The sequence below is a fragment of the Pristiophorus japonicus genome, chromosome 13 (assembly GCF_044704955.1).
Source record: "Pristiophorus japonicus isolate sPriJap1 chromosome 13, sPriJap1.hap1, whole genome shotgun sequence".
Taxonomy (NCBI): Eukaryota; Metazoa; Chordata; class Chondrichthyes; family Pristiophoridae; genus Pristiophorus; species Pristiophorus japonicus.
The window spans coordinates 156443982-156588160 of NC_091989.1; positions in this window are offsets into that span (position 1 = coordinate 156443982).

Sequence of the window (144179 nt, forward strand, 5' to 3'; positions counted from 1 at the left end):
TACAGTTCCCCTTAAGAGGCCATGAAACAACGTGGCCTAAATTTGTAAAGTTCCCCTTTAGAGGCCACGAGAGCAGTGTGGCCTAGGTCTCACAGCAATGTGAGACCAGTGATCCCTGGTTCTGGACTCCCCCAACATTGGGAACATTCTTCCTGCATCTAACCTGTCCAGTCCCGTCAGAATCTTATATGTTTCTATGAGATCCCCTCTCATTCTTCTAAATTCCAGTGAATACAGGCCCAGTTGATCCAGTCTCTCCTCATATGTCAGTCCAGCCATCCCAGGAATCAGTCTGGTGAACCTTCGCTGCACTCCCTCAATAGCAAGAACATCCTTCCTCAGATTAGGAGACCAAAACTGAACACAGTATTCCAGGTGAGGCCTCACCAAGGCTGCAGCAAGACCTCCCTGTTCCTATATTCAAATCTCCTAGCTATGAAGGCCAACATACCATTTGCCTTCTTCACCGCCTGCTGCACCTGCATACCAACCTTCAATGACTGATATACCATGACACCCAGGTCTCATTGCACCTCCCCTTTTCCTAATCTGCCACCATTCAGATAATATTCTGCATTCGTGTTTTTGCCACCAAAGTGGATAACCTCACATTTATCCACATTATATTGCATCTGCCATGCATTTGCCCACTCACCTAACCCTGCAGCCTCTTAGCATCCTCCTCACAGCTCACACCGCCACCCAGCTTCGTGTCATCTGCAAACTTGGAGATATTACACTCAATTCCTTCATCTAAATCTTGATGTATATTGTAAATAGCTGGGGTCCCAGCACTGAGCCCTGCGGCACCCCACTAGTCACTGCCTCCATTCTGAAAAGGACCCGTTTATCCCGACTCTCTGCTTCCTGTCTATCAACCAGTTCTCTCTCCATGTCAATACATTACCCCCAATACCATGTGCTTTAATTTTGCAAACCAATCTCTTGTGTGGGACCTTGTCAAAAGCCTTTTGAAAGTCCAAATACACCACATCCACTGATTCTCCCTTGTCCACTCTACTAGTTACATCCTCAAAAAATTCTAGAAGATTTATCAAGCATGATTTCTCTTTCATACGTCCATGCTGACTTGGACTTATTCTGTCACTGCTTTCCAAATGCGCTGCTATTTCATCTTTAATAATTGATTCCAACATTTTCCCCACTACTGATATCAGGCTAACCGGTCTATAATTACCTGTTTTCTCTCTCCCTCCTTTCTTAAAAAATTGGGTTACATTAGCTACCCTCCAGTCCATAGGAACCGATTCAGAGTCGATAGACTGTTGGAAAATGATCACCAATGCATCCACTATTTCTAGGACCACTTTCTTAAGTACTCTGGGATGCAGACTATCAGGCCCCAGGGATTTATCGGCCTTCAATCCCATCAATTTCCCTAACACAATCTCCTGACTAATAAGGATTTCCTTCAGTTCCTCCTTCTCTCTAGACCCTCGGTCCCCTAATATTTCCGGAAGGTTATTTGTGTCTTCCTTTGTGAAGACAGAACCAAAGTATTTGTTCAATTGGTCTACCATTTCTTTGTTCCCCATTATAAATTCACCTGATTCTGACTGCAAGGGACCTACGTTTGTCTTCACTAATCTTTTTCTCTTCACATATCTATAGAAGGTTTTGAAGTCAATTTTTATGTTCCCAGCAAGCTTCCTCTCAGACTCTATTTTCCTCCTCCTAATTAAACCCTTTGTCCTCCTCTGCTGAATTCTAAATTTCTCCCAGTCCTCAGGTTTGTTGCTTTTTCTGGCCAACTTATATGCCTCTTCCTTGGATTTAACACTATCCCTAATTTCCCTGGTTAGCCACGGTTGAGCCACCTTCCCCGTTTTATTTTTACTCCAGACAGGGATGTACAATTGTTGAAGTTCATCCATGTGATCTTTAAATGTTTGCCATTGCCTATCCACCATCAACCCTTTAAGTATCATTCGCCAGTCTATTCTAGCCAATTCACGTCTCATACCATCGAAGTTACCTTTCCTTAAGTTCAGGACCCGAGTCTCTGAATTACCTGTGTCACTCTCCATCTTAATAAAGAATTCTACCATATTATGGTCACTCTTCTCCAAGGGGCCTTGCACAACAAGATTCCAAATTAGTCCTTTCTCGTTACACATCACCCAGTCTAGGGTGGCCAGCCCTCTAGCTGGTTCCTCGACATATTGGTCTGGAAAACTATCCCTAATACACTCCAGGAAATCCTCCTCCACTGTACTGCTACCAGTTTGGTTAGCCCAATCTATATTAGATTAAAGTCGCCCATGATAACTGCACGCATCCCTAATTTCTTGTTTGATGCTGTCCCCAACCTCACTGCTACTGTTTGGTGGTCTGTACACAACTCCCACTAGTGTTTTCTGCCCTTTGGTATTCCGCAGCTCTACCCATACAGATTCCTTATCATCCAAGCTAATGTCCTTCCTTACTATTGCGTTAATTTCTTCTCTTACCAGCAATGCTACCCCACCTCCTTTTCCTTTCTGTCTATCCTTCCTGAATGTTGAATACTCCTGAATGTTGAGTTCCCAGCTTTGGTCACCCTGGAGCCATGGCTCCGTAATCCCAATTATATCATATTCGTTAATAGCTACCTGTGCAGTTAATTCATCCACCTTATTACAAATACTCCTCGCATTGAGGCACAGAGCCTTCAGACTTGTCTTTTTAACACACTTTGTCCCTTTAAACTTTTGCTGTAATGTGGCTGTAAATAGTTGTTCCGGACTGTTACGTTATTTCTCTACCAAAAAAGCATGAGTTTTGAGCTCATCTTTCTAGCAGACAATGAGGTCTGATGATCAGCATGTATTAGCCCATTCAGGTTGCTGCCCCATATCTCTTAATTAGAATGGGTCAATGGAAAGCTACCAACAGTGGGTCCTGGGGCAGGTCACATTCACATCTCCAAGGGTTACCTCAGTCCAAGTTGGAGACCGTTAACCTTTTTTTGTTCAACCTCCTTGCAGACCTGCAAACTGTTAAGCACGTAGCTATATCTGTTTCTAGACATGGGCCACTGTGAGTTATTATCTTGCCAGACCGTGCTTGGCAGCTGCTCACCCTGTCGCTTCTTGGGGAGGACCGCCTGTCTTTCCCTAGGCAAACAAGGGTCTTTTATATTCAAGACATTTAAAAGAAACATTATGCTATGGGTGCATTTCAGAGATAGCTGAAAACATATACAACCTACTTTAGTGATTATGTGATTCAAGCTATCATGGTTAAGTTTAATCATATATATTTTGACCAAGCTAACTACACAATTGTATGGTTAACATACTGAATAAATGATTCGGTTGCACGTGGTTATAAAGGTTAACTGAGATTAAATGTTTCGAGACAGTCTTTCCCAAAATGGAGGGTGTATGATTTGCAATGGGCTCAGATCCTTTCACTATTTTTCAGTTTTACAAAAACCTTTTGCAGATGTTATGCAGCATTCAACGTAATGCCTACTTTTAAATTGTGGCTCTTGGATCTTTGGTGATATTTTTGATGCTGAGCCTTTATACTTGGATTGAATTGATATATTATTGTTTAAATATACTCTTTCTATTCCAAGAACATATGGTAGTTCAAGCATAATTGAAAACATATTAAAAGATGTAGTAAATCTCCCGGCTTAAATTGTCTTCTTTGATTGCTGAATCCTCCAGTTGAAATGAAAGATTAGGATATATCCAATTGCTTATGTTCTGGCTCACAGAGAACCAGATCAAAGATATCGGCTTAGCAGTTCAATGACACTGCGCCTGTTTTACAGGCTTAAAACAGGCAGGAAAGCTTCCAATATGGCGTGTACACATTCCGCGCTGGAAGTGCACCATCCGCCATATTGGTATAGGTATCAAAAGATGTTCTGGGCCCATGCCTGAAACAGGCATTAGCCCCTTTGCTTATTCAAATAAGGGGTTGAACACCTGTTTGATGCTTGTTTTACCAAATTGGTTTGCCCTGAATGCAGCTGGTGCTGGGCCAACTGCATTCTGGAAAGGCAGGCCCGCACATGGTCCAATGAACGGTCCTTAAAGGGTCCGCTGCAGGCTGCTCTCAAAATGTTAAGCCTCCTGGCTTCACATTAAAATCTTGGGCTGCTGCCAGCCACCATTGCACCCCCGCCCCCCCCCTCCACCTTTGATAGCTACCTCGACCCCACTCCATATCACTACCTCAACCCCCCTCCTGATCGTTGCCATGACTCCCTTTCAGATCTACACCCAAGACCATCAGCAGGCCCGGGGCCATTCGAGGGAGCAGCATGCGGCGGCATACCACTGCAGGGAGCAGCGCTTGCTGCTGCAGGAGAGTGACGGCTGAGAAGCCAGGTCACTGATTGCAGTGCGGGCAGGCACAGCAGGAGGGGCGAAGAAGTGGCAACAGTTTGTAGATGGAAGTGACCGGGGCCCAGGAGAGGTGTGAGTTTGGGGCTCAGAAGAGGTGAAGGCCCAGGGGCAGCACAGACCAGCCCACACTGCGATACGTGCGCGCACTAGGTCCGTGCAGCAGAGCTGGTCTCCAATCGTCTTCGGTAATCCTTGCCACTGGACCAAGATTAAATACTTTAGAATTGACACGTGGTCAGGGACAGGAGGGTGTGACTGCGAGTGAAGCAGGTAAGGGGATCCAAGAGGTAGTATTGCAGGAGCCTCAGTCCCTGCACTTGTCCAATAGACTTGAGGTTCTTTCACCCTTGAGGACAAATGTGCAGAATGTGGGGTGGACGAGCAGACTGACCAAGGCACCATGGTGCAGAAAGCCATTCAAGTGGGGGGAGTAAAGAGGCAGGTGGTTGTAGTAGGGGACAGTATAGTTCGGAGGATAGATAGGGTTCTCTGCAGCCGAGCGCATGCGTCCCGAAGGCTGTGTTGCCTACCTGGTGCCAGGGTAAAGGACATCTCCTCCGGTCTGGAGAAGAACCTGGAGTGGGAGGGGGAGGACTCAAATGTTGTGGTACACGTAGGTACCAATGACATAGGTATGACTAAGAAAGAGGTTCTGTTGAGAGAGTTTGAACAGCTAGGGACTAAAGTGAAAAGCAGAACCACAAAAAGTAATAATCTCTGCATTATTACCTGAGCCACGAGCAAATTGGCATAGAGTCAATAGAATCAGGGAGATGAATGCATGGCTCAGAGGTTGGTGTGGGAGAAGTGGGTTTCGATTTGTGGGAAAGAGAGAGCTGTTCTGTGGGGACGCACTACACCTGAACTATGCTGGGACCAGAGTTCTAGCGAACCGAATAACTAGGGAGGTAGATAGGGTTTTAAACTAAATAAGGGGGTCGGGAGAGGACAGTCGCAGTGGAGAGCAATCTAGAATGCTACAGCGAAAAGAAAAGGAAACAATGCAGGAAAGTGATGTGGTAAGGATAACCAGATTATGTCAGGAAGGGACAGAGCATACAAACAAAAGAGTGCACTAGCAAATAGGGTCCAGGTAAGAAAAAATAACGAAAAAGACAAATAGGGCTATAGTACAAAATAATGTTAAGCTGTCTAATAATGTTAAAAAGATAAATTTAAAAGCATTGTATCTGAATGCACGAAGCATCTGTAATAAGGTAGATGAATTAACAGTGCAAGTAGATGTAAACGGATACGATATAGTTACAATTATGGAGACATGGTTGCAGGGTGACCAGGGTTGGGAATTGAATACCAAGGATATTCGATATTTTGGAAGGACAGGCAAAAACAAAGAAAGGGTGCTGTGGCGTTGTTAGTGTAAAGTCCTTACACTACAGCATGAAACCACATGGGGCACATTCCAGGGACAAGGGCACTCTGTGACCTTATCTCTTTATTACAGGACTCCACAAGTGATGACCCTGCGTGGGACCTCCCTTTATATACCTGTGTGATCAGGTAAGGATTGTCTCCTACAAGTTCACCCCCTGTGGTCAAGGTGTGCATCTCAGTTGAGTGTATACAGTAATACAGTGGTGTTACATTGTAGTTACAAACATGACATCACCTTCCCTCCCCCCGAAGTCTTACTGGGATCATAGGTTCAGTCTTTCAGGTGGTCTACGCTCCCTCGCGGAGCGCTGTAATTGGGGCTCTGGTTGTTGGACGCTGATGTGAGTGTCTGTCACCCGTGGTGATTCTGGCCTGTCCGGGCTGACCTCAGGGACTGTGCATTTCTCTGATTGCTCTTGTTGCACGGTTGCTGGCGGTACTGTGAGCTCCATCTCATGGTCTTCTTCAGGTTCCTCCGTGTCCATGCTGAACCTTTTTTTACTTGGTCCAGATGCTTACGGCATATCTGGCCATTGTTGAGTTTTACCACGATGACCCTATTCCCCTCTTTGCCAATTACAGTACCCTCAAGCCATTTGGGCCCCATGGCCTGATTGAGGACGAATACAGGATCATTTATTTCTATACATCTCCCCCTTGAATTATGGTCATAGTACTCGTTTTGTGACTTGCACTTGCCCTCAACTATGTCGTTCAGGACTGCGTGGATGAGGGATAACTGAGTTTTGAGTGTCCGTTTCATTAGTAGCTCTGCGGGCGGGACCCCCATGAGCGAGTGCGGTCGGGATCTATAGGCCAGCAGGAGGCGCGATAGGCGGCGTTGTAGGGAGGGTCCTTGAATCCTAAGCATACCTTGCTTAATGATTTGGATTGCCCATTCCACCTGGCCATTGGAGGCCGGCTTGAACGGCGCAGTCCTGACGTGGTTGATGTCATTGCCTGACATAAACTCCCGGAATTCATAGCTTGTGAAACACGGGCCATTATCACTAACCAGGATGTCCGGCAAGCAAAGGGTTGCAAAGATCGCACGTAGGCTTTCCACGGTGGTGGATGACATGCACAAATTCAGGATGATGCACTCGATCCATTTCGAGTATGCATCTACTACAATGAGGAACATCTTCCCCATGAACGGGCCCGCGTAGTCAACGTGTATGACCATGGCTTGGTGGGCCAGGGCCACGGGCTGAGCAGGGCCTCCCTGGGGGCATTACCCAGCTGGGCACAGGTCGTGCACCTGTGAACACAGTGTTCCAGGTCTGAATCAATTCCAGGCCACCAAACGTGTGACCGGGCAATGGCCTTCATCATCACAATGCCTGGGTGCTCGCTGTGGATTTCCCTGATGAATGCCTCCCTGCCCTTCTGGGGCATGACTATCCGGCTGCCCATAGTAGGCAGTCGGCTTGGATGGAGAGCTCATCCATCCGCCTGTGGAACGGTCTGACCTCCTCAAGGCATGCTTTGTGTGCGGGCGCCCAATCCCCAGTCAGGACACATTTCTTAATCAAAGATAGGAGGGGATCTCTGTCCAGATTTTGATCTGGCGGGCTGTGATGGGGGAGCCTGCACTGTCAAAGGCATCGACAGCCATGACCATCTCAGCTCATCTTTGCTCAGCTGCCCCCTCGGTGGTGGCCAGTGGAAGTCTGCTGAGTGCGTCAGTGCAGTTTTCAGTGCCGGGCTGGTGCCGGATGGTGTAGCCATAAGCAGCTAGTGTGAGAGCCCACCGCTGCGAGCTGATGCGTTGGCATTGACAGCCTTGCTGTCTGACATCAGGGATGTGAGTGGCTTGTGGTCCGTCTCTAATTCAAACTTCCTACGAAGAGGGACTGAAGCATTTTTTATACACCATAGACACATGCAAGCGCTTCCTTCTCAACCATTCCATATCCCCGTTCTGCTTGAGAGAGCGACCTGGAGGCATAAGCCACAGGTTGTTGTTGACCCTCAGCATTATCCTGCTGCAACACGCACCCAACCCCATAAGACGATGCATCACATGTCAGAACTAAACGTTTACAGGGGTCGTACAGGGTCAACAACTTGTTTGAACAAAGTAGGTTTCGCGCCCGATCAAAAGCCCATTCCTGACAGTCCCCCCAAAACCAATCGTAACCCTTACGCAGGAGCATGTGTAGCGGCTCCAACAGCGTGCTCAAGTTCGGCAGAAAGTTCCCGAAATAGTTCAACAGCCCCAGGAATGAACGCTGCTCTGATGTGTTGTAGGGCCTGGGTGCTCGTTGAATCGCTTCTGTTTTGGATTTGGTGGGCCGAATCCCATCTGCAGCAACCCTCCTGCCCAGAAACTCAACCTCGGGAGCTAAGAACATGCATTTAGACTTCTTGAGTCGCAGGCCTACCCGGTCCAGTCAACGTAGCACCTGCTCCAGGTTGTGGAGGTGTTCCTCGGTGTCTTGACCCGTGATGAGGATGTCGTCTGAAATACGATCGTTCCCAGAATGGATTTAAGTAGGCTTTCCATGTTATGTTGAAAAATCGCGGCCGCTGATCGAATGCCAAACAGGCACCTGTTATACGCAAACCGTCCCTTGTGCGTGGTGATGGTGGTCAGTAGTTTAGATTCGTCAGCCAGTTCCTGGGTCATATAGGCTGAAGTGAGGTCCAACTTGGTGAACAGCTTGCCGCCTGCCAGCGTGGCGAAATGGTCCTCCGCTCTCGGGAGCGGGTATTGGTCTTGAAGGGACACCCGATTGATGGTGGCCTTGTCATCGCCATAGATCCTGACAGACAGAAATGGGAGAATTCTTAATGGGGAACAAGGAAATGGCAAACAATTAAATAAATACTTCGGTTCTGTCTTCACGGAAGAGGACACAAATAATGTCCCAGAAATGCTAGGGAACCAAGGGTCCAGTGAGCAAGAGGAATTAAAGGAAATTATAATTAGTAAGAAAATAGTGCTGGAGAAAGTAATGGGACTGAAGGCAAATAAATCCCCAGGGCCTGATGATCTGCATCCCAGAATACTAAAAGAGGTAGCCATGGAAATAGTAGATGCATTGATTGTCATCTTCCAAAATTCTATAACCTATGGATCAGTTCCTGCAGATTGGAGGGTGGCAAATGTAACCCCACTATTTAAAAAAGGAGGGAGAGAGAAAACGGGGAACTACAGACCGGTTAGCCTGACATCAGTCGTAGGCAAAATGCTGGAGTCTATTATAAAGCATGTGATAACGGCACACTTAGATAATATCAACGAGATTAAACAAAGTCAATATGGATTTATGAAAGCAAAATCATGTTTGACAAACCTATTGGGGATGTAACTGATAGAATAGATAAGCAAGAACCAGTGGATGTAGTTTATTTGAATTTTCAGAAGGCCTTTGATAAAGTCCCACATAAGAGGTTAGTGTGCAAAATTAAAGCACATGGGATTGGGGGTAATCTGCGGCCGCGACCGAGACTCCAGGATGGTATGTTGCCTCCCTGGTGCAAGGGTCAAGGATGTCTCGGAGCGGGTGCAGGACATTCTGAAATGGGAGGGAGAACAGCCAGTTGTCGTGGTGCACATTGGTACCAACGACATAGGTAAAAAAAGGGATGAGGTCCTACGAAACGAATTTAAGGAGCTAGGAGCTAAATTAAAAAGTAGGACCTCAAAAGTAGTAATCTCGGGATTGCTACCAGTGCCACGTGATAGTCAGAGTAGGAATCGCAGGATAGCGCAGATGAATACGTGGCTTGAGCAGTGGTGCAGCAGGGAGGGATTCAAATTCCTGGGGCATTGGGACCGGTTCTGGGGGAGGTGGGACCAGTACAAACCGGACGGTCTGCACCTGGGCAGGACCGGAACCAATGTCCTAGGGGGACTGTTTGCTAGTGCTGTTGGGGAGGATTTAAACTAATATGGCAGGGGGATGGGAACCAATGCAGGGAGACAGAGGGAAACAAAAAGGAGGCAAAAGCAAAAGACAGAAAGGAGATGAGGAAAAGTGGAGGGCAGAGAAACCCAAAGCAAAGAACAAAAAGGACCACTGTACAGCAAAATTCTAGAAGGACAAAGGGTGTTAATAAAACAAGCCTGAAGGCTTTGTGTCTTAATGCAAGAAGTATCCGCAATAAGGTGGATGAATTAATTGTGCAAATAGATGTTAACAAATATGATGTGATTGGGATTACGGAGACGTGGCTCCAGGATGATCGGGGCTGGGAACTCAACATCCAGGGGTATTCAACATTCAGGAAGGATAGAATAAAAGGAAAAGGAGGTGGGGTAGCATTGCTGGTTAAAGAGGAGATTAATGCAATAGTTAGGAAAGACATTAGCTTGGATGATGTGGAATCTATATGGGTAGAGCTGCAGAACACCAAAGGGCAAAAAACGTTAGTGGGAGTTGTGTACAGACCTCCAAACAGTAATAGGGATGTTGGGGAGGGCATCAAACAGGAAATTAGGGGTGCATGCAATAAAGGTGTAGCAGTTATAATGGGTGACTTTAATATGCACATAGATTGGGCTAGCCAAACTGGAAGCAATACGGTGGAGGAGGATTTCCTGGAGTGCATAAGGGATGGTTTTCTAGACCAATATGTTGAGGAACCAACTCGGGGGGAGGCCATCTTAGACTGGGTGTTGTGTAATGAGAGAGGATTAATTAGCAATCTCATTGTGCGAGGCCCCTTGGGGAAGAGTGACCATAATATGGTGGAATTCTGCATTAGGATGGAGAATGAAACAGTAAATTCAGAGACCATGGTCCAGAACTTAAAGAAGGGTAACTTTGAAGGTATGAGGCGTGAATTGGCTAGGATAGATTGGCGAATGATACTTAGGGGGTTGACTGTGGATGGGCAATGGCAGACATTTAGAGACTGCATGGATGAATTACAACAATTGTACATTCCTGTCTGCCGTAAAAATAAAAAAGGGAAGGTGGCTCAACCGTGGCTATCTAGGGAAATCAGGGATAGTATTAAAGCCAAGGAAGTGGCATACAAATTGGCCAGAAATAGCAGCGAACCTGGGGACTGGGAGAAATTTAGAACTCAGCAGAGGAGGATAAAGGGTTTGATTAGGGCAGGGAAAATGGAGTACGAGAAGAAGCTTGCAGGGAACATTAAGGCGGATTGCAAAAGTTTCTATAGGTATGTAAAGAGAAAAAGGTTAGTAAAGACAAACGTAGGTCCCCTGCAGTCAGAATCAGGGGAAGTCATAACGGGGAACAAAGAAATGGCAGACCAATTGAACAAGTACTTTGGTTCGGTATTCACTAAGGAGGATACAAACAACCTTCCGGATATAAAAGGGGTCAGAGGGTCTAGAAAGGAGGGGGAACTGAGGGAAATCTTTATTAGTCGGGAAATTGTGTTGGGGAAATTGATGGGATTGAAGGCCGATAAATCCCCAGGGCCTGATGGACTGCATCCCAGAGTACTTAAGGAGGTGGCCTTGGAAATAGCGGATGCATTGACAGTCATTTTCCAACATTCCATTGACTCTGGATCAGTTCCTATGGAGTGGAGGGTAGCCAATGTAACCCCACTTTTTAAAAAAGGAGGGAGAGAGAAAACAGGGAATTATAGACCGGTCAGCCTGACCTCAGTAGTGGGTAAAATGATGGAATCAATTATTAAGGATGTCATAGCAGTGCATCTGGAAAATGGTGACATGATAGGTCCAAGTCAGCATGGATTTGTGAAAGGGAGATCATGCTTGACAAATCTTCTGGAATTTTTTGAGGATGTTTCCAGTAAAGTGGACAAAGGAGAACCAGTTGATGTGGTATATTTGGACTTTCAGAAGGCTTTCGACAAGGGCCCACACAAGAGATTAATGTGCAAAGTTAAAGCACATGGGATTGGGGGTAGTGTGCTGACGTGGATTGAGAACTGGTTGTCAGACAGGAAGCAAAGAGTAGGAGTAAACGGGTACTTTTCAGAATGGCAGGCAGTGACTAGTGGGGTGCCGCAAGGTTCTGTGCTGGGGCCCCAGCTGTTTACATTGTACATTAATGATTTAGACGAGGGGATTAAATGCAGTATCTCCAAATTTGCGGATGACACTAAGTTGGGTGGCAGTGTGAGCTGCGAGGAGGATGCTATTAGGCTGCAGAGTGACTTGGATAGGTTAGGTGAGTGGGCAAATGCGTGGCAGATGAAGTATAATGTGGATAAATGTGAGGTTATCCACTTTGGTGGTAAAAACAGAGAGACAGACTATTATCTGAATGGTGACAGATTAGGAGAAGGGAAGGTGCAACGAAACCTGGGTGTCATGGTACATCAGTCATTGAAGGTTAGCATGCAGGTACAGCAGGCGGTTAAGAAAGCAAATGGCATGTTGGCGTTCATAGCGAGGGGATTTGAATACAGGGGCAGGGAGGTGTTGCTACAGTTGTACAGGGCCTTGGTGAGGCCACACCTGGAGTATTGTGTACAGTTTTGGTCTCCTAACTTGAGGAAGGACATTCTTGCTATTGAGGGAGTGCAGCGAAGATTCACCGGACTGATTCCCGGGATGGCGGGACTGACCTATCAAGAAAGACTGGATCAACTGGGCTTGTATTCACTGGAGTTCAGAAGAATGAGAGGGGACCTCATGGAAACGTTTAAAATTCTGACGGGTTTAGACAGGTTAGATGCAGGAAGAATGTTCCCAATGTTGGGGAAGTCCAGAACCAGGGGTCACAGTCTGAGGATAAGGGGTAAGCCATTTAGGACCGAGATGAGGAGAAACTTCTTCACCCAGAGAGTGGTGAACCTGTGGAATTCTCTACCACAGAAAGTAGTTGAGGCCAATTCACTAAATATATTCAAAAGGGAGTTAGATGAAGTCCTTACTCTTCGGGGGATCAAGGGTTATGGCGAGAAAGCAGGAAGGGGGTACTGAAGTTTCATGTTCAGCCATGAACTCATTGAATGGCGGTGCAGGCTAGAAGGGCTGAATGGCCTGCTCCTGCACCTATTTTCTATGTTTCTATGTTTCTAATTCATTAGCATGGATTGAAAATTGGTTAACTGACAGGAAACAGAGAGTAGGAATAAATGGGTCTTTTTAGGGGTGGTGGGCAGTGACTAGTGGGGTACCACAGGGATCAGTGCTTGGGCCCCAGCTGTATATAAATGATTTGAATGAGGGAACCAAATGTAATATTTCCAAGTTTGCTGATGACACAAAACTAGATCGGATTGTGAGTTGTGAGGAGGATGCAAAGACACTGCAAGGCGATTTAGATAGGTTGAGTGAGTGGGCAAACACATGGTAGATGCAGTATAACGTGGATAAATGTGAAGTTATCTACTTTGGTAGGAAAAACATAAGGACAAAGTATTATTTAAATGGTGATGGCTTGGGAAGTGTCGATATACAGAGGGACCTGGGTGTCCTTGTACACCAGTCATTGAAAGCAAACATGCAGGTGCAGCAAGCAGTTAGGAAGGCAAATGGTATGTTGGCCTTCATTGCAAGAGGATTTGAGTACAGGAGCAAGGATGTCTTACTACAGTTATACAGGGCCTTGGTGAGACCGCACCTGGAGTATTGTGTGCAGTTTTGCTCTCCTTACCTAAGAAAGGATATACTTGCCACAGAGGAGTGCAGCGACTGATTCCTAGGATGGCAGGACTGTCGTATGAGGAGAGATTGGGTCGACTAGACCTGTATTCACTAGAGTTTAGAAGAATGAGAGGGGATCTCATTGAAACGTATAAAATTCTGACTGGGTTGGATAGACTGGATGCGGGGAGGATGTTTCCCCCGGCTGGGAAGTCTAGAACAAGGGGTCACAGGATACGGGATAGGAAATTTTGGACTGAGATGAGGAAACATTTTTTCAACTCAGAGGGTGGTGAACCTGTGGAATTCTCTACCACAGAAGGCTGTGGAGGCCGAGTCACTGAATATATTTAAGAGAGAGATAGATAGATCTAGAAACAAAAGGCATCAAGGGGTATGGGGAAAAAGCGGGAATATGGTGTTGAGATAGAGGATCAGCCATGATCATATTGAATGGCGGTGCAGACTTGAAGGGTCGAATGGCCTACTACTGCTTCTATTTTCTATGTTTCTATGTTTCTATGTTAAGACCTAGCTCTGTCAAGCCCGTGTGGTGGCTGGTATGCAACGGCCACCACACGTTAAAAAAAATCAACACACAGGCATCTTCCACCCTTCAAGATGTGGTTCAGGATCTGGAGTATTAGGTCCTTCATTGAAACACCTGTGAACTCATCCCTTTTTGGCATGGAAGCAAGTTATCCTCGCTTCGAGGGACTGCCATTGAATGAATGAAAACTACTTAAGCTTCGATTATTTAGTAGGCTTGCATTAGTTTTTAGATGGATTCACCTGGTGGAATATTTTAACATTCAAAAGCATTGGGGTCCATTGAAGTGAAGGTTTTGCAGGGTCACTGTCAAAAACAGACTGAAGAAACGGTTCGAACTGATGCCAGAAATAGCAGCGAACCTGGGGACTGGGAGAAATTTAGTACTCAGCAGAGGAGGACAAAGGGTTTGATTAGGGCAGGGAAAATGGAGTACGAGAAGAAGCTTGCAGGGAACATTAAGGCGGATTGCAAAAGTTTCTATAGGTATGTAAAGAGAAAAAGGTTAGTAAAGACAAACGTAGGTCCCCTGCAGTCAGAATCAGGGGAAGTCATAACTGGGAACAAAGAAATGGCAGACCAACTGAACAAGTACTTTGGTTCAGTATTCACTAAGGAGGACACAAGCAACCTTCCGGATATAAAAGGGGTCAGAGGGTCTAGTAAGGAGGAGGAACTGAGGGAAATCTTTATTAGTCGGGAAATTGTGTTGGGGAAATTGATGGGATTGAAGGCCGATAAATCCCCAGGGCCTGATGGACTGCATCCCAGAGTACTTAAGGAGGTGGCCTTGGAAATAGCGGATGCATTGACAGTCATTTTCCAACATTCCATTGACTCTGGATCAGTTCCTATGGAGTGGAGGGTAGCCAATGTAACCCCACTTTTTAAAAAAGGAGGGAGAGAGAAAGCAGGGAATTATAGACCGGTCAGCCTGACCTCAGTAGTGGGTAAAATGATGGAATCAATTATTAAGGATGTCATAGCAGCGCATTTGGAAAATGGTGACATGATAGGTCCAAGTCAGCATGGATTTGTGAAAGGGAGATCATGCTTGACAAATCTTCTGGAATTTTTTGAGGATGTTTCCAGTAAAGTGGACAAAGGAGAACCAGTTGATGTGGTATATTTGGACTTTCAGAAGGCTTTCGACAAGGTCCCACACAGGAGATTAATGTGCAAAGTTGAAGCACATGAGATTGGGGTTAGTGTGCTGACGTGGATTGAGAACTGGTTGTCAGACAGGAAGCAAAGAGTAGGAGTAAATGGGTACTTTTCAGAATGGCAGGCAGTGACTAGTGGGGTAGCGCAAGGTTCTGTGCTGGGGCCCCAGCTGTTTACATTGTACATTAATGATTTAGACGAGGGGATTAAATGTAGTATCTCCAAATTTGCGGATGACACTAAGTTGGGTGGCAGTGTGAGCTGCGAGGAGGATGCTATGAGGCTGCAGAGTGACTTGGATAGGTTAGGTGAGTGGGCAAATGCGTGGCAGATGAAGTATAATGTGGATAAATGTGAGGTTATCCACTTTGGTGGTAAAAACAGAGAGACAGACTATTATCTGAATGGTGACAGATTAGGAAGGGGGAAGGTGCAGCGAGACCTGGGTGTCATGGTACATCAGTCATTGAAGGTTGGCATGCAGGTACAGCAAGCGGTTAAGAAAGCAAATGGCATGTTGGCCTTCATAGCGAGGGGATTTGAGTACAGGGGCAGGGAGGTGTTGCTACAGTTGTATAGGGCCTTGGTGAGGCCACACCTGGAGTATTGTGTACAGTTTTGGTCTCTTAACTTGAGGAAGGACGTTCTTGCTATTGAGGGAGTGCAGCGAAGATTCACCAGACTGATTCCCGGGATGGCGGGACTGACCTATCAAGAAAGACTGGATCAACTGGGCTTGTATTCACTGGAGTTCAGAAGAGTGAGAGGGGACCTCATAGAAACGTTTAAAATTCTGATGGGTTTGGACAGGTTGGATGCAGGAAGAATGTTCCCAATGTTGGGGAAGTTCGGAACCAGGGGTCACAGTCTAAGGATAAGGGGTAAGCCATTTAGGACCGAGATGAGGAGAAACTTCTTCACCCAGAGAGTGGTGAACCTGTGAAATTCTCTACCACAGAAAGTAGTTGAGGCCAATTCACTAAATATATTCAAAAGGGAGTTAGATGAAGTCCTTACTACTCGGGGGATCAAGGGGTATGGCGAGAAAGCAGGAAGGGGGTACTGAAGTTGCATGTTCAGCCATGAACTCATTGAATGGCGGTGCAGGCTAGAAGGGCTGAATGGCCTGCTCCTGCACCTATTTTCTATGTTTCTATGTTTCTATGCAATGACATCACTTGTAGGAAAAAGTCGCAAGATCGCAAAAATACAATGGTGTTTGGTTATGAAATCATCCTGATGAAAATGACTGTAGCTCTACACTGTTCCTTTCCCCAGAATCCCAGCCATCTCATAAAACGTCTGTCTGTTTATGTAATTGACATTATGGTTAATCTAACCAGAGCGAGAACGACAATGGGAGATTGAGCTGTCGCACTCGGTGGCTCAGCTCAATGTACTGCTGGCGAGAAATGAACAAACTAATTCAGTTTGCTTTAAAAAAACATATTACAAGTGCAATATTGAGTCAGTGCAATAAAAAGCTCCTTTATTAAGCAATGACTGCACGGATCTGTTGGACAGGTTGGTACTCTAGTTTTAAAATAAAGACAGCTGTCTGTAAGAAACATGGTGAAAATAGGAACGTTAAATTAAAAATAGTGTGGCCCCAATTTTCCTCTCCTTTTTACCCTGAGAGAACGAGACAGCATTCACGGGGGCTCGAAACCATTATGCCCCAAGGTGATGCAATCACACAAGTGATGAGGGAGGAGCTTGACTGGACCTCCATCCTCATTTTGCTTCAGGTATTTTGGGAAGCTAACCATTTGGAAGGCACTCAGAAGAGTTAGTGTCGTCTTATGCTGTTCAAGGGTCTGTATGGACACGAGGATTAATATCCCGATGAGAATATTCAGACAAATCTTTATCTCGTTCATCATAACTTTTCATCAAGGAACTGTCTGGTTTAGCACCCAGGCTATGCTTAGCAACGAACGATGCCCAGAACTTGACTTGTGTTCCCATGGGCTCAATTTTCCTCTTTGCTGATTTTTGGTGCCCAGGAGGATTAACAGACGATTTTTTTTGAGCATGTTTGCGCTGAAAAAAAAAGTTGGAACTTTAGGCAAAGTAAAATTTCATTTTGGCGCTGCGGTACCCGAAGTTAAATCTGGTGGTGGAGCTTCAAGTCTGCGCCAAAAGCTGAGGTTGCCAGGGTAATGAGAGACACACTGAGGGAGGTTGCCAGGGTAATGAGAGAAACTGAGGGCTGAAGCTCCGCCTACCTGCGAATTGAAGTTCCACGGCCAGGGCTTGCAGCGGCAGGGGAGCAGGGGACTGGGGGGGCATTCGGCCTGGGGTTGAAGCGGGGGTGGGGGCAATCGGCCCGGGATTGCAGCGGGACCGGGAGGTGGGGCCAAACACCAGAACAAGCAAGTAATCTTTAATGTAAAGAGATGCAAGGAACATCCCAAACATGATCATTATAAACTATTTTTATCAACAGGCCTAAACTGCAAAGAAAAAGCTCCGATACAGACCTGAGCGCCGATTTCCTTAAGTTAACATAGGGTTTTTCTGATCAGTACTTAAGGCCATTCTGCGCCGTCCTTAAAAAAATTGGTATGGCGAAAATCGCTTAAATGGCCAAAACCGGCCAAAAACAGCGCGGAAGTCAGTTTTCACCCAGACCTGCGTCAAAAAATCTGCCGTACAAAAAATCTGCGCTGACAGTTGCCGCCAGCGTACAAACTTTGAGGAAAGTTGCAAAATCAAGATTGCTCAAAAAAAATCAGCGGACACCCGAAAAACGGCGCCCACTGGTGGCGAAAATTGAGCCCTAAGAGTTTGGATTAAGCAGTATTAGCATTTACACTACCAACCTATCAGGATCCGGATAACCTATTGAATAAATGAATTAGCCCTTTCTTGACAATTATCAAAGAAGGGACACAAGAACGGAAGAATGTGCATGCAGCAGTACTACAGAGATGCTCCTTAAAAGGGCCACGGCCATCATTCAAGTAAGTTTCAATTTTAGCTTTTTGATTTAAAAAAATATTTTCTTGCAGTAGTGGCTTGATGCAATACATTAAAAAAGTTGTTAAAGTGTGCAGGGAGTGCTGATGGGTGCTTGAAAGCCTTTGGATTCTAAAGAAAGGCCTTGATCTCATTGAAGGAAATTCTTAGGGCATTTCTCCTACAGATCTGAATGTGACAGATAGCAAGCTACAAAGAGCAAAAAAAGTAAGTGGCACTTTTTTAATGCAGCCTCCCCAGAGATCTTTGGGCCCGGATATTTCTGGCTGATGTTTATAGACAGCAGCCAAAAGGCCTCAAAGCAATTGTCCATCACCACTACAGCAGAACTCTCAGGCCTGCAGCAGCACCTGTATTTCTGCCCTCAACTCTGGGTGCTGGGTTCTGCCAAGGGACAAGACCAAGACCTATGTTTCTGCCCCCAACTCTGGGCGCTGGGTTCTGCCAAGGGACAAGACCTGTGTCTGAATTATGTTGGGCCTACTCAGATGACCCGAACCCACAAATACAGGTGGGTTCAGGTCATATCAGTCACAGTGCACTTTGGGTATGCTGGGGTATAAATTGTTCCTCACTGTGCCCCTGAAGTCTGCAGGAGACCTCATGTTACTGTTGCTGAGCTCAGTAGTTAGGTGATCAGCCCCAATCTTCCCTCCTTCGCACTACAGCGTCTCACTGCTATCCCTACATATGTCCTGCATTCCGTGAACTTTACCCCCAGTTTACATGAACTTACATCAATTTAGCATTCAGGAGACTTAGTGGTAAAGAGTTATTAACCTGTAAAATGGACGTCTGGATGCAGTAATGGAGGCAAAAAAAACCTAGAATAGTTAGGGAAACAATTGGATGTCTCTATAAAAGATCACCAATATTCCACAAATATGGATTCCGTTCATATCCCTCCAAGGAGATAATCTCATTTGGGATTGCTCCCTCTAACCTGAACAAAATTCTGTGTTACAAAATGCTGTGTACATACCCAGGGGTCGGGACCTAGGCAAGGGAGGCTGTATAAGCCTAAAGGTGTTTCCTTGCTGTTTATTCAATTTTTCAACACGTTAAAGACAATTAACTTGTACAGGTTGATGATTTTATTCCTTCACAGTGGACTCCAGTCACTTCTCTGCCTGTGTTCGTCACATTTCAAGGAAGGACTCTGGGGGTTAAAAGTTTGGGGACTTAACGCCATCTGTTACCGGCAAAAAGTTGCGTTTAGAGAGCGGTCACCGCTCTTTCGCCAGTTTGTGGTTCTCTATTTTCGAAGGCCTGGCAGCACTGCCGGTAACATCCATCATCCTGCAAACTGAAATGAGGGAGAGGTGATATCACGGCAACTTAACGTCACCATGGCGAACTTGGACCTTTGCACTGAGTTCAGCCCGCCGTGTAAACCGAGCGTTTAGTAGACTGACAGAGGCGCTGTCAGCACCTCATAAACGGTCTCGCACATCTTTCGGGCAAGTTTGCATTTAAGCTTTTGGACTGTTTTGTAAAAATGTTATTGAAGTAGTGGCTTGCTGCAATACATGTAAGTGTGTAGGGAGTGCTGAATGCTTTTAAGGCCTTGAATGGTAAAGGAAGGCCTCTGAGAAGTCAGAAAATGCTGCCAATACTCAGCAAATCAGCCAACATCCATGGAGAGGGAAACAGAATTCACGTCTCAGGTGCTGCTTGACACGCTGAGTATTTCCAGCATTTTCTGCTTTTATTTCAGATTTACAACATCTGCATCTGCAGAGGGAAGAGGAAGAAGCTGGAGAGGAATAAGCCAAAGAGAAAGAAGCCGAAGAGTAGGAAGCAGAAGGAAGGAGGCAACTCAGACAGCACCTTTCTATCTGGGATATCTGGGATTGATTCATCCACCGGCGGTCTCAGTAACTAAAACCCTAAATTCCCCTTTCAACATTAGTCCCACACATTACCTTCCCTCTGTCACTGACCATCACAGTGTCCTTCTGGCCAACATGCTGAAATAAAGGCCACCACAAAGCAAACTTTCCAAACCAACTTTATACATTATCCATCCAATCCGACATCAAGAAATCAAATCATGAACCTTATGCATTCTCTTAGTGATTGTCTTGTAGTGTCAACTGTGGCTCAGTGAATAGCACTCTTGCCTCTAAGTCAGAAGACTGTGGGTTCATAGTCCCACTCTAGGACTTGAGTGCAAAAAATATTTAGGCTCACACACCAGTGTAGTGCTGAGGGAGCGCTGCACTATCAGAGGTGCTGCCTTTTGAATGAGACGTTAAACTCTCTCAAGTGGATGTAAAAGATCCCATGGCACTATTTTGAAGAAGAGCAGGGGAGTTAACCCCCATGTGTAAGGTTCGAAAATCCATGGCCGCATTTTATTGAAACACCCTAAGGACGAGAAAACTACCATGGGATCGTCCTATACATTTTAAATGAATATGTTTGGCCAATTAAAATCCTCAGACCAGGCAGGCTGGGAAACGTGTGGGTGGCTACAGACATTGTGGAGTATGGCTCACAAGCGAGACAGAGGCACTGGCCAATGGGGGAAAAGTGCATTCTGGCAGGCCAATCAGGGGTCGAGTCAGGCCTGAAGCAGGGAGGTCCTCAACCAATGGGGACTACCCGCCCAGTTTGAAAATATGACTCACTTCTAATAAATGTGGACCATCATCTACCCAATGGCCCATCAAAGGGGAGGCCCAAACCGATTGACTCCCAGGACTGTTACAATGGACCAGCAGACGTTGAGGCACCAATGTGCACTGAACCAATACCCCTGTCCTCACACCTACCTGTACCTGTGACATCTTCTCATTAAATATTCAAAGCATCTCCCCGCCCAAACTTACATAATGGACCACCAACTGAGTTTGAGCGCGAAAAGGCCAGAACTAAATTGGAGACAAAGATAGGAGCTACAGAACCAGCAGTGGGAGTCAGCTTTTGGAGCAGTTGGAGAGTCAGCTTTTGGAGGTTGGAGTCAGCTTTTGGGAGTTGAGCCAGTTTTTCACAGGGCCCTCGCTCTGGGGAAGGTGTGCTTAACTCCAGCAGCTTTTTGCTTAGGAACCAACCGAAAGGCAAAGAGAAGAAACCGACGCAACATCGAGGAGGAAAACCGAACTGACCAACAACGTAAAACCCACCCCAGAGGGACCTCGAGCTGAAATAAGTGCCCCCAGAACCCCGGAGTCAATAGGATTGTGAGTACAGCCCAAACCCCCTCACAGACTCAATTTAGGATAGGGATTGATAAGAAGGGTGGAAGTGGGAGGTGTGGTTGTGTGTGAGTGGAATGTTTTAACCTCTTATTTTCCCCTTCCCTGTTGTGAGATTTTTCATGTTGTTGAGTGAGATTGTGTCATTACTGCTATTTATGACCTCTTCCTATGCCCTCCATCTTGGTGTTTACTATTCTAAATAAACATTAGCCATTTTGTACTCTTACCCACTGTGTCTGGTGCCTCGTTGCTCACCCATCCTCATAAATCGCACGTACAGAACCCCAGGGGAGTGTGGATTCAAACCCACACCCCAAACTCCCCTTACAATGGCGACCACGAAAGGACGTGCGTTGAGTGAGGGTGAAGAGACAGTCAGTCTTGGTGGAGAGGAGTATAAAATGGAGGGTAGGATTGCTAGGTATGTAACAGCAAGGATAAACTGCTGAAAGAAGTGGGTGCAGGCGTTGCTGAGGGCTGAACGGCCTGAGGACGCAACAGCCAGGTGGACCCAGAGTAAAGATCATAAAAGATCAGTGGAAAAGGCAGTGTGGCTGATTTGCTTTCGGAAGCAAATACAAGTCTTGGACAGGCAGGTAGACATCCTGCAGACAGAGCTAGCTGAGCAGAGAGAGGAGCTAGTAAAGACCAGCAAAGAAAGGGAAAAGCTGGATCAGGATTTAAAGTGGGAGAGGCAGAAAGTAGAGAGAGATGGAGAAAGCTATCGCAACCACAGGGAGTACCTTCAGGCCCAGGTAACTGAGGGAAAAGGTTATGTCAGGGGACTGCAGGAGGAACTTGCCCAGGCTCAGAACCAGGGAAGGTTGGGAGAGGGTAAAAGTCTCCAGCTACAGGCTGCGCTTCAGGCGTGCCACAGCAGGGCAGAGGCGGATCATCGTTCCTTTCAGGAACAAATTGATCGGCTCACCCTGGCTCTGGCTGAAGCCAAAGCAGCCCTTGTTCTAGCCGGAGCAAAAGCTCTGGAAGTGCCCGAGACTCGAATCCCCACCCGGCCCGACACCAAAGCTCTGGCCCTAGCTGAGGCAAAAGCCTTTGGCTGGGCTGAAAGCAAGGCACCCAGTAAAGGAGTGGTGTGCCTTATCAGCCCAGCTGAGGTGCGGAAGGGGGAGCATAGTGAAACAGGCTGTGGGGAGGAGGATAGGGAGGAAGAATCCTACAGGCCCTCTCCCACAGCCCCATTGGGGATCCCGGAGGAGAGGCAGGGTGAAATGCTGGAATCTAAACCTCCGGGACCAGCCCCACTGTGCCCCATCAGGCAGAGTAGATTCAGACCACCCACAGTGGGTCAGGCTGAGGGTCCCCTGCAGAACCAGTACGTGGTTCCCCACAGTGCGACCCAGCTGCGGCAGATGGTGGCCCATGTGAATAAACTTACCCGAAAAGGAGACCCCTCTGTCCACTTTATGGAAGTAGAGCATGTGGAAGACATAAATGACTGCGATGAACCCAAACGGAGCAAACTCCTCCTGTTCTCACTGGACCCAGCCCTGTGTCAGGCTCCCTCTGCTGAGAGCAAGAGGGGTCAGCAAACAGTGGCCGCTCTCCAAGAGGATATCCTGGAGGCCCTGGGGTTGAACGACAGCTGTCCGTGTGACCGGGTACAGGCCACTGTCCAGAGACCGGGGGAGACCCCCCAGGCGTTCACTGATCGACTGTGGCCAGTGTATGAGGAAGCCAGTGGGGGGAATTTGGATCGAACCCAGCTGGATGCACACCGACGTGGTCGCTGGCTGCGTGCACTGGTGGCAAACGGCTTACCGGAGTTGCGTGCCCAGGCCAACATGTGGTTCAATTTCAGAGACCTCCCAAGCCACAGAGGAGACGGTGCTGAGGCAGCTGACCCTCTCTTTTCGCAATGGCAGAATCGGGGGGGGGGGGGAGAAACCCACCAAGGGGAAGGTGTGTGAGATCCGCCCCGGCTCTGATAAGAGAGAGTGGAGGCAAGAAGGGAATTGGCAGGCAGGCAGAGAGGTGGTTTGTTTCGGGTGCAGGAAGACAGGGCACATGAGGAGGGAATGCCAGGATCCGAGGCAGGAAAAGAGAGGTCCACAGGCCCCAGCCTCAGCCCCAGTCCCCGCGGCCACAAGCCCTCCCAAGCCAGCAGTGCCCAGCCCTGCCGCCCCACTCAAGGGTCTCCTCGCGGCTCTGCAGGCACTCTTTACCCAGACTGGGAAGGTCGCAACCGTGACCGGGGGCGAAGTCCCTCAGGCCCAGACCAACACCCCCCAATGACTAGACCCCGAGGAACCCGTGTACCTCTGCCCGGTCACCTATGATGCGTGGAGCAGACCACGTGTCATGATGGGGGTTGAGGGGGTCCGGGGGGAGTATCTGCTGGACACAGGGGCCTCGTGCACCCTGGTTCATGTAGCCGACCCGACCACCTCACCCCTATCCAGTGGAATCCCCTACTGCCTAACTAGCTCCACTGGAGAAGAACGCGAGGGTTTCTTCTCCAAACCACTGCAGATACACATAGGCACCCTCCACACCATGTGGAAGTGTGTCCTTCTGCCATGGGAGGGAGTAGGTAAAGGCATCCTAGGGGCAGATTTCCTCAGCGGCCAGAAAATTCTGGTCGACCTGAGGAACCACTGTCTGTGGGGCACAGCTGACACCGGGGAGGGGGAAGGTACAGCAGTCATCCAGGGGAAGCAGGGGAAGGGTTCCCTCTGCACTGTAAAGCCAAAGGAGGGATATGACCTCGGCGCTCTGGTAGACGGCACCCCGATGATCTATCAGGCTTTTGTGTGGGCCAACCTGGCGGCATTTGCCAGGCATAAGCACGACTGTGGACAGATAAATGGGGTCGAGGTCAGAGTAGATGGGGACCCCATGTCTAAGCCCCAGAAGCAGTATAATTTTCCCAGGGAGGCTGAGGCAGACCTAGAGGTCGCATTGGGATCTCTAGTCAGACAGGGAGTGTTGAGACCAATTGCCACACATGTGAACTCTCCACTTTGGCCGGTTAGGAAAACGGACAATTCTTGGAGGGCCACGGTGGACTACCGAGTCCTCAATAAAAATATCCCTGCCTGTGCGCCCACAGGGGCAGGCGTATCCGACCTAGTCGCAGCCATCCCCGTGTCCGCAGCCGTCTTTACGGTGCTGGACATCTCGAATGGGTTCTGGTCCATCCCGCTGCGGCGGGAGGACCAGTACAAATTGGCCTTTACATTCAAAGGACAGCAGTATACCTGGAACTGTCTTCCCCAGGGCTTCCACAACAGCCCGAGCATTTTTCATCAGTGTATGGCCAACTGCCTGAAAGCGTTCAGCAGACCCAGACAGCTAGTCCAGTATGTGGACGACCTGCTGCTATTCTCCGATTCGGAGGAAGAGCACGGTCCCCTGCTGGCAGAGCTGTTGGGACTGCTGCACGAGGAGGGTTTTAAAGTAAACCCTAAGAAAGCACAGATTGGCCAGACAGAGGTAAAATTCCTGGGGCTGACTGTGCGGGCAGGGGAGAGAGCCATTGATTAGGCTAAGAGGAGGGCAGTTCAGGAGTTACTGGCTCCGACTACAGTTACAGGGGTGAGGTCGTTCCTGGGTCTGACCGGTTACTGCAGGCACTTCAGTGAGGATTACGCAGCCATTGCAACCCCCCTACTCCGGCTCCTGCGCAAAGGCGTGGAGTGGGAGTGGCATGAGGACTGTGATGCAACGTTTACCCGCCTCAAGGGAGACCTGCAGAAAGCCCCGGCCCTGGGAGCGGTAGATGAGGGCGAGGAATTTTTCCTGGAGGTAGCAGCCAGCGGGGATAGCTTAAGTGCTGTGCTGATGCAACAGCAGCACGGCTAGCTGAGGCCGATGGTCTACTCCTCCAGGGTCCTCACTGAGGGTGAGAGGGGTTCCTCAAACTGTGAAAGGCATCTGCTGGCCACCCACTGGGCTGTGAAGCGGTGGCAGGTGTTTACAGGAGTGTCCCCAATCACCCTCCTCACTCATCACACCCCCACTCAGATGCTGCTGGATGGGAGAATTAAGGATGGGACTGTGAGCAGCGTACGTATTGCTCGCTGGACCCTCTGCTCTCACAGATGGATTTGAGAGTAAAAGGGATGTGTGAGCCCCGACTGGCAGCCAATATGCTGTACCCCGGGAAAGCCCACCGTTGCTGCGTTGAGGGGGTCTGGGACGTGGACATAGGGCTCCGGGCGGGGATCCATCCCCATGGCCGGGAGATCTATGTTGACGGGTCCAGCACGGTGGTGGCGGGGGAAAGGCTCACAGGGTGCGGGATTTATGATCCCCAGGCAGGCATTGCCAGGGCCATAAAGCTCCCAACCACCATGAGCGCCCAGCATGCTGAACTGTCGGCAGTCATGTATGTAGTCACCCACCCCGACGAATTCCCACGGCCCTATACTATCTGTTCAGATAGTATGTTCACCTGCAATGCCTGCACGGAGTACCTAGCCATCTGGTCCCGTCGCGGGTATACATCTGCAGACGGTAAGCCCCTGGCCATAAAACCCCTGCTGCAGCACATCATGCAGGCAGTAGGGACCGGGGCAGACATTTGCATTCACAAAGTAAAGGCCCATAACAAACATGAGCCCAGGGCTGCAGGGAACCAAAAGGCAGATCAACAGGTCAAAGGGGGAGTCTGAACGGAAACCAAGTGGAACCCGCTCGAGGCAGGCCCTATAGCAGCTATCCAGGGAAAATAGCAGCTATCCAGGGAAGACAGGGGACACAATGGAGCACAGGGGTGGCTTTGGCCCCGGACCTCCAGCAGGTACAGGCACGAGATCCCGTCATCAAGTCCGTCATGGACAAGCTGACTGCGGGAGAAAAGGGCGAAGGACCGTACGGAGGCACAGGCATCCATGTTAGGGAGAAGATGTTGTTGAAAGGAGAGCAGTGGATAGTGCCCCAGCAGCAGAGGGAGTTCCTTCAGCTGGCCCACGCAGGCCCTGGAGCTGGACACCCTGGACCGGAGGTCACCTGGCAATGGGTGGAATAGGTCGCGTGGTGGCCCCAGCTCCGGGAAGACATTCGGGAATTTTGCGCGAACTGTCTTGTCTGTGCAACCAATAATCCAAATCCCCAGAAAAGAAAGGTGTCTCTTGGACACGCAAGGAGGGTAGAGGGACCATGGCAATCGAAAGGGAGGGTACCGGTACTGCCTGGTTTTGGTGGACACTTTCACAAAGTGGGTTGAAGCCTTCCCTTGTCGAACAGCCACAGCAGCGGGGACCGCCAGGATATTGGTTAGGGAGGTGTTCTCCAGGTGGGGACTTCCACAGTACGTGGAGTCCGACCGGGGGAGCCACTTCACGGGACAGGTCATGCAGGCAACCCTTAAGGTGCTGGGGATTGAGGGGAAGTGTCACGTCGCCTACAACCCCCAGTCCTCGGGGCTAGTGGAGCGTATGAATAGGACCTTGAAAGAAAAACTCAGGAAGGAGACTGGAGATTCCCCGCAGAGGTGGGTGGAGAGGTTGCCCCTGGTTTTGATGGGGATGCGGGCCAGCCAGTCGAAAAGCACGGGGTATTTCCCATACGAGCTCATGACTGGAAGAGCCATGCGAACCCCCACCCATGTACTTGCCCCGGTCCTGACGGAAGCTCAGGTAATCGAGGTGAATAGGGATCGCTTTACCAAGAGTCTGTTGGAGCACCTCAAGCAGATTCACTGGCAGGCGGCCACTAACATGGGGAAGCAGCATCAGACCAACCGATTGCTGCTGGAACCGAGCAAACACCACGAGTGGCAGGTGGGGAACCAGGTCATGGTCTGCAACTTTGCCAGGGTGGGAGTCTTTGAGCCACTATACATGGGGTCTTACAGCATTGTCGACAAGGCAAGCTCCATGGTATATGTGGTCAAGATGCCCCGCCAGGTTAAATGGTTTCACATTAACCAATGTAAGCTGTTTAACCCCAACAAGGCAAAACCTCGTGGGAAAGGGCAGCCCGGAGGGATAATCCCGACGGGAAGCCCAGGCCCCAGCCCACAACAGCAGCCCCACCGATCCCACCACAAGGAGCAGTGAGTTGCTTCACAGGAACAAACTACCCACAGATTTGGGACCCACAAGAAGGGGGATTCCCACCTTACATATGGGACAAGGACTCACCTCCACCCGTTAGGAGATCCGCCCGGACTCCACAGCCAAGGGTGCCACCGTCCCTAGCAGACTGTTTTACTTTCCCGAGAGGTACTAGGGGAAAAGGGCTGCGCAGGGCAGGCAGCCAGTCACTGGACGTGACCCCGCAGCCAAGGCCTCCTGACGGGGAAAGGGTTGTACCAGAGACAGGGGCTGCCGACAGTGAGGAGTCTGTCGGGGCTAGCCTAGCCTTCGGTGCGGACAGCCCAGAGCCTGCAAGCGAGATAGTGGCGGCGGGTCCCAGCAGTGAGTGGTCCCTGGAAGAACGAGAGTCTCCTGACAGGGAAGGGGTTGTACCGGAGGAAGGGACCGCCGACAGTGAGGAGCCGGTCGGGGATAGCCTAGCTATTGGTGCAGACAGCCCAGAGCCGGCAGGAGAGAGGGTGGCGGCGGGTCCCAATAGTGAGGGGTCCCTAGAAGTACAGAGGAAACGCTGTGAGAGTATCAGCTGCGAGTGGTTTCGGGTGGAACCCTTGTACAACCCAAAGCCCCCAGAGGATATGGGAGTCCCCGGCAGTGAGGAGCCTGCTGGGGGAATTTTTGTTGTTCCCGAGGGCAGTGAGCCATCCCTGGAGGGGGTGAGGGGCTGTACCAGCCCCGAAGCTCAGGGGACACCTTGGCAGGGGAGACAGAGGGGCCGCGGAGGTCGGTCCGTCCCAAGAGGCCAAAGGAGAGGTGGTCTCCCCCCTACATTCCCCCGCATAAAAGGAAAATCAAAGAGCATCCCGGGGATTAGCACAGCCACCCAGGAAGGGTGGCAAGCCGATTAAAAAGGAGAGCAGTCGGTGTGTACAGATATATATGTAAAGTTTTCTCTAGTGTAGTAGGGCTCAGGTGGCCTCTGCAATATAAGGAGTATCACAGTGAGGTTTTTGAGCCAATAGGATAGGAAGCCTGGACTTCTTTTTTTCTCTCACTTCCTCTTTTGTGTAAGGTTTGCTTGTTGTTTCAAGTGTTTATTCGTTGAAACCCCTTGACTTCCACAGTAAAATTGCGGTTTGCGGTCAGACCGATAGGCACACACAGTTTAAACCCGTGCAGGGGTACTGTGACGTGTAGACAGAGTGGAAAATGGGGGAAGGATGAGCCAGGGGGCTCAGGGTTTTTGAACCAAATGAGGTTTTGTCTTTCAGAAGAGGAACCAGAGATGAGGAAAATCCTGCTCCAGTGCACCTACATCAGAATGTGCATCGGCTACCGGGGAGAGACTGAAGAAGTCATTATTTTTGGATGCTCAGGGGGGCAGGCACCGACTGTCACCACAGGAGAAGGGACACCAGGGGTAGAGGGGACCGCAATATATACCCACAGGGGAAGGTGGCCAGGGTGGGTGGGGTCCAATTCCACTAGATACTCCAGCCACCCCGGGGTCACGTATGGGGAAGCATCAGTCTCCTGCCCCAGCATTGAGGTGACCGCATCCCGGGTTAGGGTAGTGGTTGGGAAGAGGGTTCGCCTGACCTGTAAGGGGCACCTCCCGGTGGGAAGGTGGTGGAGGCTCAGGAAACTGAGCAAGGACATGGGAAACCCGACAGCAGATTGGGAGAGACTGGACAACAGCACCTACTGGACCATCACGGGCACCCAGGGGGGAGTGAGTGTGCGTTGGGATAAATGGTGGGAGGCAGAGTTAGGAGTGTGTGTGTGCATGTGGGGATCAGAGAAGATATGCCCGGCAGGCATCTCCATAGCGTTCTCCCGACAGTGGCGGAATGAAGGGGAGGGGATGGGATGGGACCGGAGCATGGTCGCATGCAGAGTAAGCCACCCCAGCTCCATCCACGCCACCGAGTTAAGCGCACACCCCAGACAGCCCCTGCCCACAGCCCCGACCGAACCAACTGACACGGACAGATGCCCCACCACCACCCAGGGACCAGAGAACGGTTTGGTTTTGGCTCCCAAGGACAAGCTGCTATACCAGGGGGTCCACTACGCTGTGGCCGCCGTCATCCTAAACCTTACCGAGGTGCACCTACCTAAGTGGTGCCCAAAAGAGATAGAACGCTTCTATCAGGCACTCCTTCGAGAAATGTTCAGGACATTCTACGAGCTCGATTTTGGCTATTTGAATAAGACTTTGCTGTACCGTCTACAACCCAAAGACAACATCAAACCGAAAAGACACAGAAGAGGGATCTGGAATGATGTTTTTACCGGTTTCAACACCGGGGCATCAATGGACAATTATGTAGCACATTTCGGATACCACATTCCATTTTTACCAGAGCACCTGACAGATCTGTTCAAAGCAGCACAAAAATCCCAGAAACATTATTTCACCCTACAACAAAAAACAGTAAAATTGGGAGCCCAGATAGCTGACTTAAATTCAAGGCCCTGGTGGGATTGGGGGTTCGACGTAGAGGTCCCGGCCTGGGACCGCAACCTCTCTCACGCTCTGGTAGTGGCACAGCTGATCATCGGAGCCGATTTGCTGGTGATCCACTGCCAGCTTAGGAGAAAGGGCCGTCGTTTAAAAATTGAGAAAGCTATGCGGGAGGCCAAGTCAAAGGCCAAGCGAAAAGGGAGGGCTAGCAAAGTCTATGCAGTATGATGGGACTGATTGTACCAGCCAAACGTATTGCACTGTAAAGAAAAGTCTGTACCTTGTAAAAGGTCCTTAACTCCCTATCTGTAGTACTATGATGTGTGATACTATGTACTATTATGATTTTGGTGAAGGGTATTGGTTGAGAAGCAGTTTTACATTTTCAGTATTGTATTGATTCCAAATATATGAATACCATTGGTGTATTTTAATGTTTTATCGTGGGTTTAGGTAAGATTTGGGGAGGATTGGCTCTGTAAGAGGGAAAAGGTTTTGCTTCACATTTTGAAAATACCATGACACAGAGTGTTTTAATGGGGGAGTGTAAGGTTCGAAAATCCACAGCCACATTTTATTGAAACACCCTAAGGACGAGAAAACTACCATGGGATCGTCCTATACATTTTAAATGGACATTTTTGGCCAAGTAAAATCCTCAGACCAGGCAGGCTGGGAAATGTGTGGGCGGATACAGACATTGTGGAGTCTGGCTCACAAGCGAGACAGGCACTGGCCAATGTGGGAAAAATGCATTCTGGCAGGCCAATCAGGGGTCGAGTCGAGCCTGAAGTGGGGAGATCCTCAACCAATGGGGACTACCTGCCCAGTTTGAAAATATGACTCACCCCTAATGAATGTGGACCATCATCTACCCAATGGCCCATCAAAGGGGAGGCCCAAACCGATTGATTCCCAGGACTGTTACAATGGACCAACAGACGTTGAGGCACCAATGTGCACTGAACCAATACCCCTGTCCTCACACCTACCTGTACCTGTGACATCTTCTCATTAAATATTCAAAGCTATCTCCCCGCCCAAACTTACACAATGGACCACCAACTGAGCTTGAGCGTGAAAAGGCCAGAACTAAATTGGATACAAAGATAGGAGCTACAGAACCAGCAGTGGGAGTCAGCTTTTGGAGCAGTTGGAGAGTCAGCTTTTGGAGGTTGGAGTCAGCTTTTGGGAGTTGAGCCAGTTTTTCACAGGGCCCTCGCTCTGGGGAAGGTGTGCTTAACTCCAGCAGCTTTTTGCTTAGGAGCCAACCGAAAGGCAAAGAGAAGAAACCGACGCAACATCGAGGAGGAAAACCGAACTGACCAACAACGTAAAACCCACCCCAGAGGGACCTCGAGCTGAAATAAGTGCCCCCAGAACCCCGGAGTTGATAGGATTGTGAGTATAGCCCAAACCCCCCCACAGACTCAATTTAGGATAGGAATTGGTAAGAAGGGTGGAAGTGGGAGGTGTGGTTGTTTTCACCTCTTATTTTCCCCTTCCCTGTTGCGAGATTTTTCATGTTGTTGAGTGAGATTGTGCCATTACTGCCATTTATGACCTCTTCCTATGCCCTCTATCTTGGTGTTTACTATTCTAAATAAACAACATTAGCCATTTTGTACTCTTACCCACTGTGTCTGGTGCCTCGTTACTCATCCATCCTCATAAATCGCACATACAGAACCTCAGGGGAGTGTGGATTCGAACCCACACCTCAAGCTCCCCTTACACATGTCCTGGCCAATATTTAGCTCTCAATCAACATAACAAAAAAAACCCAGACTATCTGGTCATTATCACAGTATTGTTTGTGGGGAGCTTGCTTTGTCTACACTCCAAAAGTACTCCATTGGCTGTAAAACGTTTTGAGACGTCCGGCAGTTGTGAAAGGCGCTATATAAATCCAAGTCTTTTTCTTGTTGTGTGCGCCTTTGCCTATCCTAGTGATGTCACACAGTGCTACCCCAGTGGCTGCAGCATGGTTGGTGGAAGGCTGCTGACTTTCAGTGAGGGACACTGCAAATGCCCTTTGCTGGTCGACCTTGAGGAGTTGGTGGCTGGGAGTGTCAAATCGAGTGATGGTGTTTCTTCTTTTTCTTCTTCACTCTCCTCTCCCTCTTCATGGCCAACCACTGGCTGGGCAGGCTGCATTTCTTGGGTGTGTGTAATGAGGAAGGCACAAGAGTTGAGTTGTGGTGATGTTGTGGAGGGTGTTGTGGAGGGTGTTTGTGTGAGAGTGTGAGGGTGAGGGTGTGTGTGAGTTTGAGGGTTTATGTGTGTGTGTGTGTGAGTTTGTGTGTGTGTGAGTGAGTTTATGTGTGTGTGTGTTTGTGAGGGTGAGTGTGTGTGTGAGAGAGAGTTTGTGAAGGTGTAGTGTGAGTGTGTGTGTGAGTGAGTTTATATGTGTGTGAGTTTATATGTGTGTGTTTGTGAGGGTGTGTGTATGTGTGAATGTGTGTGAGAGTGCATGTGTGTGTTAGCATGAGTGAGTGTGTGAGTGAGTGTGTGTGTGTGAGAATGTGTGTGTGAGAGTTTATATGAGTGAGAGTTTGTGAGTATGTGTGTGAGTGTGAGAGTGTATGTATGTGTTAGTGTGTGTGAGGGTGAGTGTGAGGGTGAGTGTTTATGTGAGAGTGTGTGAGTGTGTGCATGAGACTGTGTGAGTGTGTGCATGAGTGTGTGTGTGTGTATGTGTGTCGGTGTGTATGTGAATATGAATGGGTGAGGGTGTGTGAACGTGTGTGTTAATGTGTGAGGGTGAGTTTGAGTGTGAGTTTCTGAGCATTGTGTGTGAGGGTGAGTGTGTGAGGGTGTGTGTGTGTATGAGTGTGAGAGTGTATGTGAGTGTTAGTGTGTGTGAATGTGTGAGGGTGAGTGTGTGAATGTGTAAGTGTGAATATGTGTGTGTGAGTATGCGCGAGTGTGAATGTGTGAGGGTGAGTGGGTATGAGTGAGTGTGAGAGTGAGAGACTGCGTGTGTATCTGAGAGTGTGTGAGAGTGAGAGTGTGTGTGAGTGTGAGTGTGAGTGTGAGTGTATGAGAGTGTGAATATGAGTGTGAGTGTGCATGTGTGAGAGTATGAGAGTGTGTGTGTGAGTGTGAGTGTGTGTCTGTGAGTGTGAGTGTGTGTGTGAGTGTGAGATTGTGTGTATGAGAGTGTGCATGTGTGTGAGTGTGAGAGACTATGTGTGTATCTGTGAGTGTGTGAGAGGTGAATGAGTGTGTGTGAGTGTGAGTGAGAGTGTGAGAGTGTGTGTGTGTGAGTGTGTGAGAGTGTGTGTGTGCGAGAGTGAATGTGAGTATGTGTGTATATCGGGAGATTTCATTCCCAGTCACACAACAACGGAACCTGCACCGTTTGAAGATCGACCGATGGGTAAAATAGCACAACAGGATATCTATTTATTTACAATGCATAAAATGACAGGTTTACAAATCATGTTGAAACATGATCAGTTTGCTGCTAAGAGGAGGAAGAAGATGAGGTGGTGGAGGCTTTGGGACTGTGTGTTTAGTCTTTATTCTGATGGTGACATGCAGCAGCTCATCAGGCACCAGGTGAGCATCCGGGCGGGTCAGACAGATGAATACGTGGCTTGAGCAATGGTGCAGCAGGGAGGGATTCAAATTCCTGGGGCATTGGAACCGGTTCTGGGGGAGGTGGGACCAGTACAATCCGGACGGTCTGCACCTGGGCAGAATCGGAACCAATGTCCTCGGGGGAGTGTTTGCTAGTGCTGTTGGGGAGGAGTTAAACTAATATGGCAGGGGGATGGGAACCAATGCAGGGAGATAGAGGGAAACAAAAAGGAGGCAAAAACAAAAGACAGAAAGGAGATGAGGAAAAGTGGAGGGCAGAGAAACCCAAGGCAAAGAACAAAAAGGGCCATTGTACAGCAAAATTCTAAAAGGACAGAGGGTGTTAAAAAAACAAGCCTAAAGGCTTTGTGTCTTAATGCAAGGAGTATCCGCAATAAGGTGGATGAATTAACTGTGCAAATAGATGTTAACAAATATGATGTGATTGGAATTACGGAGACGTGGCTCCAGGATGATCAGGGCTGGGAACTCAACATTCAGGGGTATTCAACATTCAGGAAGGATAGAATAAAAGGAAAAGGAGGTGGGGTAGCATTGCTGGTTAAGGAGGAGATTAAGGCAATAGTTAGGAAGGACATTAGCTTGGATGATGTGGAATCTATATGGGTAGAGCTGCAGAACACTAAAGGGCAAAAATCGTTAGTGGGAGTTGTGTACAGACCTCCAAACAGTAGTAGTGATGTTGGGGAGGGCATCAAACAGGAAATTAGGGGTGCGTGCAATAAAGGTGCAGCAGTTATAATGGGTGACTTTAATATGCACATAGATTGGGCTAACCAAACTGGAAGCAATACGGTGGAGGAGGATTTTCTGGAGTGCATAAGGGATGGTTTTTTAGACCAATATGTCGAGGAACCAGCTAGGGGGGAGGCCATCTTAGACTGGGTGTTATGTAATGAGAGAGGATTAATTAGCAATCTCGTTGTGCGAGGCCCCTTGGGGAAGAGTGACCATAATATGGTGGAATTCTGCATTGGGATGGAGAATGAAACAGTTAATTCAGAGACCATGGTCCAGAACTTAAAGAAGGGTAACTTTGAAGGTATGAGGCGTGAATTGGCTGGGATGGATTGGCGAATGATACTTAAGGGGTTGACTGTGGATGGGCAATGGCAGACATTTAGAGACCGCATGGATGAACTACAACAATTGTACATTCCTGTCTGGCATAAAAATAAAAAAGGGAAGGTGGCTCAACCGTGGCTATCAAGGGAAATCAGGGATAGTATTAAAGCCAAGGAAGTGGCATACAAATTGGCCAGAAATAGCAGCGAACCTGGGGACTGGGAGAAATTTAGAACTCAGCAGAGGAGGACAAAGGGTTTGATTAGGGCAGGGAAAATGGAGTATGAGAAGAAGCTTGCAGGGAACATTAAGACGGATTGCAAAAGTTTCTATAGATATGTAAAGAGAAAAAGGTTAGTAAAGACAAACGTAGGTCCTCTGCAGTCAGAATCAGGGAAAGTCATAACGGGGAACAAAGAAATGGCGGACCAATTGAACAAGTACTTTGGTTCGGTATTCACGAAGGAGGACACGAACAACCTTCCGGTTATAAAAGGGGTCGGGGGGTCTAGTAAGGAGGAGGAACTGAGGGAAATCCTTATTAGCCGGGAAATTGTGTTGGGGAAATTGATGGGATTGAAGGCCGATAAATCCCCAGGGCCTGATGGACTGCATCCCAGAGTACTTAAGGAGGTGGCCTTGGAAATAGTGGATGCGTTGACAGTCATTTTCCAACATTCCATTGACTCTGGATCAGTTCCTATGGAGTGGAGGGTAGCCAATGTAACCCCACTTTTTAAAAAAGGAGGGAGAGAGAAAACAGGGAATTATAGACCGGTCAGCCTGACATCGGTAGTGGGTAAAATGATGGAATCAATTATTAAGGATGTCATAGCAGTGCATTTGGAAAGAGGCGACATGATAGGTCCAAGTCAGCATGGATTTGTGAAAGGGAAATCATGCTTGACAAATCTTCTGGAATTTTTTGAGGATGTTTCCAGTAGAGTGGATAAGGGAGAACCAGTTGATGTGGTATATTTGGACTTTCAGAAGGCGTTCGACAAGGTCCCACACAAGAGATTGATGTGCAAAGTTAGAGCACATGGGATTGGGGGTAGTGTACTGACATGGATTGAGAACTGGTTGTCAGACAGGAAGCAAAGAGTAGGAGTAAATGGGTACTTTTCAGAATGGCAGGCAGTGACTAGTGGGGTACCGCAAGGTTCTGTGCTGGGGCCCCAGCTGTTTACACTGTACATTAATGATTTAGATGAGGGGATTAAATGTAGTATCTCCAAATTTGCGGATGACACTAAGTTGGGTGGCAGTGTGAGCTGCGAGGAGGATGCTGTGAGGCTGCAGAGCGACTTGGATAGGTTAGGTGAGTGGGCAAATGCATGGCAGATGAAGTATAATGTGGATAAATGTGAGGTTATCCACTTTGGTGGTAAAAACAGAGAGACAGACTATTATCTGAATGGTGACAGATTAGGAAAAGGGGAGGTGCAAAGAGATCTGGGTGTCATGGTACATCAGTCATTGAAGGTTGGCATGCAGGTGCAGCAGACGGTTAAGAAAGCAAATGGCATGTTGGCCTTCATAGCAAGGGGATTTGAGTACAGGGGCAGGGAGGTGTTGCTACAGTTGTACAGGGCATTGGTGAGGCCACACCTGGAGTATTGTGTACAGTTTTGGTCTCCTAACCTGAGGAAGGACATTCTTGCTATTGAGGGAGTGCAGCGAAGGTTCACCAGACTGATTCCCGGGATGGCGGGACTGACATATCAAGAAAGACTGGATCAACTGGGCTTGTATTCACTGGAGTTCAGAAGAATGAGAGGGGACCTCATAGAAACATTTAAAATTCTGACGGGGTTAGACAGGTTAGATGCAGGAAGAATGTTCCCAATGTTGGGGAAGTCCAGAACCAGAGGTCACAGTCTAAGGATAAGGGGTAAGCCATTTAGGACCGAGATGCGGAGGAACTTCTTCACCCAGAGAGTGGTGAACCTGTGGAATTCTCTACCACAGAAAGTTGTTGAGGCCAATTCACTAAATATATTCAAAAAGGAGTTAGATGAGGTCCTTACTACTAGGGGGATCAAGGGGTATGGCGAGAAAGCAGGAATGGGGTACTGAAGTTGAATGTTCAGCCATGAACTCATTGAATGGCGGTGCAGGCTAGAAGGGCCGAATGGCCTACTCCTGCACCTATTTTCTATGTTTCTATGTTTCTATGACACGTTCTGACTGCTGGAGAGGTAATGGCAAAAAGGCCATTGCATGCGATCACAGCTCCTGGGGCTTGTGAAATAAGGCCTCGTAATCCCTGCCACAGGAATTGATCCAGTCGGGGAAATCTTGCACCAACTGTCGTGAAAGGTTGCTTAAGAAGTCCATGTCACCCCGTCAGGCTCCCCTCGATAATTTCCAATTAATGAGGAAGCCCCAGCAGATCCAATACATGGCAGACCAAGCGTAGGGTTGCACTACAGAAGCTGGTGATCTCCTCACTGTTTCCATCCAGGTGCAACAACAAGTGCACCAGGTCGGTAGAAGAACGATTTGGGGCTAGAACCTCCACTTTTGAGCTTATTGCTCAAAAATGGGCGTTATTTCCAGTGTGGACGTTAAAAAAGGGTTTTCAGATCGCCGGCTTCTCGCCCATTCTCAAAACACCTAGTTTACATTTTAAAAAATGGGCGCTACCGCGAGCGATACCAAATGGGCGTTAGCGTTAAATTTTTCTAACCTTCTGCCATAAAGTGTGGCCGTCCTTAGCAATGGCATGGCATCATTCAATTCCCGCGATTCAGGAGATCAAGGGTCATCATGACATGCGCAGAAGAGGAGACAGAGAGAGAGGGAGCTGAAAGGCAATGAAAGCGTGTGTGGCTGTGGTGTGTGCTTGTTTGGCTGTTGTGGGAGGCACGACGGAGATTCACCAGCAGCAAAAAGCCCACTAAGCACCAAGAACATAGTTGGCACCGAGTTTTTGTCCAACAAATAAGATATAACATGGAAGGGATGGAGGAGGCCCTGGAGCTGGTAGCCAGGAACACTGATGGCAGAGGGCTCCCAGTGGTCCCGGAGTACCGCACTGCACCCCAAGGTGACGCATCCCCATTGCCAACCACACATGAGAGCCAGCAGCAACATCTTGCTTATGGCTCGGAACACACTCCCACCTCGGGACTGTCCTCTCCCATATCCATCCAAGCAGCGGTTCGGCCGTCACTGCCCCCCCCCCCACCAATGAAGCATCGCCTGAGGATCTCCTCGGCCAGGCGGCTTGGAGTCAGGAGGGGAAGGGGAAGGGGTAGAGGTGGGGAGAAGTGGGGGTGGGGGAGAAGGGTTGGTTTGTACTGAAATACCGAAGGTTTCGGACTAATGTTCGGTATAAATGTTTTTTATTTAACAAAACCTTGCAGCACATTGGCTCAGATAGCTGCACCATTACACGCTGGTGATTCCTTAACATCAAAGGGTATAATCACACTTAACTTCAATTAATGTAAACTTTAACTGTCACCAAGGTGATGCCCACCATTGATGTATGACCTGCACACCCAGCAGTGTGTCAGCCTTGTAAATACCACCAACATTCTTTCAGGCAAAGCGATCATTGATGAGCTCCTGACGTAAGGCTCTTGCAGCTATCATGCCACCATGGGCTCTTTCATGCGGTCTACAGGGGTGCGGGGGCATGGCTTCAGCATCAGCCTGATTGTCTGGGCCGATGTCAGCATCTGCCTCCTCGTCCTCCTCTTCCTCTCGCTGCTGAGGTGGACTGTCAGACTCATCAGGCAATTCTTGTCCCCTCCTGATAGCCAAGTTGTGTAGCATGGAGCACACCACTATGAATTGAGCTACCTGCTCAGGGTGGTATTGGAGCTCACCTCCTGAGTGGTCCAGGCATCTAAAGTGCTGTTTCAGCACTCCAATGGTTTTCTCCACGATATTGCAAGTGGCTCTGTAGCTCTCGTTGTAACGTCTCTCGGCCTCGGTGTGGGTGTCACACAGGGGGATCATCAGCCAGGTGGCGAGGCCATATCCTTTGTCCCCAAGCATCCAGCATTGACCTTGTGGCTCATTGTGAAACAAGTCAGATACAGTGCTCTCACGCAGGATGTGAACATAATGGTTGCTGCCCAGAAATTGAGCATTCACTGCCAGTATAATTTGCTGGTGGTTGACAACCAGCTGGACATTCAGAGAGTGGAATCCCTTGCGGTTCCTGAAAACCTCAGCATCCTGAAAAGGTGCCCGCATTGCGATGTGCATACAGTCTATTGCTCCTTGCACCTTGGGGAAGTTTGCAATTCTGGAGAATTCTGGAGCCCTCTCACTCTGTGCCTCCCTGGTTATAGGGAAGCTGATCAAGTCCCTCCTGCATGCGTACAAGGCTTCAGTGACCTGTCTAATGCAGCAATGTGTGGCATGCTGAGAAAGTCCGCAAATGTCGGCAGCTGTGGCCTGAAAAGAACCCGAGGCATAGAACGACAGTTCCGCGGTGACTTTGACCTCGACGGACAGTGCAGTTCTGATGGTGCTGGCAGGCTGCAGATCTGCCCTTATCAGCTGGCATACCTCAGTGATAACCTCTTTGTGGAAGTGCAGTCTCCGAAGGCAGGTGGTGTCAGGCAAGTTGAGGTAAGAATGCTTCTCCTTATACTTGCGGGGGGTGTAACGTCGGGACCTCCTCATCTGTTTTCGTACATTGGGCACATAATGCAGTGGAGCATTCCTTCAGCGATGTTGAGTCTGCTGCATGTATTTGGTCACCAAAAGAGGGTGAGAAAGGAGAGGCCCCATTGCAGTAGCTCTCTGTTTTCCACCGATTGTTCAAACAAGGAATGTCCTGACAAACACACCTCTTCAATTCCAACCGGTCAGTGTGGTTAATGTCATGTATTCAACCAGCATTGTAACCCATGTATAATCTGACCTAAGTTGTACACTGTGAGAACAATGACCATGAGGTGGTGAACTTGGGGAGACACTCCTAACCTGGACATAGAAACATAGAAAATAGGTGCAGGAGCAGGCCATTCAGCCCTTCTAGCCTGCACCGCCATTCAATGAGTTCATGGCTGAACATGAAACTTCAGTACCCCCTTCCTGCTTTCTCGCCATAACCCTTGATCCCCCGAGTAGTAAGGACTTCATCTAACTCCCTTTTGAATATATTTAGTGAATTGGCCTCAACTACTTTCTGTGGTAGAGAATTCCACAGGTTCACCACTCTCTGGGTGAAGAAGTTTCTCCTCATCTCGGTCCTAAATGGCTTACCCCTTATCCTCAGACTGTGACCCCTGGTTCTGGACTTCCCCAACATTGGGAACATTCTTTCTGCATCTAACCTGTCTAAACCCGTCAGAATTTTAAACGTTTCTATGAGGTCCCCTCTCATTCTTCTGAACTCCAGTGAATACAATCCCAATTGATCCAATCTTTCTTGATAGGTCAGTCCCGCCATCCCGGGAATCAGTCTGGTGAACCTTCGCTGCACTCCCTCAATAGCAAGAATGTCCTTCCTCAAGTTAGGAGACCAAAACTGTACACAATACTCCAGGTGTGGCCTCACCAAGGCCCTGTACAACTGTAGCAACACCTCCCTGCCCCTGTATTCAAATCCCCTCGCTATGAAGGCCAACATGCCATTTGCTTTCTTAACCGCCTGCTGTACCTGCATGCCAACCTTCAATGACTGATGTACCATGACACCCAGGTCTCGTTGCACCTTCCCTTTTCCTAATCTGTCACCATTCAGATAATAGTCTGTCTCTCTGTTTTTACCACCAAAGTGGATAACCTCACATTTATCCACATTATACTTCATCTGCCATGCATTTGCCCACTCACCTAACCTATCCAAGTCACTCTGCAGCCTAATAGCATCCTCCTCGCAGCTCACACTGCCACCCAACTTAGTATCATCCGCAAATTTGGAGATACTGCATTTAATCCCCTCGTCTAAATCATTAATGTACAGTGTAAACAGCTGGGGCCCCAGCACAGAACCTTGCGGCACTCCACTAGTCACCTTCAGATATAAAAGGGGAAGTTCCACCCACTTCCATCACTTGAGTGCTAAGCAATAAAGGACAGGTCACAGACTGACCTTCTCTCAAGCATGGGCCTCGTGTGCATTTATACTGTATAATAAGGACGTATCAATGGTGATGAGAAACTGGGATTTAAACCACGCGAGCATGGCCACGTGCAGAACAGACGAGAGGTACTGTGTTAAGGAATGGTTGGGACAGAGATTCAACATTGTTAAAGCAGCACACAGTTCTCCAGGCAGACAAGGGCAATCGGGCATGCCCCAACATGTAGTTCAACCCAGAGGGGGAGTTCGACAGAGACAATGGCAAGCTGAACGGTGATTCACGCCATTGCAAGGGACAATGCGGCCAGTAATGGGGCCATCAACACCTGTTAATGGCGCACTCAAGGATAATAACAGGGGCAGTCAGGGATGATCGACTGGCAAGGGACCTTTTGTTTCAAACAGCAGGTCATTTGGAGGCATGGAGGCACACACTCAGCCGGAGTTTGCAGAGATGAGCAAAATACCTGCAGAAATTGCAGAAATGAACGCTGGGGGAAATCGCTGGAAGCTGAAGTTCAGCGAGTTCATGTGGAGCATGTATACAGTTCATACACCAGGACGCCACCGATAATGATGAAAGTGCTCCTCAATGGCATCCCAGTATCAATGGAGCTAGACACGGGGGCCAGCCAGTCCCTGACGGGTATCAAACAGTTCGAAAAGTTGTGGGAGTCCAAGGCCAGGAGGCCAAAATTATTGCCGATTGACGCACAGCTACGGACCTATACAAAGGAGATCATTCCGGTGCTAGGCAGCGCCACGGTAGTTGTGACCCACAAAGATTCGGAGAACAGGTTGCCACTCTGGGTTGTCCTGGGGGAGAGTCCCGCACTACTGGGGAGGAGCTGGCTTGCTGTCATGAACTGGAAATGGGGCGATGTCAATGCAATTTCCTCTGTGGAGTGAGTAACATGCTCACAGATCCTGGACAAATTTGACTCATTATTTCAACCCGGCATTGGCACTTTCATGGGGGCCAAGGTAGTGATTCACATAAACCCGGACGCCAGGCCAGTACACCACAAGGCCAGAGCGGTGCCGTACGTGATGCAGGAAAAGATAGAAGGCGAATTGGACCGCCTGCTGAGGGAAGGCATCATCTCGCCAGTCGAATTCAGTGACTGGGCGAGTCCGATTGTGCCGGTGCTCAAGGCGGATGGGTTGATCAGGATATGTGGCGATTACAAGGCCACCATCAATCGGGTGTCACTCCAAGACCAGTACCCGCTACCGAGAGTGGAGGACCTCTTTGCGACGCTATTCGGTGGCAAAATTTTTTCAAAATTGGACCTGACCTCAGCTTACATGACCCAGGAGCAGGCGAGTGAGTCAAAGAAGCTGACCACCATCACGACACACAAGGGGTTGTTTGAGTACAACAGATGTCCGTTCGGGATTCGCTCGGCCGCCGCGATCTTCCAATGAAATATGGAAAGCCTCCTCAAGTCGATTCCAGGGACGGTGGTTTTTCAGGACGACATCCTCATCACGGGTTACGATACTGAAGAACACCTCCACAACCTGGAGGAGGTGCTACGCAGACTGGACCGGGTAGGGCTGCGACTGAAAAAGGCGAAGTGCGTCTTCCTAGTTACAGAGGTAGAATTCCTGGGGATGAGGGTATCAGCAGACGGGATCAGCCCTACTGCGTCCAAGACGGAAGCGATCCAGAGAGCACCCAGACCCCGTAACACAATGGAGCTGCGTTCATTCCTGGGGCTCCTGAACTATTTTGGTAACTTTCTTCCCAAATTGAGCACGCTGCTAGAGCCGCTACACGTGCTCCTACGCAAAGGTCGCGAATGGGTCTGGGGGTACAGCCAGGAAAGGGCTTTTAATAGAGCACGCAATTTGTTATGTTCCAACAATCTGTTAACGCTATATGGCCCATGTAAGAAACTTGTGTTAACGTGCGATGCGTCGTCATATGATGTCGGGTGTGTGTTGCAGCATGTCAATGCCAAAGGTCAGTTACAGCCGGTAGCTTATGCCTCCAGAAGTCTGTCCCAGGCAGAAAGGGGCTACGGGATGGTAGAAAAGGAGGCGCTCGCATGTATATATGCGGTAAAGAAAATGCACCAGTACCTCTTTGGCAGGAAATTTGAGCTGGAGACAGATCACAAACCCCTAATGTCCCTTTTGGCCAACAACAAGGCCATAAATGCAAACGCATTGGACCGCATACAGAGGTGGGCACTCACGTTAGCCGCCTATGACTATACAATTCAGCACAGACCGGGCACCGAAAACTGCGCCGATGCACTCAGCAGGCTTCCATTAGCCACCACTGAGGGGGCTACCGAGCATGCTGCTGAGATGGTCATGCCTGTTGAAGCTTTCGGAAGCGAAGGCTCACCCGTGACAGCCCGTCAGATTAAAGTCTGGATAAATAGAGACACGCTATTGTCTCTAGTCAAGAAATGTGTCCTGAATGGGGACTGGGCAGCCACGTACAGGGCATGCCCTGAGGAATTTAAACCATTTCACAGGTGCAGGGATGAACTCTCGATTCAGGCCGATTGCCTACTGTGGGGAAACCGAGTAGTCATGCCCCAGATGGGCAGAGAGGTGTTCATCAGAGAACTCCACAATGAGCACCTGGACATTGTCACGATGAAGGCAATTGCCAGGTCACACGTTTGGTGGCCAGAGATAGGTGCAGATCTGGAACTTTGTGTTCGCAGGTGCAACACGTGTGCCCAACTGGGCAATGCGCCCAGGGAAGCCCCCCTTAGCCCCTGGCCATGGCCCGCCAAGCCTTGGTCACGCATCCATGTGGACTACGCAGGTCCTTTCATGGGAAAAATGTTTTTGGTTGTAGTAGACGCCTACTCCAAATGGATCGAGTGTGACATTTTAAATTCAAGCACATCCTCTGCCACGGTAGAAAGTCTACGGTCAATGTTCGCCGCCCACGGTCCAGCGGACATCTTGTTCAGCGACAATGGCCCGTGCTTCACAAGCACTGAATTCCAGGACTTCATGGCAGGCAATGGAATTAACTATGTTAGAACGGCACCGTTCAAGCCGGCCTCAAACGGCCAGGCAGAACGAGCAGTGCAGATAATCAAACAGGGGATGCTCAGAATCGAAGGGGGTTCCCTACAATGCCGCTTATGACACCTCCTGTTGGCCTACAGATCCCGACCACACTCGCTCACAGGGGTTCCACCCGCAGAGCTGCTAATGAAAAGGACGCTCAAAACCCGGTTATCCCTTATACATCTCACCATGAAAGAAATTGTCGAGAGCAGGCGCCAGTCACAATATGACTACCATGACAGGAATGCGAGGGCGCGATGTATTGATGTAAATGACCCTGTTTTTGTCCTCAACTACGCTGCAGTGCCCAAATGGCTCGCAGGCACTGTGATTGCCAAAGAGGGAAATAGGATTCTGGTAGTTAAACTTACCAATGGACAAATCTGCCGCAAACATGTGGATCAAACAAAAAGGAGGTTCAGCAACCCATAGAAGAAGCAGAGGAAGAACACGATATAGAGTTCACTCCTCCACAGGTGACCGAACACAGGAACCAAAGGGAGGAGAGCCCAGTCACTGTGGGCAGGCCTGAGGCACCGCAAACAGCAGACACTCAAGCCAGCGCCCAACAACCGGAGCCCCAACTCAGGCGCTCTACAAGAGAGCGTAAACCACCAGAGAGATTCAACCTATGATCCCAATAAGTCTTTGGAGGGGGAGGTGATGTCATGTATTCAACCAGCATTGTAACCCATGTATAATCTGACCTAAGTTGTACACTGTGAGAACAATGACCACTAGGTGGTGAACTTGGGGAGACACTCCTAACCTGGACCTTCAGATATAAAAGGGGAAGCTCCACCCACTTCCATCACTTGAGTGCTACGGAATAAAGGACAGGTCACAGACTGACCTTCTCTCAAGCATGGGCCTCGTGTGCATTTATACTGTATAGTAAGGACGTATCAGTCAAGATGTTTTTAGAGATGTTCACATCAACTCCAACGACCTGCAGAGTACATCCGAACTCTGCCAAGGTTGAAGCACAGTAGCCTTTTAAAAGGCACGACATGTGATCTACAACATGGCGTCCATAACGCTGTGATTCATCCCGGTTAGTTCCACTTTTTGTGGGCGGTTTTTTGAGCGAGCGATATTGTGGGTGAAATGTGTGCGAGGTGGTGAAATTGACTCTGGGCGATCTCCATGGCCGCTAGTTTGGGTAAATATGCACTTCACGACAAAAAAACAGCGGGCGGGCGTTAATATTGAATCTCAACGTTAATTCCGTGCAGAAAGTATCGCTGGCTGATATTATGGACATTGAATTTGCCCATTCTGCTGATTCCACCCAAATAAAGTGGGCAGGTGGTAATATTTTTTCTCAGTGTTAAGCACATGCGGAAAGTAGCACTCGGCGATAAGTTTCTGAAAAATGCCCGCCAGTTTCCATTTTGTGCCAAAATGGGTGATATATGGGCGTTATATGGCATTTCAGCAGTAAAATGGGCATTAAGTGGGCGTTAAGCAGACAAAGAAAGTGGAGGTTCTAGCCCCTGGAACCTCCGATTCCACACTTGGCTAAATTCCCCAATACGTTGAACGCTTCAGCCCACAGTTTAGCACACTCGACATCGAAGAGTGGTTGAATCCGAGCAAGGCTTTTGTCTACAAATGGTTCGATGGTGTCTGCTCTCAACTGAATGATGTACTTAGAGAGGCACGATTGCACCTCCTTCTGGGTCTCCTTGTGCCCCAACAGACTAATCAATGTGCCCATCATTTTATGCGACCAGTAATGGGCTCCAATGGCAAGGTTGCCCAGGCCCAACTGGACACGCAGAGAGCAAACACCTCAACAATCTGCTCACCACAGTGGAGATTTTAACAACTCTTTGCAGACGAGAGCCCCGCTGACTGCCTGACAGTCTTGGACCTGCCAGCTCTTCCACAATGCCAGGCAGGCTGGGGCCAGCATATTTTACCAGTGCTTGGGCCAGTGGGACAACCCCGGTGTAGAATTTGTGGAGGTTTATCATCTGTTTCATCCTCCACTGTTCACCATGTCCTTAGCGACTGCTTCATTATTTGTCTGAGCCAGCAGGTCCGTTAGTGTCCCCGCACAGTGCACACACACACTTCTGCTGCTAGATGTTTGAAATGCAGCTGAGAAATCTCTCTGCTTCAATTTACCACCAGGAGCAAGACCATTGAGCAGAGAAACATTGACACAGGAGTTGAGCTGAATGAGAAGGGCACTGAATAACAGCAGGAATAATGCAGTCACTGTCCCTGCCGGCTCGGGTTTAGTGATCATTTGGGGCAGCCCACAGATGGTAGCCAAGGATTCAAGGGTCAAATACTGTGTCGTGTTCAATGTCAGGTTCGGTTGGTCCCAAATGGTAACTGTTCAATGTTTCCAGCAGCTCCCCCATTGTATTCAGGGCACATTGTATCCTCAGCCAGTGATCGCCACATGTCGGAACAGTGGGAGGTATTCAAGGAGGAGATCCGGAAGGCTCAAGCCAAACATGTGCCCTTAAAGAAAAAGGGTAGGGATAACAATTCTAGAGCTTCCTGGATGTCTAGGGACTTACAGGGGAGGATAAAGAAAAAACGGAAAGCATATGTCATATACCAATGGTTAAATACTACAGAATCTCTGGAGGAATATAGAACGTTTAGAGGTAAAATTAAAAAGGATATTAGGAATGCTAAGAGAGAGCATGAAACATTTTTGGCAAGTAAAATTAAGGAAAACCCAAAGATGTTCTATAAATATAGTAAGAGCAAGCGAATAACTAAAGAAACGGTAGGGCCTATTAGAGACCACGAGGGTAATCTCTGTGTGGAGGCGGAAGATGTTGGTATGGTTCTTAATGTTTTCACAAAGGAAAGGGGCACTGCAGATACTGCTATCGAGGAGGAGTGTGAAATTCTGGATGAAATAAACATAGTGAGAGAGGAGGTATTAAGGGGTTCAGCAGCTTTGAAAGTAGCTAAATCCCCAGGCCCGGATGAAATGCATCTCAGGCTGTTGAGTGAAGCAAAAGAGGAAATAGCAGAGGCCTTGGCCATCATTTTTCAGTCCTCTTTGGATTTGGGCACGGTGCCTGAGGACTAGAGGACTGCTAATGTGGCACTCTTGTTTAAGAAGGGAGAAAGGGATAGGCCGTGTAATTACAGGCCTGTTAGCATAACCTCAGCGGTGGGAAAATTATCGGAAAAAATCCTGAGGGACAGGATAAATCTACATTTAGAAAGGCAAGGATTAATTAGGGACAGTCAACATAGATTTATTAAGGGAAGATCGTGTTTGACTAACCTGATTGAATTTTTTGAGAAGGTAACCAGGAAGGTCGATGAGGATAGTGCGTATGATGTAGTGTATATGGACTTTAGCAAAGCTTTTGATAAGGTCCCACATGGCAGACTGGTCACGAAGGTTAAAGCCCATGGGATCTAGGGCAAAGTGGCAAGTTGGATCTAAAATTGGCTGAGAGGTAGGAAGCAAAGTGTAATTAATGGTTGATGGATGTTTTTGTGACTGGAAGGATGTTTCTATTGGGGTTCCGCAGGGCTCAGTAATGGGTCCCTTGCTTTTTGTGGTATACATCAATGATCTAGATTTGAATATAGGGAGTATGATTAAGAAGTTTTCAGATGACACTAAAATTGGCTGTGTGGTTGATAAGGAAGTGGACTGCAGGAGGATATCAATCTACTGATCAGGCGGGCAGAACAGTGGCAAATGGAATTTAATTCAGAGAGGTGTGAGGTGATGCACTTGGGGAGGACTAATAAGGAAAAGTATACACATTAAACGGTAGGTCACTTAGAAGCATAGATGAACAAAAGGACCTTGGAGTGTTTGTCCACTGATCCCTGAAAGTAGCAGGCCAGATGGATAAGGTGGTTAAGAAGGCATACGGAATGCTTGCCTTTACTGGCCAAGGCATAGAATACAAGCGCAGGGGGGGGTTATGCTTAAATTGCATAATACTCTGGTTAGGCCACAGCTGGAATACTGCGTCCGTTCTGGTCGTCGTATTATAGGAAGGACGTGATTGCACTGGAGAGGGTGCAGAGGAGATTTACGAGGATGCTGCCTGGAATGGAAAATCTTAGCTATGAGGACAGATTGGATAGGCTGGGGTTGTTCTCTTTGGAACAGAGGAGGCTGAGAGGAGACCTCATTGAGGTGTATAAAATTTTGAGGGGCCTGGATATAGTGGATAGCAAGGGCCTATTTCCCTTGATGGAGGGGTCAATTACGAGGGGGCATAGTTTTAAGGTGGTTGGTGGAAGGCTCAGAGGGGATTTGAGGGGAAGCTTCTTCACGCAGAGGGTTGCGGGGGTCTGGAACTCACTGCCTGGAAAGGTGGTAGAGGCAGAAACCCTCACCACATTTAAAAGGTGCTTGGATGGGCACTTGAAGTGCCGTAACCTGCAGGGTTATGGACCTAGAGCTGGTAAGTGGGATTAGACTGGATAACCACTTGTTGGCTGGCGCAGATACGATGGTGAGTATTGCAGGGAATCAAATACGGCCACAGTGCTCTCCTGGACTAGTTTCGATCGCCTGGATGGGTCGGAGAGGAATTTTCCCAGATTTTTTTCCCCCCAATTAGCCTGGGTTTTTATCTGGTTTTTTGCCTCTCCCAGGAGATTGCATGGCTCCGGTTGGGGTGGAGTGTAAAATGTTACGATGCATGGGGTATCGAAGTTGTATGGGGCGGACTGGTTGGGCCGGATGCTCTTTACTTTTCCGCCATTGTTCATTGTTCATAGGTTTATATGTAACCTTCAGGGCTGCTGACCGAGGGCCGTGTGGCTCTTTGTCGGCGGGCGTGGATACAATGGGCTGAAATGGCCTCCTTCTGCACTGTAGATTTCTATGTTTTTATGTTTCTATGAAGCTCGCAGCTGGCTGCTCGGAGACAAGGACTATCCGTTGTCCATCTGGCTCATGACTCCCCTCCGCAACCCCAACACTCCTACCCAGCACTCGTATAATGAGAGTCATGCTGCCACTAGGAACATCATTGCGCATACCATCAGAGTGCACAAGCAATGGTCCCATTGCCTTGACCACTTGGGAGGAGTCCTCGAGTTCTCAGCTGAGCGGGTGTCCCCCTTTCTGTCATTGTCTGCTGCATGCTGCACAACCTGGCCATCATAAGGGCACAGCCATTGCCAGCAGACATAGCTCCACCACCTCAGGAGGAGGATGAGGAGGAGGAGGAGACAGCCGCTCAATCGCCATTCTGCAAGGCTTGCCCGCGACCACCTCATCAGACTTCAGTTCCAGTTAATCCCAGCCCTCTTCCCGGTTGCTCTGCATGTCCCCATCAGCACATCAATTTCCCCTTCCATACCACAGCCCCAAAACTGAAATGAGAGTCACCACCAAATATGCAAAATTCAAATAAAAATTTATCTCATAACATTTAACACTATCATAAACAATTATATTGAACAATCACCCTTCTGCAATACCTTATATCCTCTCTTAACACTGGCTTTACCTATTCTAGAGCTCCTTTGCAGTGTATCCCCTGCGGCTGTAGCAGGGCTGGTGGAAGGCTGCTGTGTGTCAGGGCCAGAGACTACAGATGGCCTTGCAGGATGCCCTCGACCAGCTCTGGGCCTGGAAGGCTCAGCTGTAGACTGCACTACTTCAGGCTGGGCAGCGGCAGTCTGGGCTGGCTGGACGACAGGCAGTGACAAGTGCAATGGCGGAGTGGCAGTGGTGGGCTCAGGAATGCTGTCGTTCTGAGAGAGGACAGCAGGCTCCTGCTCCATTGACCCACTGCCACTCCCCCGGGGCAGCACCTCAGCATCCCTACCAATCTGCTGGAGCACAGATTGGTGGCCTGCTGCGACACCGTGAGATCCCCGGTGAACTGTGGTGGATCCAGCGACGATGGCAGCAGTCAGAGCTCGTGTGGCATCCAGCTGAGACTGCACAAGAGCAGTCTGAGCTTCCATGCCAGCAACCATTGTCTGCATTACAGCACTAAGACGTTGCGTTGCTTCCACCTGTGCTGCAATGGAAGCTGCCACGTCGCCTCTGACACGCGTCATGAGGTCTGGATCCGTACCATCTCTCTGCGAGACCACCATCATCTGCAGACTGAAAATGTTGGGCTCCGTGGTGTGTGCAGAGCTCTGTGCAATGTTGTAGGCAGATTCCTTCATGCTCCTTACCATTGCCAAGAGGCTCTCGGGCACCCTTGCCATTGCCATTGCATCTATCATGTCGGAGTGCATGGCCATCACCCTTCTTGTGACTGCCTCCCCATCGAGGTCCTCATCGGAGTCCTGTGCAGCAGAACCCACAAGCGAACTCTCCCTCTGGGAGCTGGCTCCCGAGCTATCCTTTCCCCTTGGCCTTGCTGCAGTCCGCTTGTCCCCGGTACATCATCCAGTGCAGACCCCTCTACTAATCTTGCCTCTAACGATCTTGTAATGCCAGTTTCTGAGCTGGTGCCTGCGGGTGAGAAATACAATGACGCGGTGCTTGGGTCTTCCTCCTCTTGTCCATCGTATCACGGGGAGACTCAGGTACAGGCTGGACATTTGCTTGCTGATTATCTGAAAGCATAAACGGCACAAGACTCATATTAACGTGAGGGCAGGGGGCAGGAATGGAACAAGGAAGGCAGACAGTATCAGCAGCTGGAAAGTGAGAAAGCCTTCTGGTGTGAGGGGGAAGTGGGATGAGAAAAGAAGGAATAAAGATACTGTTGTTGCCCCCAGCGGGGTCGACGTCACCAACGGCCACGGTGCCCACCTCCTGTGGGTCAATGAGCCACAGCATTTGTTCCTCCAGGTCACACAGCTCCTGTAGCTGAGAATCAGCCCTGCCAGTCCTCTGTTACACCCTCCGATTATGTGCCATCTTTGCCTGCAAACAAAAGGAATTTGTGTGAGTAAGGGTCCAGCTATGTATGTGGGAGATATTTCTGCTGTCGTTGAATAGCTGTGAATGTAGGCAAGGCGTGAGATGAGGATGTGAGTTTGAGTAGCTGCACATGTTTGGTGGGTGAGTGGTCGGGGAGTGGTGGTTTGTGCGGTGTGCAGACAGAGGGTCAGAGGCTGGTATGTAGGAGGTGTGGAATCATGTGCTCACCTTGACCACCCGACTGAGGGAGTTGAACTTCATCCGGCACTGTGTGAGTGTTCGATCCACTACAGTGCTGGCCGACACCTCCTGTGCCACTTCCCTCCACATGGCCCTGAAGACCTGTGGCAATGGCCTCCTTCCAGTTGCCGGGAAGAGTGCATCCCTCCTTCTCTCAACTGCCCTCACCAATGCCTCAAATGCCACCTCATTAAATCGGTGTGGTCTCTCCCTTCCAGGTGGATTTGCAGCAGCCATCCCAGAAACTTCTTCCACTTGCTCTCAGCTTTCCCTCAAATGCAGCACTGGTGAAAATGAGCATCTGCAGCTTGATACAACCTCCCATTTAAGAGCTGGAATGAGCCAGTGTGAAGGATTGAAGAATGATTGCTGAATACAAATCACCTGAAATTGGGTAGTGCTCTGCTCTTCTCGCCCCTGTAGCACCCCACTGAGGTCATTAGCGCTTCATTTACCGCCCCCATCCTTCCTGGGGCGCTAAAGCCCAATTTAGAAGTTAGGATTCAAAATTTAAAAAGTTAACGCCCCAGACAGGACACTACCAAATTTCTCCTCCTAAATCTGTTGGAATTAGCAAACTCCTCCAGGCTCCTGAGCGTATCATTAAATTGTGCCAAGGCGCAGCAACCAATGAAAAGGCTGCTCCCTCTCTCTCCGCACTCTCACTGTGCTGCACACTCAGTGCCATTTGGCGAAGCTCCTCCCTATGTTGTCCATGTGGATCTGGCACAGCAGCCTCAAGGGATTGATAGAGAAAACCCTGCTCTTGTGGGGAATGATGGTTGGTCTGATATGTCCATTCCTCATCATCAATGCTGTTTAGAATTATGCACAAGATCACCAATAATTTCTCCTCCCATTGCCATTGTGCCAGAGATGTCTATGAATTTTCCAGTGAATGGTTAACTAATGGTGGAAGCTCCTTTTCCAACCCCCTCACTGTTGTTGGATGGATATTAAGACTCAGGACTTGCATTAGCCTCAGTGCCACAGCTCCTTGGCCTCCTCCTGGATATGGGCAACAAGACATGACGAGGAGCCGGGTCAGCAGTGCCTGGGCCTGAGGGAGATTGGTATCTTCATTGTAAGTAAGGGAAATGCTTTCACTGACAGCTTGTAGTTTCTTATTCCAAATATGTGATGCACAATTGCAGATTAATGTTAAAGCCTTGGTGTACTGGGTCATCGTGACAAACTCCAATAAGAATGGCCAAAGGACATCCTCCATCTTCAATGCAGTTGTGATCAAACACATCACTCTTTCACATAGTGTGACTAAATCTTCATTTGTTACCTGCTCTGGCTGATGATTGTGTGGTACCAGGGACCCTGAATCAACGAGTGCAGCACACTGTTGAATGATGAATTCCACCATTGCCCTTCCTTCCTTTCGCTCTAGGTAACCTTACTGGGCCATAACCCCTATTACCTGGGTAATTAGCTTCTGTTTGCTGCTCTTGTCCTTGAGCAGTGGTTTTATGGCCACCACATTCTGGCCCTTCATCCTCTCAAAGTGCAAGGAGACCGATATGATGAGATGCCTTAGTACACAGAGTGTTCCTATGCTCATTTGTTGGTCATTGTTCTCCAACTGGAATGAGAAATTTGACCAATAAGTCTGTGAAATTTGGGGCCACAACTCTAAAACAGCAAAGAATCTCAGTACTGTTTTTCATAACATGATTATTTGACCCCAGAGAAACTCAAATTTGCTGGTGGAGATTAAGCAGACTGTCCATCTGCATTTTCAGCCCGAGACACCTCAGCTCTGGCAACATCCAGTTCCCGACACAAACACTCCGTGATGGATAAATTCCCTGGTTGTTTCTTGTAGAGAGACAGGATGCCTGGAACTAACCTGGGCATCTCCTCCTCCAGTGTGTCATTGTGCAGCAGTGAGATGACAGAGCCTAGAGCTTCCACAAATCGGATCTTCAATTCAGAGGATTCCCTCTTGAGCCACACCTTGAACAGCAGATAATTTTGATCTCGGTGGAGAAAGACTCCTTTGTCACTGTTGGGTCTGAGGCTCGCTCCACATTTCCAAGGTAGACCAGGATGCTCTAGCTAAGCTTCCCATTGCTGAGGCAAACGCAGGCTTCAGCTCACTCCACTGTGAACCGAAATCATGTTCCCTAAAATAGATTTCAGTAAAGACACTATGCCGTACACGCTTTCCGTTGACATTTTTGTTAATGTCTTCACCATGTACACATGTGGAAGTTGCCCTTGCTTGAAGTTCTCTCAACTGACAACTTCATTAATAAACTTGCAGCTCATGGTAACCAGGAGATTGCATGCAGCTTCCTGGCTGTCAGCTTGAGCTCCTGTTAACATTGTTATCCACTGTGCAGCCAAATAGATAACTTTCTCAGCTATTGCTTGGCTAATTGGAATGCTCGCCAATACTACAACCTCCTCTCACCGCCCCCCCCCACCCCCCATGAAGCTGTCCGCATGGTGTGGTGGCACAGATAGTCATGGCAACTCATTCACACTATTTCTGAGTGCTGACATCCTAGTGTCTGGAAGCTCTTTGATATCTTCTGCTGACAACTTTCATCTTCCTAAGCAATCATCTTCACGAGGACAGCTGAGAATGATTGCACATTGAGGTCCACTTTAGCAGTCTTTCCACAGCTCACTGGAAATTTAGAGTGACTCTTTTAAGTATTACCGATTATTATTGCCCTCTCACGAAGTTGTCCGACAGTCACAGCAGCTGTTCTATTCTTTATTCAAAATTCTTTGATTTTTCAGTATGAATATGCGCTTGAATCAAATAATTTCATTAAGTAATGATCAGTTAAAGGCTGTCTTTCTTCATTCACTGACAGTGGATGACTATTTTCTGTCTGATTTCTGTTTCTTCAATAATTAATACTATTTCTGTGCACAATGTTTGTGCTCTCTTGGCGATCTTCCAAGATTTGGTGAATGCATTTGTCTTTAAGATCTCTCCTTGTTGCTCACTCATACAGAACTGCACAGTTTGTACCACTTTGCTGTATTTTGTGCAGCCCTGTGGTTTCTGTGTTGTCATGGTTTTCATAGTTACATAACCCCTCAGTTGTGATGTGGCCCTGGGTCATGAGCCCATGTAAATCTTGGCAGCTGTTTGTGGTAGTTTAAGGTGGGTGGTGGGGGTTAAGGCACATGACCTGAGATACAGATCATACCAACAAGGCAGCATTCCCAACCGTTGGCAGTCATATTGGATTGAGTAGCTGTTTGTTCCTAATAAAGAACCCACCACACCAGAGACACTCAAACTACTTGCAGCAAAAGATGTAGAAATGGGAGTGTAAGACAGATATTTCTAGCAGAATTGCCCAAATTGGGACTTTCATGTGTCAGGGATTGAAACTACTTAATGATGACATCAGGAAGTTGCTGTGATGTCAGAGTGGTCCGTTGTGACATCACAGCAATCTGTTATGAGATTTTTTTCTCCCTTTCTCTCCTTTAAACTCCTTGTTCTCTATTGCCTTCTGTGGGGACAACGATTCACACTATCTGGGTACCTCACTATTCTTTCTGCGCAGTCTGGCCTGTTGAAGCATTTCTCAATCTTTTTCTGACAGCAGCCTTCACAATCACTTCCACCACCCATTGCAAGCAGAAGACACCTCCCTTTTAAGAGGTGCAGACTGCCTTTAAGTGGTGCAAGCTGCCTTTAAGTGGTGCAGGCTAGCTTTAATTGGAGCTAGCCTTGCACGAACCTGGGACCTCTGCTGAGCATTCAGCAACTCAGCAACACCTTCGGAGCTAGGCTGAATGCTACAAAGTAGCGGGCAGCACAAATGTTACATGTTGCCTGCAGTCCTCCGAATGGCAGTGGCTTCCTATCGCATCGCCAGCCCTGTGTCCAATTTCAGGGGCTGCTGAATTTCTAGGCCGACATTTCCAATCACTCACTGAACAACGACACATAGATTCTATGGGCGAGCAATTGTTCCCCTCAGCACCACTCCGTAGCGCCATTAGATGGTGCTAAAGCCCTGGCCACCATTTTTACACCAGGTGCCGGTGGGTCCTGTGGCGGCCACCGCTTTCTGCTGATCTTTGCGCTGCCAGTAACCTGTAGCGCCATGCTGGAGAAAATGGTGGTGCGGTGATGTCAATTGGCGTGCAACGCCAACTTAACGTCACCAACGTGAACTTCGACACTAATGCTGAATTCAGCCCTGCGTCCTAAGCACCTAGGCTGATAGTGGTGATGTCAGCACCTTTTAAATGGACACACATATCTTTCAGATAATTTTGGATTTAAGCTTTTGGAGTGTTTGTTTTGGATTTTATTGAGCAGTGGCTTGCTGAAATAAATGTTAAAAGTTTTTTTTAAAGTGTGTAGAGAATGCTGCTGGGTGTCTGCAAGGGCAGGGATGGTAAATGAAGACCTTTGAGAAGATCGAAAATTTTGCAAATACTCAGTGAGTCAGGCAACGTCCGTGGAGAGAAAAAACGAGTTCATGTCTCTGGTCGAGATGCTGCCTGATCAGCCGAGTATTTCCAGCATTTTATGCTGTCATTTCAGATTGACAGCATCCACTTGCAGAGGGAAGGGGAAGACACAGAAGAGGAGAAAGCCAAAAGGGAAGAAGCAGAAGAAGAGGAAGCCAAAGAGGGTGCATTCCTAAACAGCCCCTTTCTGGCCGGGTTATCTGGGATGGAATCATCCGCCTGCAGTCCCAGTGACCACAACCCCAATTCCTCTTTCAACATTACTCCCACACCTTATCTTCCCTCTGTTATTGACCATCACAACGTCCTCTTGGCCACAATGCTGAAATAAAAGCCGCCACAGAGCAAACTTTCCAATTCACCTATAAACGTCTATCCATCCAATGTGACATCAAGAAATCAACTCATCACCCTAATGCATTGTCTTAGTGACTGTCTTGTGTGTGCCTTTGCCTATTATACTGATGTCACACAGTGCTACCCCAGTGGTTGCAGCATGGCTGATGGAAGGCTTCTGACTTTCAGTGGGGGACACTGCAAATGGCCTTACTGGTCGACCTTGAGGATCTCGTGGTTGGGAGTGTTAAATCAATCTTCTTCTTCTTGTTCTTCTTCACACTCCTCTCCCTCTTCTTGATCACTCACTGGTTGGGCAAGCTGCATTTTTTGGCTGTATGAAATGAGGAAGGCACAAGGGTGGAGATGTAGTGACAAGAGGGCGGGAAAGCATGAGGTATATGCCAGAAGGATAATGTATGAGGATACCAGCATCTTTTATCCTTTCAACCCTGCCACTGACCAAGGGCTCAGCCATGCCCCTGCCAAGAATGGCCTGCACCGTCTCCTCCAAGGGGGTGAGGTGAGACTAGGAATGTGAGGTGTGCTTCGTGATCGGTGCAGATTGTTGGTAGGTGAGTGATTAGGGCGGGGGGGAGTCATGTATTGAGCAGTGTGTGAGGCTAGTGGTGCAGTTGGTAGTAGACGGCTTTTGAAGATGCATTCACTGACCTTGACCAGTGGTCTGAGGTCATGAAGCTTCTTTGGGCACTGGATCCAAGTGGTGGGGGTGACACTGCTGGCAGTAATGGCCTCGGTCATGTAGTTCCAAGTCGGTCTTTCTGGAGGACGTCCTGGCCCCTGTGGGTAGAAGACTTCTTTTAAAGTGTTGACTCACTGCACAAAGCTGGATTGCTGCACGCGAGACCCCGGGTGCCCCTTCCCTGGCTTGCTGAGCCATTTGTGTTAGTGCTGAAGCACTTTTCCTATTTTTTGTGGTTCCGAAGGGAATTCAACTTTAAGAGCTGAAGACTTCCGTTTGGAACTTCTTTTTAATGTTGATTTTTTTTAAGGCAGTAAGAACTGAAAACTGGATTTTTCACTTCATTTTTATTAGTAGTGAAGGCATTGCCCCTTTAATTACCCACAATGCTTAGCGAACTCTATTGCCTCACTCCCAGAGGCTGTTAGAAGCTGAAAGGCTGCTTCAGACAGGAATTTCTACTCCCATGCCTGTACTAACACCATCAGGAGGGCATTACATGGTAAGTTAGCTCTGGACTAAAAATCTTTAGCCCCCAGCGTGAATTTTTCTCCTGTAGCATTTCATCCATTTTCAGTGGCCATTAACCCAACCAGCAACTCTTGTGGCGGCCATGAATTTTTAGCCCTGAATATTTATAGGTTGTCATTAATGGCTCCACCTAGTTCTGCTTTGAAGTTTGTTGCCTGACGTTTATTAGCTTCCATTGTTGAGGTTACTCTTCTCCAGCCTAATGGCCAATAATCCCTCTGACATAATTCAGCGTGTCACCTACAATTTCTCTAATCTGTGTATTCACGACACCACCTTCTTTAGATTGTTTTATTTTATGCAAACCATGCATTATAGCTTGGCTCAGTGTTCTCCTCTTAGTGATTTATAATTCCTTGGCCACAGTGAGGAATGGGAGATTGATAGAACGCTTCTCCTGGAGCTGTAGACAGCTTGTTATATAAATAATAATTAAAAGCATTCCCTTTAATTAAGGCAACAAATAAATAGACAGGAAGAATTATCCCTCAAAATACTTACCTCTCCTTGTCATCTTTTTTATGCCGCAGGCATTATCTTCTGGCGTGTGGTATATGCATTAGTGTTAGGAGACACCTGAAAAGCAAGAATAATTAAAATATAACATTTTTGGTGGTGTGATGTCAATTTTAGAAGTGGCTATGCGATACATCATTAATGAGGGTGCCTGGGGATATACCCACTGCAAAAAAGATGGACTTTTGTCCTGACCAATACTTAGTATAGTATAGTAATAGTATTAGGCAGTCCCTCGTATCGAGGATGACTTGCTTCCACACCAAAAAGGGATGTGTTCACAGGTGTTTCAATGAGGGACCTGACATTCTACATCCCGAAATATGTACTGAAGGGTGGAAGATGTCCGTGCATGGAATCTTTTAACGTGGGGTGGCCGTTGCACACCAGCCATCACATGGGCTTGACAAAGCTAGGTCTTGACTCAGTGGCAAGGATTAACCAAGACGACTGGAGACCAAGCTCTGCTGCACGGACCTAGTAGAGACCACATTATCCCTCAATCAATATAACAAAAACAGATTATCTAGTCACTATGGCCCTGAAATTCCGATCGGAGGCTTCTTTCGGACGAATGCCTCCGACCGGAGAATTTTTACGAAAGTACTTGGTGGTCCCAGAGGAGCCGGCGATTCTGGTGGGGAGGCCTTCTCTTCCCACGTTGTGAAGTGTTCTCCCGTCCTTGAGGTTTGGACGCAGAAGTTGCAGCCACATGTGACTGCTCAACCAATCAGGTACAGTATTCCACAGCTTTCTCATTAATAGCAATGAGAACTCCGTATCTATGAGTTCTCATTGCTATTAATGAGAAAAAAACCAAACACACTAAACATCACAATAAAAAATAAAAAACACACCTCACATAATTAAAATTAATTGAAATTAAAGTTAATAAATGTCTTAGAATTATTTTTTTCTGCGATTTTTAAAAAAAGTTTTAAAAATTATTGTTTAAAATAAACTTCCGGTAGTAGGCAGGTTTTTTAACAATAAAATGTGTTTTTTAAATTTTATTTTATTATATTTTTGTGTGTTTTAAAAGTCTTATGCCTGTAAAAGTAGGCTATGCACCTGCTTTTATCAGGCGCAAGAGTTTTCAGAACATTTGCTGGGCAAGATATGCGTAAATACCGAAATCTTGTCCATGCAAATATCCTGGCTGCCGAGATGCGGAAGATCCGACAAGCTAGAGCTTGACAGATCGGAAAAGCCGGTTTTCAGCACATGCGCATTGTGCTGAAAACCGGCTTTTGCGATGTGTTCCCGGATCCGTACACGCTCCGTACCGACCCGGGGAAGCCGGGATTTCTGGGCCACTCCCATTGCTGTTTGTGGCAAATTGGCTGCCGCATTTTCCCACATTACAACAGTGACTATACTCCAAAAGTACTTCATTGGCTGTAAACACTTTGAGACGTCTGGTGGTCATGAAAGGCGCTATATAAATGCAAGTCTTTCTATCTTTCTTTTCTTTGTATTCGGTGGACTTTCCAAATTTTGGAATAGATTTTTGATGCAAGCATACATATTTGATGATTTTGTGTGGTACGTCCTGATATGTCGAACACTCAGGACAGGCTCCCTGAGCTTATCCCTTGAGTAGCAGAGCCACACAGACCAGGAAGGCCAGCCAACCTGTCAGTCCTTAGCCACTTACTAGTGGCCAGCCAGCCACAGTCAGCAACAAGCTGCCAATAATAGCAATCACATACTAATTGTGAGCCATTAGAATGCAGCCATCACCAGCAGCAGCAACAAGAAACCCCTAGCAGCCATCCAATGACTATAAGCATCAGCTAATTACCAGAAGATGGCTACCAGCGATCAGCAAGCCACCAGCACGAGAAACGAGCTAAGCCACAATCAACTGGCCACCCATCAGTATTCAAGGCAGCACTGGATATTTATGGACAAAGGGATAATGTAGAAAGAGAGAAGTGGTTAGCCACCCATATCGGCAGAAAGAGCAAGGCAGGGCTTACAGACGTAGGAAAGCACTGATTTACTGAAACTGTCTAATAGATACTTAAGGCCTGGAATTCCGAGTTGCAAGTGTGGTGGTGCAGGCCCTTCACCCACCCAAAGGTCAATGCTGATCCCTTATGGCAGTCATGGAGTATTTGGGTCTTGGTGGTGGCATGGTGACAATTAAGGAAATGCCAGAGTTTGGCTAGTTGGCTGGTCTGCTGGAGACCAAGTGTCAGGCCTAGATATCAGGATTGTCAGTTTCCAGAGCCTGATATTGCGGGTCTGGATCGGGAGCCTGGATTGTTGGAGATTGGAGGCTGGCTGTATTTCAGGGCCTGGTTGACTGGAGGAGATCTGGGTTTGGGGGCCTGCTGCAGGTTAGGCAATGAGACCTGCCACTTCAAGCACTGGGACTTTACTAACTCAAGATTGCCTGGCACGGATCTGGGAAAGGGGCTCAGCTGGCTGGAGGTGATGGCTTGGCTGCCTTCAGATCAGAAATCAGGGCCACGCTGGAGTCAGGGTCCAAGCACTGGTTGGCAGCAGTGGATGAATCACCTGGAGGAGAGCAGATCCAAGTTAACAAACGTAGATAACTCCAGACGAACAAGGAACAGAGCTTTACGCAATGTGGAGCATTGGGAGCACAGCGATTAGCTCAGGATGGAGTTGGAGATGAAGTTGATGTGATGGGTGTCATGAGGGCTGCCAGGGGAGTTCATTTTTAGCCAGAAACCTTATGTAGAAAATAAAATAAGCTTATAAAAGGAGCAGTAACACCTCAAAACAGCAGAAAAGAGGAAGACTGTGGGAGAAAGGCGCCTAGATGGCTGAGGATGAAACCTATAAGAGGGACCTGTGGTATGATTCTGCCATACTAAAGGCTGGTTCCCTTTCCTTATAATGGGTTTGAAGTTAATAGTCTTAAAAATGAAAGAGTGAACGAAGAATGCTCTAAATAGAAAGCTGATAATTAGTTATGTACAGAGTTAGAAATGCAATTTTATAATTATGTTGCGGTGGAAGCTGACACAAGTCCATTAATTAATGTCTGTTAAGTTGTCTCAATTCTCACCAAGTAATTATAGGACATTTATTATCTGTGTGTTGGGGATGCGAACTGCACTGTACAGAGAGACTGAAACCCTACCGATTCAACATGACCCCATGATAAGTGCACCTCTTGTGTTGGTTACAAAGTATAAAATCCACAGCATTGGTTGCCATGGTCTATGTATCTAACCTGGTTGCTAATACGCAGATGCATAACTGACTGAGTAAATACAAGGAAAGATAAACACATTTTAGCATCGGACATCCGATTCATCCAGGCGATGGCTCATAGCATATTTTTCAAGACCACTTACGTGCAGTTTATTTCAGCATTTATTAGGATATAAGTGCAGATTTTGTTGGAGGAATCACTTAATAGCATGTGTACGAATCCCAAGAGGTTACATTAATGCCTTGAGTCTGAATACAGCAATGGAGTAAGTAAAGGCCATTGTTGCGGAATAAATAGTGAAGACTGAAAGGAGTTGCTACAATTTATTACATTTTACTTAGATACCCTCAGTGATCTTTAAATTTTACATGACATAAAGGAAATGTTTGCAACATGCTGAACACCCACTCACTATTTTATATAAGCATAATTGCAAATGAATGACTATTCATCCGTGCATAGTGCTTGATTATGTAGATTGGTCTGTTAGGTAATTAATCAATCGTCTGTCAGTAACACACCATAACTTTTTCTGGTCACTCCCCTAACACAGACAGCTGTTTCTTTCTTCATCTAGTCTGTGCTGTGAGGTGGGAGAAACTGTGAAGGAGATTATCCTGTCAGTTCATTGATAAATGACCACTTTGGTCTTTCTATTCATAAAGAATTGTATTTCTTGAATGTAGTGAGTGCACGGTTATTGATTCTAAGAAATAATCCTCTCAGCCTCAAATATTGCCAATTTGTTTCTTAATTAATTGTCATTTAAGTAGGCAAATCATTGCAGGTAATGAGCTGATGCCACACACGCCTGCACCGATCACACACACACTCCTGCGCTGATCCCACACACACTCCTGCGCTGATCCCACACACACTCCTGCGCTGATCGCACACACACGCCTGCACCGATCACACACACTCCTGCGCTGATCCCACAAACACTCCTGCACTGATCGCACACACACGCCTGCACCGATCACACACACTCCTGCACTGATCGCACACACATGCCTGCACCGATCACACACACTCCTGCGCTGATCCCACACACACTCCTGCGCTGATCCCGTACACTCCTGCGCTGATCCCACACAACGATCCCACACACACTCCTGCGCTGATCGCACTCCCTCCATTGATCCCACACACACTCCTGCACTGATCCCACACCCACTCCTGCACTGATCCCACACACACTCCTGCACTGGATGATGAAGGTGTTGCCTAGGAAGTGGACATTGACTCTCAATTTTGTATGACTGGTCACTGACCACCTGTACATTAAAGGAGAGTAGCCCCTTTCAGATCATGAATGATGTGTGCAAGGGCCTCGATAATCACGATTCAATCAGTAACACTGAGCATTGGAGAATCCTGCTGTTTGGGGGGAAAATGACGAACTTTTTTTCCCCTGGGAAAACAATGCTTCAGTGACCTGCTTGATGCATCTGTGCATTGCAGATTGGCCGGTGTAGCTGATGTCTTCTGCAATAACTTAGAATGAGTCAGGTTGACTGTTACTGGCAGGGGCAGTGCCATCCTTATTGTGGAGTGTGTCTGCAGCTCGGTTTTAAACAGATGATACAACTCACTGCTTCCTTGCTAAAGTCAAGTTCACAAAGGCAGTTTCTTTTGGACATTCCAGCTTAGGTGTATCTGGGTCTACAGACATGATTGTGTAGGAAAGTGTTGGTGAGGCCTTTGGTGAGATCAAACTTGCCTCGTGTTCCTCCTTTTGCTTCCCTTTTTGTTAGATCCAGAATTTTGACTGTGACCAAAGGTTTGTGGTGCACAAACCTCCAAAAATAAACCAAACTGCCAAAAAAACACTGAGCAATTCAGTTGTCACAAATCCAAAATTAAAGTCCACTTTCATACATACACCTAATAAGCTGCTCTCCACTTTAACATAGAAACATAGAAAATAGGTGCAGAAGTAGGCCATTCAGCCCTTCGAGCCTGCACCGCCATTCAATGAGTTCATGGCTGAACATGCAACTTCAGTACCCCATTCTTGCTTTCTCACCATACCCCTTGATCCCCCTAGTAGTAAGGACTACATCTAACTCCTTTTTGAATATATTTAGTGAATTGGCCTCAACAACTTTCTGTCGTAGAGAATTCCACAGGTTCACCACTCTCTAGGTGAAGAAGTTTCTCCTCATCTCGGTCCTAAATGGCTTACCCCTTATCCTTAGACTGTGACCCCTGGTTCTGGACTTCCCCAACATTGGGAACATTCTTCCTGCAACTAACCTGTCTAAACCCGTCAGAATTTTAAACGTTTCAATGAGATCCCCTCTCATTCTTCTGAACTCCAGTGAATACAAGCCCAGTTGATCCAGTCTTTCTTGATATGTCAGTCCCGCCATCCCGGGAATCAATCTGGTGAACCTTCGCTGCACTCCCTCAATAGCAAGAATGTCCTTCCTCAAGTTAGGAGACCAAAACTGTACACAATACTCCAGGTGTGGCCTCACCAAGGCCCTGTACAACTGTAGCAACACCTCCCTGCCCCTGTACTCAAATCCCCTTGCTATGAAGGCCAACATGCCATTTGCTTTCTTAACCGCCTGCTGTACCTGCATGCCAACCTTCAATGACTGATGTACCATGACACCCAGGTCTCGTTGCACTTCCCCTTTTCCTAATCTGTCACCATTCAGATAATAGTCTGTCTCTCTGTTTTTACCACCAAAGTGGATAACCTCACATTTATCCACATTATACTTCATCTGCCATGCGTTTGCCCACTCACCTAACCTATCCAAGTCGCTCTGCAGCCTCACAGCATCCTCCTCGCAGCTCACACTGCCACCCAACTTAGTGTCATCCGCAAATTTGGAAATACTACATTTAATCCCCTCGTCTAAATCATTAATGTACAATGTAAACAGCTGGCCCCAGCACAGAACCTTGCGGTACCCCACTAGTCACTGCCTGCCATTCTGAAAAGTACCCATTTACTCCTACTCTTTGCTTCCTGTCTGCCAACCAGTTCTCAATCCACGTCAGCACACTACCCCCAATCCCATGTGCTTTAACTTTGCACATTAATCTCTTGTGTGGGACCTTGTCGAAAGCCTTCTGAAAGTCCAAATACACCACATCAACTGGTTCTCCCTTGTCCACTCTACTGGAAACATCCTCAAAAAAATTCCAGAAGATTTGTCAAGCATGATTTCCCTTTCACAAATTCATGCTGACTTGGACCTATCATGTCACCTCTTTCCAAATGCGCTGCTATGACATCCTTAATAATTGATTCCATCATTTTACCCACTACCGATGTCAGACTAACCGGTCTATAATTCCCTGTTTTCTCTCTCCCTCCTTTTTTAAAAAATGGGGTTACATTGGCTACTCACTTCACAGGAACTGATCCAGAGTCTATGGAATGTTGGAAAATGACTGTCAATGCATCCGCTATTTCCAAGGCCACCTCCTTAAGTACTCTGGGATGCAGACCATCAGGCAATAGGGATTTATCGGCCTTCAATCCCATCAATTTCCCCAACACAATTTCCCAACTGATAAGGATTTCCCTCAGTCCCTCCTTCTTACTAGACCCTCTGACCCCTTTTATATCTGGAAGGTTGTTTGTGTCCTCCTTAGTGAATATCGAACCAAAGTACTTGTTCAATTGGTCTGCCATTTCTTTGTTCCCCGTTATGACTTCCCCTGATTCTGACTGCAGGGGACCTACATTTGTCTTTACTAACCTTTTTCTCTTTACATATCTATAGAAGCTTTTGCAGTCCGTTTTAATGTTCCCTGCAAACTTCCTCTCGTACTCTATTTTCCCTGCCCTAATCAAACCCTTTGTCCTCCTCTGCTGAGTTCTAAATTTCTCCCAGTCCCCGGGTTCGCTGCTATTTCTGGCCAATTTGTATGCCACTTCCTTGGCTTTAATACTATCCCTGATTTTCCTTGATAGCCACGGTTGAGCCACCTTCCCTTTTTTATTTTTACACCAGACAGGGATGTACAATTGTTGTAGTTCATCCATGCGGTCTCTAAATGTCTGCCATTGCCCATCCACTGTCAACCCCTTAAGTATTATTCGCCAATCTATCCGAGTCAATTCACACCTCATACCTTCAAAGTTACCCTTCTTTAAGTTCTGGACCATGGTATCTGAATTAACTGTTTCATTCCACATGTAGAATGTAGAATTCCACCATATTATGGTCAGTCTTCCCCAAGGGGCCTCACACAACGAGATTGCTAATTAATCCTCTCTCATTATACAACACCCAGTCTAAGATGGCCTCCCCCCTAGTTGGTTCCTCGACATATTGGTCTAGAAAACTAGAAAACTTATGCACTCCAGGAAATCCTCCTCCACCGTATTGTTTCCAGTTTGGTTAGCCCAATCTATATGCATATTAAAGTCACCCATGATAACTGCTGCACCTTTATTGCATGCACGCCTAATTTCTTGTTTGATGCCCTCCCCAACATCACCACTACTGTTTGGAGTTTTGTACACAACTCCCACTAGCGTTTCCTGCCTTTGGTATTCCGTAGCTCCACCCATACCGATTCCACATCATCCAAGCTAATGTCTTTCCTTACAATTGCATTAATTTCCTCTTTAACCAGCAACGCCACTTACCTCCTTTTCCTTTCTGTCTATCCTTCCTAAATGTTGAAAACCCTTGGATGTTGAGTTCCCAGCCTTGGTCACCCTGAAGCCATGTCTCCGTGATGCCAACCACATCGTATCCATTAACTGCTATCTGCACAGTTAATTCATCCACCTTATTCTGAATACTCCTTGCACTGAGGCACAGAGCCTTCAGGCTTGCCTTTTTAACACACTTTGAACCTTTAGAATTTTGCTGTAAAGTGGCCCTTTTTGTTTTTTCCCATGGGTTTCTCTGCCCTCCACTTTTCCTTTCTGTCTTTTGCTTCTGTCTCCATTTTGTTTCCCTCTGTCTCCCTGCATTGGTTTCCATCCCCCTGCCATATTAGTTTAACTCCTCCCCAACAGCACTAGCAAACATTCCCCCTAGGACATTGGTTCCGGTCCTGCCCAGGTGCAGACAGTCCGGTTTGTACTGGTCCCACCTCCCCCAGAACCGTTCCAATGCCCCACAGGCTTCCTATCAGCGCAGTATATGCCTAATCCTGATTGTCATTTTATATGTTGAAGTCATTTATCCCGTGAGAAAATGGAGGAAATCACACCTGCACCAATTTCCTTCTCACTACCACTGACAGCCACATTAAAATGAAGCTCTTACAAATTTTCTCCGAGAGTACTTTAGGCTGGGATCAAAGATCAGCTAGAAGACCATGTGCAATTGAACAGGCAGAGACCCAGTGAGAACCCAATTTTGTGCCCTTGCATTGATTACCTGGTCCAGCACAGTGGTCCAGTCCAGCACCAGTGATCCAGTCCAGCACCAGTGGTCCAGTCCAGCACCAGTGGTCCAGTCCAGCACCATTAGTCCAGTCCAGCACCAGTGATCCAGTCCAGCACCAGTGGTCATGTCCAGCAACAGTGGTCCAGTCCAGCACAGTGGTCATGTCCAGCACCAGTGGTCCAGTCCAGCACCAGTGATCCAGTCCAGCACCAGTGATCCAGTCCAGCACCAGTGGTCCAGTCCAGCACCAGTGGTCGAGTTCAGCACCAGTGGTCGAGTCCAGCACCAGTGATCCAGTCCAGCACCAGTGGTCCAGTCCAGCACCAGTGGTCATGTCCAGCACCAGTGATCCAGTCCAGCACTAGAGATCCAGTCCAGCACCAGTGATCCAGTCCAGCACCAGTGGTCCAGTTCAGCACCAGTGATCCAGTCCAGCACCAGTGATCCAGTCCAGCACCAGTGATCCAGTCCAGCACCAATGGTCATGTCCAGCACCAGTAGTCCAGTACAGCACCAGTGGTCCAGTCCAGCACTAGTGATCCAGTCCAGCACCAGTGGTCCAGTCCAGCACCAGTGATCCAGTCCAGCACCAGAGATCCAGTCCAGCACCAGTGATCCATTCCAGCACTAGTGGTCCAGTCCAGCACCAGTGATCCAGTCCAGCACCAGTGATCCAGTCCAGCACCAATGGTCATGCCCAGCACCAGTGATCCAGTCCAGCACCAGTGGTCCAGTCCAGCACCAGTGATCCAGTCCAGCACCAGTGATCCAGTCCAGCACCAATGGTCATGCCCAGCACCAGTGATCCAGTCCAGCACTAGTGGTCCAGTCCAGCACCAGTGATCCAGTCCAGCACCAGTGATCCAGTCCAGCACCAATGGTCATGCCCAGCACCAGTGATCCAGTCCAGCACCAGTGGTCCAGTCCAGCACCAGTGGTCCAGTCCAGCACCAGTGAGCCAGTCCAGCACCAGTGATCCAGTCCAGCACCAGTGATCCAGTGCAGCACCAGCGGTCCAGTCCAGCACCAGCGGTCCAGACCGGCACCAGTGATCCAGTCCAGCACCAGTGGTCATGTCCAGCACCAATGGTCCAGTCCAGCACCAGTGGTCATGTCCAGCACCAGTGGTCATATCCAGCACCAGTGGTTCAGTCAGCATCAATGGTCCAGTCCAGCACCAGTGGTCATGTCCAGCACCAGTGGTTCAGTCCAGCACCAATGGTCCAGTCCAGCACCAGTGGTCATGTCCAGCACCAGTGGTCATGTCCAGCACCAATGGTCCAGTCAGCATCAATGGTCATGTCCAGCCACCAATGGTCCAGTCCAGCACCAGTGGTCCAGTCCAGCACCAGTGGTTCAGTCAGCATCAATGGTCATGTCCAGCCACCAATGGTCCAGTCCAGCACCAGTGGTCCAGTCCAGCACCAGTGGTTCAGTCAGCATCAATGGTCCAGTCCAGCACCAATGGTCCAGTCCAGCACCAATGGTCCAGTCCAGCACCAGTGGTCCAGAACAGCACCAGTGGTCATGTCCAGCACAGTGGTCATGTCCAGCACCAGTGATCCAGTCCAGCACCAGTGATCCAGTCCGGCACCAGTGAGCCAGTCCAGCACCAGTGGTCCAGTCCAGCACCAGTGATCCAGTTCAGCACCAGTGGTCGAGTCCAGCACCAGTGATCCAGTCCAGCACCAGTGGTCCAGTCCAGCACCAGTGGTCATGTCCAGCACCAGAGATCCAGTCCAGCACCAGAGATCCAGTCCAGCACCAGAGATCCAGTCCAGCACCAGTGATCCAGTCCAGCACCAATGGTCATGTCCAGCACCAGTGGTCCAGTACAGCACCAGTGGTCCAGTCCAGCACCAGTGATCCAGTCCAGCACCAGTGGTCCAGTCCAGCACCAGTGATCCAGTCCAGCACCAGAGATCCAGTCCAGCACCAGTGATCCATTCCAGCACTAGTGGTCCAGTCCAGCACCAATGGTCATGCCCAGCACCAGTGGTCCAGTCCAGCACCAGTGGTCCAGTCCAGCACCAGTGATCCAGTCCAGCACCAGTGATCCAGTCCAGCACCAGTGATCCAGTCCAGCACCAGCGGTCCAGTCCAGCATCAGCGGTCCAGACCGGCACCAGTGATCCAGTCCAGCACCAGTGGTCATGTCCAGCACCAATGGTCCAGTCCAGCACCAGTGGTCATGTCCAGCACCAGTGGTCATGTCCAGCACCAGTGGTTCAGTCAGCATCAATGGTCCAGTCCAGCACCAGTGGTCATGTCCAGCACCAGTGGTTCAGTCCAGCACCAATGGTCCAGTCCAGCACCAGTGGTCATGTCCAGCACCAGTGGTCATGTCCAGCACCAATGGTCCAGTCAGCATCAATGGTCATGTCCAGCCACCAATGGTCGAGTCCAGCACCAGTGGTCCAGTCCAGCACCAGTGGTCCAGTCCAGCACCAATGGTCCAGTCCAGCACCAGTGGTCCAGTCCAGCACCAGTGGTCATGTTCAGCACCAATGGTCCAGTCCAGCACCAGTGGTCCAGTCCAGCACCAATGGTCATGTCCAGCACCAGTGGTCCAGTCCAGCACCAGTGGTCCAGTCCAGCACCAGTGGTCATGTCCAGCACCAGTGGTCATGTCCAGCACCAGTGGTCCAGTCCAGCACCAGTGGTCCAGTCCAGCACCAGTGGTCATGTCCAGCACCAGTGGTCCAGTCCAGCACCAGTGGTCCAGTCCAGCACCAATGGTCATGTCCAGCACCAGTGGTCCAGTCCAGCACCAATGGTCATGTCCAGCACCAATGGTCATGTCCAGCACCAGTGGTCCAGTCCAGCACCAGTGGTCCAGTCCAGCACCAGTGATCCAGTCCAGCACCAGAGATCCAGTCCAGCACCAGTGATCCATTCCAGCACTAGTGGTCCAGTCCAGCACCAATGGTCATGCCCAGCACCAGTGGTCCAGTCCAGCACCAGTGATCCAGTCCAGCACCAGTGAGCCAGTCCAGCACCAGTGATCCAGTCCAGCACCAGTGATCCAGTCCAGCACCAGCGGTCCAGTCCAGCACCAGCGGTCCAGACCGGCACCAGTGATCCAGTCCAGCACCAGTGGTCATGTCCAGCACCAATGGTCCAGTCCAGCACCAGTGGTCATGTCCAGCACCAGTGGTCATGTCCAGCACCAGTGGTTCAGTCAGCATCAATGGTCCAGTCCAGCACCAGTGGTCATGTCCAGCACCAGTGGTTCAGTCCAGCACCAATGGTCCAGTCCAGCACCAGTGGTCATGTCCAGCACCAGTGGTCATGTCCAGCACCAATGGTCCAGTCAGCATCAATGGTCATGTCCAGCCACCAATGGTCCAGTCCAGCACCAGTGGTCCAGTCCAGCACCAGTGGTTCAGTCAGCATCAATGGTCCAGTCCAGCACCAATGGTCCAGTACAGCACCAATGTTCCAGTCCAGCACCAGTGGTCATGTCCAGCACCAATGGTCCAGTCCAGCACCAATGGTCCAGTCCAGCACCAGTGGTCCAGAACAGCACCAGTGGTCATGTCCAGCACCAATGGTCCAGTCCAGCACCAATGGTCCAGTCCAGCACCAGTGGTCCAGTCCAGCACCAATGGTCCAGTCCAGCACCAATGGTCCAGTCCATCACCAATGGTCCAGTCCAGCACCAGTGATCCAGTCCAGCACCAGTGGTCATGTCCAGCACCAGAGATCCAGTCCAGCACCAGAGATCCAGTCCAGCACCAGTGATCCAGTCCAGCACCAGTGATCCAGTCCAGCACCAATGGTCATGTCCAGCACCAGTGGTCCAGTACAGCACCAGTGGTCCAGTCCAGCACTAGTGATCCAGTCCAGCACCAGTGGTCCAGTCCAGCACCAGTGGTCATGTCCAGCACCAGTGGTCATATCCAGCACCAGTGGTTCAGTCAGCATCAATGGTCCAGTCCAGCACCAGTGGTCATGTCCAGCACCAGTGGTTCAGTCCAGCACCAATGGTCCAGTCCAGCACCAGTGGTCATGTCCAGCACCAGTGGTCATGTCCAGCACCAATGGTCCAGTCAGCATCAATGGTCATGTCCAGCCACCAATGGTCCAGTCCAGCACCAGTGGTCCAGTCCAGCACCAGTGGTTCAGTCAGCATCAATGGTCATGTCCAGCCACCAATGGTCCAGTCCAGCACCAGTGGTCCAGTCCAGCACCAGTGGTTCAGTCAGCATCAATGGTCCAGTCCAGCACCAATGGTCCAGTCCAGCACCAATGGTCCAGTCCAGCACCAGTGGTCCAGAACAGCACCAGTGGTCATGTCCAGCACAGTGGTCATGTCCAGCACCAGTGGTCCAGTCCAGCACCAGTGATCCAGTCCAGCACCAGTGATCCAGTCCGGTACCAGTGAGCCAGTCCAGCACCAGTGGTCCAGTCCAGCACCAGTGATCCAGTTCAGCACCAGTGGTCGAGTCCAGCACCAGTGATCCAGTCCAGCACCAGTGGTCCAGTCCAGCACCAGTGGTCATGTCCAGCACCAGAGATCCAGTCCAGCACCAGAGATCCAGTCCAGCACCAGTGATCCAGTCCAGCACCAGTGATCCAGTCCAGCACCAATGGTCATGTCCAGCACCAGTGGTCCAGTACAGCACCAGTGGTCCAGTCCAGCACTAGTGATCCAGTCCAGCACCAGTGGTCCAGTCCAGCACCAGTGATCCAGTCCAGCACCAGAGATCCAGTCCAGCACCAGTGATCCATTCCAGCACTAGTGGTCCAGTCCAGCACCAATGGTCATGCCCAGCACCAGTGGTCCAGTCCAGCACCAGTGGTCCAGTCCAGCACCAGTGGTCCAGTCCAGCACCAGTGAGCCAGTCCAGCACCAGTGATCCAGTCCAGCACCAGTGGTCCAGTCCAGCACCAGCGGTCCAGTCCAGCACCAGCGGTCCAGACCGGCACCAGTGATCCAGTCCAGCACCAGTGGTCATGTCCAGCACCAATGGTCCAGTCCAGCACCAGTGGTCATGTCCAGCACCAGTGGTCATGTCCAGCACCAGTGGTTCAGTCAGCATCAATGGTCCAGTCCAGCACCAGTGGTCATGTCCAGCACCAGTGGTTCAGTCCAGCACCAATGGTCCAGTCCAGCACCAGTGGTCATGTCCAGCACCAGTGGTCATGTCCAGCACCAATGGTTCAGTCAGCATCAATGGTCATGTCCAGCCACCAATGGTCCAGTCCAGCACCAGTGGTCCAGTCCAGCACCACTGGTTCAGTCAGCATCAATGGTCCAGTCCAGCACCAATGGTCCAGTACAGCACCAATGGTCCAGTCCAGCACCAGTGGTCATGTCCAGCACCAATGGTCCAGTCCAGCACCAATGGTCCAGTCCAGCACCAGTGGTCCAGAACAGCACCAGTGGTCATGTCCAGCACCAATGGTCCAGTCCAGCACCAATGGTCCAGTCCAGCACCAGTGGTCCAGTCCAGCACCAATGGTCCAGTCCAGCACCAATGGTCCAGTCCAGCACCAATGGTCCAGTCCAGCACCAGTGGTCCAGTCCAGCACCAGTGATCCAGTCCAGCACCAGTGAGCCAGTCCAGCACCAGTGATCCAGTCCAGCACCAGTGATCCAGTCCAGCACCAGCGGTCCAGTCCAGCACCAGCGGTCCAGACCGGCACCAGTGATCCAGTCCAGCACCAGTGGTCATGTCCAGCACCAATGGTCCAGTCCAGCACCAGTGGTCATGTCCAGCACCAGTGGTCATGTCCAGCACCAGTGGTTCAGTCAGCATCAATGGTCCAGTCCAGCACCAGTGGTCATGTCCAGCACCAGTGGTTCAGTCCAGCACCAATGGTCCAGTCCAGCACCAGTGGTCATGTCCAGCACCAGTGGTCATGTCCAGCACCAATGGTCCAGTCAGCATCAATGGTCATTTCCAGCCACCAATGGTCCAGTCCAGCACCAGTGGTCCAGTCCAGCACCAGTGGTTCAGTCAGCATCAATGGTCCAGTCCAGCACCAATGGTCCAGTACAGCACCAATGTTCCAGTCCAGCACCAGTGGTCATGTCCAGCACCAATGGTCCAGTCCAGCACCAATGGTCCAGTCCAGCACCAGTGGTCCAGAACAGCACCAGTGGTCATGTCCAGCACCAATGGTCCAGTCCAGCACCAATGGTCCAGTCCAGCACCAGTGGTCCAGTCCAGCACCAATGGTCCAGTCCAGCACCAATGGTCCAGTCCATCACCAATGGTCCAGTCCAGCACCAGTGATCCAGTCCAGCACCAGTGGTCATGTCCAGCACCAGAGATCCAGTCCAGCACCAGAGATCCAGTCCAGCACCAGTGATCCAGTCCAGCACCAGTGATCCAGTCCAGCACCAATGGTCATGTCCAGCACCAGTGGTCCAGTACAGCACCAGTGGTCCAGTCCAGCACTAGTGATCCAGTCCAGCACCAGTGGTCCAGTCCAGCACCAGTGGTCATGTCCAGCACCAGTGGTCATATCCAGCACCAGTGGTTCAGTCAGCATCAATGGTCCAGTCCAGCACCAGTGGTCATGTCCAGCACCAGTGGTTCAGTCCAGCACCAATGGTCCAGTCCAGCACCAGTGGTCATGTCCAGCACCAGTGGTCATGTCCAGCACCAATGGTCCAGTCAGCATCAATGGTCATGTCCAGCCACCAATGGTCCAGTCCAGCACCAGTGGTCCAGTCCAGCACCAGTGGTTCAGTCAGCATCAATGGTCATGTCCAGCCACCAATGGTCCAGTCCAGCACCAGTGGTCCAGTCCAGCACCAGTGGTTCAGTCAGCATCAATGGTCCAGTCCAGCACCAATGGTCCAGTCCAGCACCAATGGTCCAGTCCAGCACCAGTGGTCCAGAACAGCACCAGTGGTCATGTCCAGCACAGTGGTCATGTCCAGCACCAGTGGTCCAGTCCAGCACCAGTGATCCAGTCCAGCACCAGTGATCCAGTCCGGTACCAGTGAGCCAGTCCAGCACCAGTGGTCCAGTCCAGCACCAGTGATCCAGTTCAGCACCAGTGGTCGAGTCCAGCACCAGTGATCCAGTCCAGCACCAGTGGTCCAGTCCAGCACCAGTGGTCATGTCCAGCACCAGAGATCCAGTCCAGCACCAGAGATCCAGTCCAGCACCAGTGATCCAGTCCAGCACCAGTGATCCAGTCCAGCACCAATGGTCATGTCCAGCACCAGTGGTCCAGTACAGCACCAGTGGTCCAGTCCAGCACTAGTGATCCAGTCCAGCACCAGTGGTCCAGTCCAGCACCAGTGATCCAGTCCAGCACCAGAGATCCAGTCCAGCACCAGTGATCCATTCCAGCACTAGTGGTCCAGTCCAGCACCAATGGTCATGCCCAGCACCAGTGGTCCAGTCCAGCACCAGTGGTCCAGTCCAGCACCAGTGGTCCAGTCCAGCACCAGTGAGCCAGTCCAGCACCAGTGATCCAGTCCAGCACCAGTGGTCCAGTCCAGCACCAGCGGTCCAGTCCAGCACCAGCGGTCCAGACCGGCACCAGTGATCCAGTCCAGCACCAGTGGTCATGTCCAGCACCAATGGTCCAGTCCAGCACCAGTGGTCATGTCCAGCACCAGTGGTCATGTCCAGCACCAGTGGTTCAGTCAGCATCAATGGTCCAGTCCAGCACCAGTGGTCATGTCCAGCACCAGTGGTTCAGTCCAGCACCAATGGTCCAGTCCAGCACCAGTGGTCATGTCCAGCACCAGTGGTCATGTCCAGCACCAATGGTTCAGTCAGCATCAATGGTCATGTCCAGCCACCAATGGTCCAGTCCAGCACCAGTGGTCCAGTCCAGCACCACTGGTTCAGTCAGCATCAATGGTCCAGTCCAGCACCAATGGTCCAGTACAGCACCAATGGTCCAGTCCAGCACCAGTGGTCATGTCCAGCACCAATGGTCCAGTCCAGCACCAATGGTCCAGTCCAGCACCAGTGGTCCAGAACAGCACCAGTGGTCATGTCCAGCACCAATGGTCCAGTCCAGCACCAATGGTCCAGTCCAGCACCAGTGGTCCAGTCCAGCACCAATGGTCCAGTCCAGCACCAATGGTCCAGTCCAGCACCAATGGTCCAGTCCAGCACCAGTGGTCCAGTCCAGCACCAGTGGTCCAGTCCAGCACCAGTGGTCATGTCCAGCACCAGTGGTCATGTCCAGCACCAGTGGTCCAGTCCAGCACCAGTGGTCCAGTCCAGCACCAGTGGTCATGTCCAGCACCAGTGGTCCAGTCCAGCACCAGTGGTCCAGTCCAGCACCAATGGTCATGTCCAGCACCAGTGGTCCAGTCCAGCACCAATGGTCATGTCCAGCACCAGTGGTCCAGTCCAGCACCAGTGGTCCAGTCCAGCACCAGTGGTCCAGTCCAGCACCAGTGATCCAGTCCAGCACCAGAGATCCAGTCCAGCACCAGTGATCCATTCCAGCACTAGTGGTCCAGTCCAGCACCAATGGTCATGCCCAGCACCAGTGGTCCAGTCCAGCACCAGTGGTCCAGTCCAGCACCAGTGAGCCAGTCCAGCACCAGTGATCCAGTCCAGCACCAGTGATCCAGTCCAGCACCAGCGGTCCAGTCCAGCACCAGCGGTCCAGACCGGCACCAGTGATCCAGTCCAGCACCAGTGGTCATGTCCAGCACCAATGGTCCAGTCCAGCACCAGTGGTCATGTCCAGCACCAGTGGTCATGTCCAGCACCAGTGGTTCAGTCAGCATCAATGGTCCAGTCCAGCACCAATGGTCCAGTCCAGCACCAGTGGTCATGTCCAGCACCAATGGTCCAGTCCAGCACCAATGGTCCAGTCCAGCACCAGTGGTCCAGAACAGCACCAGTGGTCATGTCCAGCACCAATGGTCCAGTCCAGCACCAATGGTCCAGTCCAGCACCAGTGGTCCAGTCCAGCACCAATGGTCCAGTCCAGCACCAATGGTCCAGTCCAGCACCAATGGTCCAGTCCAGCACCAGTGGTCCAGTCCAGCACCAGTGGTCCAGTCCAGCACCAGTGGTCATGTCCAGCACCAGTGGTCATGTCCAGCACCAGTGGTCCAGTCCAGCACCAGTGGTCCAGTCCAGCACCAGTGGTCATGTCCAGCACCAGTGGTCCAGTCCAGCACCAGTGGTCCAGTCCAGCACCAATGGTCATGTCCAGCACCAGTGGTCCAGTCCAGCACCAATGGTCATGTCCAGCACCAATGGTCATGTCCAGCACCAGTGGTCCAGTCCAGCACCAGTGGTCCAGTCCAGCACCAGTGATCCAGTCCAGCACCAGAGATCCAGTCCAGCACCAGTGATCCATTCCAGCACTAGTGGTCCAGTCCAGCACCAATGGTCATGCCCAGCACCAGTGGTCCAGTCCAGCACCAGTGGTCCAGTCCAGCACCAGTGAGCCAGTCCAGCACCAGTGATCCAGTCCAGCACCAGTGATCCAGTCCAGCACCAGCGGTCCAGTCCAGCACCAGCGGTCCAGACCGGCACCAGTGATCCAGTCCAGCACCAGTGGTCATGTCCAGCACCAATGGTCCAGTCCAGCACCAGTGGTCATGTCCAGCACCAGTGGTCATGTCCAGCACCAGTGGTTCAGTCAGCATCAATGGTCCAGTCCAGCACCAGTGGTCATGTCCAGCACCAGTGGTTCAGTCCAGCACCAATGGTCCAGTCCAGCACCAGTGGTCATGTCCAGCACCAGTGGTCATGTCCAGCACCAATGGTCCAGTCAGCATCAATGGTCATGTCCAGCCACCAATGGTCCAGTCCAGCACCAGTGGTCCAGTCCAGCACCAGTGGTTCAGTCAGCATCAATGGTCCAGTCCAGCACCAATGGTCCTGTACAGCACCAATGGTCCAGTCCAGCACCAGTGGTCATGTCCAGCACCAATGGTCCAGTCCAGCACCAATGGTCCAGTCCAGCACCAGTGGTCCAGAACAGCACCAGTGGTCATGTCCAGCACCAATGGTCCAGTCCAGCACCAATGGTCCAGTCCAGCACCAGTGGTCCAGTCCAGCACCAATGGTCCAGTCCAGCACCAATGGTCCAGTCCAGCACCAATGGTCCAGTCCAGCACCAGTGGTCCAGTCCAGCACCAATGGTCATGTCCAGCACCAGTGGTCCAGTCCAGCACCAGTGGTCCAGTCCAGCACCAGTGGTCATGTCCAGCACCAGTGGTCATGTCCAGCACCAGTGGTCCAGTCCAGCACCAGTGGTCCAGTCCAGCACCAGTGGTCATGTCCAGCACCAGTGGTCCAGTCCAGCACCAGTGGTCCAGTCCAGCACCAATGGTCATGTCCAGCACCAGTGGTCCAGTCCAGCACCAATGGTCATGTCCAGCACCAATGGTCATGTCCAGCACCAGTGGTCCAGTCCAGCACCAGTGGTCCAGTCCAGCACCAATGGTCATGTCCAGCACCAATGGACCAGTCCAGCACCAGTGGTCCAGTCCAGCACCAGTGGTCCAGTCCAGCACCAATTGTCCAGTCCAGCACCAATGGTCCAGTCCAGCACCAGTGGTCCAGTCCAGCACCAGTGGTCCAGTCCAGCACCAATGGTCCAGTCCAGCACCAATGGTCCAGTCCAGCACCAATGGTCATGTCCAGCACCAGTGGTCCAGTCCAGCACCAATGGTCATGTCCAGCACCAATGGTCCAGTCCAGCACCAGTGGTCCAGTCCAGCACCAATGGTCATGTCCAGCACCAATGGTCCAGTCCAGCACCAGTGGTCCAGTGCAGCACCAGTGGTCCAGTCCAGCACCAATTGTCCAGTTCAGCACCAGTGGTCATGACAACCAGAAAACCAGCCCAGAAGGAAAGGAACCTGAAGATGAATTAACCGCTTCTGCTTTCCTGCCTTAGTGGCGGTAAAGATCACCACAGCACTGAAATGTTACACCTCCGGATCCTTCCAAAATATCCTGCGGACATTTCCAAATTCAGTAAATCTTCAATATACTAGTGTAGCAAGCAGGCCATTGATGTGTTATTCACCGTTCAGCTTTCCATCAGTTTATCTATAGAAAGCTGGCAGCAGAGTGGGAACTCACTGTTGCTCCCCAAGGTGTAGGGCATTATTGATCACATTAGTAAATCACAGCGGATTGCATTTGATAACGTGCAGGTGATCTCTGACCATTAGTACAAAGTCACTTGGAAAGGTCATTGACCTGAAATATTTACTGTGTTTCTCTCTCCACTGATGCTGCTTGGCCTGCTGAGTGTTTCCAGCATTTTCTGTTTTTATTTTAGTACAAAGTCAGTGTCCATTTCTCAGGAGGAATCATGATCCACTGATTTTAAAACAATCCACTCTTCCTGGGTTTGTTTGCAGGAGAAGGCAACTGGAAATGGGTAGCCAGGGGCACCCTGCTCAGCCCTGGCCCATGACCCTGTTTGACAGCCACAAATACCAGATAACTGCTGATATAAAAAAGCCCATGCAGCCAGCAAGATCATTATTGAGCTTACAATATGCAGCTTGAAGCAGCACTTCAGATGCCTGGACAGATGAGGAGATGCATTACAGTCCAGACCCATAATGGTCTTGAAGATTATCGGTGTCTGGTGCACGTTACTATCCACAGAGGCCTTACCACAGCGCAGGTACAGGAGCAGGAGGCCCAGCAGCATCCAATGGCCTTGAAATACCAGTTGGAGCACGAGAGTCATACACCTGGTGCTCCTAGACAAGAGCTTCAGCTAATTGCCTGCTCTCCCCAATTCATCAAAATAATAGACATTTCATATGAATAAATTACTGCCTTTGTGACTAAAGTCGCACCGCAGAATTTTAAAGCAGTGGTGTTTTAACATATCGAAAAGCTTTGAAGTATAACAAATTACTCTGAGCCATTGCTGCTGGAGTGGGTTTCAATAACAAAATTCACCTCAGCCTGGCGGTAAAAACCAAGCTACTCGACATAGCTGGAATTATCACTGAAGTGTCCCAGTTAGACAGATTAATTTTAAATGGGAAAGCAAACTTATGAATATTTATGTAGACACTACTTCAAAGATTGCTGTGTGGTTCATTTTCAAATGGACCGCAACATTTGTTAGTTAGTTTGTGATTTGGAAATCATATAAAAAGCGAATTTGACAAAATCACCTACAGACAAATGTCAGCCTGGGTTCAGTGGTAACACTCTCGTCTCCGAGTCAGAAGGTTGTGGGTTCGAGCCCACTCCAGAGACTTGCGTAGAATATACAGCACTGAAACAGGCCATTTGGTCCAACTTGTCTGTTTAATTGTGTTTTAAACTGAATTCAAATTCGCAAAATGTCATGTTGGGATTTGAACTTACATCTTCAGGTTATTAGTTCAAGCCTTTGGATCATTAGTCCAGTACATAACCACTACACTTCTGTAATTTAGCTCCACTCTAGCGGGGAGCTTGCCGAGGGTGAGATGGAGTATTGCAGCAAGGAAGATCGAGAAGGGTGTTGGTGCGATGACACAGCCTGGCTTGACCCCGGTCCGAATGTGGAATGAGTCTGTGGTGGATCCGTTGGTCAGGATCATGGCTTGCATATCATCATGGAGCAGGCGGAGAATGATGACAAACTTTTGAGGGCAGCCGAATCTGAGGAGGACGCTCCATAATCCCTCACGGTTGACAGTGTCAAAGGCTTTTATGAGGTTGAAAAAGGCCATGTACAGGGGTTGGTGCTGTTCCCTGCATTTCTTTTGTATCTGCCGTGCGGTGAAGATCATGTTCATTGTGCCCCTTAGTGGGCGGAATCCGCATTGCGACTCTGGGAGGAGCTCTTCAGCCACAGGAAGAAGATGATTCAGGAGGATTCTTGCAATGACTTTCCCGGTGGTCGACAGCAGGGAGATTCCTCTGTAGTTACCGCAGTCGAACTTGTCACCTTTCTTGGCGATGGTCACGATTATAGCATCTCTGAGATCTCCTGGCATGATCCCCTCCTTCCAGATAAGAGAGATGAGGTCATGGATCCGCGCCAGTAGTGCTTCTCTGCCATGTTTTAGTGCTTCGGCAGGGAATGCATCTACTCCCTGCTGGAGTGGAGCTAAATTACAGGACAAACGGGAATCTGTTCAACCTCCGCCACCTCCAGGCCAGATCCAAGGTCGTTCCATCCTCCCTCATCGAACTACAGCACGCAGGCGACGTCGCACCTGCGTCTGTGCACACGCAGAGGCCGAACTCCAAGCCATCGTCAACAACTTCACCGAGACGTATGAGAGCATGGGCCTTACACTAAACATCCGTAAGACAAAGGTCCTCTACTAACCTGCCCCCCGCCACACAGCACTGCCCCCTGATTATCAAAATCCACGACAAGGCTTTGGGCGACGTGAACCATGTTCCACACCTCAGGAGCCTACTGTCAACAAGGGCAGACATCGATGACGAGGCCCAACACCGCCTACAGCATGCCAGTGCAGCCTTCGGTCACCTGACGAAGCAAGTGTTTGAAGACCAAGATCTCAAACCCGGCACCAAGCTCATGGTCTACAGAGCAGTGGTGATACCTGCCCTCCTATATGCTTCAGAGACATGGACTATGTACAGCAGGCACCTCAAAACACTTGAGAAGTACCACCAATGCTGCCTCTGCAAGATCCTACAAATCCATTGGCAGGATAGGCGCACTAATATCAGTGTCCTCGCTCAGGCCAATATCCCCAGCATCGAAGCACTGACCACGCTCGATCAGCTCCGCTGGACGGGCCACATCGCCCGCTTGCCCTACATGAGACTCCCAAAACAAATGCTCTACTCGGAACTCCGACATGGCAAGCGAGCCCCAGGTGGGCAGAGGAAACGCTTCAAGGACACACTCAAAGCGTCCTTGAAAAAATTTAACATCCCCACCGACACCTGGGAATCCCCGGCCCAAGACTGCCCAAAGTGGAAGAAAAGCATCCGGGAAGGCTTTGAATACCTCGAGTCTCTTTGCCGAGAGCAAGCTGAAGCCAAGAGTCGACAGCGGAAGGAGCGCATGGCAACCCAGGCACCCCAACCACCCATTCCTTCAACCACCGTTTGCCTCACTTGTGACAGAGACTGTAGGTCCTGCATTGGACTCTTCATCCAACTGAGAACTCATTTCTAGTGTGGAAGCAAGTTACCCTCGACTCCGAGAGACTACCTATGATGATGATGATGACACTTCCATACTCCCAACACTTTTATTCAACATTGGTCACTCCCAACCAATCAAATCCTCTGTTCTAATGATAAGTAAACACAACAGCCAATTCTCACACAGCGCCGTCTACAATTAATACGATTGGCTAACTCATCTTTTTTTTTGCGTTGTTGGCTGATGAGCAAATGGGCAGGACACTGGGGGAAAAAAATGCCTCTTCTTTTTGAAATGGTTCCAATGGGATGTGTATTGACTTCCTAACAAGGCAGATGAGACCTCGGTTTAATATCTCAACTGAAGGATGGCACCTCCCCAAGATGTGGTTCAGTCCTGGGGTGGGGTTCTAACAGCCTTCTAATACAGTGAGGAGAGTGCTCCTAACTGAGGGAAGCCATTGTCACTGTGCGCAGCACCCCGGACCCTAAATTGGGGAGTGACCCCTGAAGCTGCACCAGGCAATGCCAGCGACAGCTTCAGGGGGCGTGAACCGGGTGGCCAGTCACTTGCGGGGTGAAACTTAAAGGGGAGGTGGCAGCCATTGAAAAAAAAATCTCCCAATTTTCTTCTGCACCCTGTTGATGCATCGATCGCAGAGTCCGTGCCGCAATCGGTCAGCCCGGCACTCTACTTGAGTGCCAGGATGTTGGCATGGCACCCCCGCTCCCTGGTGGTCCAGGGTGACATGTTTATTCACTGCAGAGTTTGCAACTTAGGCCCTTCCTTTTAATGCTCCTCCTATGCGCTGCACGGTCCAGTGCGTAGCGCTGTGCCCCGTTCCTGACCCGTCTGCCCTGCTACCGCCCCAAAAAGGAAGTGGAGCACGTTATTTTGCACCCCACTTCATTTCAGGGCGGTAACCTAAATTTTGAGCGGGGTGGGACTTCCGCGCTTAGCGCAAAATGTCCAGCCTCCTGGATGTTACCGTCCTAAATGGGATGCAACCGAATTTCACCCCCAGAGTGTGGTAATCCTGTATTGCAGTATGTTGAAGCAAAATCCCATCGGCCTGTTCTCACAGTTTTGGTGGGTCTTAGACCATTTAATGCCACTGGAAGAAGAGCGGTGAGATTTCCTGGTGTTAGGCCAATATTCCTCCCTCAATCAACAGCAACAGAAACAGATTTCGCTCTTGGAATCTATGACTACAGGAAAAATCTTGCATCTCTCACACCCACAATGGTTTAATTAGACATGTTACCAACTCTAAGCAGGAACAATTCGTCTGTTCCTGGTTCGGGTTGGTATTCTATGAAATGAAACCAGTCAGAGATGGCTTTTATTGAATTCATCCTATAAGATTTATTCTGCACTGCTCATTTCAGTTTGGAAATTGTTCATCACATGTAACTTTTAACCCTCAAGCAACCAGAAACTGGTCACTTATCACATTTACTGTTTGCGAGACCATGCTGTGGGCAAATTCTCTCTCTGGTATGCCCACATTTAAAAAAAAAATTCTTTCAGGATATAAGTCTCACTAACAAGGGCGGTATTTATTGCCCAACTTGGAGTGTGGTGTGAGCCTTCTTCTTGAATCCCTACAGTCCATGTGTGTGAAGTTACTCCCACACAACAGTGATTCATTGGCTGTGAATCGCACTTTCATTGCCTGTGGGTGCGAGGGCTGCTGTATCGCTCCTCAGTGCGGTCAAAAGAAAACATTCCCTAAGTGTTTCAAAGAGAGGAATGTTTCTGGTGTTGGTGGTTGAACAGCCTTGCGACACAGTCCAAGCACACATTTGAAGAGCAGTCACTTGGCTGCACAACCAGCCAACAGCCGGCATATGGCATCAATTAAATCTTACACCAGCAACGGTCAATGCCTTCAGGAGAGGAATGGAGTCAATTAAAGTGAGGGAGACATACTTAGTCAGCTGAGCAAATTGGAATCAAAAAAGGAAGGACACTTATCATGTTTGTTTAATGATTTTCAGGAAAAGCTAAGGACAAATGATTTGTAACAGCCAGTTTCGGGAATGAACATACTTTCTGAATGGGGTTTGGTGAAGACATAACTACTTTTGCTCATTTCTTTTCAAATTCTCTTTGAAGGAAAATCACAATTCATCTCCTTCATCGTGATCAAAGCCTACATGGAGACTTGGGAAGGGGCTTGGCTCTGCTTCAGCGATTGCCCAATATCAGAAAGGGTTATTTATTAGGAGGACAAGTTACATAGTCTAGGCTTATATTCCCTTGAATACAAAAGATTAAGGTGTGAAATAACTAAAAGAAAGACTTGCATTTATATAGCGTCTTTTACGATCACCGGACATCTCAACACCTCAACAACCGGACAGCCAATGAAGTACTTTTGGAGTAGTCACTGTTGTAATGTAGGAAACACAGCAGCCAATTTGCATACAGCAAGCTCCCACAAACAGCAATGTGATAATGCCCAGATAATCTGTTTTTGTTATGTTGATTGAGGGATAAGGATTGGACAGGATACTGTGGCTAACTCCCCTGCTCTTCTTCGAAATAGTGGCATGGGATCTTTTACGTCCACCTGACAGGGCCGCAATTTAACGAAAGACGGCACCTCCGACAGTGCAGCACTCCCTCAGCACCACACTGGAGTATTAGCCTAGAGTTGGGACTTGAACCCACAACCTTCTGACTCAGAGGCGAGTGCGCTGCCTATTGAACCACAGCGGACACAGCAAGATGATCAAAGGAGTTGATTGGTTAGATAGAGAGAAACTTTTTCCTCTAGTGGGGAGGGTCCAGAATAAGGGCACATAACCTTAAAATTAGAGCTCGGTTGTTCAGGGGTGATGTCAGGAAGCAATCCATCACATAAAGGGTAGTGCAAACCTGGAACTCTTTCTCCAAAAAAGGGGTCAATTGAAAATGTCAAAACTGAGATTGGTAGATTTTTGTTAGGCAAGGGTATTAAGGGTTACGGAACCAAGGCAGGTAGAAGGAGTTAAGGTACAGATCAGCCATGATCTAATTGAATGGCGGAACTGGCTCAAGGGGTTGACTGGCCTACTCCTATCCCTATGTTTCTTTGCTCAACACTTTAAATGCTGCTTCACCTTTTTAAGTGGAGCCTGTTACGTGAATCGCTAACACTGCCCAGGTCAATACAGCAACTTTGATCTGCATCTAAACTGTGCCACAATTGAAATCCTCATCCTGATGAACACAAATTCACTAAAATTTAGAAAGAGCTTTTAATGGAATGTTTATTTTTTTATTTAAACGTCATGGATAGTAAATGAAAATTCTATGCATATACAAAGTTATCTTAGCAGAATCCTGATGAAAATGCTTTTAAATGTATTTATAAATATGGAAGATTCACTTCATTACAGAATATTGTAGAATATTACAGAACTTGCTTATGTTGCTATTGAATATCCTACTTAAGATAAGTGCCAGCTGTTTCGACATTGGAGCTGAGCTCTGTGGAAACATAGTTAGTTGGATATATCAGCCGCTCTCTTCTAAGTTAAAAGCAACATAAGCAAGTGCTCCTGATGACTCAGCAGGGAGAGTGGCTAAACCATCTAGATTAGAAAGGCAACCCTATGTCGGCACTAACTGATCTCAGTAGGTTGTGGCATTATTCGCCTCAGTGCCTCAGGAGGGAGAAGTGAAATTCAGCCAGTGTTCCCATTTCTGATGACTATTCAACGACTCCTGTTAGAAATGCACACGTGGAGATGTTGGATGAGCACAGGATGATGGCCATGATTGAAGTGTAGCCAAAAGCAAAACTTGCAACAGAAGGCAGAGAGATAAATGCAACAATGTTGCCAAAGCACACAATCATAATCACAGCATCACATAGCTCCCCTAACAAATTAAGAATTAAATAAATTTCCTCGATGATGCTTAAACAGTGCAAAAGGTATTGGTGCATCTTTTTGACACCGTACACGCACTCGAGCGCCTCCTTCCCCACCATTCCGTACCCGCGCTCCGTCCGCGAAAGTGACCTGGAGGCATAAGCTATGGGTTGTAATTTACCCGCACTATTGACATGTTGTAAAACGCACCCGACCTCATACGCTGATGCATCACATGTAAGAACTAGCTTTTTACCTGGATCAAAGAAAGCCAAAACACTGTTGGAACACAGAAGGTGCCTTATTGAAGGCGCGTTCCTGGGTGTCCCCCCAAAACCAATCGCACCCCTTTCTGAGTAGCACGTGGAGAGGCTCCAGCAGCGTGCTTAAGTTCTGCATAAAGTTCCCAAAGTAATTGAGCAGCCCGAGAAAGGCACGCAGTTCTGAGACATTCCGGGGCCTGGGTGCCAGGCGAATTGCTTCTGTTTTGGACTCTGTTGGGTGGATTCCATCAGCAGCAATCCTTCTGCCCAAAAATTCAACCTCGGGCGGGAGAAACAGGCACTTGGATTTCTTAACTCTTAGGCCTACCCGATCCAACCACTTTAGTACTTCCTCCAAATTGCGGAGATGGGAGTCGGTGTCCCTGCCTGTGATAAGTATGTCGTCTTGAAATACAACCGTCCCCGGGATGGACTTGAGCAGACTCTCCATGTTGCGCTGGAATATAGCAGCCGCCGACCTGATGCCGAATGAGCATCGATTGTACATGAAAAGGCCTCGATGTGTGTTGATGGTGGTGAGTAGCTTGGATTCCTCAGTCAATTCTTGCGTCATGTACGCAGATGTGAGATCTAGTTTTGAGAAAAGTTTTCCTCCAGCCAATGTGGCAAATAAGTCCTCCGCTCTGGGCAGCGGGTATTGGTCCTGTAGGGAGACTCTGTTTATGGTAGATTTGTAGTCCCCAGATTCATACGGATCCATCAGCTTTCATGACTGGGACGATGGGACTTGCCCAGTCGCTAAATTCCACGGGTGAGATAACGCCTTCCCGCAGAAGCCTGTCCAGTTCATGTTCAATCTTTTCCCTCATCACATAGGGCACAGCTCTAGCCTTGTGATGGACTGGTCTAGCATCCTGTGTGATGTAGATTTTGACTTTAGCCTCTTTGAAGGTGCCCACACCTGGCTGAAAGAGATGCTCAAATCGACTTAGAACTGTTGAGCAGGAGGTCCGTTCCTCTGACGACATGGCGTGAACATCATCCCATTTCCAGTTTAGTTTTGCCAGCCAGCTTCTCCCCAGCAGTGCTGGGAGATCTCCAGGGACAATCCACAGGGGAAGTCGGTTCACTGTCCCTTTGTGTGTGACTGAGAGCATGGCGCTGCCAAGGACCGGGACGATTTCTTTGATATAGGTCCTTAGTTTGGTGTTGACCCTTGTGAGCTTTGGTCTGTCTCTTTTGTGCAGCCACAGCTGTTCAAATTGTTGAGCGCTCATGAGAGATTGACTCGCTCCCGTATCCAGCTCCATGTTGACGAGTATCCCATTGAGTAGGACCCTCATCATTATTGTTGTAAGAGCAGTGGCCATTGATCATGTTGACCCGCTGTACATCGGTGCCCCGGTTACTGTCCCCACCGTCTTCTGGTCCGCTTTCCGACCCTTCCGATTCGTATTCCAGCCGAGCTGCGATTTTTCTGCACATGCGGCTAGATGCCCTGTATAGTCGCAGTTTCTGCAAACAGCATGCTGAACTCGACACCCCCTTGATGAGTGCCTTCCCCCACATCTCCTGCACAGACCGCTTCCATTGTTTCCAAAGGATGAGCTGCCTCTGGCTGATCTCTCTTGAGCTTCTCTCAGTTTGTAGTTGATTGCTCACATTGTGGGTTGATGAGGTGTGAACGGCTGTTCATGTGGCCCTTGATGGCTTCTGGCGCCACTGCCTGCTGTTGAGGGCCTGCTCTCCTGCCTTTGTCTGTGTGTGGGGGTAGCGGCTTGTTTCACGCTGTGAACCCCTTGTTCCGATGTTTCGTTAGTTGTCGTACCCGCAGTGTAGATCAACCTAATTTCTTCTTCTCCTGCCAAGAATGTCTGTGCAACCAGTGCTGCTGCCTCTAGGGTCAAGTTCTTGGTCTCTATGAGCTTTCGGAATATGTCTGCATGGCCTATTCCCTCCATAAAAAAGTCTCTCAGTACTTCTCTCCTTAATTCATCGGAGAACTCACATAAGCTAGCCAACCTCCAAAGTTCTGCCACGAAGTCGGGTATGCTCTGGCCCACACAGCGTCTGTAGTTGTAGAACTTGTGTCTGGCCATGTGTAGGCTGCTCGCTGGCTTAAGGTGGTCTCTCACCAGTGTGCTCAATTCTTCAAACGACTTGCTTGCTGGTTTCTCGGGTGCCAACAGATCCTTCATTAAAGCGTATGTTTTCGAGCCACAGCTGGTCAAGAGATGGGCTCTTCTCTTGTCTGCCTTATCGTCGCCTAACCAATCTTTGGTTACGAAGCTTTGCTGGAGCCTTTCCTCCCAATTATCTCTAACATTGTATTTTTCATCTGAGCCGTTGTTTGCCATTCTGTGGATTCTGTAATCCCGTAACTCGTCGCCACTGTAAAGTCCTGTCCCTGCAGTACAGACTCACACGAGGCACATGTTAAAGTCAAGGTCACTCAGGACCTGCACCTTTATTACACAGCTCTTGAATGGCACACTTGCCTGAGACCTGTCCTCATATACCTGTCTGGGACAGGTATCCAGTATCTCCTGCAAGTGCACCCCTGGTGGTGAGGTAAGCTTGTAGTTATAGGTCATCTCTAGTTACAGTCATATATAGCATGGTAAGATACAGTTATGTACAGTAGTGTGAGATACATGACAGACCACTATGACCCTATTCCCCTCTTTACCAATTACAGTATCCTCGAGCCACTTGGACCCCACAGCGTGATTAAGAACAAATACAGGGTCATCGATTTCTATCCATCTCCCCTTTGAGTTACCGTTGTGGCACTCATTTTGGGACTGGCGCTTGCCCTCAACAATGTCTGACAAGACTGGATGAATGAGGGACAGCCGAGTTTTTAGTGTACGTTTCATGAGAAGTTCCGCTGGCGGGACTCCCGTGAGCGGGACCTGTAGGCCAGCAGGGGGTGTGATAGACAGTATTGAAGGGAGGGTCCTTGAATCCAGAGCACGCCTTGCTTTATGATTTGGACCGCACGTTCCGCCTGGCCATTGGATGCCGGCTTGAATGGTGCTGTCCTGACATGTTTGATGCCATTGCCCAACATGAACTCCCGGAATTCATAGCTAGTGAAACACGGGCCATTGTCGCTAACTAGGATGTCCGGCAAAGACCGCACACAGACTCTCCACTGTGGTGGATGTCGTGCACGAATTCAATATGATACACTCGATCCATTTCGAGTACGCATCAACCACAATGAGGAACATTTTTCCCATGAACGGGCCCGCATAGTCTACGTGAATACGTGACCATGGCTTGGTGGGCCAGAGCCACGGGCTGAGTGGGGCCTCCCTGGGGGCATTGCCCAGCTGGGCACACATCGTGCACCTGTGAACACAGTGTTCCAGGTCTGCATAAATTTCCAGCCACCATACATGTGACCGGGCAATGGCCTTCATAAGCACGATGCCTGGGTGCTCGCTGTGGAGTTTCCTGATGAATGCTTCCCTACCCCTCTGGGGCATGACTACCCGGCTGCCCCATAGTAGGCAGTCGGCTTGGATGGAGAGTTCATGCATCCGTCTGTGAAACGGTCTGACCTCCTCGGAGCATGCTCCGTGTGCAGGCGCCCAATACCCAGTCAGGATACATTTCTTAATCAGAGATAGGAGGGGATCTCTGTTTGTCCAGGTTTTGATCTGGTGGGCTGTGATGGGGGAGCCTGCGCTGTCAAAGGTAGCGACAGCCATGACCATCTCCGTGCTTTGCTCCGCTGCCCCCTCAGTGGTGGCCAGTGGAAGCCTACTGAGCGCGTTAGCGCAATTTTCGGTGCCTGGCCGGTGCCGTATGGTGTAGTCATACACAGCCAGCGTGAGAGCCCATCGCTGTTTGCGAGCTGATGCATTGGCATTGACAGCTTTGCTGTCGGACAACAGGGATGTTAATGGCTTGTGGTCCGTTTCTAATTCGAACCTTCTGCCAAAAAGGTACTGGTGCATCTTTTTCACCCCGTAGACACATGCGAGTGTTTCCTTTTCAACCATCCCATACCCCCTTTCTACTTGGGAGAGTGGCCTTGAGGCATAAGCCACAGGTTGGAGTTGGCCCTCATCATTACTCTGCTGCAACATGCACCCAACTCCATAGGATGATGCATCGTTTGTCAAAACAAATTTCTTACAGGGGTCATACAGAGTCAATAACTTATTAGAACAAAGCAGGTTCCGCGCCCGATTGAAAGCCCGTTCCTGACAGTCCCCCCAAAACCAATCGCAACCCTTACACAGGAGCACATGTAGTGACTCCAGCAATGTACTTAAGTTCGGTAGAAAGTTCCCGAAATAGTTCAATAGTCCTAGAAATGAACGCAACGCTGATGTGTTGCCGGACCTGGGCACGTGATGGATCACCTCCATTTTGGATTCGGTAGACCGGATCCCGTCTGCGGCAACCCTCCTGCCCAAAAACTCAACCTCTGGGGCCAAAAACACACACTTGGACTTCTTTAGTCGCAGGCCTACCTGGTCCAGTTGGCGTAGCACCTCCTCCAGGTTGTGGAGGTGTTCCTCGGTGTCTCGACCCGTGATAAGGATGTTGTCCTGAAATACGATTGTTCCGGGGATGGATTTGAGCAAGCTTTCCATGTTCCTCTGAAAGATAGCGGCTGCTGAACGAATGCCAAATGGACACCTGTTGTAGACAAACAGCTCCTTGTGCGTGGTGATGATGGTCAGTAGCTTGGATTCTTTGGCCAGTTCCTGGGTCATGTAGGCCGAAGTGAGGTCCAACTTGGTGAACAATTTGCCGCCTGCCAGCGTGGCAAAACGATCCTCTGCTCTCAGAAGCGGATATTGGTCTTGTAGAGACACCCGGTTGATGGTGGCCTTGTAGTTGCCATAGATCCTGACCGAGCCATCCGTTTTTAGAACAGGGACGATGGGGCTTGCCCAGTCGTTGAATTCAACGAGTGAAATTATGCCCTCTCTTAGCAACCTGTCCAACTCACTCTCAATTTTCTCCTGCATCACATACGGCACAGCTCTGGCTTTGTGGTGCACTGGTGTGGCGTCCAGGGTGATGCGTATCCTTACTTTGGTGCCTTTGAAAGTCCCGATGCCAGGTTGAAATAATGACTCGAACTTTAGTAGGACCTGTGAGCATGAACTTCACTCCACAGATGAAATGGCGTGCACATCCACCCATTTCCAGTTCATCTCGGCTAGCCAGCTCCTCCCCAAAAGCGCGGGACCTTTTCCCGGGACAATCCAGAGTGGCAACCGGTTCTGAGATCCATTATGTGTGACCTCCAACATTGCACTGCCTAGCACTGGGATGATCTCTTTGGTGTACGTCCGTAATTGCGTATCAATGCGTTCTAGTTTGGGTCTGCTAGCTCTGAATGGCCACAGTTTCTCGAATTGTTGGATACTCATAAGTGACTGGCTGGCTCCTGTGTCCAGCTCCATGTGTACCGGGATGCCGTTTAACAGTACTCTCATCATCATAGGTGGCGCTTTTGTGTATGAGCTGTGGATGTTTGCCACCTGGACCCGCTGAACTTCAGCGTCCATTGCTGTGTCCCAGGCATACCCCTGCCTTGCAGACCCCTCTTGTGGTTCATCCACTTTGTAAACCAGCCTCGCTGCGGGCTTCCTGCACATCCTGGCTAAATGTCCACTCAAGTTACAATTTCTGCGATGAATTGTTGAAACCGGCAGGTCTTCGCAGTATGTTTGCCCCTACACCTCCAGCATGAGCTGAGATTGTTGTGAACAAAAGAGCTGTTACCAGGCATTCCTCTCTGATTGTCTCTTTGACTGCTCTTGAGCACTCTGTTTGTGGGTGTCAATGGTCCCATCCCGGGACGTATTGTCCCTTGTGATGGTGTAAATGTCCGTTCAACCTGCCATTGTCTCTGTTGTGGGCCCACCCGAGTCTGTTACTACCTGGTTGGTGTCGAATTGCCCTTGCCTGTCTGCGGGGTTCTAAGTCGCATTTATCATGTTAACTCCCTGCTCCATCGCCACGTTGGGAGCAGAGTTGCGCGCGTATATGATCTTGGTTTCCTCCTCCCCCGCAATGAAGGTTTGAGCCATCAACGCCGCTGCTTCCAAGGTCAAGTCCTTGGTCTCAATTAGCTTCCTAAAAATCCTGGCATGACCAATGCCCTCAATGAAGAAATCCTGTAACATCTCCCCACTGCAGGCGTCTGTGAACTTAAAGAGGCTGGCCAAGTGCCGAAGGTCCTCAACGAAGTCTGGTATGCTCTGCCCTTCCTGACGTCGGTGCGTATAGAATCGGTGTCGGGCCATGTGTATACTGCTCGCCGGTTTGAGGTGCTCACCGATCAGTTTGCTAAGCTCCTCGAAGGTCTTGTCCGCCGGCTTCTTGGGTGTGAGCAGGTCTTTCATCAGCGCGTACGTCTTAGGTCCACAGCTGGTCAGTAGATGCGCCCTTCGCTTGACAGCCGCTGCCGCTCCCAGCCAGTCCTTTATGACAAAGCTCTGCTGGAGCCTCTCAACAAAATCGTCCCAGTCCTCACCAACACAGTATCGTTCCTCCGTGCTACCGGTGGCCATTCTCTTGAGTCGTTGATTCCCGTTTCTCGTCGCCAAATTTTGTGTCTTTACACACTACAGCAAATCAACACGAGACACATACTGGAGACAAGGTCACTCTGTGACCTGTACCTTGATTCACAGGACCAAGAAGTGATGACCCTGCGTGGGATCTCCCTTTATATGCCTGGAAAACCAGGTGAGGAGTGTTTCCCACAAGTTCACCCCCTGTGATCAAGGTGTGCATTTCTCAGGTGTATACAGTGTACAGTGTTGTTACATAAAGATTACAGTTATGTGAGGTTACAAACATGACAAATCCATTGATGCATTTTCTTAAAAATTAAGTTTAGGTCCTTCCCTGCGACTAACTGCTGCCATAAAACCCACAACAGTAAAACAGCTGATTGTCTACTCAACAGTTCAGTATACGCTCCAGATTGAGAAGGGTTCAGCACACACACTTCTCCGAGCTAGAAAGATAGACAAAGTCAATTAGTTGTGTCTGCCAGCTCTGCATCACTTCAACCAGCTTTCAACTTAATAGCAACCTGTAGTCTAAGGATGTCCTATTATAACCGTAAGAACAACTTGTTCAGTTTGGCATGGGATTGTCTCACTGCTTCTAAAATAAAATTGCACTATTAAAGATTTTTCAGTTGGACAATGAATACTGAAGGTCTGGAAGGGAGCCCAGTCATTTAAAAACTACAGATTAAAACTCCAAGGTTCACCAGTAATATCTTCAACCTTCTGTTGTGCTGACTGGAAAATTCATTAAATTGAAGCAGAACTGCCATAAATTTACTGCTATTCATTATTACAGCCAAGCAAAAATTTTACTTGGGAAATATTACACATGGAGTAACACGTTATGAAATGTAAGAATCAAATTCTCGGCGAATTAGCTTTCAGTTGGGTTTTAGTATACCTGTTAACGCTCTCCTGCTGGTTCCTTATTGTTGACTGCTGTGCAATGTTACCAGAAAAGGACTGATGATAATCAGGGTCCATTTCATTGGTTCTCTGGTGAACCCACTTTCATAGCATATTTTATTGGCAAGTGTTGGCATTTACATACACTTTGTCACATTTATGGACAGTTATGCAGGATGGACACTATATTCCTGTTAACCTGTGATTTGATTTGATCTGTCATTAAAACCAGGACAATTCCAACCAGGCCAATTACCACCCTATCAGCCTAATGCTGCCGAACAAGCTGTGGCGAGTTGCTGCAGTGCATCTTGTAGATGATACACACTGCTGCCACAGTGCATGGGTGGTGGAGGGAGTGAATGTTGAAGGTAGTGGATGGGGAGCCAATCAAGCGGGCTGCTTTGTTCTGGATGGTGTCAAGCTTCTTGAGTGTTGTTGGAGCTGCAGTCACTCAGGCGAGTGGAGAGTATTCCATCACACTCCTGACTTGTGCCTGATGGTGGAAAGGCTTTGGGGAGTCAGGAGGTGAGACACTCATCGCAGAATACCAGCCTCTGACCCACTCTTGTAACCACAGTATTTATGTGGCTGGTCCAGCTAAATTTCTGGCCAATGTTGACTCCAGGATGTTGATGGTGGGGGATTTGGTGATGTTAATGCTATTGAATATCAAAGGGTGAGACTCTCGCTTGTTGAAGATAGTCATTGCCTGGCGTTTGTGTGGTGCAAATGTTACCTGCCACTTATCAACCCAAGCCTGAATGTCATCCAGGACTTGCTGCAAGCGGGCATGGACTGCTCTATTATCTGAGGAGGTCTGAATGGAATTGAACTCTGTGTAATCATCAGGGAACATCCCCACTTCTGACATGATGGGAGGAAGGTCATTGATGAAGCAGCTGAAGGTGGTTGGGCCTAGGACACTGCCCTGAGGAACTCCTGCAGCGATGTACTGGGGATGATTGACCTCCAACCACCACAACCATCTTCCTTTGTGCTAGGTATGACTCCAGCCAGTGGAGAGTTTTCCCCCCGATTCCCATCGACTTCTATATTACTAGGGCTCCTTGATGTCACACTCGGTCAAATGCTGCCTTGATGTTGAGGGCAGTCACTCTCACCTCAAAATTCAGCTCCTTTGCCCTTGTTTGGATCAAGGCCGTAAAGAGGACTGGAGCAGAGTGGTGCTGGCGGAATTCAAATTGAGATTTGGTGAGCAGGTTATTGGTGAGTAAGTGCCGCTTGATAGCACTGCCGATGAAACCTTCCATCACTTTGCTGATGGTTGAGAGAAGACTGGTGGGGTGATAATTGGTTAGATTTGATTTGTCCTGCCTTTTATGCACAGGACATACCTGGGCAGTTTTCCACATTGTCAGATACATGCCAGTGCTGTAGCTGTACTGGAACAGTTTGGCTAGAGGTGTAGCTAGTTCTGGAGCACAAGTCTTCAGCATGACTGCCAGGATGTTGTTGGGGCCTATAGCCTTTGCTGTATCCAGTGCACTCAGCTGCTTCTTGCTATCTCGTGGAGTGAATCGAATTGGCTGAAGACTGGCTTCTGTGAAGGTGGGGACCTCAGGAGGAGGCCGATATGGATCATCCACTCGGCACTTCTGGCTGAAGATGGTTGCAAACGCTTCAGCCTTGTCTTTTGTACTTGTGTGCTGGGCTCCGCCATCATTGAGGATGGGGATATTCATGGAGCCTCCTCCTCCTGTTAGTTGTTTAATTGTACACCTCCATTCATGACTGAATATGGCAGGACTGCAGAGCTTTGATGTACTGCATTGATTGTGGGATCACTTAGCTCTGTTTATAGCATGCATGTAGTTCTGTGTTGCAGCTTCCCCAGGTTGGTACCTCATTTTTAGGTACACCTGGTGCTGCTCCTGGCATGCTCATCTGCACTCCTCATTGAAGCAGGGTTGGTCCCCTGGCTTGATGGTAATAATAGAATGGGGGATATGCCGGACCATGAGGTTACAGATTGCGGTGGAATGTAATTCTGCTGCTACTGATGGCCCACAGCGTATCATAGATGTTCAGTTTTGAGCTGCTAGATCTGTTCTGAATCTATCCCATTTACATGGCGGTAGTGCCACACAACACGATGAAGGGTGTCCTCAGTGGGAAGACAGGACTTCGTCTGCACAATGTCTGTGTGGTGGTCACTGCTACCATTGTTGTCATGGACAGATGCATTTGCGACAGGTAGATTGGTGAGAACACTGTCAAGCAGGTTTTTCCCTCGTGGTGGTTCTCTCACCACCTGCTGCAATTCCAATCTAGCAGCAATGTCCTTTAGGACTCATCCAGCTCAGTCAGTAGAGTACCTTCTGTGCCCTTACTGCCCTCAGTGCTGCTTCCAAGTGGTGTTCAAAATGGAGGAGTACTGATTCATCAGCAGGGGGAGGGCGATAGGTGGTAATCAGCAGGAAGTTGGTCAACGGAGATCAGAAGTAAAACTCTCCAGTGGCTAACATTATACATGGCAGAAAAGAAGATGGTTGTGGTTATTGGAGGCCAATTATCTCTGCCCAAACCCATCGCTGCAGGAGTTCCTTAGGGCACATTGTAGGCCCAACCATCATCAGCTGCTTCATCAATGACAGTCCCGCCATCATGAGGTCAGAGGTGGCTCTGTTTGATGATCATTGCACAGTGCTCAGTTCTAGTCATAATTCATGAGATAATTAAGCAGTCCATGCCTGCATGCAGCAAGACCTGGACAAGATGGGCTGATAAGTGGCAAGAAACATCTGCACCACACAAGTGCCATGCAATAACCATCTCCAATATGAAGGAGCCTAACCACGTCTGCCTGACCTTCAATTGCATTACCAGTGCCTCACCGTCAATATTCTGGGAGTCACAGTTGACCAGAAACTCAACTAGATCAACCACATAAATGCCAATGGCTACTATAGCAGTTAAAAGGCTGAGAATTTGGCAGCAAATGACTTACCTCTGGCTCCGGGAAGCCTTTCCACCATATACAAGTCGGGAATGTGAGGGAATACTCTCCACTTGCTAGAGTGGGTGCAGCTGCAATAACACCCAAGAAGCTGGGTACTATACAGGACAAAGCAGTTGGCATCTCATCCAATAGTCTAAACGCCCATCCCTTCTACCATCAACATACAGTGACTGCAGTGTGTACCATCTACACGATGCATTGCAGCAATTTGCCAAGGCTTCTTCAGCAGCACTTCCTAAACCATCGAACTCCAACACCTAGAACAACAATAATGTCGGGTGTATGAGAACACCATCAACTCAAGTTCTGCTCCAAGTCACACATCATTCTGACTTGCACCTACATCTCCTTCCTTCATCATCACTGGGTTAAAATCCTGAAAGTCTCTACCTAATAGTGTTAGGGGAGCACCTTCACCACACAGACTGCAGTGCTTCTAGAAGGAAGCCCATTACCACCTTCACAAGGCAACTAGGAATGGGCAATAAATGCCAGCCTTGCCACGTCCACATCCCAAGATTAATTATGTCATCCTATGTGCTCTTTCTCCTCACTGCATCCTCACTGTGTTGAAATCATTCATTGCTCTGTCTCCTTCTTCCCTGGGGTCTAAACATTATCTACCTCCTTATCGTCCTCAGTTTTCAACAATCTTGTAGTTTAAAAATATCAACCTAATGAACTCCTTAGGGCTCGACTTTCCACCTTGATTGCTGGGCGATATTCCAGCCTTAGCGATGTTTCAGCTCTCAGGATCGCTGGTGTGAAGTCCTGTCCCCTCAGTACAGATTCACACGAGGCACATGGTGAAGTCAAGGTCACTCAGGACCTGCACCTTTATTACACAGCTCTCGAATGCCGCACTTGCCTGAGACCTGTCCTTATATACCTGTCTGGGACAGGTATCCAGTGTCTCCTGCAAGTGTACCCCTGGTGGTTAGGTAAGCTTTTGGTTACAGGTCATCTCTGGTTACAGTCATGTATAGCATGGTAAGATACAGTTATGTAGAGTAGTGTGAGATACATGCTATCACCCTCCCCCAAGGTCTTATTGTCTTTATAGGTTCCGTCTCTCAGGTGGTCTACGCTCTCATGTGGAGCATCTTAGTTGTGGTTCAGTTGTTTGTCTTGGTGCCTGTTGTTCTTTCGGGGTGATTGCTGGTATATCGCCTGGGCTGACTGTTTTGTTCAGTGTGATTGTTGTTGACTCGCCTGGGCTGTCTGTTGGGATTGCCCTTTCCTCAGGTTGTTCCCTCTGTCTGTCCACCAGGTGTGGTGTGAGTTCCACATTGTAGTCTGCCTCTGGTTCAGCAGTGTTGTTGGTAAATCTACTTTTGACTTGGTCTACATGCCTCCGGCAGGTTTGGCCATTGTTCATTTGTACCACCAGTAGCCTGTTTCCTTCCTTGCCTGTTACTGTCCCTGCAAGCCATTTGGGACCCCTGCCATAGTTTAGCACAAACACTTTGTCCCCTATTTCATTCCACCTCCCCCTCGAATTTCGGTCATGGTACTCGGTTAGCTTACGGCGCTTTCCCTCAATGAGTTCATGCATGTCTGGGAGGATTAATGAGAGCCTTGTCTTTAAGGTACTTTTCATTAATAGTTACGCGGGGGGAACTCCAGTCAATGAGTGCGGACGAGATCTGTATGCCAGCAGCCGTCGCGACAGGCGGCCCTGCAGCGTGGGACCTTGGATTTTGAGCAAGCCTTGTTTAATGATCTGCACTGCTCGCTCCGTCTGGCCGTTGGAGGCCGGCTTGAATGGTGCTGTCTTAACGTGATTTATGCTGTGGTCACTTATAAAATCTTGGAATTCTGCGCTGGTGAAGCACGGACCATTATCACTAACCAATATGAGTCAGGAATGCCGTGCGTTGCGAACATGGATCCAAGGATCTCCACAGTGGTGGAGGTTGTGCTCGAATTTAAAATGATGCATTCGATCCACTTAGAAAATGCACCTACAACTACGAGGAACATTTTGCCCATGAATGGGCCCACATAGTCTACGTGCACCCGCGACCACGGTTTGGTGGGCTAGGGCCAGGGGCTCGGGGGGCCTCCCTGGGGGCATTACTGAGTTGGGCACAAATGGTACACCGTCGGACGCAGAGCTCCAAGTCCGCGTCAATGCCAGGCCACCAGACGTGGGATCTGGCTATGGCCTTCATGAGAACGATCCCCGGGTGCTCGCGGTGGAGCTCTCGGACAAATGCCTCTCTGCCTCGTAGAGGCATGACTACTCGACTGCACCACATCAGACAGTCTGCTTGAAGTGACAGCTCATGCATGCGCCTATGGAAAGGTTTGATCTCCTCGGGGCAGGCATCGCGAGCCTCTGCCCAGTCACCAGTTAGGACACATCTTTTTACTAATGATAATGTGGGGTCGCTGGTCGTCCAGGCTCTGATTTGGCGAGTCGTCATGGGCGAACCTGTGGACTCAAAGGCATTGATTGCCATGACTATCTCACAGTCGTATTCGCCAGACCCTTCCGTGGTCGCCAGGGGTAGCCTGCTAAGCGCGTCGGCAAAGTTGTCTGTGCCTGGTCTGTGCCTTATGGTGTAATCGTAAGAGGCCAGCATGAGTGCCCACCATTGAATGCGCGCCAAGGCATTGGCGTTTATTGCCTTGCTTTCGGATAGTAGGAACGTGAAGGGCTTGTGGTCGGTTTCTAACGTGAATTTGGCACCGAAAAGGTATTGGTGCATCTTTTTGACACCGTACACGCACGCGAGCGCCTCCTTCTCTACCATTCCGTACCCGCGCTCCGACCGCGAAAGTGACCTGGAGGCATAAGCTATGGGTTGTAATTTACCTGCACTATTGACATGTTGTAAAATCCACCCGACCCCGTACGCTGACGCATCGCATGTGAGAACTAGCTTTTTACCTGGGTCAAAGAAAGCCAAAACACTGTTGGAACACAGAAGGTTGCGTGCCTTATTGAAGGCACGTTCCTGGGCATCCCCCCAAAACCAATCGCACCCCTGTCTGAGTAGCACGTGGAGAGGCTCCAGCAGCGTACTTAAGTTCTGCATAAAGTTCTCAAAGTAATTGAGTAGCCCGAGAAAGGCGCGCAGTTCTGAGACATTCCGGGTATGGGTGCCAGACGAATTGCTTCTGTTTTGGACTCTGTTGGGCGGATTCCATCAGCGGCAATCCTTCTGCCCAAAAATTCAACCACGGGCGCGAGAAACAGGCACTTGGATTTCTTAACTCTTAGGCCTACCCGATCCAACCGCTTTAGTACTTCCTCCAAATTGTGGAGATGGGAGCCGGTTACCCTTGAAATACAATCGTCATCTTGAAATACAATCGTCCCCGGGATGGACTTGAGCAGACTCTCCATGTTGCGCTGGAATATGGCAACTGCCGACCTGATGCCGAATGGGCATCGATTGTACATGAAAAGGCCTCGATGTGTGTTGATGGTGGTGAGTAGCTTGGACTCCTCGGTCAATTCTTGTGTCATATACGCAGATGTGAGGTCTAATTTTGAGAAAAGTTTTCCTCTAGCCAATGTGGCAAATAAGTCCTCCACTCTGGTCAGCGGGTATTGGTCCTGTAGGGAGACTCTGTTTATGGTAGATTTGTAGTCCCCACAGATTCGTACGGATCCATCAGGCTTCATGACTGGGACGATGGGACTTGCCCAGTCGCTGAATTCCACAGGTGAGATAATGCCTTCCCGCAGAAGCCTGTCCAGTTCATGTTCAATCTTTTCTCTCATCACTTAGGGCACAGCTCTAGCCTTGTGATGGACCGGTCTAGCATCCTGCATGATGTAGATTTTGACTTTAGCCCCTTTGAAAGTGCCCACACCTGGCTGAAAGAGATGTTCAAATCGACTTAGAACTGTTGAGCAGGAGGTCCGTTCCTCTGACGACATGGCATGAACATCATCCCATTTCCAGTTTAGTTTTGCCAGCCAGCTTCTCCCCAGCAGTGCTGGGAGATCTCCAGGGACAATCCACAGGGGAAGTCGGTTCACTGTCCCTTTGTGTGTGACGGAAAGCATGGCTCTGCCGAGGACTGGGACGATTTCTTTGGTATAGGTCCTTGGTTTGGTGTTGACCCTTGTGAGCTTTGGTCTGTCTCTTTTGTGCGGCCACAGCTGTACAAATTGTTGAGCGCTCATGAGAGATTGACTCGCTCCCGTATCCAGCTCGATGTTGACAGGACCCTCATCATTATTGGAGATATCTTGTTGTAGGAGCAGTGGCCATTGATCGTGTTAACCCGCTGTACATCGGTGTCCCGTTAACTGTCCCCATTGTCTTCTGGTCCGCTTTCCGACTCTTCCGATTTGTATACCAGCCGAGCTGCCGTTTTTCTGCACATGCAGGCCAGATGCCCTGTATAGTCGCAGTTTCTGCAAACAGCTTGCTGAAATAGACATCCCCTTGACGAGTGCCTTCCCCCACATCTCCAGCACAGACCGCTTCCATTGTTTCCAAAGAATGAGCTGCGTCTGGCTGATCTCTCTTGAGCTTCTCTCAGTTTGTAGTTGATTGCTCGCATTGTGGGTTGATGAGGTGTGAACGGCCGTTCATGTGGCCCTTGATGCCTTCTGGCGCCACTGCCTGCTGTTGAGGGCCTGCTCTCCTACCTTTGTCTGTGTGTGGGGGCAGCAGCTTGTTTCACGCTGTGAACCCCTTGTTCCGATGTTTCGTTAGTTGTCGTACCCGTAGTGTAGATCAACCTCGTTTCTTTTTCTCCTGCCAAGAATGTCTGTGCGACCAGTGCTGCTGCCTCTAGGGTCAAGTTCTTGGTTTCTATGAGCTTTCTGAATAGGCCTGCGTGGCCTATATTCAAGAAAAAAGTCTTTCAGTACTTCTCTCCTTAGTTCATCGGAGAACTCACATAAGCTAGCCAACCTCCGAATTCCGCCACGAAGTCGGGTATGCTCTGGCCATGTGTAGGCTGCTCGCTGGCTTCAGGTGGTCTCTTACCAGTGTGCTCAACTCTTCAAACGACTTGCTTGCTGGTTTCTCGGGTGCAAGCAGGACCTTCATTAAAGCATATGTTTTCGAGCCACAGCTGGTCAACAGATGTGCTCTTCTCTTGTCTGCCTTGTCGTCGCCTAACCAGTCTTTGGTTACAAAGCTTTGCTGGAGCCTTTCTATAAAGTCCTTCCAATTATCTCCAGCATTGTATTTTTCATCTGAACCATTGTTTGCCATTCTGTGGATACTGTAATCCCGTAACTCGTCGCCACTGTAAAGTCCTGTCCCCTCAGTACAGATTCACACGAGGCACATGGTGAAGTGATGGTCACTCAGGACCTGCACCTTTATTACACAGCTCTCGAATGCCGCACTTGCCTGAGATCTGTCCTTATATACCTGTCTGGGACAGGTATCCAGTGTCTCCTGCAAGTGCACCCCTGGTGGTAAGGTAAGCTTGTGGTTACAGGTTACAGGTTACATCTCTGGTTATAGTCATGTATAGCATGGTAAGATACAGTTATGTACAGAAGTGTGAGATACATGACAGCTGGAAACTCGCCCATTTTTCGGATCGCAACTTTCGGCATTTGTTTTCCGGCGATAGCCCGATGATAGCTCAGCGATGTGGATTGGGCCTTAGTGATGTGGAAGGCAAGGCGCCCCTAGCAATGGCCTTTCTGCGCATGCGGATTCTTTTTTTGCAAAGAAGGTTTCCCATGATTCAGGAGATCAGGGGTCATCCAGGCATGTGCAGAAGGTAAGGGGAGGGAGAGAGAGAGAGAAAGAGAGAGAGAGAAGAGGGGAGAGTCTTGAGAGGAATCAGAGGGAGAGAGAAAAGAAAGAGAGAGAAGAGGTGAGAGTCTTGAGGAGTCAGAGAGGAGAGAGAAAAGAGAGAGGGAGAGAGGGAGAGCGAATAAAGAGTAATATCACAATAATACAATTACAATAGAGAAATGTCTGAAATCGACTCCGAGCATAGTATCCGTGATGTGGCGGGGAGGAGGAGAGCCAAGCCTTTTTCAGAGGAAGCAAATGAGGCATTGGTCAGTGAGGTGCAGTCACAGTGGGCCCAATTAACCCGGGGTGGGTGTGGGAAACCTCTCCCCCGGGCATACCGGAAGATTTGGGGCGAGATTGCCGACATGGTCATGTCGGTGTCCCACGAGGTGAGGGGGTTAGACCAGTGCCGCAAGCGCTGGAACAGCCTGGTTGCTTTGGCAAGAGTAAGTATTAAATATATTTTAAATTGTAATGATCCACATAATATGTAAATCTCCCGGATTGAAATTAAGCTGGTTAATCTTGCATATAATCCCTGCTAAGATCTGGGCAGGGCTCGGAACCTGCGCCTTTTTCAGTCTTTTAAGTCTAAATTTGGCACCGTATCCTTTTAGATTACATTGGTGGATGGGGCACGACTGAGCAATGAGGGGTCCGGTCACCTTTACCCAGACTGTGTCAGTCTCTCTGGCTGCTGTCACTTACACAGTAAGCCAGCCTGAACTGGGGGAGAGCTGCCCTGGCTCACTGTCTGCCCTGGGACACTTTCGGACATTAGCTCCTGTCATTCCCGAGCTCACCAGCGGTCCTGATTCCCCCCCCACCCTCGGGGCCCTCATGGAGACTATAGTCGAGATGTTTTGTGTCAAGCATTAGATCCTAAACACGATCTTATGAAATATTTTATCTGAGCCTAGATGTTATAACCATGCATCAATTGTGGATACAAACTGTATGAGCATATAACATTGGAACCTGTTATCTTTCCATGGTAGTACCTAGTCAGTTAGCTTATGCCATGCGCTTGTCACTTTTGCAGAGGAAGATATCTTAAGAATCGATTGGAGCAGAGGCGCACCGGAGGAGGCCCTGCTCAGCTACAGCTGCTCACTGACCTTGAGGAACGTGCGGCAGCACTTGTGGGGACCCACAGTCGCTCGGCCACCACCCGTTGTCGTGCAGATCCCTCCCTTACATCACGTGAGTAATGTGTAAAGCAGTGTTAATGCAAAGTAATGTAACGTCATTTCATTATAATATCCGAATGTTGTCATGTTATGCATGCAGTTTCTCTGCTACTCTCAGGTTGACAACATCAGAACACAAGAAATAGGAGCAGGAGCAGGCCATCTGGCCCCAGAGCCTGCTCCGCCTTTTGATAAGATCATGGCTGATCTGATGTAGGGCTCAGCTCCACTTCCCTGTCCGCTCCCTTATCATTCAGAAGTCTGTCTATCTCTTCCTCAAATATAGTCACTGATCCAGCCTCCATAGCTCTCTGGGGCAGTGAATTCCACATATGATGCATTAATATGTAACGTCTCTCGGTCACATTTATTGTAGTAGTGCTGCACCCCCTACGTACGCCAGTGCAGTGCAAGAATCATGTGTACCCTTCAGTTCTAATAAGCTCAATTGTGTTTCGCAGGTGACCCAGCTCCAGAGGCGCAAAGGGAGGCCGCACCTACTCCTGCACTATTGTAGGTGGTCATCACCACGGGTGCTGAAGAGGAGGAAGAGGAGGAGAGCACCGAGCCAGAGGAGGAAGGAGATGTTATAATGGAAACAGAGGAGGATGTCCCTTGCACCCTGTGAATGTTGTACCTGCGGCCACTTTGTTGTCTTCGACAGAAGAAGTCGTGGGTCCAAGCGGCTTGCAGCATGTGACTCCAAGGCGTACAGTGCCCACGCTGACCCCACGGAGGTTGAGTCAGCGAAGTCGGCACGCGCTAAGATGGGCAGGTCGCTACGAGAACATGACCACACTGTGCAGGGAGAGCGTTGCCATAAGTCATGAGCTCCTTCAGGCATTTGGTGGGTTGACAAGGAACATTGGCAGGATGTCCGCTCACATATCAGAGGGTATGGGGCGGATGATTATGGAAATGCGCCAACAAACCGCCGCCATCCATGCCTTGCGGCACGCGATACTGTCGGGAGATGCCACTGCACCCCGAGGTGCCGTCCCACCAACCGCCAGCACAGATGTGAGTCTGGCTCGGAAGTCGTTTCATCCGAAACGTCTTCTCCTCCTCCACCCCCTGAAGTGATTCTGCCACCGTCACCACCCCCACAGCACCAGGCCTTGGGGTCGCCGACTGCAACCTGGTCCCGTTACCCGATTACAATGGGGGCTAAGGTACGGGGGGGTTTATTGGGATCTGGAGGGAATTGTGGCTGCAGGTAGCGCGGGCTGGAGGCGGGGGGCGTTATTGTTCTCATTGTTCTTATTGGTGTTGTTGTTGTTTTGAAATTTATTGTTGGGGTTGCGGTGGGGGGGGGGGGTGGGGGTGTTAGAGTTAAAAAAAAATAATTCAATAATTAAAATACTTTATTGCATTTTACAATTGTTGTGCAGTATCTTATAATAACGTAAGGTAAAGTAAAACATGAATACAGTTGTTGGAAAACAATGGCCAGGCCAGGCCAGGCAAGGATGAAGTGTAACACAACTGCAACTGTTGTCTTTCTGTAACCGTAAATGTAACTGTCACCGATGTAAGTTCATGCAAAGCGTTCATTTATGAGCTGCTGACGCAAGAGTTTTGCAGCTGTGTAACTCTCACGGGGCTAGTCCAGTCTTGCGGTGGGGGGGGGGGGGGAGGGGGTGGGGGCATGGGTTCATCGCCAGGCTGATTGTCCTCCCTGAGGTCCTCGTCATTCTCCTCCTCCTCGTCTTCCTCTTGTCCTCTCTCCTGAGGTGGACTGGGGCAGCCCCATCTGGCAATTGTTGTCCTCTCCTTATTGCTAGGTTATACAACATGCAGCACACCACAATAAACTCAGTGACCTGGTCAGGGAGGTATTGTAGGCTGACTCCAGAGTGGTCCAGGCATCTGAAGCACTGCTTCAGCACTCCAATTGTCTTTTTGACGATATTGCGTGTAGCTATATAGCTTTCGTTGTAGCGCTTCTCGGCTTTCATCTGGGGATTATGCAGGGGGGTCATGAGCCAGCTGGCAAGGCCATATCCTTTATCCCCCAGCATGCAACCGTGACCTTGTGGCTGACTGTTAAACATGTCAGAGATAGTGCTCTCATGCAAGATGTGTGCATCATGGATGCTGCCTGGAAAATTAGCATTTACTGCCATGATTATTTGGTTGTGGTCGACAATGAGCTGCACATTCAGGGGGGGTGGAATCCCTTTTGGTTATCAAACATCTCCGCATCCTGTAAAGGTGCTCACAGGGCGTACTGTCTATTGCACCTTACACCTTGGGGAAGTTTGCTATTTTCGAGAACCCCAAAGCCCTCTCGGTCTGTGCCTCCCTGGTCATAGGGAAGTTTATAAAGTCCATCCTGTGTGCAATGGAGCAATGTGTGGCGTGCTGAGAGATACTGCAAATGTCGCCAGCTGAAGCCTGAAAAGATCCCGATGCCTAGAAGGAAAGTATTATGTCTGTGGTGTACCTATGAATGACTCCACGAGGCAATGTGTTGTATTCAAACTGTAGTGACCTTGGTCCTTTAATCGTAACTCCAGAGTGAGGCAGCCACATGGTGGCTCCCCTTTTATACAGCCCCTGCCACCAGGGCAGGAAACCCCAGTCTCCACCAGTTGCACCCTCTAGTGGTGCCAGCATGTATATACACAGTGTAAGCCTTATTGATAATACATCAGATAAACAAGTCTCCATCTTATGCAACTATACAGTGACTACACGGAGAGTATATCTATAGTCTGCATATATAACAGAAAGTGCCTCAGTAACCTTTACCTCAATGGGCAGTGCGGTCCTGATGGTGTTAGTAGGCTGCAGATCTCTCTTGATGAGCTGGCATATCTCAGCGATGACCTCCTTTCAGAAGCGCAGCCTCCTAAGGCACATGTTATCGGACAAGTTCAGGTATGATTGTTTTTCCCTGTAAGTTTGTCAGGTGTAAGGTCTCCTCCTCCTCAGCAGTCTGCCAAATCTTTGATTGGTACATACTGCTCTTCATTATACCTTCTCCCATCTTCAATCACAGCATGTGATTATTCACCAATAATGGTAAAGTTACAGACCCCATCACTATTGCTATAAATGCCCTAAGTTTTGTCCTCAATAAATAGAAATGTGAGCAGATGATTTCCAAAGAGTCAGTAAGGCTCTTAAAATAACTCACAAATGAATTCTCCTCATAAGCCCCTTCTTCAAGCAGCCTCTCAGTTCCTCCGACGTTCAAAATGGCGTCCGTAGTGCCGAGTCCTGCCGAACAGTGCCAGTCGGGAGCAGCTTTTCTCCAGTGATCTTCTCGGCGAGTGATCAGCCCGGCGATGTGTGGGTGATGTGGCGAAGGTTGCGATGGGCGATCATCTCGGCGATGTGAAATTCTTATGTGCCGAAAGTTGGGCGAGGTTCCAGCCCAACTTTTCACTTTTAAGATAACATGGACGATAGCCTGCCTATTTGGGAGATAGATGGACGATAGATCAGCGATCATCAGGGGAAAGTTCAGCCCATAGTCTTTTCAGCCTGGGTGGTGTCCTGCACTTCTGGACCTTGGCCCTTCATGTCGGGTTTACGATAAAAATATCCAGGCAGGAGTTTTGAATTTTCACCAATTCAGGATTTTAAGAGGAAGAGAATAGAAGTACAGTATTGATGTTTAATTTATAACAATATTATAAATGTTGCAACCCTGCTGTAATTCTACATTATTTAGAAGTATAATACTTTGTCTATTTAACATGTCACTTGAGCTATTAACACCCATTTTTAATTTCTGTTTATGTGTTGGTGCTCAGCATTGTACATCCATGGCATTTTAACAAGGCAAACTTTTTCATTTATTGATTGAACTTCAAGATCATAAAGAATTAGTTGGGGTATGCCTTTAACATATTTTATAAAGCGTTTCTAATTAGGGGGGCAATCTTGAAATATTCGAAGCTGGAGAGAATGAGGTTTATCTTAATCTATTAGATGTTGGATGAGGCAGTGCTGATCTCTGTTTTCATTGTAAGAATGTCTGAAGATATTTTATGTAAAATTGCAGTGCTTGAACATATGGTAAGTATAGATTTTGTGGGATTTATTGCAGGATATTGTACTGAGCCAAACCACTTTGCTGTAATAATAGGTAGTCATGTTTATATTACATTGATACAAAAGAAGGACCCGTTTCACCTCACTTCATATCACCTCAGGGCAGAAAATGAAATGAGATGCTTTAGAAGGGAAAAATAAAGGGAGCTCTGAAGTTCATCCTGTATTGGAGCAGACAGACAATCTTTGCCTGTCCTAAACAACATTTCAATCAGTGGTTGAAATTAGAGAACAGATGGATTCTTCACCAGCACAACAAAGCCAGTGTCAGACAACTTCCATTATCATTGCATCGTAATTATGTAGAGGTCGCATTCTCTTGTTATGACATTTTAACTCGTGCAGTTCTATTCATCAGTTGCATAACTTGCAACTACATTACTTTGATTAAAGAAGTTAGTTTATGCCACCATCAGATTCATTCTGGAAGCTAGATTTTGTAGTTTAAAAAAAAATTGTCCTTCTAATATGGGCGATGCATATTTATTTACCATCCCTAATAGCCCCGAAAAGTGGTAGACCGACTCCTTGAACTGTTACAGTTGTTGTGCTGATAGTTCTCCCACAATAGGGTTAGGTAGGACATTTCAGGAATGAGGAAACACTGATATATATCCATCAGGATTACATATTACATAGGATTACATAAGAAATACAGTACAGAAACAGGCCATTTGGCCCAACCAGTCCATGCTGGCGTTTATGCTCCATTTGAGCCTCCTCCCGTCTTTCCTCAGCTAAATCTATCAGCATAACCCTCTATTCCCTTCTCCCTCATATGCTTGTCTAGCCTCCCCTTAAATGCATGTATACTATTCACTTCAACCACTCCCTATGGTAGCAAGTTCCACATTATCACCACTCTTTGTGGAAATTGGCTGCTGTGTTTCCTACATTATAACAGTGACTACACCTCAAACATATTTCATTGGCTGTAAAGTCTTCTTTTTTTTTAAATAAGTTTTTTCTGAATTCCCTATTGGATTTCCTGGTGACTATCTTATATTGATGGCCTCTAGTTATGCTTTTCCCCACAAGTGGAAACATTCCCTCTGTATCCACTCTATCAAAACCTTTCATAATTTTAGAGATTTCTATAGGTTACCACTCAGCCTTCTTTTTTCAAGAGAAAAAAGACCCACCCTGTTCATCCTTTCCTGATAGGTTTACCTTCGCATTTCTGGTATCATCCTTGGAAATCTTCTCTGCACCCTCTCCAGTGCCTCTATATCCTTTTTATAATATGGCGACCAGAATTGTACGCAGTACTCTAAATGAGGTCTAACCAAGATTCGATACAGGTTTAGCATAACTTCCCTACTTTTCAATTCTATTCCTCTAGAAGTAAACCCTAGTGTTTGGTTTGCTTTTGTTATGGCCTTGCTAACCTGTGGTGCAACTTTTAGTGATGTGTGTATTTGTACTCCAAGATCCCTTTGTTCCTCTATCCCACCTAGACTCACGCCTTCCAAGTAATAAGTGACCTCCCTATTCTTACTACCAAAATGTAATACCTCACAGTTATCTGTGTTGAACTTCATTTATCAATTATATGCCCATTCTGCAAGTTTATTAATGTCCTCCTGTAATTTGTTGCAGTCCTCCTCGGTATTGACCATCCCCCAATTTGGTGTGTGATTTGCTAATTAACTTGGAGGTAATAGTGTTCACATGAGATTTCCTCTCTTGTCCTTGATGGTTGGGATTGCAGGGAGGGAGGTGCTGTCAAAGTAACCTTGTTTTGGTGTAGCGTATACTGTAGGCTATGCATACTGTAGCCATAGTGTGCCGGTGGTGGAGGGGATGGATATCAAGTCCAGTGACAAGGGGCGCTGCTTGAGCAAACTTCTCTGTCCTAGCTGGTGTTTTGCTCATGATATTTATAGTATTCTGTATGTGACCTTAAGTAATGTAGCTTTGTTTAGTAATTGATGGCTTATCGTATCATGCCTGTGATTTCTGCATAATGAGCTAAGTATTCACTGATAACTCATCATCATAGGCAGTCCTTTGGAATCGAGGAAGACTTGCTTCCACTCTTAAAATGAGTTCTTAGGTGGCTGAACAGTCCAATACGAGAACCATAGTCTCTGTCACAGGTGGGACAGATAGTTGTTGAAAGGGTGGGTGGGACTGGTTGTCATGGTACATCAGTCATTGAAGGTTGGCATGCAGGTGCAGCAGGCGGTTAAGAAAGCAAATGGCATGTTGGCCTTCATAGCAAGGGGATTTGAGTACAGGGGCAGGGAGGTGTTGCTGCAGTTGTACAGGGCATTGGTGAGGCCACACCTGGAGTATTGTGTACAGTTTTGGTCTCCTAACCTGAGGAAGGACATTCTTGCTATTGAGGGAGTGCAGCGAAGGTTCACCAGACTGATTCCCGGGATGACGGGACTGACCTATCAAGAAAGACTGGATCAACTGGGCTTGTATTCACTGGAGTTCAGAAGAATGAGAGGGGATCTCATAGAAACATTTAAAATTCTGACGGGGTTAGACAGGTTAGATGCAGGAAGAATGTTCCCAATGTTGGGGAAGTCCAGAACCAGAGGTCACAGTCTAAGGATAAGGGGTAAGCCATTTAGGACCGAGATGCGGAGGAACTTCTTCACCCAGAGAGTGGTGAACCTGTGGAATTCTCTACCACAGAAAGTTGTTGAGGCCAATTCACTAAATATATTCAAAAAGGAGTTAGATGAGGTCCTTACTACTAGGGGGATCAAGGGGTATGGCGAGAAAGCAGGAATGGGGTACTGAAGTTGAATGTTCAGCCATGAACTCATTGAATGGCGGTGCAGGCTAGAAGGGCCGAATGGCCTACTCCTGCACCTATTTTCTATGTTTCTATGTTTGCCGCACGCTCTTTCTGCTGCCTGTGCTTAATTTCTGCATGCTGTCGGCGATGAGACTCAAGGTGCTCAGCGCCCTCCCGGATGCACTTCCTCCACTTAGTGCGGTCTTTGGTCAGGGGTCCCCAGGTGTCAGTGGGGATGTTGCACTTTATCAGGGAGGCTTTGAGGGTGTCCTTGTAATGTTTCCTCTGCCCACCTTTGGCTCGTTTGCTGTGGACGAGTTCCGATTAGAGCACTTGCTTTGGGAGTCTCGTGTCAGGCATGCGAACTATATGGCTTGCCCAGCGAAACTGATCAAGTGTGGTCAGTGCTTCAATGCTGGGGATGTTGGCCTGGTCGAGGACGCTAATATTGGTGCGCCTGTCCTCCAAGGGGATTTGTAGGATCTTGTGGAGTATTAGTACTTTCAATAACTATTGGCTGTTAACTTCTCTCGGAGTTGACTTTATGCAGGAGCAACACAGATTCAAGATCAGATTTGCATCAGATAACAAATAACATTAAGCACAAATCCAAAATCTTTTTCCTGCATTAACTCTGAGATCTTTGCACAACAGGAAAACTATGAACCATAGATGGAGGAACCCAATGCTACTGTACCATGAGTCATATAAATGCCAGAACAATGTCCTACATAGTTATACGTGCCTCAGTGCCTCAGGCTTTTGTTGCCAGAATTGCATGCTATACATTTCTATGACATATTCTCCATGGAGGCTCTGTTTGAGGGCCATATTTGGGCTAAATTTATCTCCCATGCTGGGCCCAGGCCAGAAAAGCAGTTGGCGTGCTTGACCAGGAGTGGCTGCAAGCAGACTTGGCCGATTTTAACTGTGGGGTCTCATTAACATGTTGCCTTTAGACTTCCAGAAGGGGAATCCCGGCAGTGGGGGGGGGGGGAGCCCAGGAAGGGGAGCCCCAAGGTCCCTTGTGCAAACTAAACATTTTGTTCAAAAACTTACCTTACTGGGCTGCTTCTAGCCCTGGCTCCTGTTCTCGGCATGTTTGGTCTGGAGGGGAAGCTATCACTGCACCCCTGCTCAGGCCTCAGGTTAAAATAGCAGATTGGGTCTTGATGACATCATCGGAGCCTAATCTTCATATTTAAAGAGGACCCCTCTGGCATCGGGCGGGTGTCTTTGCCGTCTGCAATTTAAAATCACAGTGGGCCAGATTGGTGTGGCAAAGGAGTGGTAAGTTGCCTGCTCCATTTTAACTTACCCCCACCCCCTCTCCCTCGCTTGGATTTAAAATCAAACTATTTAGTGCATGGGCAAAGCTCTCACAACAATAGGAAAGCTTGGCTGTCACTTCTGATCACCAGTTTTATTTGTAAGAATTCAAAGGAACCATTGCATCATTGACACTGCAGCAGTCAGTCCAGATCTCAGCAATGTTTGAAGCTGTGCTGGGCACTTCTGTATGACATAGGTCCCCTGAATTCTATTTTGAGAATACAGAAAATTGCATCACTAGATACTTCAAGCCATTTTTCTAATTCTTTTGGTAATTCTTTAGCACAAAGCACTGTAACACACTACCAACTAAATAGCAGCTATTTACATGCATTGATTTCCTATTCACTGGTACTCTGGAGGGAGCATTGGCAAAGAACTTGTGCAGTTTAGATTCTGCGACATTTTCTCTCCCTGATCAGTAATGATGGGAGATATTATTTAAAGGAGCACTGATTTCATGGGAAAAGGGTCTGGGAAAGCTTTTCTCACTGTTTGGAAACATGCAACATGATGGCAAAAATCTCGTTGAAATGCACCTTCATCTTAATTGCATACATGGCAAATGTTTAATTGTTTTGGCAGTCTAGTGATACATAATTAAACGGAAGCACACCGCAACAGTTCACAAAGTTATATCCATGTAAGGCTGACAGTTGCTCAACTGTTAGTCACTGCACTCGTAGGCTTCAGCGTGGCGGCCCCAACCTGCGAGAGACCATCAACGGCAGGTCGTGGCCATAAAAGGAGCGGCGAGCAGCGGCCATGGGCAGCGTACCACTTCAAGGTACAGCGTGAGCTGGTGCCGGAGGGCGACGGCAGCGAAGAGGGATGTCATCAAGGTCCAGGCCAGTGATTGGAGCGTGGGCAGATACAGCAGGAGCGGCAAGGATCGGGGCGAAGGAACGGGATGTGATCGGGGCCCCGGAGAGGAGAGAGTTCGTGGCCAGAAGAGGCAAAGGCCCAGGGGCAGCACGGGCCAGCCTACACTGATATGTGTGCGCACTAGGCCCGTGCAGCAGAGTTGGTCTTGGGTAATCTTTGCCACTGGACCAAGACCTAGCTCTGTGAAGGCCGTGTGGTGGCTGGTATGCAACGGCCGCCACACGTTAAAAAAATCCACGCACAGGCATCTACCACCCTTCAAGATGTAGTTCGGGATCTGGAATATTAGGTCCTTCATTGAAACACCTGTGAACTCATCCCTTTTTGGCGTGGAAGCAAGTCATTCCTCGTTTCGAGGGATTGCCTATGATGATGATGATGATGATACACGGCAGCACAGAACTCTTTTTATCCAAAGACATTTTAATGAAGTCAGTGCCCTTTTAAAAACTGGAACTGCTGTGTGATGTAAAATTGTTTGAAGAAGGCAAAGCTCGAGCAGTCTACAAATTAACTTGGCAGATCTGCTGGAGGTCTGGCAGAACTGCTTGGAAAAAGACCAGGATCTGCATACACTTGGCTCTGCATGTAGTGACCAGCCAACATGGAGATGATTGGCTAATTCCCCCATCAATCACGCCTGGAGACTGCACTGCTGTAAGTGACCAGCTTTGATTTTACACACACAATTTGTGCTATGTACCTATGCTCCACTTACTGCATTTTGCTGAAGAAATCAGTATGCTTTTATTGGGAGACGTAATTGTGGGAGCACAGTCCCGCATTTCTGAACTCTTTGCTCATTCGGAACATGTGTGTCTCAAGCAGCCACGGAAATCGAAGCGAGCTGCCTTTGTGAATGTTCTCAGTAACTTTCATACTTGGTTTTTTTAGTATGAATGTTTAAATAAAAGACCCAATCCTGCCTTTACTACAACTAAGTGTGTGCGGGTAATTCGACGTTAAAAGCCACGAAGCGAAAACGAGCAAGACAGCCGTTACAACAGTAATCACTACGCTTCAGTCATGAGCTCTATTTGCTGTAGTCCGTGCAGTCTCTTTTTAAATAGATGCTGTAGACCGTTAGCTGTAGTGCGCCATTTAAATTGACTCTGCTGAGTAAATAAACGCTGTATGCTGTAACTACAAATTGCTGTTGTAAAATAGATTGCTGTGAGTGCTGCCGCAAGTCCTGCCTCACACACAGTGTGTCAATAAAAGAGCAAGGGAGTTCTCCCCGGTGTCCTGGCCACTATTTATCCCTCAATTAACATCACCAAAACAGATTATCTGCTCATTATCACGGTGCTGTTTGTGGCACCGTGTGGCGTGCACATTGGCTGCTCCATTTACCACATTTCAACAGTGACCACCCTTCAAATGTACCTCATTGATTGTGACGTCGACGTCGGAGGAGGTCGTGGTCATCGGGGTGGGGGGGGGCGGAGAAAGATCCAGGTCGATGCTGCAGGAGTCACAGACATCTGAGTCGTCGCCGATGGGTGGCTTGGAGCGAGGGCTGAGGTAGGCCCGGATTTTGGAATTCGCAGGGTTAAGGGTTTAAGGCAGGGATTTATGCACCCCCTATTAAGGTCTGTTAGGGCTAGGGGGAGTTTAGTCAGTGGGAGGGGGGAGGTTGAGGGTGGATAGTTGTCGGATGGCAGGGTAAAGTTGATTCGGGAAGGGAGCTCCCTAGGGAACTGCCACCCCTCAACGGTCCTCGACCCTCGATGGCACCCGGCGTCATCTGCTGACTATGTCATCATCCGAGCCAGGGATCGCAAGGGTGTGCGCATCACCCGCGCCATGACAGGAGCTGACGACTGCTGGATGGACCACCGCCTAACCCGATCCATCATTGACATCAACATAGCCCCAATGCGGAGGGAGCAGCAGAAGCAGTGCCACAAAAATGTCAATGCCGGGGCACTTAAGGACCCAGCTAAGAGAGCCCTATACAGCCAGCGCCTCACTGCTAACCTGGCGTGCCTTGATGACCCCGAGACGCAGAATGCCCACAGCGCTTGGTCTGCCCTCCAGGCCTCCATAACCTGTGCCTGCAAAGAGACGCTCGGTCACTCAACCAGGAAACACCAGGACTGGTTTGATGAGAATGATCAGGAGATCCAAGAGCTAATAGATCGTAAGCACAGGGCATTTCTGAGCCTTAAACAACAACCCAACTCGGGAGCAGCAAAGCAGCATTACAGGTGGCTCAAGGCTGAGGTCCAACAAAAAACCCAGGACCTAAAGAACAGGTGGTGGATGGAGAAAGCACAGGAGATACAACAGCTGGCCGACAGCCATGATGTGCGAGGATTCTTCATCGCAGTCAAGGCCACCTACGGTCCAAACACCCAAGGCCCCACCCCGCTGTTGGCCAAGAATGGGGAAACACTCATCTAGGACACCGAGGCAGACAGGGCCCGCTGGAAGGAGCACTTCGAAGATCTCCTCAATCGAGACTCTGCCTTTGACCCAAGTGTTCTTGACTCCATCCCGCAGCATGCGACCCGCCAGCATCTCAGACCCCGACACTGCATGAGGTAGAAAAATCCATAAGACAGCTTAAAAATAACAAGGATACGGGTGCGGATGGAATCCCTGCTGAGGCACTGAAGTAGGGCGGAGGGGCACTATTGGCGTGAATACATGACCTCATCTCTCTCATCTGGAGGGAGGAGAGCATGCCGGGAGATCTCAGAGATGCAGTGATCGTGACCATTTTTTAAAAAGGGGAAAAGTCCGACTGCGGCAACTACAGAGGAATCACCCTGCTATCAGCCATTGGGAAAATCATCGCTAGAGTTCTTCTCAACCGTCTTCTCCCTATGGCCGAGGAGCTCCTCCCGGAGTTGCAGTGCGGATTTCGTCCCTACGGGGCACAACAGACATGATTTTTGCAGCGCGACAGCTGCAGGAAAAAGGTCAGTAACGGCGCCAGCCCTTATACATGGCCTTCTTCGACCTTACAAAGGCCTTAGACACTGTCGGCCAGGAGGGTCTATGGAGCATCCTCCTCCATTTCGGATGTCCCCAAAGGTTCGTCACCATCCTCCGCCTGCTCCACAATGACATACAGGCCGTGATCCTTATTAATGGCTCCATCACAGACCGAATCAACGACTGGACCGGGGTCAAGCAGGGCTGCGTCATCGCCCCAACCCTCTTCTCAATCTTCCTCGCTGACATGCTCCACCTCACAGTCGACAAGCTCCCCGCTGGAGTGGAACTAAACTACAGAACCAGTGGGAAGCTGTTCAACCTTTGCCATCTCCAGGCCAGGTCCAAGACAACCCAATCTCTGTTGTCGAGCTACAGTATGTGGACGACGCCTGCGTCTGCGCACATACGGAGGCTGAAACCCAGGACATAGTCGACGTATTTACTGAGGCGTACAAAAACAAGGGCCTTACGCTAAACATCAGTAAAAAAAAAGGTCCTCCACCAACCTGTCCTTGCCACACAACATTGCCCCCCAGTCATCAAGATCCACGGCGCGGCACTGGGAAATGTGGACCATTTCCCTTAGCTCGGGAGCCTCCTATCAACAAGAGCAGGCATCGACGACGAGATCCAACACCGCCTCCAGTGCGCCAGTGCAGCCTTCGACTGCCTGAGGAAAAAAGTGTTTGAAGCCAGGCCCTCAAAACTGCCACCAAGCTCATGGTCTACAGGGCTGTAATAATACCCGCCCTCCTGTATGGCTCAGAAACATGGACCATGTACAGTAGACACCTCAAGTCGCTGGAGAAATACCACCAACGATGTCTCTGCAAGATCCTACAAATCCCCTGGGAGGACAGACGCACCAACGTTAGCGTCCTCGACCAGGCCAACATCCCCAGCATTGAAGCACTGGCCACACTTGATCATCTCCGCTGGGCAAGCCACATCGTTCGCATGCCAGACATAAGGCTCCCAAAGCAAGCTCTCTACTTGGACTCCTTCATGGCAAACGAACCAAAGAAGGGCAGCGGAAACATTTCAGGGACACCCTCAAAGTCTCCCTGATAAAGTGCAACATCCCCACTGACACCTGGGAAGTACATCCAGGAGGGTGCTGAGCACCTCGAGTCTCGTCATCGAGAGCATGCAGAAATCAAGCGCAGGCAGCAGAAAGAGCGTGCGGCAATCCAGTCCCACCCACCCCTTCCCTCAACGACTATCTGTCCCACCTGTGACAGAGACTGTGGTTCTCGGATTGGACTGTACAGCCACCTAAGAACTCATGCTAAGAGTGGAAGCAAGGCTTCCTCGATTCCGAGGGACTGCCTATAATGATGATGATGATTGGCTGTGAAGCGCTTTGGGACGTCTGGAGCTGGTGAAAGGCGCTAGATAAATGAAAGTTCTTTCCTTCTTTCTCTGTCAACTTAGTCTAATCGAAGAGGAGACACCTTCACCTATCTCTTACAAGGTCAATGATGTCACCGGGGATGGGCTGGGGGCCGGGAATCCTTATGCTGGCCATTCCCATATCCCTGGCCGATAAAGGAACCAGCATAAAACGTGGGCTATGGTGGAGGGAGGGGCGGGGAGTGGTGTGGGATGTGGGTGCGGGGGAATAGCCTTCACCCCATAAATGAATAAATTTGAAGTAGTTGTTAGTGTCCTTCACCTTATACGGGTTGTGCCTCTATTGATGCAAGCGCTGCTGGCAGCATACAATTACGGTGTTCTCTCACTAACGCCTCAATCTTCAGTGGGGTAAACACTGGTAAGCACTCGTGGGCATAATCCCAGCCTGGGATCGGGGCCCATGGATTTTCAGGGTCTTTATCTACAAGCTTATATATTAATGTTTCATCTTTTTACTTTGATAGACATGATTAGTCCATTCATAAATTAAACATGATTGCATTTTACACTTACAAAACGGAAGTCAATTGTTTGAGCAGCTCATTACATTAGGCATTTAAAACAACACTTGAACTGCCACAGAGCTTTCATTTGCTTTCAGTGGTATTTTATAGAATGTCAGTAATTGACGAATAAATCACTCGTGCTTGAAGTACTATGTAATACCGGAATAAAATCTAAATAATAATGCTTTTTACAATACTGATTTTAAATTGCTCCTTCTTATATTGCTGCAGCTTTGTATGAGTGCGGGTAGATCATTTGGTTATTGTTGGACTGCAGGGGTGGGTACAGGGTCCTAGCTTTCAATCCTTCCATAGTGCACGCAGCTTCTCATCCTTCCGAGGTGGATAAAATCGATATGACAGCTTAGGATGTGGGGAAGCTAGGAGAATGCAGTGACTGTGAGCAATATGTGGCTGACATGTGAGCAATAACAAGTCACTTGATTTAACTATTGCTGTTAACTCATCAGCGCACTGATAAATAAAACTTTTTTTTTCAAACTCTTTTAAATCCTCAGTTGAGTACTTGAAATGGTGATATTCAGTAAATCTTGTGTCTTGCTCATTTTTTCAAACACCTGATAAGCTCTTCCTGGTATTCGTGTCTCATCAGATTCGAGAAGGTTTAGATGTGTGGGTGTGACCATTATTCGGCTATTATGACTGATGTATTATTTTAATTCCCAATATAAATACGCACACATGGTAATTCTTCAGTCCATGTCCGTTTTTCAAATAAACCTCAGGCAGTTCTGCGTTTCCAAGTGTGCAGTGGCCCCTACATTAACTAGCTCACTGTTTCTTCACATCTCTTGACCCAGAAAATGAAAAGGCTTGGAAAACCGTTTTGCTTTTAATCCTACATTGTTGGTCTAATTTTTGTAGGATTTATAGATATGTCAGGATTCTTTATGGTTGAATAGCTTGCCAATGATCACTAAGACGAAGAATCATAGAATCAAAGAAACTTACAGCACAGAAGGAGGCCATTCGGCCCATCGTGCATGTGCTCGCTCTTTGAAAGAGCAGTCATGATACGTCCTACATCTCTGCTTTTTGTCTATAACCCTGTAACTTCCATATCCTCAACTACCTGTCCAACTCCCTTTTAAAACTATTTATGGAATCAGCTTCCACCGGCTTTTCAGATAGAACGTTCCAGATGCCGACAACACACAGTGAAAAAAATGCTCCTCATCTCCCCTCCAGATCTTCTGACAATGATTTCAAATGTAAGACCTCTGGTTATCGACCCACTCGCCACAGGGAATAGCTATTGTCTATCTAATCTATTAAAACCTCTCACCATCTTGAAAACCTCTATTAGGTCACCTCTTAACCTTCTCTGCTCCAAGGAGAACAATCCTAACTTTTCCAACCTCTCCCTATAACTGAGGTCCCCCACCCTTGAATGTTTAGGTAAGATGCCGGAGAGCCACCAACCTACAGAGAATTGCCCTCACCAAAACGAGTCACCATTGAGGAGAGAAGGACACTCTAGTTGAGAGAAAGTTAGATTTCTGTCCTTTCCCACTTGCGCAAACCAATTTATTAACGGGTTACAACTGCAAAAGGAACATTATTAGGTTTTTTAAATGGATGGATCTATGATTGTTCTATCCTCCTAGTTAGAAGTGTAACTCTCACAGCTGTTCCCTGCTTATAGACAGCCTGGAAGCCTGAGGTTTAATGCTTCTACTAAGTGTCTGCCATCTGTGACTGGAGCCACTGCAACAACGGTTAAAAGTGGCCTATGAGATTTCTCATTTTATTTTTTATTGCCCCCACCCATGCCATTTAACAGTCACAAGTAAGATGGTGATACGACACTTGGCTCCCAGACCTCGGCACATGCCCTTCCTGAATTAGTTAAAATGTCAATCATGGTTCAGCGGTACCACACTCACTTCTGAGTCAGATGCCGTGGGTCCAAGTCCCACTCCTAAGACTTGAGCACATAATCTGGGTGGATATCTCATGAGAAGGGTAGTATAGTGGTTAAGTTATAGGACTAGTAATCCAGAGGCCTAGACGAATGATCTGGAGACAAGAGTTCAAATCCCACCATGGAATTTAAATTCAGTTAATTAAATAAAAATCTAGTACCAGTAATGGTGACCATGAAACTATCGGATTGTCATAAAAACCCATCTGGTTCACTAATATCCTTTAGAGAAGGAAATCTGCTGTCTTATGTGACTCCAGACCCACAGCAAATGTGGTTGACTCTCAACTGCCCCTCTGAAATGGCCTAGCAAGCCACTCAGTTGTTACAAGAAACAATAAGCAGAAATAAAACTGGATGGACTACCCAGCCCAGTTGATCCTGCAAAGTCCTTCTCACCAACGTCTGGGGATTTGTGCCAAAATTGGGAGAGCTGTCCCACAGACTAGTCAAGCAAACAGCCTGACATATACTCATAGAATCATACCTTTCAGCCAATGTCCCAAGTTCCTCCATTACCATCCCAGGGGTGGCAGCTATGTGATATACAGTCAGGAGGGAGTGGCCCAGGGAGTCCTCAACATTGATTCTGGACCCCAGGAAGTCTCACGGCTTCAGGTCAAACATGGACAAGGAAACTTCTTGCTGATTACCACCTCCCTCAGCTGATGAATCAGTACTCCTCTATGTTGAGGTAGCAAGGGCACAGAATGTACTCTGGGTGGGAGACTTCAATGTCCATCATCACGAGTGGCTTGGTAGCACCATTGCTGGCCGAGTCCTGAAGGACGTAGCTATCAGACTGGGCTTGTGGCAGGTGGTGAGAGTACCAACATGAGGGAAAAACCTACTTGACCTTGTCCTCGCCAATCTACCTATCGCAGATGCATCTGTCCATGACAGCCTTGGTAGCAGTGACCACCGCACAGCCATTGTGGAGACGAAGTCCTGTCTTCACACTGAGGATACCATCCATTGTGTTGTGTTGCACTACCACTGTGCTAAATGGGATAGATTCAGAGCAGATCTAGCAGCTCAAAACTGGGCATCTATGAGGCGCTGTGGGCCATTATCAGCAGCAGAATTGTATTCCACCATAATCTGTAACCTCATGGCCTGGCATAATCCCTCACTAACCATTACCATCAAGCCAGGGCATCATCAATGAGGAGTGTAGAAGAGCATGCCAGGAGCAGCACCAGGTGTACCTAAAAATGAGGTGCCAACCTGGGGAAGCTGCAACACAGGACTACATGCATGCTAAAAAGCAGAAGCAGCATGCTTTAGACAAGGCTACGCGGTCCCACAATCAACGGATCAGATCAAAGCTCTGCAGTCCTGCTACATCCAGTTGTTGAATGGTGGTGGACCATTAAACAACTAACAGGAGGAGGAAGCTCCATGAATATCCCCATCCTCAATGATGGCAGAGCCCAGCATGCGAGTGCAAAAGACAATTTGCAACCATCTTCAGCCATAAGTGCCAAGTGGATGATCCATATCGGCCTCCTCTTAAGGTCCCCACCATCACAGAAGCCAGTCTTCAGCCAATTCAATTCACATATCGTTCTATTCTTTTCTCCTTTGTGATAACCTAGCTTCCCCTTAAATGCATCTATGCTAGTTGCCTCAACTATTCTTTGTGGTAGTGAGTTCAACATTCTATCCACTCTCTGGGTAAAGACATTTCTCCTGAATTCCCTAGTGGATTTATTAGTGAATATCTTATATTTATGGCCCTAGTTCTGGTCTTGCCTGCACATATCCGCTCCCACACTCTGGTCCTTTGACTCTGGCCTTATAGAAACATAGAAAATAGGTGCAGGAGTAGGCCATTCGGCCCTTCGAGCCTGCACCACCATTCAATGAGTTCATGGCTGAACATGCAACTTCAGTACCCCATTCCTGCTTTCTCGCCATACCCCTTGATCCCCCGTAGTAAGGACTACATCTAACTCCTCCTGTACACTCCCTGTACACTCCCCCTGTCCCTTTGCAGCACTATTCATGACAGAGGCTTTACTCCCCAAACCATTCCTTTACTATTAAAAAACCTTCTCAAAACCCATCTTCTTTTCCAGTTGACAGGTCAAAAACAACAAAGGCAACTTGTGCTTTTAAGGTATCTTGAGGTACTTTTCAGAGTGGGATGGGGGAAATAGACGCCTTTAGTCATGGTGGGATAGTTTGAAAAGGTGACGAAAAGCTTAGTTGACTTGATGGGTCTAGAGAAGGTTTTAATAGTAGAGGAATGGTTTCGGGAGTGAAGCCGCTGCTTCAGTGCAACAAAGGGATATGGAGAATACACAAAAGGCCAGAGACAAAGAACCAAAGGGTGTGGGAGGGGATGTAAGGCTGGAGGAGGTTGCAGACCAAGGGGAGGCCAAGGTTGTGGAAGGATTTGAAAGTGAAAACAAGGATGTTAAATTCAATACACCGGGGGGGGGCAGGGAGCCAGTCTAGGTCATCAAGGATGGAGATTATGGATTAGCACGACAGCATACAGCTGAGTTTTGAAAAAAATTAAAGTTATGGAGGGTGGAGGAAGGATGCCTACATCTAAATCCAACATCAATTCACTTGGTAGCATATGGCCTGGATTTTGCAGTCAGCGGCGAAGTGACGGTGTTCGCCACTGAACTCGAAGAACGCTGCCCACAAATATCTAACAATCTCTGTGGCGTGGATTTCACCTCTCCCAACATTAATTTGAATCTGGCACCAAGTCTAGGGGATTTCCAGTGTCCAGCAGCAGTGATGTCATCAAGCTGGCTAAGCAGCCAATCTCATTAATGAATTCTCACAGACAGGAAGTAACATGTACTGATTATTCTTCACTTGTAATAAATTGTACAGAGTGTAAAGTAAAGAAGATTGGGACATACACATGGGATTCAGGTAGAAGCGGAAATATAATAAACTTAAAAAAAAAATTGTATTAAAAGTCAAGGAAAAATTTGACATTCCACAAATATAAAATTAGTTTTCCTGGGGCCAGAAAGGTTGTTCAGCAGTAGTTATGACTCAGTACGCCATTAAAAACCCAGTTTCAAGGCTTAACTTTTCCAGGGATTTTAGCAGCGATATTAGGGCATAAAAGTTGAAGTTCTTGTCAGTTCAGTGATTTCAATTAATTGCCAAGTGGAGGAGCAAGAGAATGGCTGACAGCAGCTTCTGGATTTCCGTGCTTAACTACGCATGTGCAGATGCCAGAAGTTGCCGTCAGTTTCAGAGGGTAATGACGATGAGCACTGACAGTTTCACTGTCATTACAATCGCAAATTCCGGGCCTCTAAGTTTACACCAGTAAATTGATAGTTTTTAATGCTTAGTGTATTGAGAAAAGTGTTGACCTCATCTCATGTAATATTAATAGGATTCTGAATTATTTACAGCATTTATTTGATTTGGGCTTAAAATCAAGTTCTATTAGAGCTCATTAGAGGTTATATTTCAGATTTCCAGCATCCACTGTAGTTTGTCGTTCTATTTGAGCTCAAGTTGCCTTAATTTGGCTTTTCACAAACTTGCTCCTTTTGCATTTTTAGGGGTAAAAATTCAGTTTCTTACACCGCCCGTTACCGCCAGAGAGGGGCAGCTAAGTGCTTATCGTCGGAGACGACCGGGTTCCTCGGCTCATGCTAAATTTAGTTGGGCAGTGGGGCGGCGCCAAGATGTACCGCTGTGTGCTCTGCTGCCACCCACGTGGTGACTTCATCTAGCGTGCAACGTTCTCTAGCTGTCGCAGCTGTGAAATTAGGTGAGTATGGTGGCCTTACCGGCAGCTGTCCATACTGCCTGGGAAAGGCTGGTGGGACATCGGGGATCCCAGGCCGGTAGCGTCCAGTGATCAAAGTAAGTGGTTATGTTTATTTTTTTTAGCATTTATGTATTAATGGTACCAGTTGGGAAGTGTCGGAAACTTTTTTTCCCCAGTTTTTTGGCCGGCAAAACTGAATTTTGCAGTTTGAGGCGGCACCTACTGGCTGGCGTTAAAATTAGCACTCAGCCGGTGTCACCGCCTCAAAAACGACAGGACCGAATTTCAACCCCTTAGTATTTCAACAATTGGTGTCACGTTTAATAAAGGTTATCAGGAAGTTAGAGCTCTATTAGTTCTGTATTGGAACCTTAGTTTTGTACTACAAAAATTGATGAATTCATCCTTTAAACCCATGAGTTCATTGAAACTAAAATTCCTTCCATGAAATGGTTGCCTTTGTTAATCATTTCTGCACAGTGTCAGTTGTTGGGAAAATGCTGGAGTCCATAAGTAAGGAAGCAGTAGCGGGACATTTAGAAAATCATGATACAATCAAACAGAGAGAGTCAGCATGGTTTTATGAAAGGGAAATCATGTTTGACAAATTTATTAGCGTTCTCTAAGGATGTAGCGAGCAGGGTGGATACAGGGGAACCAGTAGATATAGTGTATTTGGATTTCCAAAAGGCATTTGATAAGGTGCCACATAAAAGGTTACTATACTAGCTAAGAGATCATGGTGCTGGGGGTTATATATTAGCCTGGTTAGAGGATTGGCTAACGAACAAAAACAGGGAGTTGGGATAAATGGGTCTTTTTCAGGTTGGCAAACTGTAACTAGTGGAGTGTCACGAGGATCAGTACTGGGGCCTCAACTATTTACAATCTATATTGATGACCTGGATGAAGGGACCGAGTGTAATGTAGCCAAATTTGCTGATGATACAAAGATAGGTGGGAAAGCAAGTTGTGAGGACACAAAGTCTGCAAAGGGATATAGATAGGTTAAATGAGTGGGCAAAAATTTGGCAGATGGATTATAATGTGGGAAAATGTGAAGCGATTCACTTTGGTAGGAAGAATCGAAAAGCAAAATATTATTTAAATGGAGAGAGACTACAGAATGCTGCAGTACAGAGGGATCTGGGTGTCCGCGTATATGAAACATAAAAAGTTAGCATGCAGGTACAGCAAATAATTAGGAAGGCAAACGGAATGTTGGTCTTTATTGCAAGGGGGATGGAATATAAAAGTAGGGAATTCCTGCTACAACTACACAGGGCATTGGTGAGACCACATGTAGAGTACTGTGTACAGTTTTGGTCTCCTTATTTAAGGAATGATACACTTGCATTGGTGGCAGTTCAGAGAAGGTTCATTAGGTTGATTCCTGGGGTGAAGGGGTTGTCTTGTGAGGAAAGGTTGAGCAGGTTGGGCCTGTACTCATTAGAGTTTAGAAGAATGAGAGGTGATCTTATTGAAACATAAAAGATTCTGAGGGGGCTTGACAGCATAGATGCAGAGAGAGTGTTTCCCCTCGTGGGGAAATCTAGAACTAGGGGGCATTGTTTCAGAATAAGGGGTCACCCATTTACGATGGAGATAGGGAGGAATCTCTTCTCTCATATTAAAACATAGAAACATAGAAAATAGATGCCCTTCAAGCCTGCATCACCATTCAATAAGATCATGGCTGATCATTCCTTCAGTACCCCTTTCCTGCTTTCTCTCCATACCCCTTGATCCCCTTAACCGTAAGAGCCATATCTAACTCCCTCTTGAATATATCCAATGAACTGGCATCAACAACTCTCTGCGGCAGGGAATTCCACAGGTCAACAACTCTGAGTGAAGAAGTTTCTCCTCATCTCAGTCCTAAATGGCCTACCCCTTATCCTAAGACCCTGGTTCTGGACTTCCCCAACATCGAGAACATTCTTCCCGCATCTAACCTGTCCAGTTCCATCAGGATCTTATATGTTTCTATGAGATCCCCTCTCATCCTTCTAAACGCCAGTGAATAAAGGCCCAGTTGATCCAGTCTCTCCTCATATGACAGCCCAGCCATCCCTGGAATCAGTCTGGTGAACCTTCGCTGCACTCCCTCAATAGCAAGAACGTCCTTCCTCAGACTAGGAGACAAAAACTGAACACAATATTCCAGGTGAGGCCTCACTAAGGCCCTGTACAACTGCAGTAAGACCTCCCTGCTCCTATATTCAAATCCCCTAGCTATGAAGGCCAACATACCATTTGCCTTCTTCACCGCCTGCTGTACCTGCGTGCCCACTTTCAGTGACTGATGAACCATGACACCCAGGTCTCGTTGTACCTCCCCTTTTTCTAGCCTGCCGCCATTCAGATAATATTCTGCCTTCGTGTTTTTGCCCCCAAAATGGATAACCTCACATTTATCCACATTATACTGCATCTGCCATGTATTTGCCCACTCACCTAACCTGTCCAAGTCACCCTACAGCCTCTTAGCATCCTCCTCACAGCTCACACCGCCACCCAGTTTAGTGTCATCAGCAAACTTGGAGATATTACACTCCATTCCTTCATCAAAATTGTTAATGAATATTGTAAAGAGCTGGGGTCCCAGCACTGAGCCCTGCAGCACTCCACTAGTCACTGCCTGCCATTCTGAAAAGGACCCGCTTATCCCGATTCTCTGCTTCCTGTCTGCCAACCAGTTCTCTATCGATGTCAGTACATTACCCCCAATACCATGCGCTTTGATTTTGTACACCAATCTCTTGTGCGGGACCTTGTCAAAAGCCTTTTGAAAGTCCAAATACACCACATCCACTGGTTCTCCCTTGTCCACTCTACTAGTTACATCCTCAAAAAATTCCAGAAGTTTCGTCAAGCATGATTTCCCCTTCATAAATCCATGCTGACTCGGTCCGATCCTGTCACTGCTTTCCAAATGGGCTGCTATTTCATCCTTAATGATTGATTCCAACATTTTCCCCACTGCTGATGTCAGGCTAACCAGTCTATAATTACCCGCTTTCTCTCTCCCTCCTTTTTTAAAAAGTGGCGTTACATTAGCTACCCTCCAGTCCATAGGAAGTGATCCAGAATCGATAGATTGTTGGAAAATGATCACCAATGATCACTATTTCTAGGGCCACTTCCTTAAGTACTCAGGACCTGGGGATTTATCGGCCTTTAATCTCATCAATTTCCCTAACACAATTTCCTGCCTAATAAGGATATCTTTCAGTTCCTCATTCTCACTAGACCCACTGTCCCCTGGTACATTCGGAAGGTTATTTGTATTTTCCTTTGTGAAGACAGAACCAAAGTATTGGTTCAATTAGTCTGCCATTTCTTTGTTCCCCATTATAAATTCACCTGAATCCGACTGCAAGGGACCTATGTTTGTCTTTACTAATCTTTTTCTCTTCACATATTTATAGAAGCTTTTGCAGTCAGTTTTTATGTTCCCTGCAAGCTTCCTCTCGTACTCTATTTTCCCCTTCTTAATTAAACCCTTAGTCCTCCTCTGTTGAATTCTAAATTTCTCCCAGTCCTGAGGTTTGTTGCTTTTTCTAGCCAATTTATATGCCTCTTCCTTGGTTTTAACACAATCCTTAATTTCCCTTGTTAGCCATGGTTGAGCCACCTTCCCAGTTTTATTTTTACTCCAGACAGGGATGTACAATTGCTGAAGTTCATCCATGTGATCTTTAAATGTTTGCCATTGATTATCCACCATCAACCCTTTAAGTATCCTCTGCCAGTCTTTTCTAGCCAATTCACACCTCATACCGTCGAAGTTACCTTTCCTCAAGTTCAGGACCCAAATTTCCGAATTAACTTTGTCACTCTCCATCTTAATAAGGAATTCTACCATATTATGGTCACTTTTCCCCAAAGGGCCTCGCACAACAAGATTGCTAATTAGTCCCTTCTCATTACACATCACCCAGTCTAGGATGGCCAGCTCCCTGGTTGGTTCCTCAACATATTGGTCCAGAAAACCATCCCTAATACACTCCAGGAAATCCTCTTCCACCGCATTGCTACCAGTTAGGTTAGCCCAATCTATATGTAGATTAAAGTCGCCCATGATTACTGCTGTATCTTTATTTCTTGTTTGATGCTGTCCCCAACTTCACTACTACTGTTTGGTGGTCGGTAGACAACTCCCACTAGTGTTTTCTGCCCTTTGGAATTCCGCAGCTCCACCCATACCGATTCCACATCATCCAGGCTAATGTCCTTCCTTACAATTGCATTGATTTCCTCTTTAACCAGCAACGTTAGGAAGATACTGTTTAACCAATCCCTTCGACTTCTTTGGGCAAGTGACCACCCAGTGGACTGTGGTAAGCCCTATGACTTTGCCTTCAAAAAGGCCTTTGACAGTTACACATGAGAAACTATTAAGCGCAAAGTTGTGAGGAGTCAGGGTAAATCCTGGACTGCTTAAGAAACTAGTTGATGAATGGGAAACAATGAGTGCTTTTTTCAGGAGTGAGATCAAAATGGAGGGAAGTACAGAGTGAGGTGCCTCAGGGCTCAGTGTTGGGACTACTACTTTTTAAAATTCATGTAAATAACCTAGATTCAGAAATTCAATTCAAAGGCGTCATTTGTGCAGATTAAACAAAATAAAGAGAAGCAGTGGTATCGAAGAGATAGCTCAGAAATTACAGAATGAGTTGGATGTATTATGCAGAACAATAGCAGATGAGATTTAATGCAAATATAAGGAAGAAAAAATAGATGACATGCATACTTCATGAATGGTATTGAAATGGCTAAGTATGCAGCTGGAAGAGCCCACAAGACTCGATGTTAAACATATCCAGCCAATGCAGAGCAGCAAACAACAAAGCCAAAAGGATATTGAACTACATAGCCAAAACAGTAAATATAGGCCTGAGGTGGCAAGTGTCTAGTTTTACAGTGCTGTAGTCAGACTGCACCATGAATATGGTGTCCAGTTCTGGCCACACAAGGAACCAGAAATAGACAGACATTCAAGCGTTGGAGGCAGAGCAAAGGAACACCTAAGCCTGTAGTAGATGGAGTTCAGTGTGGGGAAGTGTGAGCTCATCCACTTTGGACTCAAGAAAGATAGAGCGGAGTATTTTCTAAATGGTGAGAAGCTAGGAACTGTGGAAGAGCAGAAAGATTGGGGGGTCCAAGTATAGAATTCACTAAAAGCTAGTGGACAGATACAAAACATAATTTAAAAGGCTGCTGGAATATTGGCCCTTATCTCAAGGGGACTGGAATGCAAAGGGTTGGAACTTATATTACAGTTACATAAAGCTCTGGTTAGACCCCATTTAGAGTATTGCGTTCAGTTCTGGACACTGCACTTCAGGAAGGATATATTGGCCTTGGAGGGAGTGCAGCACAGATTCACCAGAACCATACCGGGCTAATAGGGTTAAATTATGAGGACAGGTTGAATAGATTAGGCTTGTATTTCCTTGAGTATAGAAGATTATGCAGTGATTTAATTATGATGGTGATTAAAGGAGTTTACAGAGTAGATAGAGAGAAACTATTTATTCTGGTGGAGGAGATCAAAACAAGGGGGCATACCTTAAAATTAGAACTCTGCTGTTTAGGAGTGATGTGAGGAAGCTCTTCTTCACACACAGGATAGTGAAAATCTGGAACTTCCCCTAAAAGGTATTGGGGCTAGGTCTATTGGTAGACCGATAGATTGATAAGTTTTTGCTATGCAAGGGTAGATGAAGTTAAGATACAAATCAGCCATGATCCAATTGAATGGCGGAACAGGCTTGGGGCTGACTGGCCAACTCCAGTTCCTATGTAATCCCAGTATCAGGGGTATAACTATAAACAAAGAGCGCAGAAAACTGGACTTTCAGCCTGGACAGGAAGCATCTGATCTAACAGAGTTATATAGGATTGTACAAAAATAGCATGTACAAAAAGTTAACCTAGAATACAACTTTAAATCAAACTGCGGTAGTAGAGCCAGGAGGCACAGGGTCAAACCAGAGAAGGGTACTGTTCGGACTGAGGTCATGAATTCTTTCTTCACACAATGAGTAATTAATGTATGGCATAAACGTCCAGATAGAGTAGTGGAGGCAAGTGGGCCAAAAGGCCTTCCTCATCCATTATTATCATGTTATCTTGTGAACAATTTGGGCACTATAAAGTCTGCTTTATTTTTTGCTCCATTCTAAAGTCTGGTTCACCCACAATGGGTCGACAGAAATGCTTTCCCCTAGTTTGGGAATTTCAGAGTAAACCATTTTCATTCGAATGATGTGCTGAAGTTAGAGAGATTGCTGAGAGAGTTAGTCATTCCTTCCACACCCAGTCCCATGAGTTAGGTCCATCTCTTATACAGACTCTGAAATCCAGAGAGAAATCATGCATTGTTGGTATCAAAGCTGCCACTTCTGCAGAGAGTCATCAGAGGCACATGGCACTATCATTTATAATTTAGGTTTTATTTGGTAGTACAATGTGGAGGTTATTGCCACCAAATAAATAAAAGCATCTTCATTATTCTTTTGTGATGAGGTGGGTGTGAATCTGTTTGAGATAGCACAGGAAATGTAAGGGGTCATTTCCCTCCAGGTTGACGCATCAACATTTTAGATAAGGTTATCAAAAATGTTAGAGAAACAGCTAATGCTTCATTAATGATGAATGGATTATATATATATATTTAAATGGAGCAGACTTACTGCAGTAAACTTGATACACAGTGCCTAAAATTGTTACTGTACATAAAGCCCACGATTTTTCATTAACAGAACCGCTATCAGATAAAATCAATGCCTATGTTTTTAAGCAGTTTTTTCATATGTTCATATCTTTTATGTGCTTGTAGTTATGATGAGGTTTCTAGCTATTTGGTATTGTCACGAATCTTTGGAATTCTCTACCGCAGAGAGCTGTGGAGGCTGGGTCATTGAATATATTCAAGGCTGAGATAGACAGATTCTTGAACTATAGGGGAGTCGAGGGTTATGGGGCAGGGAAGTGGCGTTGAGGCCAAGATCCGATCAGCCATGATCTTATTGAATGGCAGAGCAGGCTCATGGGGCCGTATGGCCTACTCCTGCTACTATTTCTTATGTTCGTATGTTTTTATCCTAAATTTCTTCCTAAAATTGCCCCCTGTTTAGGACAGGAGATTATCATCGTCTCTTTGCAAACAGAAGTCACATTGTTGACTTCATTTTTTGAATGTGTATAGAGTTCTACATCTTTACATCAAATGTACTGAATTATTTCCGACTCTTTGTTTTCTATGAATCCTAACTATGGGTAAGCCAATAAGCAAACAGCATATTGCTAAATTGATAGTGGAATTCATTCTCCACTGCAACAGTCTTGTGGACAGTGTGTTATGTGAAGGCTCACTTCATACATTCTATGGCTTCATCCAAGACCTTGTTCAGTCATGTTCTTATTGAAGTTGCTGTAAGGCTGCTATATAGACAAATACACCCACTTGCCACAGGATTGCTCACTGCATTTGACAGCTTTTCAGGATCTCATCCTGGACAGATTTGCTGCTTCAGTCAGTGCTACTGTGAATGTTTAAAAATGTATAGAGACATTGAAGTTGAGAACATGGGAATTGTATAGGGACAGTATAAGCTAACAAAGAATTCATGGAGGAATAGCCATGACATCTCAGACTCGAGACTGCGAAATGTTACAACACTAACACATATTGAAACAAAACCCACAGCTTGCAGAAAAACTTCAAGGTCTTATTAAATCATGTTATTAACCTGAAACATTAACAGAAGGTCTTTGTTTAAAATCAGACCATACTTAGGTCGGCTTATGAGTGGACAAAGGGAAAGAGGGATCAAAAGAGATAGGCTGAACTAGGATGTCACTCTAGCCCTATCTTGTTATCTTTTGCCGAAAATGTATAACCGTCGTCCCTTTACAATGTAACGTCACTTTGTCCGTAGGAAGTGGGTGCGATCTATCAGAGCTGCATTCCTTCTGTCTGATAAGGTCCCCGATCGGGATTTGCTTTTTAAATAAAAACTTGCTTTGTTTAAAGCAAAAACGGTATTCGTTTCAGTAATTTTGCTGAACCAGATTGAGGTAAAAGAATCCAGAAATCAACATTACAACACTGCTACGGAGATTTCCTTCGTCCTGAATGTTTCCACTTTGCTATACTCCTGTGGTGGGTGGAGAATGTAGAATGAAGATGAAAGAGGGATGACCTACTTTCTGTAATGTCAACTTCATTCCTCAAATGATGCATTCTCCACTTGCAGCACTTCCTCCATCCATCGCCACACGTTGTGAGTAGGGTTTGTTTAAACTTACAGTATAACTTTATGTCCAAATACTGTAACGTAGTGTAAGAAATCTTTAAATCTCATAGGGGATTTTAAACCCAAAGAAATTGCAAGTTATAAAAGGGATAGCCTACAAAAAGATCTGCCAACTCAGCATTTGAGAGTTGGCTGAAACAATGGCAGCCACATCAGATAAGCACAGAGAGCACAGATCATCACAAGGACAGGCCTCCCAGCAGACACACCTAAACTCATAAGGAAGACAGCATCGAGCAAGTAGGAGAAGCAACGTGTCCGTAGAAACACAACAAGAGATTCAGCACAGAGATAAGAAAGAAGCTGACCTCAGCAAGATCGGAGGGTGCTGTCAGTAGTTGGACAATGGGATGGGTAAAAATGATTGATACCAGGTATCCTCCAGCCCATCGAAATAAGATATAAAAACGGGCGACCGAGAGGGAAAAGCAGGCAGTTGGGGGCGACAGCTTCCCCGAGGTGGACGCATGCTGGCTACGGCCTGACACCTTGGTCAAGTTTAGCCTCTGATGTGGATCGCTGCTGGTCAATTGCCCAACACCTCCAACAGCTCGAGGGACAACCCAATAGAAATAACTGCTGCCGCAGGCTGCAGGGATCCACCCATTCCGAGACCACCGTTCTGCCTCACATCCGTCCGTCTGGTCGTTCCAGGGCCGTAGATCGCTCTCATCTGTCACGGGTTATATGACTACTCTATCTCAATCGCATTTAGTATCTGATTATGCCTCGATTTCAAAATTCTCATCCTTATTTTCAAATCCCTCCATGGTCTCACCCCTCCCTATCTCTGTAATCTCCTGCAGCCCCACAACCCCCCGAGATGTCTGTGCTCCTCTAATTCTGCCCTCTTGAGCATCCCTGATTATAATCGCTCCACCATTGGTGGCCGTGCCTTCTGTTGCCTAGGCCCCAAGCTCTGGAACTCCCTGCCTAAACCTCTCTACCTCTCTACCTCTCTTTCCTCCTTCAAGATGCTCCTTAAAACCTACCTCTTGACCAACCTGCCCTAATTTCTACTTATGCGGTTTGGTGTCAAATGTTTATCACATAATACTCCTGTGAAGCACCTCGGGATGTTTCACTTTGTTAAAGGCACTATATAAATACAAGTTGTTGTTGTTATTGTTTAATAAAATGCCTTACAGATCAGCTGTGATCTTATTAAATGGCGGAGCAGGCTCGAGGGGCCAAATGGCCAACACCTGCTCCTATTTCTTATGTTAACTCCTAAAACCCTTTGGGTAAGCTGTGTGTGACCTGTGATCCAAATCTTAGTCGACCAAAATTAACAGAGGATCAGCTACGCTAACTGCCCTTTCATAGGAGGTGCAAGTAGCCAATTAGATATCAACACTATGCAACCCCTTGGACTGATTCCAATCTTTTGATTTTTTGGGGTGATTCAGTATTGTGTATCATCTGGCTCTGGTGTACAAAGTAAGCTGCAAATAAATATGACTTACAGTTTTAGCCTATACGTATTAGTCTGTTAGTTAAGCATGTTCCATCTTTTGCAAAAGACAGGATAACATGATTTGCTCAATCAAGTCACATCTGGCAATCGGGTCAGATGTGAGTCATGTGCACTTGAGGCTGGAAGCCCAGAGACTTGAGATTGCAGTAGGCAGAGAGGATAACAGACTGTCCAGGATCCGGTGAGGGTAAGGGAGTTAAAGGGTACATAAAGCAGTTCCTGAACAAGTCAGTGAGGAGCTGATAGGACAAGGAGCTGTAAAGATTATTAGGGAGAGAGCTATATGGTAGATGTCTTTCAAAGGCAGAGGATGAAGGAAGAGGCGTTAGAAGAAACTAATCGGTGTGTAAGTGTGTGTGAGTGAGTGAGAGACTGATTAAAACAGTTCTGGCACTGGTGAAACATGCATACCCAGTAAAGTGTAAGGAGCTTAGCATTTGCCTTTGACCTATGGCATACTTGAGCAATGAGGGATAGTTAGTATCCCTGGAAACAGTGACATTCTGTTCACTAGCATTGCTATCTGTCACTTTAATAAAGACATGCATTAGAAAGAACAAAAAGCAACATATTGGACAGACTAATCAGATGGAGGATGCTTTGCTTCAGACTGTTGTTGGCACATCCTATTCACGTCTGAGGTATTTAGCAAATGTCAGCTAAATATGCATTACTACATTCCCCTGTGGAACAGGTTTATCCATGTCTTTGCCAATATCTACAAGATTTCATTAATTATTTATGTAGTCAGCAATTCATATTCAAAGAGCACCCGCCACTTCCATCTTTTGTAACTGTGTAAAACTAGCTGCTCCTCACATTCATCGTAAGTATTTATATGAGAAGTAGCAAAGGTGTTGGTGCTACAAAATTTGCTAGCATGCTAAGGAAGTCTTTTTGCGTAATGTGTCATTTATAACTGACATAGAAGAAATGTCACTTTTGACTGACCAGTAACAAAATCCAATTACCATTGACACTTACTGAAGTATAATTAGTGTTGTCAAGTTTATATATGAATTATATATGAATAATGCCAGCCCACAGATAATTACCATCAGTATTTCTGGAAGATGTATGAAGATTATCTAAACCCAAACCAGTATTTCCCTGACAAAGTTCACATCTAAATACCAGGAAAGTATGTTGAAGTACAGTACTGTCAGAATATTTTGGAATTAGCCACCGGCTGTTCCAAAATGATTGCACCTTGAAGCGTGATACAGCAATGCTTCAGCAGGGGAACCACTTCATGTAACTTGCTGAAGTGGCTGCTGAAGAGTCTAACATTTAACTTATCTCCGACATAGAGCTTTAAATGGCAATCGGAAAGAGGCAAAGAAATGGGGTGTGTATTTCCTAAAATGGAAGGTTTAATTTTTAGGGAATGAATAGCTGCCATGCATTTATGATAGTGTTGTTTGTTCTGCAGTGCAGTGAAATACTATGAACATAAGAACATAAGAAATAGGATCAGGAGTAGGCCATTTATCCCCTCAAGCCTGCTCCGCCATTCAATAAGATCATGGCTGATCTGATCTTGGCCTCAACTCCATTTTTCTGCCTGCTCCCCATAACCCTTGACTCCCTTATCGTTCAAAAATCCAACTTAAATATATTCAATGACCCAGCATCCACAGCTCTCTGGGGAAGAGAATTCCAAAGATTCACGACCCTCTGAAATTCCTCCTCAGTTCCGTTTTAAATGGACGACCCTTTATTCTAAAACTATGGGCCCAAGTTTCCACATGATTCGCGCCTGATTTTTAGGAGCAACTGGTGGAGGTTAGGTGAGTGGGCAAATGCATGGCAGATGAAGTATAATGTGGATAAATGTGAGGTTATCCACTTTGGTGGTAAAAACAGAGAGACAGACTATTATCTGAATGGTGACAGATTAGGAAAAGGGGAGGTGCAAAGAGACCTGGGTGTCATGGTACATCAGTCATTGAAGGTTGGCATGCAGGTGCAGCAGGCGGTTAAGAAAGCAAATGGCATGTTGGCCTTCATAGCAAGGGGATTTGAGTACAGGGGCAGGGAGGTGTTGCTACAGTTGTACAGGGCATTGGTGAGGCCACACCTGGAGTATTGTGTACAGTTTTGGTCTCCTAACCTGAGGAAGGACATTCTTGCTATTGAGGGAGTGCAGCGAAGGTTCACCAGACTGATTCCCGGGATGGCGGGACTGACCTATCAAGAAAGACTGGATCAACTGGGCTTGTATTCACTGGAGTTCAGAAGAATGAGAGGGGACCTCATAGAAACATATAAAATTCTGACGGGGTTAGACAGATTAGATGCAGGAAGAATGTTCCCAATGTTGGGGAAGTCCAGAACCAGGGGTCACAGTCTAAGGATAAGGGGTAAGCCATTTAGGACCGAGATGCGGAGGAACTTCTTCACCCAGAGAGTGGTGAACCTGTGGAATTCTCTACCACAGAAAGTTGTTGAGGCCAATTCACTAAATATATTCAAAAAGGAGTTAGATGAGGTCCTTACTGCTAGGGGGATCAAGGGGTATGGCGAGAAAGCAGGAATGGGGTACTGAAGTTGAATGTTCAGCCATGAACTCATTGAATGGCGGTGCAGGCTAGAAGGGCCGAATGGCCTACTCCTGCACCTATTTTCTATGTTTCTATGTTTCTATGTTAGAACGGACTATTTTAGAAATCGCAATTCTCCACATTTTTTTTTCTGCAGTTCTAGTCAGGTAGAACAGTTCTAGTTTAGAACAGAATTTTTTCTTCAAAAGGGGGCGTGTCCGGCCACTGACGCCTGATTTGAAAGTTTCCACAGTGAAAACGTACTCCAAACTAAAGTAGAATGGAGCCAGTGAAGATTTTTGTAGAACTGAAAAAACTTGTTCTACACATTAAAAAATCAGGCGCAGGTTACAAATTAGGCGTCCAGAACGAGGTGGGGGGGGGGGGGGGAGGGAACTCATTAAATTCTACAATTAATCCTTATTTATACTTCTACAAATATTATACAAATAAATCCAACCTGAATAAACATTTATAAGCCACGAAAAGATTAAATAAACCATCTTCCTACCTGTGTGAAAGTGCTTCAGCCAGGGAGAATTCTGCAGCCGTTCGTGCCGCTGAGCGGGAGGGCGAGAGAGAGGGAGGGAGAGAGAGAGAGAGAGGGGGAGGGAGGGAGGGAGGGAGGGAGGGAGAGAGAGAGGGGGGGAGGGAGGGAGAGAGAGAGGGGAGGGGGGAGGGAGAGAGAGAGAGAGGGGAGGGGAGGAGGGGGGAGGGAGAGAGAGAGGGGAGGGGAGGGGGGGAGGGAGAGAGAGAGGGGAGGGGAGGGGGGAGAGAGACAGAGGGGAGGGAGAGAGGGAGAGGGAGAGGGGGAGAGGGAGGGAGGGAGAGAGAGAGGGAGAGAGAGAGGGGGGGCGTCGGGTCGGGGAACAGGAGCACTGGTCGGGTCAGTCGGGGGGGGGAGCGGGTGTCGGGTCTCGGGTCGGTGCGGGGGCGCGGGTGTCGGGTGTCGGGTCTCGGGGCGGGGGGGGAGCGGGTGTCGGGTGTCGGGTCTCTGGGCGGGGGGGGAGCGGGTGTCGGGTCGGGTCTGGTCGGCGGGGGGGGGGGGGAAGAGCGAGTGTCGGGTCTGGTCAGGCGGGGAGCAGGAGCTGGCCGTGGGAGGAGCCCCAGTGAGGCCATTGGGCCAGGGCTAGGGGCTGCGTGCTTCGGGCCCCTCCCACACAGTTCGGCGCCTGGAGCTACTGCACTTGCGTGCCCACTGTAACGCGCATGTGCAGAGGTCCCGGCACTGTTTTCAGCGCCGGGACCTGGCTCCGCCCCCCCCCCCCACAGCTCGTGCTGACTGCGCCGAGAGCCAGAGGACCTGCAAGTAGGTGCAGACTACCGAGGATTTTTTCAGGCGCCGTTTTAGGCGCGAAAAACGGGCGCCTATGTTTCCTAGTTCTAGATTCCCCCACGAGTGGAAACATCCTCTCTGCATCTACCCTGTCAAGCCCCCTCAGAATGTTATATGTTTCAATAAGATAACATCTCATTCTTCTAAACTCCAATGAATACAGGCCCAACCTGCTCAACCTTTCTTCAGGTTGACCAGTGGTGGGAAGTTCCTTCCATACACCATACAGCAGGAAATATATAGCAGACTGTTCCATCAATTAATCAGGCTGATGATAACCGTTAAATATGCAATAAAGGTTCAAACTGAGTTCTGTTTAACTAAGCAAGGTACAAACTTGGCTCTGCTTTATTTAGGCCCAAAGTGCCTGACTCTCAAAATGGCTGGCCTTTTATACCTGAGCAGCACCATGTGCGTGCTACTCAGTGGCCTCCAACAAAGATCTTATCTCAGTCTTTCACAGGTTGAGACGGTCCGGTACTTTGCGCTCCCAGGTTGACTGTCTCAGTTCGATTCCAGCCTTGGGTGAGTGTACGGGGTCTGTTGTGGCTGGTGGCCGGATGACTGACTTGTTGGGGGTGGCAGTGGCCATGTCAGGAATTGCAAATCCATTTTTATTGAACAGGTCCGTGATGGAAATTCCGGGTTCACTGATGATCCTTGAATCCACTGAAGACTGCTGGTAGGTTGGTTGGTCGTCGATGGTTTCTTCGTCCGACTATTCTGGTTTATCTGTGTGCCTCAGCTTTGGCTGATCCATGTGTTTCCTGCAAGTTTGCCCATTCTTGAGCTTAATAACGAATACTCTGTTGCCCTCCTTGGCCATGACCGTACCAGTGGTCCATTTGGGACCCTGACCATAGTTCAACACATATACAGGATCATTAACAAAAATCTTGTGTGACACAGTTGCACGATCATGGTACCCTTGTTGACTTTGTCTTGTGTATTCAACATGATTATTTAAATCCTGGTGTACCAGAGATAGCTTGGTCTTAAGACTTCTTTTCATCATGAGTTCAGCAGGCAAGACCCCTGTGAGTGTGTGGGGTCTTGTCCTGTAACTCAGCAATATGCAGGACAAGTGGATCTGCAGTGACCCTTGGGTTACTCTCCTCATGCTTTGCTTACTAATTTGTACTGCACGTTCAGCTAGCCCGTTGGACGCAGGCTTGAACAGTGCTGACCTTACATGTTTTATGCCATTAAGTTTCACAAACTCCTGAAACTCCTGACAGGTTAAGCACGACCCATTGTCGTTCATCGCTATGTCAGGCAGACCATGTGTCACGAACATGACATTGAGATTCTCTATGGTTGCCTTGGACGTGCTGGATGACATGATTATGCATTCTATCCACTTCGAATAAGCATCCACCACCACTAAAAACATCCTGCCCAGAAGGGACCTGCAAAATCTACATGGATCCTGTAAAGTCCTTACTCTGCAGCATGAAACCACACGAGGCACATTCCAGGGACAAGGCCACTCTGTGACCTTAACTCTTTATTGCAGGACTCCAGAAGTGATGACCCTGCGTGGGACCTCCCTTTATATACCTGTGTGATCAGGTAAGGAGTGTCTCCCACAAGTTCACCCCCTGAGGTCAAGGTGTGCATCTAAGTATCTAAGTTGAGTGTATCCAGTGGTGTTACATTGTAGTTACAAACATGACATCACCTCCCCCCCCCCCCCCCCCCCACCAAAGTCTTACTGGGATCATAGGTTCAGTCTTTCAGGTGGTCTACGCTCCCTCGTGGAGCGCCGTAATTGGGGCTCTGGTTGTTGGACGCTGACGTGAGTGTCTGTCACCTGTGGTGATTCCGGCCTGTCCGGGCTGACCTCAGGGACTGTGCATTCTTCCGATTGCTCTTGTTGCACGGTTGCTGGCGGTATTGTGAGCTCCATCTCATGGTCTTCTTCAGGTTCCTCCGTGTCCGTGCTGAACCTTTTTTTGACTTGGTCCAGATGTTTACGACATATCTGGCCATTGTTGAGTTTTACCACGATGACCATATTCCCCTCATTGCCAATTACAGTACCCTGAAGCCATTTGGGCCCTATGGCGTGATTGAGGATGAATACAGGATCATTTATTTCTATACATCTCCCCCTTGAATTTCGGTCATGGTACTCGTTTTGTGACTTGCGCTTGCCCTCAACTATGTCAGTCAATACTGGGTGGATGAGGGACAACCGAGTTTTGAGTGTCCGTTTCATGAGTAGCTCTGCGGGCGGGACCCCCGTGAGCGAGTGCGGTCGGGATCTATAGGCCAGCAGGAGACACGATAGGCGGCATTGTAGGGAGGGTCCTTGAATCCTAAGCATACCTTGCTTAATGATTTGGACCGCACGTTCCGCCTGACCATTGGAGGCCGGCTTGAACGGCGCAGTCCTGACGTGATTGATGCCATTGCCCGACATAAACTCCCGGAATTCATAGCTCGTGAAGCATGGGCCATTGTCACTAACCAGGATGTCCGGCAAGCCATGGGTTGCAAAGATCGCACGTAGGCTTTCTACGGTGGTGGATGTCGTGCATGAATTCAAGATGATGCACTCGATCCATTTCGAGTACGCATCTACTACAATGAGGAACATCTTCCCCATGAACGGGCCCGTGTAGTCAACATGAATGCGTGACCATGACTTGGTGGGCCAGGGCCACGGGCTGAGCGGGGCCTTCCTGGGGGCATTACCCAGCTGGGCACAGGTCGTGCACCTGCGAACACAGTGTTCCAGGTTTGAATCAATTCCAGGCCACCAAACGTGTGACCGGGCAATGGCCTTCATCATCACAATGCCTGGGTGCTCGCTGTGGATTTCCCTGATGAATGCCTCCCTGCCCTTCTGGGGCATGACTACCCGGCTGCCCCACAATAGGCAGTCAGCTTGGATGGCGAGCTCATCCATCCGCCTGTGGAACGGTCTGACCTCTTCAGGGCATGCTCCGTGTGTGGGCGCCCAATCCTCAGTCAGGACACATTTCTTAATCAAGGGTAGGAGGGGATCTCTGTTTGTCCAGATTTTGATCTGGCGGGCTGTGATGGGGGAGCCTGCACTGTCAAAGGCATCAACAGCCATGACCATCTCAGCGCTTTGCTCAGCTGCCCTCTCGGTGGTGGCCAGTGGGAGCCTGCTGAGCGCATCAACACAGTTTTCAGTGCCGGGCCGGTGCTGGATGGAGTAGTCATAAGCAGCTAGCGTGAGGGCCAACCGCTGTATGCGAGCTGATGCGTTGGCATTGAGAGCCTTGCTGTCTGACAACAGGGATGTGAATGGCTTGTGGTCCATCTCTAATTCAAACTTCCTACTGAAGAAGTACTGATGCATTTTTTTTACACCACAGACACATGCAGGCGCTTCCTTCTCGACCATCCCATATTCCCGTTCTGCTTGAGAGAGCAACCTGGAGGCATAAGCCACAGGTTGTAGCTGAATCTCAGTATTACCCTGCTGCAACACGCACCCAACCCCATAGGTCGATACATCAGAAGTCAGAACTAAACGTTTACAGGGGTCGTACAGGGTCAACAATTTGTTTGAACAAAGTAGGTTTCCCGCCCGATCAAAAGCCCGCTCCTGACAGTCCCCCCAAAACCAATCGCAACCCTTACGCAGGAACATGTGTAGCGGCCCAGCAACGTGCTCAAGTTCAGCAGAAAGTTCCCGCAATAGTTCAACAGTCCCAGGAATGAATGCAGCTCTGATGTGTTGTAGGGCCTGGGTGCTCGTCGAATTGCCTCTGTTTTGGATTTGGTGGGCCGAATCCCATCTGCAGCAACCCTCCTGCCCAGAAACTCAACCTCAGGAGCTAAAAACACACATTTAGACTTCTTGAGTCGCAGGTCTACCTGGTCCAGTCGGCGTAGCATCTCCTCCAGGTTGTGGAGGTGTTCCTCGGTATCTTGACCCATGATGAGGATGCCATCCTGGAATACAATCGTTCCAGGAATGGATTTAAGCAGGCTTTCCATGTTACGTTGAAAAATAGCGGCCGCTGATCAAATGCCAAACGGGCATCTGTTATATGCAAACAGTCCCTTGTGCGTGGTGATGGTGATCAGTAGTTTGGATTCATCGGACAGTTTCTGGGTCATATAGGCTGAAGTGAGGTCCAACTTGGTGAACAGCTTGCCGCCTGCCAGCGTGGTGAAAAGATCCTCCACTCTTGGGAGCGGGTATTGGTCTTGTAGGGACACCCGATTGATGGTGGCTTTGTAGTCGCCACAGATCCTGACAGAGCCATCCGCTTTTAGAACGGGAACGATGGGGCTCGCCCAGTCGCTGAATTAAACAGGCGAGATGACGCCCCCTCGCAACAGCTCTCGATTTTTTCCCGCATCACATACGGCACCCCTCTGGCTTTGTGGTGCACTGGCCTGGCGTCCGGGGTGATGTGTATCACTACTTTAGTGCCTTTGAAAGTCCCGACTCCCGGTTGAAATAGTGACTCGAATTGTTGTAGGACTTGTGAGCATGAACTTCGCTCCACCGAGGACATTGCGTGAACATCCTCCCATTTCCAGTTCATCTCAGCTAGCCAGCTCCTCCCCAACAGAGCGGGACCATTGCCCGGGACAATCCAGAGTGGCAGCCGGTTCACTAGCCCATTGTGTGTGACAGCCATCATTGCACTGCCTAGCACCGGAATGATTTCCTTGGTGTAAGTCGGTAATTTTGTCTCAATACGTTCTAATTTGGGTCTACTGGCTTTGAGTGGCCATAGCTTCTTGAATTGCTGAACATCCATGAGTGACTGGCTGGCCCCAGTGTCCAGCTCCATGCGTACTGGGATACCGTTCAACAAAACCCTCATCATCATTGGTGGTGTTTTGGTGTATGAACTGTGAATATTCGCCGCATGGACCCGCTGAACCTCAGCGTCCATCGATTTGCCCCAAAAGTCATCCTGCCTCACAGAACCCTCTTCTGGTCTCTCTGTCTCATATCAGTCTGGTTGCAGGTTTTCTACACATTTGAGCTAAATGGCCACTGAGATTGCAGTTTCTGCTGACAAAATGTTGGAATCTGCAAGATCTGGCTAAGTGTTTTCCCCCACACCTCCAGCATGAGTTAAAGTTTCCATTGTTGGGGACAAAGGGACTATGGCCAGGAATTCCATGCTGACTGTCCCTTTGACTGCTCTTAAGTGCCCTATTAGTGGGTGTCAATGGCCCCATCCCGGGCTGCATTGTCCACTGTGATGGCGTGAACGTCCATTCAGCCTGCCATTGTCTCTGTTGGGATCCTGCTCTGGGATCTATTGCTGCTTGGTAAATGTCGGACTGCCCCTGCCTGCCTGCGGGGCTCTGAGTAGCATTTATGATGTTGACTCCCTGATCCATTGCCACGTTAGAGGCAGAATTGCGTGCGTAAATCATTTTCATCTCTTCCTCCCCCGCCATGAAAGTTTGAGTTAACAACGCTGCCGCTTCCAAGGTCAAATCCTTGGTCTCAATTAACTTGCGAAAAATACCCGCATGACCGATACCCTCGATGAAGAAGTCCCTTAGCATCTCCCCCCTGCAGACATCTGTGAACGTACAGAGGCTGGCCAAATGCCGGAGGTCCGCTACAAAGTCCGGTATGCTCTGTCCTCCATGATGTCGGTGGGTGTAGAATCTGTGTTGAGCCATGTGTATGCTGCTTGCCGGTTTGACGTGCTCCCCGATTAGTTTGCTGAGCTCTTCAAAGGTTTTGTCCGATATCTTTTCGGGTGCCAGTAAGTCCTTCATGAGCGCATAAGTCTTTGGCCCACAGCTGGTCAGGAGATGAGCCCGTTGCTTGTCGGCCGCTGCATCCCCCAGCCAGTCTTTAGTTATGAAGCTTTGCTGGGCCTCTCGACAAAATCATCCCAGTCTTCCCCAACACAGTTACCGTTCCTCTGTGCTACCGGTGGCCATTCTCGTGGGTCGTGAATTCCCGTTTCTCGTCGCCAATGTAAAGTCCTTACTCTGCAGCATGAAACCACATGAGGCACATTCCAGGGACAAGGCCACTCTGTGACCTTGACTCTTTATTGCAGGACTCCAGAAGTGATGACCCTGCATAGGACCTCCCTTTATATACCTGTGCGATCAGGTAAGGAATGTCTCCCACAAGTTCACCCCCTGTGGTCAAGGTGTGCATCTAAGTTGAGTGTATACAGTAATACAGTGGTGTTACATTGTAGTTACAAACATGACAGATCCTGGACCAAGGTTGGGATGGCCACGACCACAGACTCAGCGGCGATTCCGCTGGTGCTTTGCTGAGCTGCATGCAAGTGTTGCACTGATGCACGCGTGCTTCCAGCTCAGAATCAATTCCTGGCCACCATACATGGGACCTGGCGATGGCCTTCATCATCACTATACCAGGATGTGTGCTGTGTAACTCACACACAAACTTCTCCCTCCCTTTCTTGGGCATTACAATGCGATTGCCCCACAATATGCAATCTGCTTGAATAGACAGTTCGTCCTTGCGACGAATGTACGGTTTGGCCTCCTCGCACATTTGCTTAGGTATGGTAGACCAATCCCCTTTGAGGATGCAACCCTTTACCACCGATAAAATCGGGTCCTGGTTGGTCCAAGTTTTAACTTGTTGAGCCATGACAGGGGTTCCTTCAATCTCAAAAGCATCCATGATTAACATTAGATCTGCCGGTTGTGGCGTTTCCACCTCCGGTGTGGACAACGGCAACCGGCTCAAAGCATCGGCACAATTCTCTGTGCCAGGTCTGTGGCAAATGACATAATCATAGGCAGATAATGTCAGCGCCCACCTTTGGATGCGGGATGAAGCAGAGGTATATTGATACCTTTGCTCTCGGAAAACAACGAAATGAGCGGCTTGTGAACAGTCTCTAATTCGAACCTTCAGACCGAACAGGTATTGATGCATCTTTTTAACACCGAAGACACACGCTAAAGCTTCTTTGTCTACCATGCTGTAGGCTCTTTCTGCTTTAGACAAACTTTTGGATGCATACGCGACAGGTTGAAGTTTCCCCGACTCATTGGCTTGTTGGAGTATGCAACCAATTCCATATAACTTTGCGTCACAGGCCAAAACTAAATGTTTACATGGGTCATAATGTACCAGCAGCTTGTTCGAGCAAAGCAGATTGGTGGCTTTCTCGAAAGCTCTATCTTGCGATGTGCCCCACACCTAGTTGTTGCCTTTTCTCAACAGCATGTGCAGTGGTTCAAGTAAGGTGCTCAATTTAGGTAGGAAGTTACCAAAGTAGTTGAGTAGACCCAGGAACGAACACAGCTCCGTCACATTCTGCGGCTTGGGTGCATTCTTGATGGCCTTGGTTTTCACGTCAGTAGGTCTGATGCCATTAATGGCAATTTTCCTCCCGAGGAATTCAACCTCTGGTGCCATGAAGACGCACTTCAAGCATTTCAGTCTGAGTCCCACTCTATCCAAATGCAGTAGAACCTCTTCCAGGTTGTTCAGATGTTCCTTGGAGTCACGACCAGTGATCAGGATGTCATCTTGGAACACGATGGTTCTGGGAACGGTCTTCAGTAGACTTTCCATTTTCCTCTGGAATATTGCTGCAGCCAAGCAAATTCCGAAAGGGCGCCTGTGGAAAATAAACAGTCCTTTGTGCGTGTTAATGCACGTAAGTCTCTTCGATGTCTCGACCAACTCCTGTGTTATATAGGCCGATGTCAAGTCCAGTTTTGTGAACAACTTTCCTCCGGCTAGCGTCGCAAACAAGTCATCAGCCTTCGGTAACAGGTACTAATCTTGTTTCAAAACCCTGTTGATCGTAGCCTTGTAGTCTCCACTGATTCTGACTGTGCCGTCACTTTTCAGCACAGGAACAATGGGGCTGGCCCATTCATTAAATTCGACCGGTGATATGATCCCTTCATGCTGGAATCTGTCCAGTTCAATTTCGACCTTCTCCCTTATCGTATACGGCACTGCCCGAGCTTTATGATGGATGCATCTGAGTCCACATGGATCTGCACCTTGGCTCACGTGAAGTTGCCGTTACCCGGTTCGAACAATGAGGGGAACTTGTTCAATACTTGGGCACAGTATCTTCCTCTGATGACAACACCTTTATGTCGATCCAGTCGCATCTGATTTTCTCCAACCAGCTCCTGCCGAGCAACGTTGGGCCATTGCCTGGAACAATCCACAGCGGTAACTCGTGAACCACTACTATATGACACATTAATTTGTGCACTGCCAATCGCCTTTATCAGTTCTTTGGGGCACGTGTGCAGCTTGGCGTTAACAGGGCTCAGCCTGGGCCTCACAGTCTTCGTATCCCACAGCTTATTAAATGCCCTCTCGTTCATGTTCAGTTCCATCGATACCGGTATCCCGTTAAACTTCACATTAATCAAAATTGGTTTACTCTTGGTTATGAAGGAGTACAGTCCATACACTTCCTCCCCTGGCATCTCGGATTGCGTATCCGGATCCGCGCTAGTCTGACTCTCATCCTCCACTTGCTCATCTGCGGACACTTGCGCTGGAGATGCCCCACTCTCAGACAGCCTTTGCAACTATATTGCTTAAATCGGTACTGCTGGTGACAATGATTTCCCCCACAACGCCAACACGGAGAAGTCGGATACATTCCCGCTGGTGAACTTTGGGCAGCCTCAGGTTTCGTGAACGCAGATGGATAGGCCCTGCCATGTGCTGCTCTGCCGAATGCCGAATCAATCGCATTTACAGTACTTGCCGAGGTTCGGTTCTTCACCGCTATTTGCTTTAGACTCCTGTCCGTTGTCATACATTGAGTGATCTGGATGGCCCTTTTTAAATCCAACTCCTCCACCGCCAGAAGTTTGCGCAGGATCACCTCGTGGTTGATACCGATAGAAACATAGAAACATAGAAAATAGGTGCAGGAGTAGGCCATTCGGCCCTTCGAGCCTGCACCGCCATTCAATGAGTTCATGGCTGAACATGCAACATCAGTACCCCATTCCTGCTTTCTCGCCATACCCCTTGATCGCCCTAGTAGTAAGGACTACATCTAACTCCTTTTTCAATATATTTAGTGAATTGGTCTCAACAACTTTCTGTGGTAGAGAATTCCACAGGTCCACCATTCTCTGGGTGAAGAAGTTTCTCCTCATCTCGGTCCTAAATGGCTTACCCCTTATCCTTAGACTGTCCCCAACATTGGGAACATTCTTCCTCCATCTAACCTGTCTAAACCAGTCAGAATTTTAAACGTTTCTATGAGATCCCCTCTCATTCTTCTGAACTCCAGTGAATACAAGCCCAGTTGATCCAGTCTTTCTTGATATGTCAGTCCCGCCATCCCAGGAATCAGTCTGGTGAACCTTCGCTGCACTCCCTCAATAGCAAGAATGTCCTTCCTCAAGTTAGGAGACCAAAACTGTACACAATACTCCAGGTGTGGCCTCACCAAGGCCCTGTACAACTGTAGTAACACCTCCCTGCCCCTGTACTCAAATCCCCTCGCTATGAAGGCCAACATGCCATTTGCTTTCTTAACCGCCTGCTGTACCTGCATGCCAACCTTCAATGACTGATGTACCATGACACCCAGGTCTCGTTGCACCTCCCCTTTTCCTAATCTGTCACCATTCAGATAATAGTCTGTCTCTCTGTTTTTACCACCAAGTGGATAACCTCACATTTATCCACATTATACTTCATCTGCCATGCATTTACCCATTCACCTAACCTATCCAAGTCACTCTGCAGCCTCATAGCATCCTCCTTGCAACTCACACT